The sequence below is a fragment of the Martes martes genome (assembly GCF_963455335.1).
Source record: "Martes martes genome assembly, chromosome: Y".
Classification (NCBI taxonomy): domain Eukaryota; kingdom Metazoa; phylum Chordata; class Mammalia; order Carnivora; family Mustelidae; genus Martes; species Martes martes.
The window spans coordinates 18,622,226-18,760,369 of NC_137907.1; the positions used below are offsets into that span (position 1 = coordinate 18,622,226).

Consider the following 138,144-nt stretch of genomic DNA (forward strand, 5'->3'; position numbering starts at 1 on the left):
AACAAAGCGAAAGGGGCCGCTCAGAGGAAAGCACCTTGGGAGCAAGTTTTACCACTGGCTTGGGCAGAGGAATTTGCAGAGTTTCTCTTTGGACTGAAAGCCTGGCCCAGTCGCATGCTGCCCAGTCGCAATCACGGACCTCACCGGGGCCGGCTTAGCAGCTCTGTAGGCACCCCGGTGGCCAGGGACCTCGGCTCTTTGCAGAGTAACTTCAGGGAAAGTACTTGGCGTGCAGTTCCCTTCTCTTCCGGAAAGCTGGGGCGGGGGATGGGGGGTGGGGGGCTGGGGAGGCGGATGGCCCCTGCACGCAGCACCTTGGCGGCGGGCTCCTGGCGCCGTGCACCACCGGGCAGGCCCAGGGCGAAAGCCACGTGGCAGTGACGGGGCGCAGGTGGGGCAGCAGCTGATGCCCCCCGGGCTCTCCCCCAGGTCCCCTAAGAAGGAGCGCGGGAGGCTTTCGCGCGGCGGGCACACTCGGCATTCAGCCGCCGGATTTCAATTCCTGGCGCCAGCCGAGGGGCCCCAGACGGACGGACGAGAAAGGGACGAGTGGGGCTGGGATACCACGGCACTTGCGGGAAAGGCCTGACAGGGGTCTCTGAAGAGAACGTTTGGGGTTGAGAGGCGCGGAGGCCACCGCGGTGGAGGGGCTCGGGTGGGCTCCCGGGCGGGCTCTGGTGCGGCCAAGACACAGGGCGGGTGGTGGCCACGCCCACTGCCCTGGCACGGGTTAGACCCGGGAGCACGCCGCGTCCTGCGCGGGGCTCGGGGGCTCCATCCGGCCCAGGCCGCATGCGTGCCTCCCCCCGCCCCACACCCCTGCGCCGCCCGTGTCTGCCCCGTCACCGCCCGCCCCGCGGGCCTGTGCGCATGCGTGCCCCAGGCCCGCGCACTCTGCTAGGCGCTGCCGCCCAGCGGCGTTCCTGGGCGCTGCAGCTGAAGCTGCCGGTGCCGCCTCCGTCGCCTTCAGTCCCCAGAGGCCGGCGCTCAGGGCCAGGGCCACATGGAGAGTGAGTCGAGGTCCGGGGAAGGCGGGGCTGCCCCAGAATCCTGGAGCACCTTGGTCGCAGACGAGGGCGGTGAGGAGGCGGGGGCCCTCAGGGAGACCGGCTCCTGCGGGCACGCGGGGGCGCTTCTGGCCCTCGAGGCTGCGGGGGTGGTGGCAGAGGCTGTGCGGGAAGCTGAGGCCCAGGGGGGCACAGAGGAGGCCGGCGCGGGGCCGGAGTTGGTGCTGGTGGTGGAGGATATCGCGGCGGTGGTGGAGGTGGTGGCGGTGGAAGTCGAGGAGGTGCTGGCGGCGGAAGACGAGGAGGTGCTGGCGGTGGAAGTCGAGGAGGTGCTGGCGGTGGAAGTCGAGGAGGTGCTGGCGGCGGAAGACGAGGAGGTGCTGGCGGCGGAAGACGAGGAGGCGGCGCAAGCACAGCAGGTCGAGAGGCCGAAGGAGCTGTGGCAGGCAGAGCCGGTGCCCCGGCCCGACCCAGCCGGGGCCGCACTTGCCGCGCTGGAGGTGGTTCAGGAAGCGCTCCGCTCTGTGGACGCCCAAGCCTCCAGGGCCTACTTGCGGCTGAAGCGCAGGATGAATCGGAAGCGCAGTGGTCACCTGGCTCGAAGAAGGGCCATCATCCAGGGCATCCCTGGCTTCTGGGCACACGCCGTATCCTTCAGCCTGCTGGCTGGGTTTGGGCACCTGTGGAGGAGAGTGGGAGCAGGGCAGCAGGGTGCAGAGCCTCAGCCAGGGGCAGGAGAGCTGCGGGGATGGGCCTCGCTCCCCCAGCCGTGGGCCCCAGGCCTCTAGCGCTGGGCACCTCGCGGCAGTAGGCCGCCCAGGCAGCAGTGGGCCCAAGGCGGGAGCAGTGGCCCCAGCCTTCTCCTGCACAGCAGAGGGGCAGGGGCCAGCAGAGGGTGGTCCCGGAGGAGGTGGGTGCGGGGAGGGAGTGGGCGTTGGGGGGAAAGGCAGGGGCTGGGACCTGTGCATTGCTGCCTGAGCAGAAGGTCCGGGCCAGTGCTTTGGGGCTGCAGCACCCCAACAGGCCTCTGCGGTCGCGGAACCCGGGTCAACACTCTGGACTCCTAGTGAAGCCCGGTCCCACTTGGCTCAGAGCAGATGCTGCAAGGAAAGGATTTGGGGGGTGCGTGGGGCAGATGGAGAGGCTGCGCGCCTCCTTCCCGGTCCTTCCCAACCTGTCTTTTTGGCGAGGTCACGGCAGACCTAGAGTTCTGTGCGCTTGCACTCATTGAGGGTCAGTCAGCGGGCTGGCCGACTTCAGCGGCCCCCGGGGCCCTGGACACAGTGCAGGGGTGCTACAAACTCTGTCTCCGCAGGTCCTACTGAGGCGGGCCGAGGCCCCTGGCCCAGGTGCTCACAGACACGTTTCCTGCCTCCCTGCCTCTCCGTCTCCACGTCCCCCACCCTGGCTCGCTCTCTCCCCGCCTGCCGTCCCTCTGCAAGTCTCTTCCTCGGGGTTTGGGTGTCTCTGTCTCTCTCTCTCTCCTCCTTCGCGCCCCGTCCTCCCACACTACCCCTTTCCTCCCTCTCTTGCTGACCCTGCCAGGCTCTTGCTTGGCACCCTGGCTGTGCAGCCATGCTGCAAGTGAGCGGAGCAGCCCCCTTGTGGGCACAGAAGGTCCCTCAAGAGCCCAGGGCTTCAGGGGAGCACACAAGCAAACACGGCCGTGAGCGGGGGACCGAGCCCATCCAGACATCCAGCGTGGTGACTGACCGCCTCCTGGCCCAGCCGGCCCCGGGCACAGGCCAGACGGACTTGGGAAGGCAAAGCAGGCAGGCTCTTGGCCTCGCCCTGTTGATCCTCCAGCCCAGCGCCACCCCAGGGCAGAGCATGGGTGACGAAAGGGCAAGCGCTGAGGAGGCTGGGAGTGTGGCGGTGCCTTCTGTTTGTGCACAGGCCCCATTCGGTCCCTGGCTCTCGGTCGGGAAGGGCCGGGGGTTCCCGGGTGGTTCCCGGTTCTCTTTCCGGAGCACTTGCCGTCGAGGCTCCTTGACCCAAGGCAGATCCTGAATCACCCGCAGATATCAGCTGTGACAGGTGACCAGGACGCAGACCTGCTCAGCTACATGACCAATTTAGAGGTTAGCCCTGGAGACGGAGGCCGGCGGTGGTGCCTTGGGAGTGGGGTTGCAGCTGGAGGGGCTGCGGCAGGGTTGCTCAGAGCCGCGCTCAGTCCCCTTCCCCCTCCCCGTCCTCTCGCTTTGCTGGGCCAGGTGGAGGAGCTGGTTCATCCCAAGTACCGCTGCAGGCTGATGTTTTCCTTTGGGAGCAACCCCTACTTCCAGAACGACGTGATCGTTAAGGAGTATCACCTTAGCATCGCCGGTAAGAGTGGGCCTGAGCTTCAGGGGAGCTGGCGGAGGGCCGCCGGGCACGTGGGCCCCGGGAACGGGAAGGGAGGTGTATGGGGTCCTGGGGGCGGGGGAGGGATTTGGCACCGGAGGGGGAGAGGTTGTAGGTTGGGAGCGAGAGCGGGCGTGGGGCCCTGGCCATGGACGGCCTCCCTTAAGTTTCCTCGTCCTGCAGGATATAGGGCGACTCGTTGCACCCCAGTCCAGTGGTTCTGGGATGAGGAACGTGGAGGTGCCAGCCGCAGGCGAGACAGCAGCAGCCTGAACTTCTTCAACTGGTTGTGTGACCCCAGCTGCCCGGGGCCCAACAGGATGGCCGAGGTGAGGCCCCTGCGGCCTTCGTCCGCCACGGTGATGCTGGGGCCCCGGCTGCTGGGGACCGGGGCCGGGGGCCCCACGCTCACCTGGCCTTTTTTCCCCTCCCAGATCATCATCGAAGAGCTGTGGCCCAATCCCTTGCAGTACTACCCTAGGCCGGAAGGCGGCCCATGGGAGTGAGCTGAGAGGAAGACCTGTCGGTAAGGAGCCCCGAGGGCTGGGTCCTGAACTGTGTGGGGAGGGTGCCCGGGGACAGTCAGTTTCATGGCGGGGAAACTGAGGCTCAGAGGAGCCTGGGCCCACGCAGCAGCTGGCAGGGTGGGAAGTGAGCCTGGGGCCACTCAGAGCACACCCACAGGGCGGAGGAGGTGTCTAGTCCGGCAGGTGCCTGCCCCCCATGCTGTGTGCCGGCAAATCCCTGCTCAATCGGGCGAAGCAAGGCTTCGCCACCGCCTTTTCCTGAACTGTCTCCCGTGGCTGTCGGCCCCTCTCTCGGTCCTCCTGCCAACGCCTTCAGTTGGGGATGGCCGGCCTATCTTGGGGAGTCGGGCTCCTTGTCCCGTCCCCGTCGTGGGCCACGACTCCCGGGCTGCCCTCCACGTTCCTGAGCACCGCCGGCCTCCCGCAGCCATACGGACATCCTGGGAAATGGCCCTAGGCCGTCCACAGGAGGGTCGTGGCGCCCTCGCTGGGGAGGAACAGGGATCCCACGGGGACGAGGCGGGCCCGCAACATCACGTTGGCGATCCCGGCAGCATGTGTTTTCACAAATAGCTAAGATTTTTGTGTGTGTTTTCCTTTTTGTCTCTGTGTGTGTGTGATGCGTGTGTGTATGTGTCGGGGCATGGCCGCTGTGTGGAAGTGGACATCAGAGAGCACCCGAGTTTGACCACCGAGACGAATTTGATGAGGCCTCCACCGTTGAGAGACATGGATGGGCTCGTCTCCGTGGTGCTCTGCCTGCACGGGACAGAAACAGGGACAAGGATCAGCAGGGGCGGCGCTAGAGAGTATCCTGCCCAATGCTGCAGGGACAGGGGGAAGGGCCATAAACAAGTTACAGAGCCCTTTGGGTCCATGTGTCGGCTTCTGTCGGGGGCACGGGAAATGGCAAGGAGGAAATCAGCCTGCTGGGATCCTCCAGCCCCCATCCTGTTGGATTCCATGGGTGGGCGTGATGGAGAGCTTGGGGGCCGGGCGCAGCAGGGCTGGGCCTGGGGAGAGAACCCCACCCTTCCTAGGCAGGATCTGGCCGAGGAGGGGAAAAAGGTGCAGCTCTCCCGGTGAAGTCTTGTTCTTTAGAGCAGGGGGCCCAGGAGGGTCCAAGGTGCTCCCGAGCGGGGCCCTGGTGCCCCCTTGGCTCCTCGCACCACCATATTCACATCGCTTGGAGAGCTTTTCCAAGTTCCCCTGCTCCTGGAAGTGTGCCCTGCGTTGCTGAGATGCGAGGCCATGCATGCTTCTGGTCAGGTCCAGCACAAACCCAAGGGTCCCGGCAGGACCAAGGGGGAGGCGGTCCCTCACCGTCCCTGTGGACACCAGACCCTCCTGCAGGTAACACCACCCACCGCAGGGGACAGTTCCACGGATATGTGAGGGTACGCCAGTGTGGTCCACAGGCTGTGTGACATCGTGAGTCTGCTGTGTGTGAGGGAGCAGCTGTGGGCGGGTCCGCATCCGTGTGTGTGTGTGTGTGTGTGTGTGCGCGCGCATTTTCAAGCACCTCTGGCCACCTGAGCATTCCTCTGAGCTGAGGACCATGTGTGTAGGATTCTGCACATGTGTGTGTGGACTTGCATGTCCTCTTTTGCTCCCCTGTGTGCAGGCCGTCATGGGTGCGTGGGCGCTTAGCTTGTGTGTCTCGTATGTGTGTGCGCGTGGGTGACCAGGGTGTATGCCTGCATCCCGGAGACAGGGTGTGTTTATGTTTTGCGTCTGTGTGTGTGCACACCCATGGGTGAGTGTGTTGCGAGGCCTCGAGTGACTGCATGCACACCGGCGCCGTGTGGGCGTGTTCACGTGTGCTGCAGGTGCATGCCGGCGTGTGCACACGTGTGTCTCTGAGTGTGGCTACGTGTGCTTGCCTCATGTGTGGGTGGAGGCTTCAGGTGCACACACGCGAGAGTGTGTGGCGAGTGTGAACGTGTGTGTGCTGGACGCCGAGTGTGTAGGTGTCTGTTTCTTGGTTGTGTGTTCCCGTGAGCAGGACTGTGGTTTTGCGTGGCCGAGTGTCATGCCTGCGAGCTGGTTCCGTGCATTTTTTTGCGTAGGTGTGTGCTTCTACGCACAGAGGCATGTGTGTATGCGTGCACGCAGAATTCTGTATGCCTGGGTGAGGTGAGTGGTGTGTATTCGGTGCGTATGCATTTCCAGGCACCGCTGGGTGTGTGACCCTGCAGGGCTACGCATACAAGGCTGTGTGCCGTAGTCCTTGCCTGGGAGTGTTTTGTGTGCATACCCTTGTGTGCCCACAGATTCCTGTGGTGTGTTTGGGGACTTGCAGGCCCAGGGGTTATTGTGGTTTTGGGTGTGTACCTGTGCGTGTAGGTGTCGCCACCCTTGCAAGCCTCGGTGCTGGAGACTCTGTGTGTGTGTGTTTTTCTGTGCGTGTGTGTGTGCGCGTGCGTGTAGGCATGTCTCTGTGTGAGGGGATAAGTGGGAATGCCTCTGTGCCATCGAGCAGGTGTATTCACTGTGTGTCTCCTCTTCTGTAATCAGTGTGTGTGTTTGTGTGTATGGGGACAATTGGAAATGCCCTTATGCCGTAGACCATGTGTTTTCATTGTGTGTCTCCTCTTCACTAAGCAACGTCTGCGTGTGTGTGTGTGTGTGTGTGTGTGTATGTGTGTTTCTCTGGGGCCTTCTTTGTACACAGTTGTGCTGGAGAGTTTGGTGTGTGTTGTGGGTACATGTTTCCATGTGAACTTGTGTTTCCAGTTGTAGGGCTGAGGGTGCATGTCTCTGTGACATGAGATAGGTTGTGCAGGGAGTGCATGTGGGTTTGCGTGGGCTTAAGCGCGTGTGCACGTACGTGCGTGTGAGTGTAGCGGTTGACTGTGCATTTCTATATCAGGGAGGATGTGTTGTTTTCTCACATGTGTCTGAATCCTCAGGGCGTGCGCATATGAGTGTGTGTTTTGGACCCTTGAGAATGCCTGCGTGTCAGATTCTGTGGATGTTTCTGGATTGCGGGGGATCACGGGCATACTTCCTTTTTGAGCAGGTCAACTGCGTACGCCTGTGCCGGAGACCTTGTATGGGTTGTCTGTGTGTACGTGTGCTTGCAAGCGCACGTGTGTGTTGGTGTACTGTGTGTGGTGTGCTCTGTGTGATTGCAGAAGCATGAACCTGTGTGTGTGTGTTTGTGTGCCTGTTTGAGTGGCTACGTGTGTGTTCCTGTATGACACAGACCATGTGTTTTACTTACATGCTTCTGTACCCTCAGGGCTATGTGTGAGTGTGTCGTGCTCAGATGTAACGTCGTGAGTAGCGTATGCCTGCGTGCTGGAGTTTGTGGATGTGTTGGGGTGTGTGTGTTAGTGTTCTTGGGCACACCCGTGTAATGGATTTTATGGTGGTGCCACATGCGTATGCCTCTGCCGGACACCTCGTGTGAATTGGGTCTGTTCTGGGTGTTTTTGCAAGCACCTATGTGTCTGCAGGCAAGGGATGGTGTGCATGCTTCAGATCAACATGAGCGAGTGTGTACACAGTGTGTACAGTGGGTTCGAGGAGAGTATGTGTGTATGTGTGTGTGTGTGTGTGTGCGTGCACACTTGATGGGCTACTTGTGTGTTCCAGGATGACGTAGACCATGGGTTTTGCTTACGTGCTTCTCTATCCTCAGGGGAGTGTGTGTGTGGTTGCGTGTGTTCTGTGTGTGTGTGTGAGTGTGCATGCTCAGATGTGTTGGCGTCAGTTGTGTATGCCTCTGTGCCAGGGGTTTTTGATGTGGTCATTTCCGTGTGTGAGTATGATGGTTCCGCGACACACGTGTGTATGTATTTTGGGGCCGGGACTGTATGTGTAGGCCTTTGCCGGAGACCTTCTGTGAGTCGTATGCATTGTGTGTGTGTGTCTGTGTTCGTGTTTACAAGCCCCTATGTGTCTGTATGCAAGGGCTGCTGTTACAAGCCTGAATTTCATACCGAGGAGTGTGAGTTTAGTGTGTTCAGTAGGTTTCCTTGAGCGTGTGTGTGTTTGTGTGTGTGCGTGTGTGTGAATGGAGCTTGTGGGTGTGTGTTTGCATTTTCATGTGTCTGTGTGTGTGTGTGTGTGTGTCTGTGCGCATGTGTCATCTCCACGCCCCTCCCTGTCCACTCGCCCTGCACTCACCCCGTCTTCGACGTTCCCCACCGCCTGCACCTCAGCTGGGCTTGGGATCTGGCAACGTGTGCCCACGAATGGATCCCGGCAGAGCCTCCCAGCGGCCCCTGTGGTGCTATGCCGACATCTCATGCTGTTTGTGGAGTCCTGACCTCATTGCCTTGGGGAACTGGGTTCCCTCCTGGCGGCCCCGGCAGCTAGGTGTAGGTCGAGGAGGGTTTGGCCTTCGGGCTCGGGAACCCTGCCGGCTTCACGGTTCGGGCCTGAACGTCAGCAAGTCTGCCCGCGGTTGGTCAGATCTCAAGTTGGGGATCTCAAGTCCGATACAGCCCCTCAGGGAGAATTCTAGGGTGGTGGAGAGCAACGGGCCAAAGGAAGACTGCTGGGGCCATCGTCACGTCTTCTGGTCTCCTTGTCGCCTAAGCTGGAGAGTAGCCTCACAGCTCCCCCAGGCCAGTCCGTGGGATTCATCGTGTCGACAAGATGGAGGGGAAGTCCCAGGCATGCTGACGGTTGCAGCGGGGCTGCCCGCGGGGATCCGGACGTGGAGGACCCCAGAACGTGCTGCGCTCGCCCCACCCACTTTCCCTAGAGCCCTCTGCGGCTCGCTCCTCGGGGCTTTTAGGAAGGGCCTGCCGAGCTCTACAGGGGAGAGGAAAGGCTGGACGGTGCCGCTAAAGCGCCTCCCAGGTGTCTCCCATAAACACAGGCGCTCCGCTTCCTTGACTGGGGGATGCCCCGCCTGCCCCGGAAAGAGGTGTTTAGGATTGGACCCCTGCCGCAGGTCGCATGGCTTAAGCTGTTGGGCGCATCATAAGGACATCGGGTTTCCTCCCAGGGCCTTAGGGTGCAAACCAGGGGATGTGGCTCGTGCACATCTGCCTGGAGTTCAGGGCAGGTTCAGGGCAAACACGTACGTGGCGCAAGAGGGCTGAGCGCCTCCTGAAGAAGACCGCCCGCTCCAGGGGCTTAATGGCCAGAGCTGCTGGGAGACGGACGCTTGCTACGGGACTGGAGGACCCAGGGCAACGGTCTTCCACGCATGTGGTCTCGCAGGCAAGGGATGGGGCGCCCAGAATGCGTGTGTGCTTTCCAGTGTACGTGTGTCGAGGCGACGGGGACAAGAAACAAGGGAGGTGCCCTTGAAACCCAGCCTCCCGTGAGGTCTCCGTTCCAGGCTGCTTACCTCTTGTCCTTTGGCCCCTCTCCTGTTCCTTCCCTAGCAGGGGCAATGCCAGATGTCTGTCATTGCATGAATGTCTGTCTCCCTGGATTGCGAGTGGACGTGGAGATCATCCACATGATGGCTGAACACATGGAAACCACAGTCCAAGGCCGTGGGGGTGCATATGAAATCCGGTCCACTGCAAACCCACCGCAGACCCGGCTGGGAACGGAATAGGTCTGTCCGTGCACGCGCTTCCACATGCACGTGTGTGTACATGGAAGGCCACGCCTGTGTACCCCTTTCCCACGGTGTTACAGCCAGCTGCCCACACGGGTACCTGTGGGCACGCAAAGAAACCTTGGTCTGAACACACGGGTGTGTAAGCACTCGGCTGTACTGAACACCGCTGGCACCTTAGAAGGCAGCCGGCATGAACTCTGCGCAGCTCGAACCCCCGCGATAACATTAGTCCAGCCGCCCATGGAGTGGAGCCATGGCGCAGAGCCACGCATCCACCGCCGGTTCAGGAGACGGAGCCGAAGAAGACCTGTGCGAGGGCACAGAAGATGCCGTGGCCTCAAGAGTCGGTACGGACCTGCCGGGGACACGTGGAGGGTGAAGAACCGCCGGAGCAACCACGACAGGCACCTCCGTGTACAGGACGCGGCACGTGTGGCCCTTTGACGACTGAGATGACTGACGTGTGGTGTAAGAAACCCGTCTGTTCCTGTAATGCTGGGGGAGACCGGCTTGCACTGGCTGCACACCAAAATTGCCCCAAGCCTACGTTGTTGGCCCAAAGCCACACGTTGGGTATCCTCTCTCCACGAGTGGGGGCCAGCCCTGGGGACGTGACGGGCCAGCCCTGGGGACGTGACGGCCCAGCCTCAAGTTCTGCTCACGGTCTGACCTGGTGGCCCGCAGGGGAAGGCTAGAGAAGATGTGTTCTCTTCTGCAGGCCAGACAAGCTGGGAACGCCTTCCCCACGGCATTTGTGGTTTCGCCCGAATGCAACGGAAGACACTCAGTCTCTGGAAGTGAAGGTACGTGCGTACGTGCTGTGTCACCTGGGAGCCAGCCCCAGCTTCTTGCCTCCGGCCTCCCAAAGGGTGCACACTGTAGTCACCTGGCCGCCAGACAGAATGCCCAACTGCCCATCCACAGGGTTCGCCCAGACATTGTCTCAGGGGAGGGGCATCCGGATTCACGTTGCCGGATGCCCTTGGCTGCACGAAAGGCACGCCTCCCTCTGTGCTCCATGCCAAACACACTGAGTGTCTGTGGGTAAGTGTGTGTGTGTGTGTGTGTGTGTGTCTGTGTGTGTTTGTGTCGGGGGCACCCAGCTTGGGACCCTTTCCCTGGTCACGTGACCAGTGGCTAGTCACAGAGGAGAAGAGGGCTCTTATTTCATGGGAAAGGAGGTGCTCGGACAGGCTTCTGCATCTTGCTTCCTGAAGCCTTCATCTTCCAGAGACCCTGTGGCCAGAGAGTGGGCAGAGAAACAGCGCCCTGAAGACAAACATCGAGTCGGGGGAAGAGGGAGAGCAGAGCATGGGGAAAGGACAGGCGGAGAGACGGATTGAGCACTCTCGGTCCCTCTTCTCCTGAGCAGCCAAGGACGTGGCCTGGGGGCAAACTGTGGCCGAACCCCCGCCCCCTAGCCCCGTGCCCCGAACAGGCAGACCGCTTCCGACCTCTGTCTCCTGGAATGGCCCTATTCCGCAATGCCTGGGCTGACGTTTCCACGCACGCTAGGCCAGGGTTCCCGGTGGTGCATACGCTGTCCTCAGTCTTGGACGATCGTGTTGGGGAAGGGCAAGGGACGGTTTCGCATTGACAGGCTACAAACACCGGGTGGAGAGCGGGCTGGAGGAGGCCACGGGATGGAGGGGAGGGGGTTGTGGGCCCTGGGGCCTGGGGCGCCTTAGGTAGAGCCCGAGGCCACCCTGGAGGAGGCGCACTGGCTGCCTCCCTGGCCGGCTCCCGCAGGGGGTGAGGGGCGGGGCCTGTGGCGGCCACGCCCACGGCCTTGCCGCTGGCAGCACCTGGGGTCCGGCCATTGTCCTGGGCGTGGATCAGGCCTCCTTCGCGCCGAGGCCCCACGCGTGCCACCTCCACCTCGGCCCCGTGGCCTCCTGGCCGGAAGCCCTTGTGCGCATGCGTCCCAGACTCCGGTGGCTTCTGCGAGGAGACGGCTGACGTCCCCCCTTCGCTGGGCCGCGGAGCTCCACTGCCGGGCCGCCTGCGGGAGCCGCGTGCTCACCCCTCCTGCTCCGTTCCTCCGCAGCTGCCCCAGCTGGGGGCCACATGGGACGCGGGACTGCCCCCCAATCCTGACCGACTCCGTCGAGGGAGGGGTCCATCGGGACGCGGCTGTCCGCGGACATATAGCCCCACCCCCAGAAGAGAGGCGAAGGTGCTGCTGGGCCTAGGCGTGGGGATGGCGGCAGAGCCAGCGCAGGACGAGGAGGGCCGTTGGGAGAGAGAGGGCGCCATCCTGGTGGTGGAGCTTGTGCTAGTGGGGGATGACGTAATGTTGGTGTGGCAGCTTGCGGTGGTCCAGGTGGCAGAGGACCCCGGGGAGACTGAGGAGGAGGACGAGGACGAGGACGACGAGGCTAGGGAGGTTGGCAGTGAGGCTGAAGTAGAGGGGGAGGCTGAGGAGGGCGAGGAGACTGAGGAGGAGGAGGAGGAAGAGGAGGAGGAGGAAGAGGAGGAGGAGGAAGAGGAGGAGGAAGAGGAGGAGGAGGAGGAGGAGGCTGTTGAGGATGAGGTTGCAGAGGTACCAGAGGTGCAGGAGGAGGAGGAGGAGGAGGAAGACAGGAGGGAAGAGGCCTGGGAGGAGAGCCAGAAGGAGCGAGAAGCGCAGGAGCTGCAGGAGAAGCAGGAAGGGGAAGAACGGCCAGAGGCACGGCCAGGTCCGCCCCCGTCCCCGCCCCAGGCCCTCGAGGCCCTGCAGTCAGAGCTGGAGCCCATGAACAAAGACGCCAGCAGGGCCTACTCTGGGCTCAAGCTCAGGTTCTGGCAGAGGCGACGGCGTCACCTGGACCACCGAAGCGCCCTCATCCGGGGCATCCCTGGCTTCTGGGCCAAGGCTGTATCCTTGATACCTTCACGGAGGGACCCCGATGTGGCCGGGCTAGCGCAGGAGACTCCTGTGGCAGGGGGCCTGCGTTGTGGTGGCCTGGCTCATGCCTCGGTGATCACGACAGTTTCGAATCCCTGCTTCCGGGTGGGGGTCCCTGGTGGGGCCGCAGGTTGCCCTCGATGTGCCTGGGAGGGGGCCGTGGGTGGGCAGGGAGGTCACCGAGGATTTCCAGCTTTCTGTGTTAGTGCCCAGCAGGGAATTACCTAACTAACTAATGCAGCAGGCCGTGCGGGGGCGCAGGGGCCCTTGACACAATCTGTGAGGTGGAGTGGGTCCCGGTGGTAGGAGGGGAGATGCAGGGCGCACTTGCTGTGCAGACCTGCTCTGTTGTTGTAGCTCTTTCTTCTCCAGCCCTCGGAGAGTCCTTGACCCGAAGCAGTTTGTGAACCACCCGCAGATGTCAGCCATGCTCAGTGAGCAAGATGAAGGCATACTTGGCTCCATGACGGATTTGAAGGTCTGGCCCGGGAGATGGAGGCCCGGCCTGGGGGATGGGAGAAGAGGGGGTAACAGAAGCGATTCCTCCCCAAGGCCAGGAGGGGAAGGGTCTGCTGGACAGAGATCTCAACCCTCTCCCCCACTTTGCCGCCCGGCAGGTGGAGGAACTCGAGTCTCCCCGTGATGGCCGCAAGATCCTGCTCTTCTTTCGCGAGAACTCCTACTTCCGCAACGACGTCGTTGAGAAGGAGTATGTCCTCAGGGCTGCTGGTAAGGGGCCTCCGCGTGCATGGGCGGTAGCAGGTGGAGGCGGCAGGGTTGAACCTGATGCATCATCCAGCGCCTTCGCACGGACCCTTCCTCTTGCAGGGTACGAGCCGTCTCATTCCACTCCCATCCAGTGGCACCACTGTTACGAACAGGAGGCCTGTAGCCGCAGACGCCACAAGAGCAGCCTTAACTTCTTCAGCTGGTTCTCTGACCACAGCTTTGCCGGGCCTAGCAGGATAGCTGAGGTGGGTCCCTGTGACAAACCGCGCACGTGAACCTGCCTGTGCTCCCCAGCGGACTGGGATGTGCATCTGAGCCCTGCCCCGTTTCCCCTGCCAGATCATCATGGACGACCTGTGGCCCGATCCCCTGCAGTACTACGTGAGGAAGAAGGCCCCAGCAGAGGGAACTGAGAGGAGGGCAGGTGAGACGCCCAGGGCGTGGGTGCTGAAAATGCTCCGTGCGGCTCCGTGGGAGCTGGGCTCCACAAATGCAGAAACGGAGGCTTAGAGGAACACTCAAGAGGCGGTGACCCCGTGTCCAAAGGGCATCACCGTGAGTCGGGGAGGGCGGTGTCAAACTGGTTCTGCCTGGGAAGCTTGAGGCAGGCGGGTCCGGCAATACCAGTGAGCAGAGCCGGAGAAGCAGTCGGCTCAGCAGCTGCCTTGCGGGAAGTGCCACTCCCTGGCCGTGAACTCCTGCCCTCAGGTCTCCTCGCCACCGCCTCAGCTTTGAGCCCACCTAAGCACCTCTTGCCAGCCTTGGCGCAGATGTCTGCGTTCCCTGGCGTAAAGGCTCATGCGTCACCCCGTCACTTTTGTGTGTTCATCGGTAGAGTCCTCCCAGTCATCTCCCTGGGCAATCTCCTGTGCCCACCGCAATCAGCCAGAGAACACTGGAGAGCGTGCACAGATACCGTTGCTATGTGGGTGGAGGAAATGTAGGGGGATCGCCATCAAGGGCCGGGGAGAGGGGCAGGGGAGAATGGCCTCCGTTCCCCGAAAGGGCCTTGAAACCCTCAAGCAAACCTGCGTGTGGCCCGTAGAGGATACTCACCGGCCGCCTCATGTGTGCCCGGGTGACTGTGTGCCCGTGTGTCTGTGTCTGTGTCTCCGTCTCTCCCAGGGAACTTGAGCATGTTGAGGTGAATACGCAGAAGCCTTGCCCTTGACCCGGAAAGAGTCCAGGACCTTCAGATGGAGCCGGATGATCAGCCTGGTCCCTCCCACAGGGAACACCTCCAGTCTGGTGCCTGGGAGAAACACAGGGCCGATTGAGGCCCCCTGTAAAAATACTGAAATGTGGAAAAACGACGTCAACCGTGTTTATGTGTGTTACTGTGTGTACGCTCACACACGGTCGTCTTCATGGAAAGGGGCAGGTGGGGAGCCTGAGCTCATGGGATTCCCGTCGATGCTTACTACTCTGCCCCGGCATCCTTATTCCGTGGAAGGGGTGGGGCCGTATGCTGGCCCAGAGGTCCAGGTCACACGAGCTCTGGGACTGCATCCCAGCGTGGCAGAGGTCCTTCCCCTAGGGATGGTGGAGGTGGGCAGGGAGAGGAGATGAGCGAAAGGCCAGCTAACAGGGCCCATGCCTTCCCTGGGGAAATGACAGAGGTCAAAGAAAGGGAAGGGCGAGCCAGGGCCAAACGTGTCCAGTGTCAACTTTTGGTGAATGGCGATGACCGTCTCCCAGAGATGCTCCCTGGTGGATGACCTCAGACACAGCACGGGTGGGACTGTAGTTTCATTACTCCGTTGAACCCCAGTGCCAGGGCTCTCCTTTCTTCTAAACAAGGGGCCCAGGCCCTTGCTGACACAGTCATCCTCTCAGCCCCAGATACAGCGGGAGCGAGTGGGGGCCAGGCCCTGTGGAGGGACTGTTGGAGAGGGGAAAGTGGGAGGAGGGAAGGTAGGAAAGATCACCCTGTCGTTCTGGCCCAGGTAGCTGGGCGGAAGTATAAATTGCAGGGAAAGGCGCGCGCGCGGGCCCGCACACACACACACGCACTCGCGCGCACACACACACACGAACACCATCGGGTTCCAACCGCCCTAAGCCACAGAATATTTAGCCACTCACATACACTGACACATACTCAGGAGCAGAGCCAACACCCCCAGCCAACACACAGTGATTCAGTCACCCTCATGTCCTGACACGCACACACTCACTCACCCTCCCAGGCACACAACCTTCACCCACTCACATGTCCAGAGACACGCTCACATACTGACAACCCCACGCAGCCCCATGATCCCCACTTCCCGGCTTCCCTAGGACGTTGGCTTGGGGTCCCCCAGATGGTCAGCAGAGGAGAGGGCAGAGTATTGCTGAATGCGAGACCCAGGACACCCGCCCGTGTGCTGTCTGTCCCGTGCTGACCCCGAGGCTGATCTGCCTCCTTCTCCGTGGTCTGAAGGCAGGTGCCCAATGCCCTCTATCCGGTTAGACCCCAAAAGGGAAATGCCACCAAAGGGCACCCCTAGTCCTCACCAACACCCCACGGAGCACGCTCCCCTGGTTAAGGGCCAAGTGCGCGCAGGCTGCTTTGACCGTGTAGGGCACCGTCCATCTTCTGAGGTCTTGGCCTCACTCCTCCCACTTTCAAATTCTTTGTGACTTTGGGACTCAGAGGCCAGTCTCTTGCACGGAGCATAGATGTGGCCAGCTTTTCAACACCTGCCCGTTCTGCTGTCGTCCACATCTTACTCCAGTGCTGTGAAGCCCCGTTACTGACCAGCCCCGTTACTGACACAGGGCAGTCCACAATCACAGTACTTGGTGTCTGTGTACTCCCTGGCTGTTTCCACCCTCTATTCCTCCGTGACTTCCCCATTTGCTGTCTCATGTTTTCGGGAAACGTGACAGCTGCCCTGGTTGACACCACTGGATTCAGCTCTGCTCAGCCGACTTGTTGCTTCCCCACGCGTGGGTGGCCCCTTCCTCACAGGCGATGTGTCCTTTGGGTCTACATGCCTCGCAAAGTATGAATTCAGCTGGGGGCAGACCAGTCCTTGCCTCCCCGCCTCCGCTCTTCCTCGCCACGCCCTGCCTGTCTCTCCCTCCCCATCCCTGCGCACGGCTCTCCCTCCTGCCCCTGTCCCTCTCTTCCCTTCTCTCCCTCCCTCCCATTCCCCCTCTCTCCCCCAGCTCTTCTTCTCCTTCTGGGCTTCTCTCCCTCTCCTCCCAGTCTCCCCCTCCTCCCCCTCCCCCTGTCACCACCCCAGCCTTCTCCCTCTCCAAGGCTGTGCTCCTGTTCCTGCGGTAACACCAGAGGAGCCTCCTCTAGTGGTTTGGGCAAGGTTGCAAGTGCTGGGTCAGTTTGGATTGTACCAGTAATTCCAAAGTCTGAGCTGTCTCACGGACTGTCTCAGACATTTGTTTCTTCGCCCCATAGACAGCCATGCATCTTACTCCCTGCAGGGGCGTTTGTGACACTTGTTGCGACCACAGCCCCTGCACTTAACGCCAAGGGAGTTCCTCCTGCGTCTTTCTGGTCAAAATCCCCCAGGACACACCGACCCACTCCTTCTAATGGAGGCCCTCCCACGATGCAACCGCAACGCTGGTGGCCTTGCCATCACCCACGAGGCCTTCCCTGACACCTCAGGCGGCAAGCATCCTATCCCGCCACAGCACCCGCCCCCGCCCCCCGGAGCAGACCTCTGTGAGGTGTGGTCTTGTCTCAAAGGACCGACGTGGGGAGTACCAGAGAAAGGGCACTTGGGCTGTGCATGCTCACTTGGCCATCCCCTCCCCGCACGGTACTCCACTCAGCCACCGACGCAGTCTAAGGGAGAACTTGGAGCGGAGCTGGAAGAAAGACACAAGAGCCCTTGCATGCAAGTCAGGTGGAGAAGGAGAACGCAACGAGGAAAAGAGACACAGAAACAAAGCGAAAGGGGCCGCTCAGAGGAAAGCACCTTGGGAGCAAGTTTTACCACTGGCTTGGGCAGAGGAATTTGCAGAGTTTCTCTTTGGACTGAAAGCCTGGCCCAGTCGCATGCTGCCCAGTCGCAATCACGGACCTCACCGGGGCCGGCTTAGCAGCTCTGTAGGCACCCCGGTGGCCAGGGACCTCGGCTCTTTGCAGAGTAACTTCAGGGAAAGTACTTGGCGTGCAGTTCCCTTCTCTTCCGGAAAGCTGGGGCGGGGGATGGGGGGTGGGGGGCTGGGGAGGCGGATGGCCCCTGCACGCAGCACCTTGGCGGCGGGCTCCTGGCGCCGTGCACCACCGGGCAGGCCCAGGGCGAAAGCCACGTGGCAGTGACGGGGCGCAGGTGGGGCAGCAGCTGATGCCCCCCGGGCTCTCCCCCAGGTCCCCTAAGAAGGAGCGCGGGAGGCTTTCGCGCGGCGGGCACACTCGGCATTCAGCCGCCGGATTTCAATTCCTGGCGCCAGCCGAGGGGCCCCAGACGGACGGACGAGAAAGGGACGAGTGGGGCTGGGATACCACGGCACTTGCGGGAAAGGCCTGACAGGGGTCTCTGAAGAGAACGTTTGGGGTTGAGAGGCGCGGAGGCCACCGCGGTGGAGGGGCTCGGGTGGGCTCCCGGGCGGGCTCTGGTGCGGCCAAGACACAGGGCGGGTGGTGGCCACGCCCACTGCCCTGGCACGGGTTAGACCCGGGAGCACGCCGCGTCCTGCGCGGGGCTCGGGGGCTCCATCCGGCCCAGGCCGCATGCGTGCCTCCCCCCGCCCCACACCCCTGCGCCGCCCGTGTCTGCCCCGTCACCGCCCGCCCCGCGGGCCTGTGCGCATGCGTGCCCCAGGCCCGCGCACTCTGCTAGGCGCTGCCGCCCAGCGGCGTTCCTGGGCGCTGCAGCTGAAGCTGCCGGTGCCGCCTCCGTCGCCTTCAGTCCCCAGAGGCCGGCGCTCAGGGCCAGGGCCACATGGAGAGTGAGTCGAGGTCCGGGGAAGGCGGGGCTGCCCCAGAATCCTGGAGCACCTTGGTCGCAGACGAGGGCGGTGAGGAGGCGGGGGCCCTCAGGGAGACCGGCTCCTGCGGGCACGCGGGGGCGCTTCTGGCCCTCGAGGCTGCGGGGGTGGTGGCAGAGGCTGTGCGGGAAGCTGAGGCCCAGGGGGGCACAGAGGAGGCCGGCGCGGGGCCGGAGTTGGTGCTGGTGGTGGAGGATATCGCGGCGGTGGTGGAGGTGGTGGCGGTGGAAGTCGAGGAGGTGCTGGCGGCGGAAGACGAGGAGGTGCTGGCGGTGGAAGTCGAGGAGGTGCTGGCGGTGGAAGTCGAGGAGGTGCTGGCGGCGGAAGACGAGGAGGTGCTGGCGGCGGAAGACGAGGAGGCGGCGCAAGCACAGCAGGTCGAGAGGCCGAAGGAGCTGTGGCAGGCAGAGCCGGTGCCCCGGCCCGACCCAGCCGGGGCCGCACTTGCCGCGCTGGAGGTGGTTCAGGAAGCGCTCCGCTCTGTGGACGCCCAAGCCTCCAGGGCCTACTTGCGGCTGAAGCGCAGGATGAATCGGAAGCGCAGTGGTCACCTGGCTCGAAGAAGGGCCATCATCCAGGGCATCCCTGGCTTCTGGGCACACGCCGTATCCTTCAGCCTGCTGGCTGGGTTTGGGCACCTGTGGAGGAGAGTGGGAGCAGGGCAGCAGGGTGCAGAGCCTCAGCCAGGGGCAGGAGAGCTGCGGGGATGGGCCTCGCTCCCCCAGCCGTGGGCCCCAGGCCTCTAGCGCTGGGCACCTCGCGGCAGTAGGCCGCCCAGGCAGCAGTGGGCCCAAGGCGGGAGCAGTGGCCCCAGCCTTCTCCTGCACAGCAGAGGGGCAGGGGCCAGCAGAGGGTGGTCCCGGAGGAGGTGGGTGCGGGGAGGGAGTGGGCGTTGGGGGGAAAGGCAGGGGCTGGGACCTGTGCATTGCTGCCTGAGCAGAAGGTCCGGGCCAGTGCTTTGGGGCTGCAGCACCCCAACAGGCCTCTGCGGTCGCGGAACCCGGGTCAACACTCTGGACTCCTAGTGAAGCCCGGTCCCACTTGGCTCAGAGCAGATGCTGCAAGGAAAGGATTTGGGGGGTGCGTGGGGCAGATGGAGAGGCTGCGCGCCTCCTTCCCGGTCCTTCCCAACCTGTCTTTTTGGCGAGGTCACGGCAGACCTAGAGTTCTGTGCGCTTGCACTCATTGAGGGTCAGTCAGCGGGCTGGCCGACTTCAGCGGCCCCCGGGGCCCTGGACACGGTGCAGGGGTGCTACAAACTCTGTCTCCGCAGGTCCTACTGAGGCGGGCCGAGGCCCCTGGCCCAGGTGCTCACAGACACGTTTCCTGCCTCCCTGCCTCTCCGTCTCCACGTCCCCCACCCTGGCTCGCTCTCTCCCCGCCTGCCGTCCCTCTGCAAGTCTCTTCCTCGGAGTTTGGGTGTCTCTGTCTCTCTCTCTCTCCTCCTTCGCGCCCCGTCCTCCCACACTACCCCTTTCCTCCCTCTCTTGCTGACCCTGCCAGGCTCTTGCTTGGCACCCTGGCTGTGCAGCCATGCTGCAAGTGAGCGGAGCAGCCCCCTTGTGGGCACAGAAGGTCCCTCAAGAGCCCAGGGCTTCAGGGGAGCACACAAGCAAACACGGCCGTGAGCGGGGGACCGAGCCCATCCAGACATCCAGCGTGGTGACTGACCGCCTCCTGGCCCAGCCGGCCCCGGGCACAGGCCAGACGGACTTGGGAAGGCAAAGCAGGCAGGCTCTTGGCCTCGCCCTGTTGATCCTCCAGCCCAGCGCCACCCCAGGGCAGAGCATGGGTGACGAAAGGGCAAGCGCTGAGGAGGCTGGGAGTGTGGCGGTGCCTTCTGTTTGTGCACAGGCCCCATTCGGTCCCTGGCTCTCGGTCGGGAAGGGCCGGGGGTTCCCGGGTGGTTCCCGGTTCTCTTTCCGGAGCACTTGCCGTCGAGGCTCCTTGACCCAAGGCAGATCCTGAATCACCCGCAGATATCAGCCGTGACAGGTGACCAGGACGCAGACCTGCTCAGCTACATGACCAATTTAGAGGTTAGCCCTGGAGACGGAGGCCGGCGGTGGTGCCTTGGGAGTGGGGTTGCAGCTGGAGGGGCTGCGGCAGGGTTGCTCAGAGCCGCGCTCAGTCCCCTTCCCCCTCCCCGTCCTCTCGCTTTGCTGGGCCAGGTGGAGGAGCTGGTTCATCCCAAGTACCGCTGCAGGCTGATGTTTTCCTTTGGGAGCAACCCCTACTTCCAGAACGACGTGATCGTTAAGGAGTATCACCTTAGCATCGCCGGTAAGAGTGGGCCTGAGCTTCAGGGGAGCTGGCGGAGGGCCGCCGGGCACGTGGGCCCCGGGAACGGGAAGGGAGGTGTATGGGGTCCTGGGGGCGGGGGAGGGATTTGGCACCGGAGGGGGAGAGGTTGTAGGTTGGGAGCGAGAGCGGGCGTGGGGCCCTGGCCATGGACGGCCTCCCTTAAGTTTCCTCGTCCTGCAGGATATAGGGCGACTCGTTGCACCCCAGTCCAGTGGTTCTGGGATGAGGAACGTGGAGGTGCCAGCCGCAGGCGAGACAGCAGCAGCCTGAACTTCTTCAACTGGTTGTGTGACCCCAGCTGCCCGGGGCCCAACAGGATGGCCGAGGTGAGGCCCCTGCGGCCTTCGTCCGCCACGGTGATGCTGGGGCCCCGGCTGCTGGGGACCGGGGCCGGGGGCCCCACGCTCACCTGGCCTTTTTTCCCCTCCCAGATCATCATCGAAGAGCTGTGGCCCAATCCCTTGCAGTACTACCCTAGGCCGGAAGGCGGCCCATGGGAGTGAGCTGAGAGGAAGACCTGTCGGTAAGGAGCCCCGAGGGCTGGGTCCTGAACTGTGTGGGGAGGGTGCCCGGGGACAGTCAGTTTCATGGCGGGGAAACTGAGGCTCAGAGGAGCCTGGGCCCACGCAGCAGCTGGCAGGGTGGGAAGTGAGCCTGGGGCCACTCAGAGCACACCCACAGGGCGGAGGAGGTGTCTAGTCCGGCAGGTGCCTGCCCCCCATGCTGTGTGCCGGCAAATCCCTGCTCAATCGGGCGAAGCAAGGCTTCGCCACCGCCTTTTCATGAACTGTCTCCCGTGGCTGTCGGCCCCTCTCTCGGTCCTCCTGCCAACGCCTTCAGTTGGGGATGGCCGGCCTATCTTGGGGAGTCGGGCTCCTTGTCCCGTCCCCGTCGTGGGCCACGACTCCCGGGCTGCCCTCCACGTTCCTGAGCACCGCCTGGCCTCCCGCAGCCATACGGACATCCTGGGAAATGGCCCTAGGCCGTCCACAGGAGGGTCGTGGCGCCCTCGCTGGGGAGGAACAGGGATCCCACGGGGACGAGGCGGGCCCGCAACATCACGTTGGCGATCCCGGCAGCATGTGTTTTCACAAATAGCTAAGATTTTTGTGTGTGTTTTCCTGTTTGTCTCTGTGTGTGTGTGATGCGTGTGTGTATGTGTCGGGGCATGGCCGCTGTGTGGAAGTGGACATCAGAGAGCACCCGAGTTTGACCACCGAGACGAATTTGATGAGGCCTCCACCGTTGAGAGACATGGATGGGCTCGTCTCCGTGGTGCTCTGCCTGCACGGGACAGAAACAGGGACAAGGATCAGCAGGGGCGGCGCTAGAGAGTATCCTGCCCAATGCTGCAGGGACAGGGGGAAGGGCCATAAACAAGTTACAGAGCCCTTTGGGTCCATGTGTCGGCTTCTGTCGGGGGCACGGGAAATGGCAAGGAGGAAATCAGCCTGCTGGGATCCTCCAGCCCCCATCCTGTTGGATTCCATGGGTGGGCGTGATGGAGAGCTTGGGGGCCGGGCGCAGCAGGGCTGGGCCTGGGGAGAGAACCCCACCCTTCCTAGGCAGGATCTGGCCGAGGAGGGGAAAAAGGTGCAGCTCTCCCGGTGAAGTCTTGTTCTTTAGAGCAGGGGGCCCAGGAGGGTCCAAGGTGCTCCCGAGCGGGGCCCTGGTGCCCCCTTGGCTCCTCGCACCACCATATTCACATCGCTTGGAGAGCTTTTCCAAGTTCCCCTGCTCCTGGAAGTGTGCCCTGCGTTGCTGAGATGCGAGGCCATGCATGCTTCTGGTCAGGTCCAGCACAAACCCAAGGGTCCCGGCAGGACCAAGGGGGAGGCGGTCCCTCACCGTCCCTGTGGACACCAGACCCTCCTGCAGGTAACACCACCCACCGCAGGGGACAGTTCCACGGATATGTGAGGGTACGCCAGTGTGGTCCACAGGCTGTGTGACATCGTGAGTCTGCTGTGTGTGAGGGAGCAGCTGTGGGCGGGTCCGCATCCGTGTGTGTGTGTGTGTGTGTGTGTGCGCGCGCATTTTCAAGCACCTCTGGCCACCTGAGCATTCCTCTGAGCTGAGGACCATGTGTGTAGGATTCTGCACGTGTGTGTGTGGACTTGCATGTCCTCTTTTGCTCCCCTGTGTGCAGGCCGTCATGGGTGCGTGGGCGCTTAGCTTGTGTGTCTCGTATGTGTGTGCGCGTGGGTGACCAGGGTGTATGCCTGCATCCCGGAGACAGGGTGTGTTTATGTTTTGCGTCTGTGTGTGTGCACACCCATGGGTGAGTGTGTTGCGAGGCCTCGAGTGACTGCATGCACACCGGCGCCGTGTGGGCGTGTTCACGTGTGCTGCAGGTGCATGCCGGCGTGTGCACACGTGTGTCTCTGAGTGTGGCTACGTGTGCTTGCCTCATGTGTGGGTGGAGGCTTCAGGTGCACACACGCGAGAGTGTGTGGCGAGTGTGAACGTGTGTGTGCTGGACGCCGAGTGTGTAGGTGTCTGTTTCTTGGTTGTGTGTTCCCGTGAGCAGGACTGTGGTTTTGCGTGGCCGAGTGTCATGCCTGCGAGCTGGTTCCGTGCATTTTTTTGCGTAGGTGTGTGCTTCTACGCACAGAGGCATGTGTGTATGCGTGCACGCAGAATTCTGTATGCCTGGGTGAGGTGAGTGGTGTGTATTCGGTGCGTATGCATTTCCAGGCACCGCTGGGTGTGTGACCCTGCAGGGCTACGCATACAAGGCTGTGTGCCGTAGTCCTTGCCTGGGAGTGTTTTGTGTGCATACCCTTGTGTGCCCACAGATTCCTGTGGTGTGTTTGGGGACTTGCAGGCCCAGGGGTTATTGTGGTTTTGGGTGTGTACCTGTGCGTGTAGGTGTCGCCACCCTTGCAAGCCTCGGTGCTGGAGACTCTGTGTGTGTGTGTTTTTCTGTGCGTGTGTGTGTGCGCGTGCGTGTAGGCATGTCTCTGTGTGAGGGGATAAGTGGGAATGCCTCTGTGCCATCGAGCAGGTGTATTCACTGTGTGTCTCCTCTTCTGTAATCAGTGTGTGTGTTTGTGTGTATGGGGACAATTGGAAATGCCCTTATGCCGTAGACCATGTGTTTTCATTGTGTGTCTCCTCTTCACTAAGCAACGTCTGCGTGTGTGTGTGTGTGTGTGTGTGTGTGTATGTGTGTTTCTCTGGGGCCTTCTTTGTACACAGTTGTGCTGGAGAGTTTGGTGTGTGTTGTGGGTACATGTTTCCATGTGAACTTGTGTTTCCAGTTGTAGGGCTGAGGGTGCATGTCTCTGTGACATGAGATAGGTTGTGCAGGGAGTGCATGTGGGTTTGCGTGGGCTTAAGCGCGTGTGCACGTACGTGCGTGTGAGTGTAGCGGTTGACTGTGCATTTCTATATCAGGGAGGATGTGTTGTTTTCTCACATGTGTCTGAATCCTCAGGGCGTGCGCATATGAGTGTGTGTTTTGGACCCTTGAGAATGCCTGCGTGTCAGATTCTGTGGATGTTTCTGGATTGCGGGGGATCACGGGCATACTTCCTTTTTGAGCAGGTCAACTGCGTACGCCTGTGCCGGAGACCTTGTATGGGTTGTCTGTGTGTACGTGTGCTTGCAAGCGCACGTGTGTGTTGGTGTACTGTGTGTGGTGTGCTCTGTGTGATTGCAGAAGCATGAACCTGTGTGTGTGTGTTTGTGTGCCTGTTTGAGTGGCTACGTGTGTGTTCCTGTATGACACAGACCATGTGTTTTACTTACATGCTTCTGTACCCTCAGGGCTATGTGTGAGTGTGTCGTGCTCAGATGTAACGTCGTGAGTAGCGTATGCCTGCGTGCTGGAGTTTGTGGATGTGTTGGGGTGTGTGTGTTAGTGTTCTTGGGCACACCCGTGTAATGGATTTTATGGTGGTGCCACATGCGTATGCCTCTGCCGGACACCTCGTGTGAATTGGGTCTGTTCTGGGTGTTTTTGCAAGCACCTATGTGTCTGCAGGCAAGGGATGGTGTGCATGCTTCAGATCAACATGAGCGAGTGTGTACACAGTGTGTACAGTGGGTTCGAGGAGAGTATGTGTGTATGTGTGTGTGTGTGTGTGTGCGCGCACACTTGATGGGCTACTTGTGTGTTCCAGGATGACGTAGACCATGGGTTTTGCTTACGTGCTTCTCTATCCTCAGGGGAGTGTGTGTGTGGTTGCGTGTGTTCTGTGTGTGTGTGTGAGTGTGCATGCTCAGATGTGTTGGCGTCAGTTGTGTATGCTACTGTGCCAGGGGTTTTTGATGTGGTCATTTCCGTGTGTGAGTATGATGGTTCCGCGACACACGTGTGTATGTATTTTGGGGCCGGGATTGTATGTGTAGGCCTTTGCCGGAGACCTTCTGTGAGTCGTATGCATTGTGTGTGTGTGTCTGTGTTCGTGTTTACAAGCCCCTATGTGTCTGTATGCAAGGGCTGCTGTTACAAGCCTGAATTTCATACCGAGGAGTGTGAGTTTAGTGTGTTCAGTAGGTTTCCTTGAGCGTGTGTGTGTTTGTGTGTGTGCGTGTGTGTGAATGGAGCTTGTGGGTGTGTGTTTGCATTTTCATGTGTCTGTGTGTGTGTGTGTGTGTGTCTGTGCGCATGTGTCATCTCCACGCCCCTCCCTGTCCACTCGCCCTGCACTCACCCCGTCTTCGACGTTCCCCACCGCCTGCACCTCAGCTGGGCTTGGGATCTGGCAACGTGTGCCCACGAATGGATCCCGGCAGAGCCTCCCAGCGGCCCCTGTGGTGCTATGCCGACATCTCATGCTGTTTGTGGAGTCCTGACCTCATTGCCTTGGGGAACTGGGTTCCCTCCTGGCGGCCCCGGCAGCTAGGTGTAGGTCGAGGAGGGTTTGGCCTTCGGGCTCGGGAACCCTGCCGGCTTCACGGTTCGGGCCTGAACGTCAGCAAGTCTGCCCGCGGTTGGTCAGATCTCAAGTTGGGGATCTCAAGTCCGATACAGCCCCTCAGGGAGAATTCTAGGGTGGTGGAGAGCAACGGGCCAAAGGAAGACTGCTGGGGCCATCGTCACGTCTTCTGGTCTCCTTGTCGCCTAAGCTGGAGAGTAGCCTCACAGCTCCCCCAGGCCAGTCCGTGGGATTCATCGTGTCGACAAGATGGAGGGGAAGTCCCAGGCATGCTGACGGTTGCAGCGGGGCTGCCCGCGGGGATCCGGACGTGGAGGACCCCAGAACGTGCTGCGCTCGCCCCACCCACTTTCCCTAGAGCCCTCTGCGGCTCGCTCCTCGGGGCTTTTAGGAAGGGCCTGCCGAGCTCTACAGGGGAGAGGAAAGGCTGGACGGTGCCGCTAAAGCGCCTCCCAGGTGTCTCCCATAAACACAGGCGCTCCGCTTCCTTGACTGGGGGATGCCCCGCCTGCCCCGGAAAGAGGTGTTTAGGATTGGACCCCTGCCGCAGGTCGCATGGCTTAAGCTGTTGGGCGCATCATAAGGACATCGGGTTTCCTCCCAGGGCCTTAGGGTGCAAACCAGGGGATGTGGCTCGTGCACATCTGCCTGGAGTTCAGGGCAGGTTCAGGGCAAACACGTACGTGGCGCAAGAGGGCTGAGCGCCTCCTGAAGAAGACCGCCCGCTCCAGGGGCTTAATGGCCAGAGCTGCTGGGAGACGGACGCTTGCTACGGGACTGGAGGACCCAGGGCAACGGTCTTCCACGGATGTGGTCTCGCAGGCAAGGGATGGGGCGCCCAGAATGCGTGTGTGCTTTCCAGTGTACGTGTGTCGAGGCGACGGGGACAAGAAACAAGGGAGGTGCCCTTGAAACCCAGCCTCCCGTGAGGTCTCCGTTCCAGGCTGCTTACCTCTTGTCCTTTGGCCCCTCTCCTGTTCCTTCCCTAGCAGGGGCAATGCCAGATGTCTGTCATTGCATGAATGTCTGTCTCCCTGGATTGCGAGTGGACGTGGAGATCATCCACATGATGGCTGAACACATGGAAACCACAGTCCAAGGCCGTGGGGGTGCATATGAAATCCGGTCCACTGCAAACCCACCGCAGACCCGGCTGGGAACGGAATAGGTCTGTCCGTGCACGCGCTTCCACATGCACGTGTGTGTACATGGAAGGCCACGCCTGTGTACCCCTTTCCCACGGTGTTACAGCCAGCTGCCCACACGGGTACCTGTGGGCACGCAAAGAAACCTTGGTCTGAACACACGGGTGTGTAAGCACTCGGCTGTACTGAACACCGCTGGCACCTTAGAAGGCAGCCGGCATGAACTCTGCGCAGCTCGAACCCCCGCGATAACATTAGTCCAGCCGCCCATGGAGTGGAGCCATGGCGCAGAGCCACGCATCCACCGCCGGTTCAGGAGACGGAGCCGAAGAAGACCTGTGCGAGGGCACAGAAGATGCCGTGGCCTCAAGAGTCGGTACGGACCTGCCGGGGACACGTGGAGGGTGAAGAACCGCCGGAGCAACCACGACAGGCACCTCCGTGTACAGGACGCGGCACGTGTGGCCCTTTGACGACTGAGATGACTGACGTGTGGTGTAAGAAACCCGTCTGTTCCTGTAATGCTGGGGGAGACCGGCTTGCACTGGCTGCACACCAAAATTGCCCCAAGCCTACCTTGTTGGCCCAAAGCCACACGTTGGGTATCCTCTCTCCACGAGTGGGGGCCAGCCCTGGGGACGTGACGGGCCAGCCCTGGGGACGTGACGGCCCAGCCTCAAGTTCTGCTCACGGTCTGACCTGGTGGCCCGCAGGGGAAGGCTAGAGAAGATGTGTTCTCCTCTGCAGGCCAGACAAGCTGGGAACGCCTTCCCCACGGCATTTGTGGTTTCGCCCGAATGCAACGGAAGACACTCAGTCTCTGGAAGTGAAGGTACGTGCGTACGTGCTGTGTCACCTGGGAGCCAGCCCCAGCTTCTTGCCTCCGGCCTCCCAAAGGGTGCACACTGTAGTCACCTGGCCGCCAGACAGAATGCCCAACTGCCCATCCACAGGGTTCGCCCAGACATTGTCTCAGGGGAGGGGCATCCGGATTCACGTTGCCGGATGCCCTTGGCTGCACGAAAGGCACGCCTCCCTCTGTGCTCCATGCCAAACACACTGAGTGTCTGTGGGTAAGTGTGTGTGTGTGTGTGTGTGTGTGTGTCTGTGTGTGTTTGTGTCGGGGGCACCCAGCTTGGGACCCTTTCCCTGGTCACGTGACCAGTGGCTAGTCACAGAGGAGAAGAGGGCTCTTATTTCATGGGAAAGGAGGTGCTCGGACAGGCTTCTGCATCTTGCTTCCTGAAGCCTTCATCTTCCAGAGACCCTGTGGCCAGAGAGTGGGCAGAGAAACAGCGCCCTGAAGACAAACATCGAGTCGGGGGAAGAGGGAGAGCAGAGCATGGGGAAAGGACAGGCGGAGAGACGGATTGAGCACTCTCGGTCCCTCTTCTCCTGAGCAGCCAAGGACGTGGCCTGGGGGCAAACTGTGGCCGAACCCCCGCCCCCTAGCCCCGTGCCCCGAACAGGCAGACCGCTTCCGACCTCTGTCTCCTGGAATGGCCCTATTCCGCAATGCCTGGGCTGACGTTTCCACGCACGCTAGGCCAGGGTTCCCGGTGGTGCATACGCTGTCCTCAGTCTTGGACGATCGTGTTGGGGAAGGGCAAGGGACGGTTTCGCATTGACAGGCTACAAACACCGGGTGGAGAGCGGGCTGGAGGAGGCCACGGGATGGAGGGGAGGGGGTTGTGGGCCCTGGGGCCTGGGGCGCCTTAGGTAGAGCCCGAGGCCACCCTGGAGGAGGCGCACTGGCTGCCTCCCTGGCCGGCTCCCGCAGGGGGTGAGGGGCGGGGCCTGTGGCGGCCACGCCCACGGCCTTGCCGCTGGCAGCACCTGGGGTCCGGCCATTGTCCTGGGCGTGGATCAGGCCTCCTTCGCGCCGAGGCCCCACGCGTGCCACCTCCACCTCGGCCCCGTGGCCTCCTGGCCGGAAGCCCTTGTGCGCATGCGTCCCAGACTCCGGTGGCTTCTGCGAGGAGACGGCTGACGTCCCCCCTTCGCTGGGCCGCGGAGCTCCACTGCCGGGCCGCCTGCGGGAGCCGCGTGCTCACCCCTCCTGCTCCGTTCCTCCGCAGCTGCCCCAGCTGGGGGCCACATGGGACGCGGGACTGCCCCCCAATCCTGACCGACTCCGTCGAGGGAGGGGTCCATCGGGACGCGGCTGTCCGCGGACATATAGCCCCACCCCCAGAAGAGAGGCGAAGGTGCTGCTGGGCCTAGGCGTGGGGATGGCGGCAGAGCCAGCGCAGGACGAGGAGGGCCGTTGGGAGAGAGAGGGCGCCATCCTGGTGGTGGAGCTTGTGCTAGTGGGAGATGACATAATGTTGGTGTGGCAGCTTGCGGTGGTCCAGGTGGCGGAGGACCCCGGGGAGACTGAGGAGGAGGACGAGGACGAGGACGACGAGGCTAGGGAGGTTGGCAGTGAGGCTGAGGAAGAGGGGGAGGCTGAGGAGGGCGAGGAGACTGAGGAGGAGGAGGAGGAAGAGGAGGAGGAGGAAGAGGAGGAGGAGGAAGAGGAGGAGGAAGAGGAGGAGGAGGAGGAGGAGGCTGTTGAGGATGAGGTTGCAGAGGTACCAGAGGTGCAGGAGGAGGAGGAGGAGGAGGAAGACAGGAGGGAAGAGGCCTGGGAGGAGAGCCAGAAGGAGCGAGAAGCGCAGGAGCTGCAGGAGAAGCAGGAAGGGGAAGAACGGCCAGAGGCACGGCCAGGTCCGCCCCCGTCCCCGCCCCAGGCCCTCGAGGCCCTGCAGTCAGAGCTGGAGCCCATGAACAAAGACGCCAGCAGGGCCTACTCTGGGCTCAAGCTCAGGTTCTGGCAGAGGCGACGGCGTCACCTGGACCACCGAAGCGCCCTCATCCGGGGCATCCCTGGCTTCTGGGCCAAGGCTGTATCCTTGATACCTTCACGGAGGGACCCCGATGTGGCCGGGCTAGCGCAGGAGACTCCTGTGGCAGGGGGCCTGCGTTGTGGTGGCCTGGCTCATGCCTCGGTGATCACGACAGTTTCGAATCCCTGCTTCCGGGTGGGGGTCCCTGGTGGGGCCGCAGGTTGCCCTCGATGTGCCTGGGAGGGGGCCGTGGGTGGGCAGGGAGGTCACCGAGGATTTCCAGCTTTCTGTGTTAGTGCCCAGCAGGGAATTACCTAACTAACTAATGCAGCAGGCCGTGCGGGGGCGCAGGGGCCCTTGACACAATCTGTGAGGTGGAGTGGGTCCCGGTGGTAGGAGGGGAGATGCAGGGCGCACTTGCTGTGCAGACCTGCTCTGTTGTTGTAGCTCTTTCTTCTCCAGCCCTCGGAGAGTCCTTGACCCGAAGCAGTTTGTGAACCACCCGCAGATGTCAGCCATGCTCAGTGAGCAAGATGAAGGCATACTTGGCTCCATGACGGATTTGAAGGTCTGGCCCGGGAGATGGAGGCCCGGCCTGGGGGATGGGAGAAGAGGGGGTAACAGAAGCGATTCCTCCCCAAGGCCAGGAGGGGAAGGGTCTGCTGGACAGAGATCTCAACCCTCTCCCCCACTTTGCCGCCCGGCAGGTGGAGGAACTCGAGTCTCCCCGTGATGGCCGCAAGATCCTGCTCTTCTTTCGCGAGAACTCCTACTTCCGCAACGACGTCGTTGAGAAGGAGTATGTCCTCAGGGCTGCTGGTAAGGGGCCTCCGCGTGCATGGGCGGTAGCAGGTGGAGGCGGCAGGGTTGAACCTGATGCATCATCCAGCGCCTTCGCACGGACCCTTCCTCTTGCAGGGTACGAGCCGTCTCATTCCACTCCCATCCAGTGGCACCACTGTTACGAACAGGAGGCCTGTAGCCGCAGACACCACAAGAGCAGCCTTAACTTCTTCAGCTGGTTCTCTGACCACAGCTTTGCCGGGCCTAGCAGGATAGCTGAGGTGGGTCCCTGTGACAAACCGCGCACGTGAACCTGCCTGTGCTCCCCAGCGGACTGGGATGTGCATCTGAGCCCTGCCCCGTTTCCCCTGCCAGATCATCATGGACGACCTGTGGCCCGATCCCCTGCAGTACTACGTGAGGAAGAAGGCCCCAGCAGAGGGAACTGAGAGGAGGGCAGGTGAGACGCCCAGGGCGTGGGTGCTGAAAATGCTCCGTGCGGCTCCGTGGGAGCTGGGCTCCACAAATGCAGAAACGGAGGCTTAGAGGAACACTCAAGAGGCGGTGACCCCGTGTCCAAAGGGCATCACCGTGAGTCGGGGAGGGCGGTGTCAAACTGGTTCTGCCTGGGAAGCTTGAGGCAGGCGGGTCCGGCAATACCAGTGAGCAGAGCCGGAGAAGCAGTCGGCTCAGCAGCTGCCTTGCGGGAAGTGCCACTCCCTGGCCGTGAACTCCTGCCCTCAGGTCTCCTCGCCACCGCCTCAGCTTTGAGCCCACCTAAGCACCTCTTGCCAGCCTTGGCGCAGATGTCTGCGTTCCCTGGCGTAAAGGCTCATGCGTCACCCCGTCACTTTTGTGTGTTCATCGGTAGAGTCCTCCCAGTCATCTCCCTGGGCAATCTCCTGTGCCCACCGCAATCAGCCAGAGAACACTGGAGAGCGTGCACAGATACCGTTGCTATGTGGGTGGAGGAAATGTAGGGGGATCGCCATCAAGGGCCGGGGAGAGGGGCAGGGGAGAATGGCCTCCGTTCCCCGAAAGGGCCTTGAAACCCTCAAGCAAACCTGCGTGTGGCCCGTAGAGGATACTCACCGGCCGCCTCATGTGTGCCCAGGTGACTGTGTGCCCGTGTGTCTGTGTCTGTGTCTCCGTCTCTCCCAGGGAACTTGAGCATGTTGAGGTGAATACGCAGAAGCCTTGCCCTTGACCCGGAAAGAGTCCAGGACCTTCAGATGGAGCCGGATGATCAGCCTGGTCCCTCCCACAGGGAACACCTCCAGTCTGGTGCCTGGGAGAAACACAGGGCCGATTGAGGCCCCCTGTAAAAATACTGAAATGTGGAAAAACGACGTCAACCGTGTTTATGTGTGTTACTGTGTGTACGCTCACACACGGTCGTCTTCATGGAAAGGGGCAGGTGGGGAGCCTGAGCTCATGGGATTCCCGTCGATGCTTACTACTCTGCCCCGGCATCCTTATTCCGTGGAAGGGGTGGGGCCGTATGCTGGCCCAGAGGTCCAGGTCACACGAGCTCTGGGACTGCATCCCAGCGTGGCAGAGGTCCTTCCCCTAGGGATGGTGGAGGTGGGCAGGGAGAGGAGATGAGCGAAAGGCCAGCTAACAGGGCCCATGCCTTCCCTGGGGAAATAACAGAGGTCAAAGAAAGGGAAGGGCGAGCCAGGGCCAAACGTGTCCAGTGTCAACTTTTGGTGGATGGCGATGACCGTCTCCCAGAGATGCTCCCTGGTGGATGACCTCAGACACAGCACGGGTGGGACTGTAGTTTCATTACTCCGTTGAACCCCAGTGCCAGGGCTCTCCTTTCTTCTAAACAAGGGGCCCAGGCCCTTGCTGACACAGTCATCCTCTCAGCCCCAGATACAGCGGGAGCGAGTGGGGGCCAGGCCCTGTGGAGGGACTGTTGGAGAGGGGAAAGTGGGAGGAGGGAAGGTAGGAAAGATCACCCTGTCGTTCTGGCCCAGGTAGCTGGGCGGAAGCATAAATTGCAGGGAAAGGCGCGCGCGCGCCCGTGCGGGCCCGCACACACACGCACGCGCGCGCGCACACACACACACGAACACCATCGGGTTCCAACCGCCCTAAGCCACAGAATATTTAGCCACTCACATACACTGACACATACTCAGGAGCAGAGCCAACACCCCCAGCCAACACACAGTGATTCAGTCACCCTCATGTCCTGACACGCACACACTCACTCACCCTCCCAGGCACACAACCTTCACCCACTCACATGTCCAGAGACACGCTCACATACTGACAACCCCACGCAGCCCCATGATCCCCACTTCCCGGCTTCCCTAGGACGTTGGCTTGGGGTCCCCCAGATGGTCAGCAGAGGAGAGGGCAGAGTATTGCTGAATGCGAGACCCAGGACACCCGCCCGTGTGCTGTCTGTCCCGTGCTGACCCCGAGGCTGATCTGCCTCCTTCTCCGTGGTCTGAAGGCAGGTGCCCAATGCCCTCTATCCGCTTAGACCCCAAAAGGGAAATGCCACCAAAGGGCACCCCTAGTCCTCACCAACACCCCACGGAGCACGCTCCCCTGGTTAAGGGCCAAGTGCGCGCAGGCTGCTTTGACCGTGTAGGGCACCGTCCATCTTCTGAGGTCTTGGCCTCACTCCTCCCACTTTCAAATTCTTTGTGACTTTGGGACTCAGAGGCCAGTCTCTTGCACGGAGCATAGATGTGGCCAGCTTTTCAACACCTGCCCGTTCTGCTGTCGTCCACATCTTACTCCAGTGCTGTGAAGCCCCGTTACTGACCAGCCCCGTTACTGACACAGGGCAGTCCACAATCACAGTACTTGGTGTCTGTGTACTCCCTGGCTGTTTCCACCCTCTATTCCTCCGTGACTTCCCCATTTGCTGTCTCATGTTTTCGGGAAACGTGACAGCTGCCCTGGTTGACACCACTGGATTCAGCTCTGCTCAGCCGAACTGTTGCTTCCCCACGCGTGGGTGGCCCCTTCCTCACAGGCGATGTGTCCTTTGGGTCTACATGCCTCGCAAAGTATGAATTCAGCTGGGGGCAGACCAGTCCTTGCCTCCCCGCCTCCGCTCTTCCTCGCCACGCCCTGCCTGTCTCTCCCTCCCCATCCCTGCGCACGGCTCTCCCTCCTGCCCCTGTCCCTCTCTTCCCTTCTCTCCCTCCCTCCCATTCCCCCTCTCTCCCCCAGCTCTTCTTCTCCTTCTGGGCTTCTCTCCCTCTCCTCCCAGTCTCCCCCTCCTCCCCCTCCCCCTGTCACCACCCCAGCCTTCTCCCTCTCCAAGGCTGTGCTCCTGTTCCTGCGGTAACACCAGAGGAGCCTCCTCTAGTGGTTTGGGCAAGGTTGCAAGTGCTGGGTCAGTTTGGATTGTACCAGTAATTCCAAAGTCTGAGCTGTCTCACGGACTGTCTCAGACATTTGTTTCTTCGCCCCATAGACAGCCATGCATCTTACTCCCTGCAGGGGCGTTTGTGACACTTGTTGCGACCACAGCCCCTGCACTTAACGCCAAGGGAGTTCCTCCTGCGTCTTTCTGGTCAAAATCCCCCAGGACACACCGACCCACTCCTTCTAATGGAGGCCCTCCCACGATGCAACCGCAACGCTGGTGGCCTTGCCATCACCCACGAGGCCTTCCCTGACACCTCAGGCGGCAAGCATCCTATCCCGCCACAGCACCCGCCCCCGCCCCCCGGAGCAGACCTCTGTGAGGTGTGGTCTTGTCTCAAAGGACCGACGTGGGGAGTACCAGAGAAAGGGCACTTGGGCTGTGCATGCTCACTTGGCCATCCCCTCCCCGCACGGTACTCCACTCAGCCACCGACGCAGTCTAAGGGAGAACTTGGAGCGGAGCTGGAAGAAAGACACAAGAGCCCTTGCATGCAAGTCAGGTGGAGAAGGAGAACGCAACGAGGAAAAGAGACACAGAAACAAAGCGAAAGGGGCCGCTCAGAGGAAAGCACCTTGGGAGCAAGTTTTACCACTGGCTTGGGCAGAGGAATTTGCAGAGTTTCTCTTTGGACTGAAAGCCTGGCCCAGTCGCATGCTGCCCAGTCGCAGTCACGGACCTCACTGGGGCCGGCTTAGCAGCTCTGTAGGCACCCCGGTGGCCAGGGACCTCGGCTCTTTGCAGAGTAACTTCAGGGAAAGTACTTGGCGTGCAGTTCCCTTCTCTTCCGGAAAGCTGGGGCGGGGGATGGGGGGTGGGGGGCTGGGGAGGCGGATGGCCCCTGCACGCAGCACCTTGGCGGCGGGCTCCTGGCGCCGTGCACCACCGGGCAGGCCCAGGGCGAAAGCCACGTGGCAGTGACGGGGCGCAGGTGGGGCAGCAGCTGATGCCCCCCGGGCTCTCCCCCAGGTCCCCTAAGAAGGAGCGCGGGAGGCTTTCGCGCGGCGGGCACACTCGGCATTCAGCCGCCGGATTTCAATTCCTGGCGCCAGCCGAGGGGCCCCAGACGGACGGACGAGAAAGGGACGAGTGGGGCTGGGATACCACGGCACTTGCGGGAAAGGCCTGACAGGGGTCTCTGAAGAGAACGTTTGGGGTTGAGAGGCGCGGAGGCCACCGCGGTGGAGGGGCTCGGGTGGGCTCCCGGGCGGGCTCTGGTGCGGCCAAGACACAGGGCGGGTGGTGGCCACGCCCACTGCCCTGGCACGGGTTAGACCCGGGAGCACGCCGCGTCCTGCGCGGGGCTCGGGGGCTCCATCCGGCCCAGGCCGCATGCGTGCCTCCCCCCGCCCCACACCCCTGCGCCGCCCGTGTCTGCCCCGTCACCGCCCGCCCCGCGGGCCTGTGCGCATGCGTGCCCCAGGCCCGCGCACTCTGCTAGGCGCTGCCGCCCAGCGGCGTTCCTGGGCGCTGCAGCTGAAGCTGCCGGTGCCGCCTCCGTCGCCTTCAGTCCCCAGAGGCCGGCGCTCAGGGCCAGGGCCACATGGAGAGTGAGTCGAGGTCCGGGGAAGGCGGGGCTGCCCCAGAATCCTGGAGCACCTTGGTCGCAGACGAGGGCGGTGAGGAGGCGGGGGCCCTCAGGGAGACCGGCTCCTGCGGGCACGCGGGGGCGCTTCTGGCCCTCGAGGCTCTGGGGGTGGTGGCAGAGGCTGTGCGGGAAGCTGAGGCCCAGGGGGGCACAGAGGAGGCCGGCGCGGGGCCGGAGTTGGTGCTGGTGGTGGAGGATATCGCGGCGGTGGTGGAGGTGGTGGCGGTGGAAGTCGAGGAGGTGCTGGCGGCGGAAGACGAGGAGGTGCTGGCGGTGGAAGTCGAGGAGGTGCTGGCGGTGGAAGTCGAGGAGGTGCTGGCGGCGGAAGACGAGGAGGTGCTGGCGGCGGAAGACGAGGAGGCGGCGCAAGCACAGCAGGTCGAGAGGCCGAAGGAGCTGTGGCAGGCAGAGCCGGTGCCCCGGCCCGACCCAGCCGGGGCCGCACTTGCCGCGCTGGAGGTGGTTCAGGAAGCGCTCCGCTCTGTGGACGCCCAAGCCTCCAGGGCCTACTTGCGGCTGAAGCGCAGGATGAATCGGAAGCGCAGTGGTCACCTGGCTCGAAGAAGGGCCATCATCCAGGGCATCCCTGGCTTCTGGGCACACGCCGTATCCTTCAGCCTGCTGGCTGGGTTTGGGCACCTGTGGAGGAGAGTGGGAGCAGGGCAGCAGGGTGCAGAGCCTCAGCCAGGGGCAGGAGAGCTGCGGGGATGGGCCTCGCTCCCCCAGCCGTGGGCCCCAGGCCTCTAGCGCTGGGCACCTCGCGGCAGTAGGCCGCCCAGGCAGCAGTGGGCCCAAGGCGGGAGCAGTGGCCCCAGCCTTCTCCTGCACAGCAGAGGGGCAGGGGCCAGCAGAGGGTGGTCCCGGAGGAGGTGGGTGCGGGGAGGGAGTGGGCGTTGGGGGGAAAGGCAGGGGCTGGGACCTGTGCATTGCTGCCTGAGCAGAAGGTCCGGGCCAGTGCTTTGGGGCTGCAGCACCCCAACAGGCCTCTGCGGTCGCGGAACCCGGGTCAACACTCTGGACTCCTAGTGAAGCCCGGTCCCACTTGGCTCAGAGCAGATGCTGCAAGGAAAGGATTTGGGGGGTGCGTGGGGCAGATGGAGAGGCTGCGCGCCTCCTTCCCGGTCCTTCCCAACCTGTCTTTTTGGCGAGGTCACGGCAGACCTAGAGTTCTGTGCGCTTGCACTCATTGAGGGTCAGTCAGCGGGCTGGCCGACTTCAGCGGCCCCCGGGGCCCTGGACACGGTGCAGGGGTGCTACAAACTCTGTCTCCGCAGGTCCTACTGAGGCGGGCCGAGGCCCCTGGCCCAGGTGCTCACAGAAACGTTTCCTGCCTCCCTGCCTCTCCGTCTCCACGTCCCCCACCCTGGCTCGCTCTCTCCCCCCCTGCCGTCCCTCTGCAAGTCTCTTCCTCGGAGTTTGGGTGTCTCTGTCTCTCTCTCTCTCCTCCTTCGCGCCCCGTCCTCCCACACTACCCCTTTCCTCCCTCTCTTGCTGACTCTGCCAGGCTCTTGCTTGGCACCCTGGCTGTGCAGCCATGCTGCAAGTGAGCGGAGCAGCCCCCTTGTGGGCACAGAAGGTCCCTCAAGAGCCCAGGGCTTCAGGGGAGCACACAAGCAAACACGGCCGTGAGCGGGGGACCGAGCCCATCCAGACATCCAGCGTGGTGACTGACCGCCTCCTGGCCCAGCCGGCCCCGGGCACAGGCCAGACGGACTTGGGAAGGCAAAGCAGGCAGGCTCTTGGCCTCGCCCTGTTGATCCTCCAGCCCAGCGCCACCCCAGGGCAGAGCATGGGTGACGAAAGGGCAAGCGCTGAGGAGGCTGGGAGTGTGGCGGTGCCTTCTGTTTGTGCACAGGCCCCATTCGGTCCCTGGCTCTCGGTCGGGAAGGGCCGGGGGTTCCCGGGTGGTTCCCGGTTCTCTTTCCGGAGCACTTGCCGTCGAGGCTCCTTGACCCAAGGCAGATCCTGAATCACCCGCAGATATCAGCCGTGACAGGTGACCAGGACGCAGACCTGCTCAGCTACATGACCAATTTAGAGGTTAGCCCTGGAGACGGAGGCCGGCGGTGGTGCCTTGGGAGTGGGGTTGCAGCTGGAGGGGCTGCGGCAGGGTTGCTCAGAGCCGCGCTCAGTCCCCTTCCCCCTCCCCGTCCTCTCGCTTTGCTGGGCCAGGTGGAGGAGCTGGTTCATCCCAAGTACCGCTGCAGGCTGATGTTTTCCTTTGGGAGCAACCCCTACTTCCAGAACGACGTGATCGTTAAGGAGTATCACCTTAGCATCGCCGGTAAGAGTGGGCCTGAGCTTCAGGGGAGCTGGCGGAGGGCCGCCGGGCACGTGGGCCCCGGGAACGGGAAGGGAGGTGTATGGGGTCCTGGGGGCGGGGGAGGGATTTGGCACCGGAGGGGGAGAGGTTGTAGGTTGGGAGCGAGAGCGGGCGTGGGGCCCTGGCCATGGACGGCCTCCCTTAAGTTTCCTCGTCCTGCAGGATATAGGGCGACTCGTTGCACCCAAGTCCAGTGGTTCTGGGATGAGGAACGTGGAGGTGCCAGCCGCAGGCGAGACAGCAGCAGCCTGAACTTCTTCAACTGGTTGTGTGACCCCAGCTGCCCGGGGCCCAACAGGATGGCCGAGGTGAGGCCCCTGCAGCCTTCGTCCGCCACGGTGATGCTGGGGCCCCGGCTGCTGGGGACCGGGGCCGGGGGCCCCACGCTCACCTGGCCTTTTTTCCCCTCCCAGATCATCATCGAAGAGCTGTGGCCCAATCCCTTGCAGTACTACCCTAGGCCGGAAGGCGGCCCATGGGAGTGAGCTGAGAGGAAGACCTGTCGGTAAGGAGCCCCGAGGGCTGGGTCCTGAACTGTGTGGGGAGGGTGCCCGGGGACAGTCAGTTTCATGGCGGGGAAACTGAGGCTCAGAGGAGCCTGGGCCCACGCAGCAGCTGGCAGGGTGGGAAGTGAGCCTGGGGCCACTCAGAGCACACCCACAGGGCGGAGGAGGTGTCTAGTCCGGCAGGTGCCTGCCCCCCATGCTGTGTGCCGGCAAATCCCTGCTCAATCGGGCGAAGCAAGGCTTCGCCACCGCCTTTTCCTGAACTGTCTCCCGTGGCTGTCGGCCCCTCTCTCGGTCCTCCTGCCAACGCCTTCAGTTGGGGATGGCCGGCCTATCTTGGGGAGTCGGGCTCCTTGTCCCGTCCCCGTCGTGGGCCACGACTCCCGGGCTGCCCTCCACGTTCCTGAGCACCGCCTGGCCTCCCGCAGCCATACGGACATCCTGGGAAATGGCCCTAGGCCGTCCACAGGAGGGTCGTGGCGCCCTCGCTGGGGAGGAACAGGGATCCCACGGGGACGAGGCGGGCCCGCAACATCACGTTGGCGATCCCGGCAGCATGTGTTTTCACAAATAGCTAAGATTTTTGTGTGTGTTTTCCTGTTTGTCTCTGTGTGTGTGTGATGCGTGTGTGTATGTGTCGGGGCATGGCCGCTGTGTGGAAGTGGACATCAGAGAGCACCCGAGTTTGACCACCGAGACGAATTTGATGAGGCCTCCACCGTTGAGAGACATGGATGGGCTCGTCTCCGTGGTGCTCTGCCTGCACGGGACAGAAACAGGGACAAGGATCAGCAGGGGCGGCGCTAGAGAGTATCCTGCCCAATGCTGCAGGGACAGGGGGAAGGGCCATAAACAAGTTACAGAGCCCTTTGGGTCCATGTGTCGGCTTCTGTCGGGGGCACGGGAAATGGCAAGGAGGAAATCAGCCTGCTGGGATCCTCCAGCCCCCATCCTGTTGGATTCCATGGGTGGGCGTGATGGAGAGCTTGGGGGCCGGGCGCAGCAGGGCTGGGCCTGGGGAGAGAACCCCACCCTTCCTAGGCAGGATCTGGCCGAGGAGGGGAAAAAGGTGCAGCTCTCCCGGTGAAGTCTTGTTCTTTAGAGCAGGGGGCCCAGGAGGGTCCAAGGTGCTCCCGAGCGGGGCCCTGGTGCCCCCTTGGCTCCTCGCACCACCATATTCACATCGCTTGGAGAGCTTTTCCAAGTTCCCCTGCTCCTGGAAGTGTGCCCTGCGTTGCTGAGATGCGAGGCCATGCATGCTTCTGGTCAGGTCCAGCACAAACCCAAGGGTCCCGGCAGGACCAAGGGGGAGGCGGTCCCTCACCGTCCCTGTGGACACCAGACCCTCCTGCAGGTAACACCACCCACCGCAGGGGACAGTTCCACGGATATGTGAGGGTACGCCAGTGTGGTCCACAGGCTGTGTGACATCGTGAGTCTGCTGTGTGTGAGGGAGCAGCTGTGGGCGGGTCCGCATCCGTGTGTGTGTGTGTGTGTGTGTGTGTGCGCGCGCATTTTCAAGCACCTCTGGCCACCTGAGCATTCCTCTGAGCTGAGGACCATGTGTGTAGGATTCTGCACGTGTGTGTGTGGACTTGCATGTCCTCTTTTGCTCCCCTGTGTGCAGGCCGTCATGGGTGCATGGGCGCTTAGCTTGTGTGTCTCGTATGTGTGTGCGCGTGGGTGACCAGGGTGTATGCCTGCATCCCGGAGACAGGGTGTGTTTATGTTTTGCGTCTGTGTGTGTGCACACCCATGGGTGAGTGTGTTGCGAGGCCTCGAGTGACTGCATGCACACCGGCGCCGTGTGGGCGTGTTCACGTGTGCTGCAGGTGCATGCCGGCGTGTGCACACGTGTGTCTCTGAGTGTGGCTACGTGTGCTTGCCTCATGTGTGGGTGGAGGCTTCAGGTGCACACACGCGAGAGTGTGTGGCGAGTGTGAACGTGTGTGTGCTGGACGCCGAGTGTGTAGGTGTCTGTTTCTTGGTTGTGTGTTCCCGTGAGCAGGACTGTGGTTTTGCGTGGCCGAGTGTCATGCCTGCGAGCTGGTTCCGTGCATTTTTTTGCGTAGGTGTGTGCTTCTACGCACAGAGGCATGTGTGTATGCGTGCACGCAGAATTCTGTATGCCTGGGTGAGGTGAGTGGTGTGTATTCGGTGCGTATGCATTTCCAGGCACCGCTGGGTGTGTGACCCTGCAGGGCTACGCATACAAGGCTGTGTGCCGTAGTCCTTGCCTGGGAGTGTTTTGTGTGCATACCCTTGTGTGCCCACAGATTCCTGTGGTGTGTTTGGGGACTTGCAGGCCCAGGGGTTATTGTGGTTTTGGGTGTGTACCTGTGCGTGTAGGTGTCGCCACCCTTGCAAGCCTCGGTGCTGGAGACTCTGTGTGTGTGTGTTTTTCTGTGCGTGTGTGTGTGCGCGTGCGTGTAGGCATGTCTCTGTGTGAGGGGATAAGTGGGAATGCCTCTGTGCCATCGAGCAGGTGTATTCACTGTGTGTCTCCTCTTCTGTAATCAGTGTGTGTGTTTGTGTGTATGGGGACAATTGGAAATGCCCTTATGCCGTAGACCATGTGTTTTCATTGTGTGTCTCCTCTTCACTAAGCAACGTCTGCGTGTGTGTGTGTGTGTGTGTGTGTGTGTGTATGTGTGTTTCTCTGGGGCCTTCTTTGTACACAGTTGTGCTGGAGAGTTTGGTGTGTGTTGTGGGTACATGTTTCCATGTGAACTTGTGTTTCCAGTTGTAGGGCTGAGGGTGCATGTCTCTGTGACATGAGATAGGTTGTGCAGGGAGTGCATGTGGGTTTGCGTGGGCTTAAGCGCGTGTGCACGTACGTGCGTGTGAGTGTAGCGGTTGACTGTGCATTTCTATATCAGGGAGGATGTGTTGTTTTCTCACATGTGTCTGAATCCTCAGGGCGTGCGCATATGAGTGTGTGTTTTGGACCCTTGAGAATGCCTGCGTGTCAGATTCTGTGGATGTTTCTGGATTGCGGGGGATCACGGGCATACTTCCTTTTTGAGCAGGTCAACTGCGTACGCCTGTGCCGGAGACCTTGTATGGGTTGTCTGTGTGTACGTGTGCTTGCAAGCGCACGTGTGTGTTGGTGTACTGTGTGTGGTGTGCTCTGTGTGATTGCAGAAGCATGAACCTGTGTGTGTGTGTTTGTGTGCCTGTTTGAGTGGCTACGTGTGTGTTCCTGTATGACACAGACCATGTGTTTTACTTACATGCTTCTGTACCCTCAGGGCTATGTGTGAGTGTGTCGTGCTCAGATGTAACGTCGTGAGTAGCGTATGCCTGCGTGCTGGAGTTTGTGGATGTGTTGGGGTGTGTGTGTTAGTGTTCTTGGGCACACCCGTGTAATGGATTTTATGGTGGTGCCACATGCGTATGCCTCTGCCGGACACCTCGTGTGAATTGGGTCTGTTCTGGGTGTTTTTGCAAGCACCTATGTGTCTGCAGGCAAGGGATGGTGTGCATGCTTCAGATCAACATGAGCGAGTGTGTACACAGTGTGTACAGTGGGTTCGAGGAGAGTATGTGTGTATGTGTGTGTGTGTGTGTGTGCGCGCACACTTGATGGGCTACTTGTGTGTTCCAGGATGACGTAGACCATGGGTTTTGCTTACGTGCTTCTCTATCCTCAGGGGAGTGTGTGTGTGGTTGCGTGTGTTCTGTGTGTGTGTGTGAGTGTGCATGCTCAGATGTGTTGGCGTCAGTTGTGTATGCCTCTGTGCCAGGGGTTTTTGATGTGGTCATTTCCGTGTGTGAGTATGATGGTTCCGCGACACACGTGTGTATGTATTTTGGGGCCGGGATTGTATGTGTAGGCCTTTGCCGGAGACCTTCTGTGAGTCGTATGCATTGTGTGTGTGTGTCTGTGTTCGTGTTTACAAGCCCCTATGTGTCTGTATGCAAGGGCTGCTGTTACAAGCCTGAATTTCATACCGAGGAGTGTGAGTTTAGTGTGTTCAGTAGGTTTCCTTGAGCGTGTGTGTGTTTGTGTGTGTGCGTGTGTGTGAATGGAGCTTGTGGGTGTGTGTTTGCATTTTCATGTGTCTGTGTGTGTGTGTGTGTGTGTCTGTGCGCATGTGTCATCTCCACGCCCCTCCCTGTCCACTCGCCCTGCACTCACCCCGTCTTCGACGTTCCCCACCGCCTGCACCTCAGCTGGGCTTGGGATCTGGCAACGTGTGCCCACGAATGGATCCCGGCAGAGCCTCCCAGCGGCCCCTGTGGTGCTATGCCGACATCTCATGCTGTTTGTGGAGTCCTGACCTCATTGCCTTGGGGAACTGGGTTCCCTCCTGGCGGCCCCGGCAGCTAGGTGTAGGTCGAGGAGGGTTTGGCCTTCGGGCTCGGGAACCCTGCCGGCTTCACGGTTCGGGCCTGAACGTCAGCAAGTCTGCCCGCGGTTGGTCAGATCTCAAGTTGGGGATCTCAAGTCCGATACAGCCCCTCAGGGAGAATTCTAGGGTGGTGGAGAGCAACGGGCCAAAGGAAGACTGCTGGGGCCATCGTCACGTCTTCTGGTCTCCTTGTCGCCTAAGCTGGAGAGTAGCCTCACAGCTCCCCCAGGCCAGTCCGTGGGATTCATCGTGTCGACAAGATGGAGGGGAAGTCCCAGGCATGCTGACGGTTGCAGCGGGGCTGCCCGCGGGGATCCGGACGTGGAGGACCCCAGAACGTGCTGCGCTCGCCCCACCCACTTTCCCTAGAGCCCTCTGCGGCTCGCTCCTCGGGGCTTTTAGGAAGGGCCTGCCGAGCTCTACAGGGGAGAGGAAAGGCTGGACGGTGCCGCTAAAGCGCCTCCCAGGTGTCTCCCATAAACACAGGCGCTCCGCTTCCTTGACTGGGGGATGCCCCGCCTGCCCCGGAAAGAGGTGTTTAGGATTGGACCCCTGCCGCAGGTCGCATGGCTTAAGCTGTTGGGCGCATCATAAGGACATCGGGTTTCCTCCCAGGGCCTTAGGGTGCAAACCAGGGGATGTGGCTCGTGCACATCTGCCTGGAGTTCAGGGCAGGTTCAGGGCAAACACGTACGTGGCGCAAGAGGGCTGAGCGCCTCCTGAAGAAGACCGCCCGCTCCAGGGGCTTAATGGCCAGAGCTGCTGGGAGACGGACGCTTGCTACGGGACTGGAGGACCCAGGGCAACGGTCTTCCACGCATGTGGTCTCGCAGGCAAGGGATGGGGCGCCCAGAATGCGTGTGTGCTTTCCAGTGTACGTGTGTCGAGGCGACGGGGACAAGAAACAAGGGAGGTGCCCTTGAAACCCAGCCTCCCGTGAGGTCTCCGTTCCAGGCTGCTTACCTCTTGTCCTTTGGCCCCTCTCCTGTTCCTTCCCTAGCAGGGGCAATGCCAGATGTCTGTCATTGCATGAATGTCTGTCTCCCTGGATTGCGAGTGGACGTGGAGATCATCCACATGATGGCTGAACACATGGAAACCACAGTCCAAGGCCGTGGGGGTGCATATGAAATCCGGTCCACTGCAAACCCACCGCAGACCCGGCTGGGAACGGAATAGGTCTGTCCGTGCACGCGCTTCCACATGCACGTGTGTGTACATGGAAGGCCACGCCTGTGTACCCCTTTCCCACGGTGTTACAGCCAGCTGCCCACACGGGTACCTGTGGGCACGCAAAGAAACCTTGGTCTGAACACACGGGTGTGTAAGCACTCGGCTGTACTGAACACCGCTGGCACCTTAGAAGGCAGCCGGCATGAACTCTGCGCAGCTCGAACCCCCGCGATAACATTAGTCCAGCCGCCCATGGAGTGGAGCCATGGCGCAGAGCCACGCATCCACCGCCGGTTCAGGAGACGGAGCCGAAGAAGACCTGTGCGAGGGCACAGAAGATGCCGTGGCCTCAAGAGTCGGTACGGACCTGCCGGGGACACGTGGAGGGTGAAGAACCGCCGGAGCAACCACGACAGGCACCTCCGTGTACAGGACGCGGCACGTGTGGCCCTTTGACGACTGAGATGACTGACGTGTGGTGTAAGAAACCCGTCTGTTCCTGTAATGCTGGGGGAGACCGGCTTGCACTGGCTGCACACCAAAATTGCCCCAAGCCTACCTTGTTGGCCCAAAGCCACACGTTGGGTATCCTCTCTCCACGAGTGGGGGCCAGCCCTGGGGACGTGACGGGCCAGCCCTGGGGACGTGACGGCCCAGCCTCAAGTTCTGCTCACGGTCTGACCTGGTGGCCCGCAGGGGAAGGCTAGAGAAGATGTGTTCTCCTCTGCAGGCCAGACAAGCTGGGAACGCCTTCCCCACGGCATTTGTGGTTTCGCCCGAATGCAACGGAAGACACTCAGTCTCTGGAAGTGAAGGTACGTGCGTACGTGCTGTGTCACCTGGGAGCCAGCCCCAGCTTCTTGCCTCCGGCCTCCCAAAGGGTGCACACTGTAGTCACCTGGCCGCCAGACAGAATGCCCAACTGCCCATCCACAGGGTTCGCCCAGACATTGTCTCAGGGGAGGGGCATCCGGATTCACGTTGCCGGATGCCCTTGGCTGCACGAAAGGCACGCCTCCCTCTGTGCTCCATGCCAAACACACTGAGTGTCTGTGGGTAAGTGTGTGTGTGTGTGTGTGTGTGTGTGTCTGTGTGTGTTTGTGTCGGGGGCACCCAGCTTGGGACCCTTTCCCTGGTCACGTGACCAGTGGCTAGTCACAGAGGAGAAGAGGGCTCTTATTTCATGGGAAAGGAGGTGCTCGGACAGGCTTCTGCATCTTGCTTCCTGAAGCCTTCATCTTCCAGAGACCCTGTGGCCAGAGAGTGGGCAGAGAAACAGCGCCCTGAAGACAAACATCGAGTCGGGGGAAGAGGGAGAGCAGAGCATGGGGAAAGGACAGGCGGAGAGACGGATTGAGCACTCTCGGTCCCTCTTCTCCTGAGCAGCCAAGGACGTGGCCTGGGGGCAAACTGTGGCCGAACCCCCGCCCCCTAGCCCCGTGCCCCGAACAGGCAGACCGCTTCCGACCTCTGTCTCCTGGAATGGCCCTATTCCGCAATGCCTGGGCTGACGTTTCCACGCACGCTAGGCCAGGGTTCCCGGTGGTGCATACGCTGTCCTCAGTCTTGGACGATCGTGTTGGGGAAGGGCAAGGGACGGTTTCGCATTGACAGGCTACAAACACCGGGTGGAGAGCGGGCTGGAGGAGGCCACGGGATGGAGGGGAGGGGGTTGTGGGCCCTGGGGCCTGGGGCGCCTTAGGTAGAGCCCGAGGCCACCCTGGAGGAGGCGCACTGGCTGCCTCCCTGGCCGGCTCCCGCAGGGGGTGAGGGGCGGGGCCTGTGGCGGCCACGCCCACGGCCTTGCCGCTGGCAGCACCTGGGGTCCGGCCATTGTCCTGGGCGTGGATCAGGCCTCCTTCGCGCCGAGGCCCCACGCGTGCCACCTCCACCTCGGCCCCGTGGCCTCCTGGCCGGAAGCCCTTGTGCGCATGCGTCCCAGACTCCGGTGGCTTCTGCGAGGAGACGGCTGACGTCCCCCCTTCGCTGGGCCGCGGAGCTCCACTGCCGGGCCGCCTGCGGGAGCCGCGTGCTCACCCCTCCTGCTCCGTTCCTCCGCAGCTGCCCCAGCTGGGGGCCACATGGGACGCGGGACTGCCCCCCAATCCTGACCGACTCCGTCGAGGGAGGGGTCCATCGGGACGCGGCTGTCCGCGGACATATAGCCCCACCCCCAGAAGAGAGGCGAAGGTGCTGCTGGGCCTAGGCGTGGGGATGGCGGCAGAGCCAGCGCAGGACGAGGAGGGCCGTTGGGAGAGAGAGGGCGCCATCCTGGTGGTGGAGCTTGTGCTAGTGGGAGATGACATAATGTTGGTGTGGCAGCTTGCGGTGGTCCAGGTGGCGGAGGACCCCGGGGAGACTGAGGAGGAGGACGAGGACGAGGACGACGAGGCTAGGGAGGTTGGCAGTGAGGCTGAGGAAGAGGGGGAGGCTGAGGAGGGCGAGGAGACTGAGGAGGAGGAGGAGGAAGAGGAGGAGGAGGAAGAGGAGGAGGAGGAAGAGGAGGAGGAAGAGGAGGAGGAGGAGGAGGAGGCTGTTGAGGATGAGGTTGCAGAGGTACCAGAGGTGCAGGAGGAGGAGGAGGAGGAGGAAGACAGGAGGGAAGAGGCCTGGGAGGAGAGCCAGAAGGAGCGAGAAGCGCAGGAGCTGCAGGAGAAGCAGGAAGGGGAAGAACGGCCAGAGGCACGGCCAGGTCCGCCCCCGTCCCCGCCCCAGGCCCTCGAGGCCCTGCAGTCAGAGCTGGAGCCCATGAACAAAGACGCCAGCAGGGCCTACTCTGGGCTCAAGCTCAGGTTCTGGCAGAGGCGACGGCGTCACCTGGACCACCGAAGCGCCCTCATCTGGGGCATCCCTGGCTTCTGGGCCAAGGCTGTATCCTTGATACCTTCACGGAGGGACCCCGATGTGGCCGGGCTAGCGCAGGAGACTCCTGTGGCAGGGGGCCTGCGTTGTGGTGGCCTGGCTCATGCCTCGGTGATCACGACAGTTTCGAATCCCTGCTTCCGGGTGGGGGTCCCTGGTGGGGCCGCAGGTTGCCCTCGATGTGCCTGGGAGGGGGCCGTGGGTGGGCAGGGAGGTCACCGAGGATTTCCAGCTTTCTGTGTTAGTGCCCAGCAGGGAATTACCTAACTAACTAATGCAGCAGGCCGTGCGGGGGCGCAGGGGCCCTTGACACAATCTGTGAGGTGGAGTGGGTCCCGGTGGTAGGAGGGGAGATGCAGGGCGCACTTGCTGTGCAGACCTGCTCTGTTGTTGTAGCTCTTTCTTCTCCAGCCCTCGGAGAGTCCTTGACCCGAAGCAGTTTGTGAACCACCCGCAGATGTCAGCCATGCTCAGTGAGCAAGATGAAGGCATACTTGGCTCCATGACGGATTTGAAGGTCTGGCCCGGGAGATGGAGGCCCGGCCTGGGGGATGGGAGAAGAGGGGGTAACAGAAGCGATTCCTCCCCAAGGCCAGGAGGGGAAGGGTCTGCTGGACAGAGATCTCAACCCTCTCCCCCACTTTGCCGCCCGGCAGGTGGAGGAACTCGAGTCTCCCCGTGATGGCCGCAAGATCCTGCTCTTCTTTCGCGAGAACTCCTACTTCCGCAACGACGTCGTTGAGAAGGAGTATGTCCTCAGGGCTGCTGGTAAGGGGCCTCCGCGTGCATGGGCGGTAGCAGGTGGAGGCGGCAGGGTTGAACCTGATGCATCATCCAGCGCCTTCGCACGGACCCTTCCTCTTGCAGGGTACGAGCCGTCTCATTCCACTCCCATCCAGTGGCACCACTGTTACGAACAGGAGGCCTGTAGCCGCAGACACCACAAGAGCAGCCTTAACTTCTTCAGCTGGTTCTCTGACCACAGCTTTGCCGGGCCTAGCAGGATAGCTGAGGTGGGTCCCTGTGACAAACCGCGCACGTGAACCTGCCTGTGCTCCCCAGCGGACTGGGATGTGCATCTGAGCCCTGCCCCGTTTCCCCTGCCAGATCATCATGGACGACCTGTGGCCCGATCCCCTGCAGTACTACGTGAGGAAGAAGGCCCCAGCAGAGGGAACTGAGAGGAGGGCAGGTGAGACGCCCAGGGCGTGGGTGCTGAAAATGCTCCGTGCGGCTCCGTGGGAGCTGGGCTCCACAAATGCAGAAACGGAGGCTTAGAGGAACACTCAAGAGGCGGTGACCCCGTGTCCAAAGGGCATCACCGTGAGTCGGGGAGGGCGGTGTCAAACTGGTTCTGCCTGGGAAGCTTGAGGCAGGCGGGTCCGGCAATACCAGTGAGCAGAGCCGGAGAAGCAGTCGGCTCAGCAGCTGCCTTGCGGGAAGTGCCACTCCCTGGCCGTGAACTCCTGCCCTCAGGTCTCCTCGCCACCGCCTCAGCTTTGAGCCCACCTAAGCACCTCTTGCCAGCCTTGGCGCAGATGTCTGCGTTCCCTGGCGTAAAGGCTCATGCGTCACCCCGTCACTTTTGTGTGTTCATCGGTAGAGTCCTCCCAGTCATCTCCCTGGGCAATCTCCTGTGCCCACCGCAATCAGCCAGAGAACACTGGAGAGCGTGCACAGATACCGTTGCTATGTGGGTGGAGGAAATGTAGGGGGATCGCCATCAAGGGCCGGGGAGAGGGGCAGGGGAGAATGGCCTCCGTTCCCCGAAAGGGCCTTGAAACCCTCAAGCAAACCTGCGTGTGGCCCGTAGAGGATACTCACCGGCCGCCTCATGTGTGCCCAGGTGACTGTGTGCCCGTGTGTCTGTGTCTGTGTCTCCGTCTCTCCCAGGGAACTTGAGCATGTTGAGGTGAATACGAAGAAGCCTTGCCCTTGACCCGGAAAGAGTCCAGGACCTTCAGATGGAGCCGGATGATCAGCCTGGTCCCTCCCACAGGGAACACCTCCAGTCTGGTGCCTGGGAGAAACACAGGGCCGATTGAGGCCCCCTGTAAAAATACTGAAATGTGGAAAAACGACGTCAACCGTGTTTATGTGTGTTACTGTGTGTACGCTCACACACGGTCGTCTTCATGGAAAGGGGCAGGTGGGGAGCCTGAGCTCATGGGATTCCCGTCGATGCTTACTACTCTGCCCCGGCATCCTTATTCCGTGGAAGGGGTGGGGCCGTATGCTGGCCCAGAGGTCCAGGTCACACGAGCTCTGGGACTGCATCCCAGCGTGGCAGAGGTCCTTCCCCTAGGGATGGTGGAGGTGGGCAGGGAGAGGAGATGAGCGAAAGGCCAGCTAACAGGGCCCATGCCTTCCCTGGGGAAATAACAGAGGTCAAAGAAAGGGAAGGGCGAGCCAGGGCCAAACGTGTCCAGTGTCAACTTTTGGTGGATGGCGATGACCGTCTCCCAGAGATGCTCCCTGGTGGATGACCTCACACACAGCACGGGTGGGACTGTAGTTTCATTACTCCGTTGAACCCCAGTGCCAGGGCTCTCCTTTCTTCTAAACAAGGGGCCCAGGCCCTTGCTGACACAGTCATCCTCTCAGCCCCAGATACAGCGGGAGCGAGTGGGGGCCAGGCCCTGTGGAGGGACTGTTGGAGAGGGGAAAGTGGGAGGAGGGAAGGTAGGAAAGATCACCCTGTCGTTCTGGCCCAGGTAGCTGGGCGGAAGCATAAATTGCAGGGAAAGGCGCGCGCGCGCCCGTGCGGGCCCGCACACACACGCACGCGCGCGCGCACACACACACACGAACACCATCGGGTTCCAACCGCCCTAAGCCACAGAATATTTAGCCACTCACATACACTGACACATACTCAGGAGCAGAGCCAACACCCCCAGCCAACACACAGTGATTCAGTCACCCTCATGTCCTGACACGCACACACTCACTCACCCTCCCAGGCACACAACCTTCACCCACTCACATGTCCAGAGACACGCTCACATACTGACAACCCCACGCAGCCCCATGATCCCCACTTCCCGGCTTCCCTAGGACGTTGGCTTGGGGTCCCCCAGATGGTCAGCAGAGGAGAGGGCAGAGTATTGCTGAATGCGAGACCCAGGACACCCGCCCGTGTGCTGTCTGTCCCGTGCTGACCCCGAGGCTGATCTGCCTCCTTCTCCGTGGTCTGAAGGCAGGTGCCCAATGCCCTCTATCCGCTTAGACCCCAAAAGGGAAATGCCACCAAAGGGCACCCCTAGTCCTCACCAACACCCCACGGAGCACGCTCCCCTGGTTAAGGGCCAAGTGCGCGCAGGCTGCTTTGACCGTGTAGGGCACCGTCCATCTTCTGAGGTCTTGGCCTCACTCCTCCCACTTTCAAATTCTTTGTGACTTTGGGACTCAGAGGCCAGTCTCTTGCACGGAGCATAGATGTGGCCAGCTTTTCAACACCTGCCCGTTCTGCTGTCGTCCACATCTTACTCCAGTGCTGTGAAGCCCCGTTACTGACCAGCCCCGTTACTGACACAGGGCAGTCCACAATCACAGTACTTGGTGTCTGTGTACTCCCTGGCTGTTTCCACCCTCTATTCCTCCGTGACTTCCCCATTTGCTGTCTCATGTTTTCGGGAAACGTGACAGCTGCCCTGGTTGACACCACTGGATTCAGCTCTGCTCAGCCGAACTGTTGCTTCCCCACGCGTGGGTGGCCCCTTCCTCACAGGCGATGTGTCCTTTGGGTCTACATGCCTCGCAAAGTATGAATTCAGCTGGGGGCAGACCAGTCCTTGCCTCCCCGCCTCCGCTCTTCCTCGCCACGCCCTGCCTGTCTCTCCCTCCCCATCCCTGCGCACGGCTCTCCCTCCTGCCCCTGTCCCTCTCTTCCCTTCTCTCCCTCCCTCCCATTCCCCCTCTCTCCCCCAGCTCTTCTTCTCCTTCTGGGCTTCTCTCCCTCTCCTCCCAGTCTCCCCCTCCTCCCCCTCCCCCTGTCACCACCCCAGCCTTCTCCCTCTCCAAGGCTGTGCTCCTGTTCCTGCGGTAACACCAGAGGAGCCTCCTCTAGTGGTTTGGGCAAGGTTGCAAGTGCTGGGTCAGTTTGGATTGTACCAGTAATTCCAAAGTCTGAGCTGTCTCACGGACTGTCTCAGACATTTGTTTCTTCGCCCCATAGACAGCCATGCATCTTACTCCCTGCAGGGGCGTTTGTGACACTTGTTGCGACCACAGCCCCTGCACTTAACGCCAAGGGAGTTCCTCCTGCGTCTTTCTGGTCAAAATCCCCCAGGACACACCGACCCACTCCTTCTAATGGAGGCCCTCCCACGATGCAACCGCAACGCTGGTGGCCTTGCCATCACCCACGAGGCCTTCCCTGACACCTCAGGCGGCAAGCATCCTATCCCGCCACAGCACCCGCCCCCGCCCCCCGGAGCAGACCTCTGTGAGGTGTGGTCTTGTCTCAAAGGACCGACGTGGGGAGTACCAGAGAAAGGGCACTTGGGCTGTGCATGCTCACTTGGCCATCCCCTCCCCGCACGGTACTCCACTCAGCCACCGACGCAGTCTAAGGGAGAACTTGGAGCGGAGCTGGAAGAAAGACACAAGAGCCCTTGCATGCAAGTCAGGTGGAGAAGGAGAACGCAACGAGGAAAAGAGACACAGAAACAAAGCGAAAGGGGCCGCTCAGAGGAAAGCACCTTGGGAGCAAGTTTTACCACTGGCTTGGGCAGAGGAATTTGCAGAGTTTCTCTTTGGACTGAAAGCCTGGCCCAGTCGCATGCTGCCCAGTCGCAGTCACGGACCTCACTGGGGCCGGCTTAGCAGCTCTGTAGGCACCCCGGTGGCCAGGGACCTCGGCTCTTTGCAGAGTAACTTCAGGGAAAGTACTTGGCGTGCAGTTCCCTTCTCTTCCGGAAAGCTGGGGCGGGGGATGGGGGGTGGGGGGCTGGGGAGGCGGATGGCCCCTGCACGCAGCACCTTGGCGGCGGGCTCCTGGCGCCGTGCACCACCGGGCAGGCCCAGGGCGAAAGCCACGTGGCAGTGACGGGACGCAGGTGGGGCAGCAGCTGATGCCCCCCGGGCTCTCCCCCAGGTCCCCTAAGAAGGAGCGCGGGAGGCTTTCGCGCGGCGGGCACACTCGGCATTCAGCCGCCGGATTTCAATTCCTGGCGCCAGCCGAGGGGCCCCAGACGGACGGACGAGAAAGGGACGAGTGGGGCTGGGATACCACGGCACTTGCGGGAAAGGCCTGACAGGGGTCTCTGAAGAGAACGTTTGGGGTTGAGAGGCGCGGAGGCCACCGCGGTGGAGGGGCTCGGGTGGGCTCCCGGGCGGGCTCTGGTGCGGCCAAGACACAGGGCGGGTGGTGGCCACGCCCACTGCCCTGGCACGGGTTAGACCCGGGAGCACGCCGCGTCCTGCGCGGGGCTCGGGGGCTCCATCCGGCCCAGGCCGCATGCGTGCCTCCCCCCGCCCCACACCCCTGCGCCGCCCGTGTCTGCCCCGTCACCGCCCGCCCCGCGGGCCTGTGCGCATGCGTGCCCCAGGCCCGCGCACTCTGCTAGGCGCTGCCGCCCAGCGGCGTTCCTGGGCGCTGCAGCTGAAGCTGCCGGTGCCGCCTCCGTCGCCTTCAGTCCCCAGAGGCCGGCGCTCAGGGCCAGGGCCACATGGAGAGTGAGTCGAGGTCCGGGGAAGGCGGGGCTGCCCCAGAATCCTGGAGCACCTTGGTCGCAGACGAGGGCGGTGAGGAGGCGGGGGCCCTCAGGGAGACCGGCTCCTGCGGGCACGCGGGGGCGCTTCTGGCCCTCGAGGCTGCGGGGGTGGTGGCAGAGGCTGTGCGGGAAGCTGAGGCCCAGGGGGGCACAGAGGAGGCCGGCGCGGGGCCGGAGTTGGTGCTGGTGGTGGAGGATATCGCGGCGGTGGTGGAGGTGGTGGCGGTGGAAGTCGAGGAGGTGCTGGCGGCGGAAGACGAGGAGGTGCTGGCGGTGGAAGTCGAGGAGGTGCTGGCGGTGGAAGTCGAGGAGGTGCTGGCGGCGGAAGACGAGGAGGTGCTGGCGGCGGAAGACGAGGAGGCGGCGCAAGCACAGCAGGTCGAGAGGCCGAAGGAGCTGTGGCAGGCAGAGCCGGTGCCCCGGCCCGACCCAGCCGGGGCCGCACTTGCCGCGCTGGAGGTGGTTCAGGAAGCGCTCCGCTCTGTGGACGCCCAAGCCTCCAGGGCCTACTTGCGGCTGAAGCGCAGGATGAATCGGAAGCGCAGTGGTCACCTGGCTCGAAGAAGGGCCATCATCCAGGGCATCCCTGGCTTCTGGGCACACGCCGTATCCTTCAGCCTGCTGGCTGGGTTTGGGCACCTGTGGAGGAGAGTGGGAGCAGGGCAGCAGGGTGCAGAGCCTCAGCCAGGGGCAGGAGAGCTGCGGGGATGGGCCTCGCTCCCCCAGCCGTGGGCCCCAGGCCTCTAGCGCTGGGCACCTCGCGGCAGTAGGCCGCCCAGGCAGCAGTGGGCCCAAGGCGGGAGCAGTGGCCCCAGCCTTCTCCTGCACAGCAGAGGGGCAGGGGCCAGCAGAGGGTGGTCCCGGAGGAGGTGGGTGCGGGGAGGGAGTGGGCGTTGGGGGGAAAGGCAGGGGCTGGGACCTGTGCATTGCTGCCTGAGCAGAAGGTCCGGGCCAGTGCTTTGGGGCTGCAGCACCCCAACAGGCCTCTGCGGTCGCGGAACCCGGGTCAACACTCTGGACTCCTAGTGAAGCCCGGTCCCACTTGGCTCAGAGCAGATGCTGCAAGGAAAGGATTTGGGGGGTGCGTGGGGCAGATGGAGAGGCTGCGCGCCTCCTTCCCGGTCCTTCCCAACCTGTCTTTTTGGCGAGGTCACGGCAGACCTAGAGTTCTGTGCGCTTGCACTCATTGAGGGTCAGTCAGCGGGCTGGCCGACTTCAGCGGCCCCCGGGGCCCTGGACACGGTGCAGGGGTGCTACAAACTCTGTCTCCGCAGGTCCTACTGAGGCGGGCCGAGGCCCCTGGCCCAGGTGCTCACAGAAACGTTTCCTGCCTCCCTGCCTCTCCGTCTCCACGTCCCCCACCCTGGCTCGCTCTCTCCCCCCCTGCCGTCCCTCTGCAAGTCTCTTCCTCGGAGTTTGGGTGTCTCTGTCTCTCTCTCTCTCCTCCTTCGCGCCCCGTCCTCCCACACTACCCCTTTCCTCCCTCTCTTGCTGACTCTGCCAGGCTCTTGCTTGGCACCCTGGCTGTGCAGCCATGCTGCAAGTGAGCGGAGCAGCCCCCTTGTGGGCACAGAAGGTCCCTCAAGAGCCCAGGGCTTCAGGGGAGCACACAAGCAAACACGGCCGTGAGCGGGGGACCGAGCCCATCCAGACATCCAGCGTGGTGACTGACCGCCTCCTGGCCCAGCCGGCCCCGGGCACAGGCCAGACGGACTTGGGAAGGCAAAGCAGGCAGGCTCTTGGCCTCGCCCTGTTGATCCTCCAGCCCAGCGCCACCCCAGGGCAGAGCATGGGTGACGAAAGGGCAAGCGCTGAGGAGGCTGGGAGTGTGGCGGTGCCTTCTGTTTGTGCACAGGCCCCATTCGGTCCCTGGCTCTCGGTCGGGAAGGGCCGGGGGTTCCCGGGTGGTTCCCGGTTCTCTTTCCGGAGCACTTGCCGTCGAGGCTCCTTGACCCAAGGCAGATCCTGAATCACCCGCAGATATCAGCCGTGACAGGTGACCAGGACGCAGACCTGCTCAGCTACATGACCAATTTAGAGGTTAGCCCTGGAGACGGAGGCCGGCGGTGGTGCCTTGGGAGTGGGGTTGCAGCTGGAGGGGCTGCGGCAGGGTTGCTCAGAGCCGCGCTCAGTCCCCTTCCCCCTCCCCGTCCTCTCGCTTTGCTGGGCCAGGTGGAGGAGCTGGTTCATCCCAAGTACCGCTGCAGGCTGATGTTTTCCTTTGGGAGCAACCCCTACTTCCAGAACGACGTGATCGTTAAGGAGTATCACCTTAGCATCGCCGGTAAGAGTGGGCCTGAGCTTCAGGGGAGCTGGCGGAGGGCCGCCGGGCACGTGGGCCCCGGGAACGGGAAGGGAGGTGTATGGGGTCCTGGGGGCGGGGGAGGGATTTGGCACCGGAGGGGGAGAGGTTGTAGGTTGGGAGCGAGAGCGGGCGTGGGGCCCTGGCCATGGACGGCCTCCCTTAAGTTTCCTCGTCCTGCAGGATATAGGGCGACTCGTTGCACCCAAGTCCAGTGGTTCTGGGATGAGGAACGTGGAGGTGCCAGCCGCAGGCGAGACAGCAGCAGCCTGAACTTCTTCAACTGGTTGTGTGACCCCAGCTGCCCGGGGCCCAACAGGATGGCCGAGGTGAGGCCCCTGCAGCCTTCGTCCGCCACGGTGATGCTGGGGCCCCGGCTGCTGGGGACCGGGGCCGGGGGCCCCACGCTCACCTGGCCTTTTTTCCCCTCCCAGATCATCATCGAAGAGCTGTGGCCCAATCCCTTGCAGTACTACCCTAGGCCGGAAGGCGGCCCATGGGAGTGAGCTGAGAGGAAGACCTGTCGGTAAGGAGCCCCGAGGGCTGGGTCCTGAACTGTGTGGGGAGGGTGCCCGGGGACAGTCAGTTTCATGGCGGGGAAACTGAGGCTCAGAGGAGCCTGGGCCCACGCAGCAGCTGGCAGGGTGGGAAGTGAGCCTGGGGCCACTCAGAGCACACCCACAGGGCGGAGGAGGTGTCTAGTCCGGCAGGTGCCTGCCCCCCATGCTGTGTGCCGGCAAATCCCTGCTCAATCGGGCGAAGCAAGGCTTCGCCACCGCCTTTTCCTGAACTGTCTCCCGTGGCTGTCGGCCCCTCTCTCGGTCCTCCTGCCAACGCCTTCAGTTGGGGATGGCCGGCCTATCTTGGGGAGTCGGGCTCCTTGTCCCGTCCCCGTCGTGGGCCACGACTCCCGGGCTGCCCTCCACGTTCCTGAGCACCGCCTGGCCTCCCGCAGCCATACGGACATCCTGGGAAATGGCCCTAGGCCGTCCACAGGAGGGTCGTGGCGCCCTCGCTGGGGAGGAACAGGGATCCCACGGGGACGAGGCGGGCCCGCAACATCACGTTGGCGATCCCGGCAGCATGTGTTTTCACAAATAGCTAAGATTTTTGTGTGTGTTTTCCTGTTTGTCTCTGTGTGTGTGTGATGCGTGTGTGTATGTGTCGGGGCATGGCCGCTGTGTGGAAGTGGACATCAGAGAGCACCCGAGTTTGACCACCGAGACGAATTTGATGAGGCCTCCACCGTTGAGAGACATGGATGGGCTCGTCTCCGTGGTGCTCTGCCTGCACGGGACAGAAACAGGGACAAGGATCAGCAGGGGCGGCGCTAGAGAGTATCCTGCCCAATGCTGCAGGGACAGGGGGAAGGGCCATAAACAAGTTACAGAGCCCTTTGGGTCCATGTGTCGGCTTCTGTCGGGGGCACGGGAAATGGCAAGGAGGAAATCAGCCTGCTGGGATCCTCCAGCCCCCATCCTGTTGGATTCCATGGGTGGGCGTGATGGAGAGCTTGGGGGCCGGGCGCAGCAGGGCTGGGCCTGGGGAGAGAACCCCACCCTTCCTAGGCAGGATCTGGCCGAGGAGGGGAAAAAGGTGCAGCTCTCCCGGTGAAGTCTTGTTCTTTAGAGCAGGGGGCCCAGGAGGGTCCAAGGTGCTCCCGAGCGGGGCCCTGGTGCCCCCTTGGCTCCTCGCACCACCATATTCACATCGCTTGGAGAGCTTTTCCAAGTTCCCCTGCTCCTGGAAGTGTGCCCTGCGTTGCTGAGATGCGAGGCCATGCATGCTTCTGGTCAGGTCCAGCACAAACCCAAGGGTCCCGGCAGGACCAAGGGGGAGGCGGTCCCTCACCGTCCCTGTGGACACCAGACCCTCCTGCAGGTAACACCACCCACCGCAGGGGACAGTTCCACGGATATGTGAGGGTACGCCAGTGTGGTCCACAGGCTGTGTGACATCGTGAGTCTGCTGTGTGTGAGGGAGCAGCTGTGGGCGGGTCCGCATCCGTGTGTGTGTGTGTGTGTGTGTGTGCGCGCGCATTTTCAAGCACCTCTGGCCACCTGAGCATTCCTCTGAGCTGAGGACCATGTGTGTAGGATTCTGCACGTGTGTGTGTGGACTTGCATGTCCTCTTTTGCTCCCCTGTGTGCAGGCCGTCATGGGTGCGTGGGCGCTTAGCTTGTGTGTCTCGTATGTGTGTGCGCGTGGGTGACCAGGGTGTATGCCTGCATCCCGGAGACAGGGTGTGTTTATGTTTTGCGTCTGTGTGTGTGCACACCCATGGGTGAGTGTGTTGCGAGGCCTCGAGTGACTGCATGCACACCGGCGCCGTGTGGGCGTGTTCACGTGTGCTGCAGGTGCATGCCGGCGTGTGCACACGTGTGTCTCTGAGTGTGGCTACGTGTGCTTGCCTCATGTGTGGGTGGAGGCTTCAGGTGCACACACGCGAGAGTGTGTGGCGAGTGTGAACGTGTGTGTGCTGGACGCCGAGTGTGTAGGTGTCTGTTTCTTGGTTGTGTGTTCCCGTGAGCAGGACTGTGGTTTTGCGTGGCCGAGTGTCATGCCTGCGAGCTGGTTCCGTGCATTTTTTTGCGTAGGTGTGTGCTTCTACGCACAGAGGCATGTGTGTATGCGTGCACGCAGAATTCTGTATGCCTGGGTGAGGTGAGTGGTGTGTATTCGGTGCGTATGCATTTCCAGGCACCGCTGGGTGTGTGACCCTGCAGGGCTACGCATACAAGGCTGTGTGCCGTAGTCCTTGCCTGGGAGTGTTTTGTGTGCATACCCTTGTGTGCCCACAGATTCCTGTGGTGTGTTTGGGGACTTGCAGGCCCAGGGGTTATTGTGGTTTTGGGTGTGTACCTGTGCGTGTAGGTGTCGCCACCCTTGCAAGCCTCGGTGCTGGAGACTCTGTGTGTGTGTGTTTTTCTGTGCGTGTGTGTGTGCGCGTGCGTGTAGGCATGTCTCTGTGTGAGGGGATAAGTGGGAATGCCTCTGTGCCATCGAGCAGGTGTATTCACTGTGTGTCTCCTCTTCTGTAATCAGTGTGTGTGTTTGTGTGTATGGGGACAATTGGAAATGCCCTTATGCCGTAGACCATGTGTTTTCATTGTGTGTCTCCTCTTCACTAAGCAACGTCTGCGTGTGTGTGTGTGTGTGTGTGTGTGTGTATGTGTGTTTCTCTGGGGCCTTCTTTGTACACAGTTGTGCTGGAGAGTTTGGTGTGTGTTGTGGGTACATGTTTCCATGTGAACTTGTGTTTCCAGTTGTAGGGCTGAGGGTGCATGTCTCTGTGACATGAGATAGGTTGTGCAGGGAGTGCATGTGGGTTTGCGTGGGCTTAAGCGCGTGTGCACGTACGTGCGTGTGAGTGTAGCGGTTGACTGTGCATTTCTATATCAGGGAGGATGTGTTGTTTTCTCACATGTGTCTGAATCCTCAGGGCGTGCGCATATGAGTGTGTGTTTTGGACCCTTGAGAATGCCTGCGTGTCAGATTCTGTGGATGTTTCTGGATTGCGGGGGATCACGGGCATACTTCCTTTTTGAGCAGGTCAACTGCGTACGCCTGTGCCGGAGACCTTGTATGGGTTGTCTGTGTGTACGTGTGCTTGCAAGCGCACGTGTGTGTTGGTGTACTGTGTGTGGTGTGCTCTGTGTGATTGCAGAAGCATGAACCTGTGTGTGTGTGTTTGTGTGCCTGTTTGAGTGGCTACGTGTGTGTTCCTGTATGACACAGACCATGTGTTTTACTTACATGCTTCTGTACCCTCAGGGCTATGTGTGAGTGTGTCGTGCTCAGATGTAACGTCGTGAGTAGCGTATGCCTGCGTGCTGGAGTTTGTGGATGTGTTGGGGTGTGTGTGTTAGTGTTCTTGGGCACACCCGTGTAATGGATTTTATGGTGGTGCCACATGCGTATGCCTCTGCCGGACACCTCGTGTGAATTGGGTCTGTTCTGGGTGTTTTTGCAAGCACCTATGTGTCTGCAGGCAAGGGATGGTGTGCATGCTTCAGATCAACATGAGCGAGTGTGTACACAGTGTGTACAGTGGGTTCGAGGAGAGTATGTGTGTATGTGTGTGTGTGTGTGTGTGCGCGCACACTTGATGGGCTACTTGTGTGTTCCAGGATGACGTAGACCATGGGTTTTGCTTACGTGCTTCTCTATCCTCAGGGGAGTGTGTGTGTGGTTGCGTGTGTTCTGTGTGTGTGTGTGAGTGTGCATGCTCAGATGTGTTGGCGTCAGTTGTGTATGCCTCTGTGCCAGGGGTTTTTGATGTGGTCATTTCCGTGTGTGAGTATGATGGTTCCGCGACACACGTGTGTATGTATTTTGGGGCCGGGATTGTATGTGTAGGCCTTTGCCGGAGACCTTCTGTGAGTCGTATGCATTGTGTGTGTGTGTCTGTGTTCGTGTTTACAAGCCCCTATGTGTCTGTATGCAAGGGCTGCTGTTACAAGCCTGAATTTCATACCGAGGAGTGTGAGTTTAGTGTGTTCAGTAGGTTTCCTTGAGCGTGTGTGTGTTTGTGTGTGTGCGTGTGTGTGAATGGAGCTTGTGGGTGTGTGTTTGCATTTTCATGTGTCTGTGTGTGTGTGTGTGTGTGTCTGTGCGCATGTGTCATCTCCACGCCCCTCCCTGTCCACTCGCCCTGCACTCACCCCGTCTTCGACGTTCCCCACCGCCTGCACCTCAGCTGGGCTTGGGATCTGGCAACGTGTGCCCACGAATGGATCCCGGCAGAGCCTCCCAGCGGCCCCTGTGGTGCTATGCCGACATCTCATGCTGTTTGTGGAGTCCTGACCTCATTGCCTTGGGGAACTGGGTTCCCTCCTGGCGGCCCCGGCAGCTAGGTGTAGGTCGAGGAGGGTTTGGCCTTCGGGCTCGGGAACCCTGCCGGCTTCACGGTTCGGGCCTGAACGTCAGCAAGTCTGCCCGCGGTTGGTCAGATCTCAAGTTGGGGATCTCAAGTCCGATACAGCCCCTCAGGGAGAATTCTAGGGTGGTGGAGAGCAACGGGCCAAAGGAAGACTGCTGGGGCCATCGTCACGTCTTCTGGTCTCCTTGTCGCCTAAGCTGGAGAGTAGCCTCACAGCTCCCCCAGGCCAGTCCGTGGGATTCATCGTGTCGACAAGATGGAGGGGAAGTCCCAGGCATGCTGACGGTTGCAGCGGGGCTGCCCGCGGGGATCCGGACGTGGAGGACCCCAGAACGTGCTGCGCTCGCCCCACCCACTTTCCCTAGAGCCCTCTGCGGCTCGCTCCTCGGGGCTTTTAGGAAGGGCCTGCCGAGCTCTACAGGGGAGAGGAAAGGCTGGACGGTGCCGCTAAAGCGCCTCCCAGGTGTCTCCCATAAACACAGGCGCTCCGCTTCCTTGACTGGGGGATGCCCCGCCTGCCCCGGAAAGAGGTGTTTAGGATTGGACCCCTGCCGCAGGTCGCATGGCTTAAGCTGTTGGGCGCATCATAAGGACATCGGGTTTCCTCCCAGGGCCTTAGGGTGCAAACCAGGGGATGTGGCTCGTGCACATCTGCCTGGAGTTCAGGGCAGGTTCAGGGCAAACACGTACGTGGCGCAAGAGGGCTGAGCGCCTCCTGAAGAAGACCGCCCGCTCCAGGGGCTTAATGGCCAGAGCTGCTGGGAGACGGACGCTTGCTACGGGACTGGAGGACCCAGGGCAACGGTCTTCCACGGATGTGGTCTCGCAGGCAAGGGATGGGGCGCCCAGAATGCGTGTGTGCTTTCCAGTGTACGTGTGTCGAGGCGACGGGGACAAGAAACAAGGGAGGTGCCCTTGAAACCCAGCCTCCCGTGAGGTCTCCGTTCCAGGCTGCTTACCTCTTGTCCTTTGGCCCCTCTCCTGTTCCTTCCCTAGCAGGGGCAATGCCAGATGTCTGTCATTGCATGAATGTCTGTCTCCCTGGATTGCGAGTGGACGTGGAGATCATCCACATGATGGCTGAACACATGGAAACCACAGTCCAAGGCCGTGGGGGTGCATATGAAATCCGGTCCACTGCAAACCCACCGCAGACCCGGCTGGGAACGGAATAGGTCTGTCCGTGCACGCGCTTCCACATGCACGTGTGTGTACATGGAAGGCCACGCCTGTGTACCCCTTTCCCACGGTGTTACAGCCAGCTGCCCACACGGGTACCTGTGGGCACGCAAAGAAACCTTGGTCTGAACACACGGGTGTGTAAGCACTCGGCTGTACTGAACACCGCTGGCACCTTAGAAGGCAGCCGGCATGAACTCTGCGCAGCTCGAACCCCCGCGATAACATTAGTCCAGCCGCCCATGGAGTGGAGCCATGGCGCAGAGCCACGCATCCACCGCCGGTTCAGGAGACGGAGCCGAAGAAGACCTGTGCGAGGGCACAGAAGATGCCGTGGCCTCAAGAGTCGGTACGGACCTGCCGGGGACACGTGGAGGGTGAAGAACCGCCGGAGCAACCACGACAGGCACCTCCGTGTACAGGACGCGGCACGTGTGGCCCTTTGACGACTGAGATGACTGACGTGTGGTGTAAGAAACCCGTCTGTTCCTGTAATGCTGGGGGAGACCGGCTTGCACTGGCTGCACACCAAAATTGCCCCAAGCCTACCTTGTTGGCCCAAAGCCACACGTTGGGTATCCTCTCTCCACGAGTGGGGGCCAGCCCTGGGGACGTGACGGGCCAGCCCTGGGGACGTGACGGCCCAGCCTCAAGTTCTGCTCACGGTCTGACCTGGTGGCCCGCAGGGGAAGGCTAGAGAAGATGTGTTCTCCTCTGCAGGCCAGACAAGCTGGGAACGCCTTCCCCACGGCATTTGTGGTTTCGCCCGAATGCAACGGAAGACACTCAGTCTCTGGAAGTGAAGGTACGTGCGTACGTGCTGTGTCACCTGGGAGCCAGCCCCAGCTTCTTGCCTCCGGCCTCCCAAAGGGTGCACACTGTAGTCACCTGGCCGCCAGACAGAATGCCCAACTGCCTATCCACAGGGTTCGCCCAGACATTGTCTCAGGGGAGGGGCATCCGGATTCACGTTGCCGGATGCCCTTGGCTGCACGAAAGGCACGCCTCCCTCTGTGCTCCATGCCAAACACACTGAGTGTCTGTGGGTAAGTGTGTGTGTGTGTGTGTGTGTGTGTGTCTGTGTGTGTTTGTGTCGGGGGCACCCAGCTTGGGACCCTTTCCCTGGTCACGTGACCAGTGGCTAGTCACAGAGGAGAAGAGGGCTCTTATTTCATGGGAAAGGAGGTGCTCGGACAGGCTTCTGCATCTTGCTTCCTGAAGCCTTCATCTTCCAGAGACCCTGTGGCCAGAGAGTGGGCAGAGAAACAGCGCCCTGAAGACAAACATCGAGTCGGGGGAAGAGGGAGAGCAGAGCATGGGGAAAGGACAGGCGGAGAGACGGATTGAGCACTCTCGGTCCCTCTTCTCCTGAGCAGCCAAGGACGTGGCCTGGGGGCAAACTGTGGCCGAACCCCCGCCCCCTAGCCCCGTGCCCCGAACAGGCAGACCGCTTCCGACCTCTGTCTCCTGGAATGGCCCTATTCCGCAATGCCTGGGCTGACGTTTCCACGCACGCTAGGCCAGGGTTCCCGGTGGTGCATACGCTGTCCTCAGTCTTGGACGATCGTGTTGGGGAAGGGCAAGGGACGGTTTCGCATTGACAGGCTACAAACACCGGGTGGAGAGCGGGCTGGAGGAGGCCACGGGATGGAGGGGAGGGGGTTGTGGGCCCTGGGGCCTGGGGCGCCTTAGGTAGAGCCCGAGGCCACCCTGGAGGAGGCGCACTGGCTGCCTCCCTGGCCGGCTCCCGCAGGGGGTGAGGGGCGGGGCCTGTGGCGGCCACGCCCACGGCCTTGCCGCTGGCAGCACCTGGGGTCCGGCCATTGTCCTGGGCGTGGATCAGGCCTCCTTCGCGCCGAGGCCCCACGCGTGCCACCTCCACCTCGGCCCCGTGGCCTCCTGGCCGGAAGCCCTTGTGCGCATGCGTCCCAGACTCCGGTGGCTTCTGCGAGGAGACGGCTGACGTCCCCCCTTCGCTGGGCCGCGGAGCTCCACTGCCGGGCCGCCTGCGGGAGCCGCGTGCTCACCCCTCCTGCTCCGTTCCTCCGCAGCTGCCCCAGCTGGGGGCCACATGGGACGCGGGACTGCCCCCCAATCCTGACCGACTCCGTCGAGGGAGGGGTCCATCGGGACGCGGCTGTCCGCGGACATATAGCCCCACCCCCAGAAGAGAGGCGAAGGTGCTGCTGGGCCTAGGCGTGGGGATGGCGGCAGAGCCAGCGCAGGACGAGGAGGGCCGTTGGGAGAGAGAGGGCGCCATCCTGGTGGTGGAGCTTGTGCTAGTGGGAGATGACATAATGTTGGTGTGGCAGCTTGCGGTGGTCCAGGTGGCGGAGGACCCCGGGGAGACTGAGGAGGAGGACGAGGACGAGGACGACGAGGCTAGGGAGGTTGGCAGTGAGGCTGAGGAAGAGGGGGAGGCTGAGGAGGGCGAGGAGACTGAGGAGGAGGAGGAGGAAGAGGAGGAGGAGGAAGAGGAGGAGGAGGAAGAGGAGGAGGAAGAGGAGGAGGAGGAGGAGGAGGCTGTTGAGGATGAGGTTGCAGAGGTACCAGAGGTGCAGGAGGAGGAGGAGGAGGAGGAAGACAGGAGGGAAGAGGCCTGGGAGGAGAGCCAGAAGGAGCGAGAAGCGCAGGAGCTGCAGGAGAAGCAGGAAGGGGAAGAACGGCCAGAGGCACGGCCAGGTCCGCCCCCGTCCCCGCCCCAGGCCCTCGAGGCCCTGCAGTCAGAGCTGGAGCCCATGAACAAAGACGCCAGCAGGGCCTACTCTGGGCTCAAGCTCAGGTTCTGGCAGAGGCGACGGCGTCACCTGGACCACCGAAGCGCCCTCATCCGGGGCATCCCTGGCTTCTGGGCCAAGGCTGTATCCTTGATACCTTCACGGAGGGACCCCGATGTGGCCGGGCTAGCGCAGGAGACTCCTGTGGCAGGGGGCCTGCGTTGTGGTGGCCTGGCTCATGCCTCGGTGATCACGACAGTTTCGAATCCCTGCTTCCGGGTGGGGGTCCCTGGTGGGGCCGCAGGTTGCCCTCGATGTGCCTGGGAGGGGGCCGTGGGTGGGCAGGGAGGTCACCGAGGATTTCCAGCTTTCTGTGTTAGTGCCCAGCAGGGAATTACCTAACTAACTAATGCAGCAGGCCGTGCGGGGGCGCAGGGGCCCTTGACACAATCTGTGAGGTGGAGTGGGTCCCGGTGGTAGGAGGGGAGATGCAGGGCGCACTTGCTGTGCAGACCTGCTCTGTTGTTGTAGCTCTTTCTTCTCCAGCCCTCGGAGAGTCCTTGACCCGAAGCAGTTTGTGAACCACCCGCAGATGTCAGCCATGCTCAGTGAGCAAGATGAAGGCATACTTGGCTCCATGACGGATTTGAAGGTCTGGCCCGGGAGATGGAGGCCCGGCCTGGGGGATGGGAGAAGAGGGGGTAACAGAAGCGATTCCTCCCCAAGGCCAGGAGGGGAAGGGTCTGCTGGACAGAGATCTCAACCCTCTCCCCCACTTTGCCGCCCGGCAGGTGGAGGAACTCGAGTCTCCCCGTGATGGCCGCAAGATCCTGCTCTTCTTTCGCGAGAACTCCTACTTCCGCAACGACGTCGTTGAGAAGGAGTATGTCCTCAGGGCTGCTGGTAAGGGGCCTCCGCGTGCATGGGCGGTAGCAGGTGGAGGCGGCAGGGTTGAACCTGATGCATCATCCAGCGCCTTCGCACGGACCCTTCCTCTTGCAGGGTACGAGCCGTCTCATTCCACTCCCATCCAGTGGCACCACTGTTACGAACAGGAGGCCTGTAGCCGCAGACACCACAAGAGCAGCCTTAACTTCTTCAGCTGGTTCTCTGACCACAGCTTTGCCGGGCCTAGCAGGATAGCTGAGGTGGGTCCCTGTGACAAACCGCGCACGTGAACCTGCCTGTGCTCCCCAGCGGACTGGGATGTGCATCTGAGCCCTGCCCCGTTTCCCCTGCCAGATCATCATGGACGACCTGTGGCCCGATCCCCTGCAGTACTACGTGAGGAAGAAGGCCCCAGCAGAGGGAACTGAGAGGAGGGCAGGTGAGACGCCCAGGGCGTGGGTGCTGAAAATGCTCCGTGCGGCTCCGTGGGAGCTGGGCTCCACAAATGCAGAAACGGAGGCTTAGAGGAACACTCAAGAGGCGGTGACCCCGTGTCCAAAGGGCATCACCGTGAGTCGGGGAGGGCGGTGTCAAACTGGTTCTGCCTGGGAAGCTTGAGGCAGGCGGGTCCGGCAATACCAGTGAGCAGAGCCGGAGAAGCAGTCGGCTCAGCAGCTGCCTTGCGGGAAGTGCCACTCCCTGGCCGTGAACTCCTGCCCTCAGGTCTCCTCGCCACCGCCTCAGCTTTGAGCCCACCTAAGCACCTCTTGCCAGCCTTGGCGCAGATGTCTGCGTTCCCTGGCGTAAAGGCTCATGCGTCACCCCGTCACTTTTGTGTGTTCATCGGTAGAGTCCTCCCAGTCATCTCCCTGGGCAATCTCCTGTGCCCACCGCAATCAGCCAGAGAACACTGGAGAGCGTGCACAGATACCGTTGCTATGTGGGTGGAGGAAATGTAGGGGGATCGCCATCAAGGGCCGGGGAGAGGGGCAGGGGAGAATGGCCTCCGTTCCCCGAAAGGGCCTTGAAACCCTCAAGCAAACCTGCGTGTGGCCCGTAGAGGATACTCACCGGCCGCCTCATGTGTGCCCAGGTGACTGTGTGCCCGTGTGTCTGTGTCTGTGTCTCCGTCTCTCCCAGGGAACTTGAGCATGTTGAGGTGAATACGCAGAAGCCTTGCCCTTGACCCGGAAAGAGTCCAGGACCTTCAGATGGAGCCGGATGATCAGCCTGGTCCCTCCCACAGGGAACACCTCCAGTCTGGTGCCTGGGAGAAACACAGGGCCGATTGAGGCCCCCTGTAAAAATACTGAAATGTGGAAAAACGACGTCAACCGTGTTTATGTGTGTTACTGTGTGTACGCTCACACACGGTCGTCTTCATGGAAAGGGGCAGGTGGGGAGCCTGAGCTCATGGGATTCCCGTCGATGCTTACTACTCTGCCCCGGCATCCTTATTCCGTGGAAGGGGTGGGGCCGTATGCTGGCCCAGAGGTCCAGGTCACACGAGCTCTGGGACTGCATCCCAGCGTGGCAGAGGTCCTTCCCCTAGGGATGGTGGAGGTGGGCAGGGAGAGGAGATGAGCGAAAGGCCAGCTAACAGGGCCCATGCCTTCCCTGGGGAAATAACAGAGGTCAAAGAAAGGGAAGGGCGAGCCAGGGCCAAACGTGTCCAGTGTCAACTTTTGGTGGATGGCGATGACCGTCTCCCAGAGATGCTCCCTGGTGGATGACCTCAGACACAGCACGGGTGGGACTGTAGTTTCATTACTCCGTTGAACCCCAGTGCCAGGGCTCTCCTTTCTTCTAAACAAGGGGCCCAGGCCCTTGCTGACACAGTCATCCTCTCAGCCCCAGATACAGCGGGAGCGAGTGGGGGCCAGGCCCTGTGGAGGGACTGTTGGAGAGGGGAAAGTGGGAGGAGGGAAGGTAGGAAAGATCACCCTGTCGTTCTGGCCCAGGTAGCTGGGCGGAAGCATAAATTGCAGGGAAAGGCGCGCGCGCGCCCGTGCGGGCCCGCACACACACGCACGCGCGCGCGCACACACACACACGAACACCATCGGGTTCCAACCGCCCTAAGCCACAGAATATTTAGCCACTCACATACACTGACACATACTCAGGAGCAGAGCCAACACCCCCAGCCAACACACAGTGATTCAGTCACCCTCATGTCCTGACACGCACACACTCACTCACCCTCCCAGGCACACAACCTTCACCCACTCACATGTCCAGAGACACGCTCACATACTGACAACCCCACGCAGCCCCATGATCCCCACTTCCCGGCTTCCCTAGGACGTTGGCTTGGGGTCCCCCAGATGGTCAGCAGAGGAGAGGGCAGAGTATTGCTGAATGCGAGACCCAGGACACCCGCCCGTGTGCTGTCTGTCCCGTGCTGACCCCGAGGCTGATCTGCCTCCTTCTCCGTGGTCTGAAGGCAGGTGCCCAATGCCCTCTATCCGCTTAGACCCCAAAAGGGAAATGCCACCAAAGGGCACCCCTAGTCCTCACCAACACCCCACGGAGCACGCTCCCCTGGTTAAGGGCCAAGTGCGCGCAGGCTGCTTTGACCGTGTAGGGCACCGTCCATCTTCTGAGGTCTTGGCCTCACTCCTCCCACTTTCAAATTCTTTGTGACTTTGGGACTCAGAGGCCAGTCTCTTGCACGGAGCATAGATGTGGCCAGCTTTTCAACACCTGCCCGTTCTGCTGTCGTCCACATCTTACTCCAGTGCTGTGAAGCCCCGTTACTGACCAGCCCCGTTACTGACACAGGGCAGTCCACAATCACAGTACTTGGTGTCTGTGTACTCCCTGGCTGTTTCCACCCTCTATTCCTCCGTGACTTCCCCATTTGCTGTCTCATGTTTTCGGGAAACGTGACAGCTGCCCTGGTTGACACCACTGGATTCAGCTCTGCTCAGCCGAACTGTTGCTTCCCCACGCGTGGGTGGCCCCTTCCTCACAGGCGATGTGTCCTTTGGGTCTACATGCCTCGCAAAGTATGAATTCAGCTGGGGGCAGACCAGTCCTTGCCTCCCCGCCTCCGCTCTTCCTCGCCACGCCCTGCCTGTCTCTCCCTCCCCATCCCTGCGCACGGCTCTCCCTCCTGCCCCTGTCCCTCTCTTCCCTTCTCTCCCTCCCTCCCATTCCCCCTCTCTCCCCCAGCTCTTCTTCTCCTTCTGGGCTTCTCTCCCTCTCCTCCCAGTCTCCCCCTCCTCCCCCTCCCCCTGTCACCACCCCAGCCTTCTCCCTCTCCAAGGCTGTGCTCCTGTTCCTGCGGTAACACCAGAGGAGCCTCCTCTAGTGGTTTGGGCAAGGTTGCAAGTGCTGGGTCAGTTTGGATTGTACCAGTAATTCCAAAGTCTGAGCTGTCTCACGGACTGTCTCAGACATTTGTTTCTTCGCCCCATAGACAGCCATGCATCTTACTCCCTGCAGGGGCGTTTGTGACACTTGTTGCGACCACAGCCCCTGCACTTAACGCCAAGGGAGTTCCTCCTGCGTCTTTCTGGTCAAAATCCCCCAGGACACACCGACCCACTCCTTCTAATGGAGGCCCTCCCACGATGCAACCGCAACGCTGGTGGCCTTGCCATCACCCACGAGGCCTTCCCTGACACCTCAGGCGGCAAGCATCCTATCCCGCCACAGCACCCGCCCCCGCCCCCCGGAGCAGACCTCTGTGAGGTGTGGTCTTGTCTCAAAGGACCGACGTGGGGAGTACCAGAGAAAGGGCACTTGGGCTGTGCATGCTCACTTGGCCATCCCCTCCCCGCACGGTACTCCACTCAGCCACCGACGCAGTCTAAGGGAGAACTTGGAGCGGAGCTGGAAGAAAGACACAAGAGCCCTTGCATGCAAGTCAGGTGGAGAAGGAGAACGCAACGAGGAAAAGAGACACAGAAACAAAGCGAAAGGGGCCGCTCAGAGGAAAGCACCTTGGGAGCAAGTTTTACCACTGGCTTGGGCAGAGGAATTTGCAGAGTTTCTCTTTGGACTGAAAGCCTGGCCCAGTCGCATGCTGCCCAGTCGCAGTCACGGACCTCACTGGGGCCGGCTTAGCAGCTCTGTAGGCACCCCGGTGGCCAGGGACCTCGGCTCTTTGCAGAGTAACTTCAGGGAAAGTACTTGGCGTGCAGTTCCCTTCTCTTCCGGAAAGCTGGGGCGGGGGATGGGGGGTGGGGGGCTGGGGAGGCGGATGGCCCCTGCACGCAGCACCTTGGCGGCGGGCTCCTGGCGCCGTGCACCACCGGGCAGGCCCAGGGCGAAAGCCACGTGGCAGTGACGGGGCGCAGGTGGGGCAGCAGCTGATGCCCCCCGGGCTCTCCCCCAGGTCCCCTAAGAAGGAGCGCGGGAGGCTTTCGCGCGGCGGGCACACTCGGCATTCAGCCGCCGGATTTCAATTCCTGGCGCCAGCCGAGGGGCCCCAGACGGACGGACGAGAAAGGGACGAGTGGGGCTGGGATACCACGGCACTTGCGGGAAAGGCCTGACAGGGGTCTCTGAAGAGAACGTTTGGGGTTGAGAGGCGCGGAGGCCACCGCGGTGGAGGGGCTCGGGTGGGCTCCCGGGCGGGCTCTGGTGCGGCCAAGACACAGGGCGGGTGGTGGCCACGCCCACTGCCCTGGCACGGGTTAGACCCGGGAGCACGCCGCGTCCTGCGCGGGGCTCGGGGGCTCCATCCGGCCCAGGCCGCATGCGTGCCTCCCCCCGCCCCACACCCCTGCGCCGCCCGTGTCTGCCCCGTCACCGCCCGCCCCGCGGGCCTGTGCGCATGCGTGCCCCAGGCCCGCGCACTCTGCTAGGCGCTGCCGCCCAGCGGCGTTCCTGGGCGCTGCAGCTGAAGCTGCCGGTGCCGCCTCCGTCGCCTTCAGTCCCCAGAGGCCGGCGCTCAGGGCCAGGGCCACATGGAGAGTGAGTCGAGGTCCGGGGAAGGCGGGGCTGCCCCAGAATCCTGGAGCACCTTGGTCGCAGACGAGGGCGGTGAGGAGGCGGGGGCCCTCAGGGAGACCGGCTCCTGCGGGCACGCGGGGGCGCTTCTGGCCCTCGAGGCTCTGGGGGTGGTGGCAGAGGCTGTGCGGGAAGCTGAGGCCCAGGGGGGCACAGAGGAGGCCGGCGCGGGGCCGGAGTTGGTGCTGGTGGTGGAGGATATCGCGGCGGTGGTGGAGGTGGTGGCGGTGGAAGTCGAGGAGGTGCTGGCGGCGGAAGACGAGGAGGTGCTGGCGGTGGAAGTCGAGGAGGTGCTGGCGGTGGAAGTCGAGGAGGTGCTGGCGGCGGAAGACGAGGAGGTGCTGGCGGCGGAAGACGAGGAGGCGGCGCAAGCACAGCAGGTCGAGAGGCCGAAGGAGCTGTGGCAGGCAGAGCCGGTGCCCCGGCCCGACCCAGCCGGGGCCGCACTTGCCGCGCTGGAGGTGGTTCAGGAAGCGCTCCGCTCTGTGGACGCCCAAGCCTCCAGGGCCTACTTGCGGCTGAAGCGCAGGATGAATCGGAAGCGCAGTGGTCACCTGGCTCGAAGAAGGGCCATCATCCAGGGCATCCCTGGCTTCTGGGCACACGCCGTATCCTTCAGCCTGCTGGCTGGGTTTGGGCACCTGTGGAGGAGAGTGGGAGCAGGGCAGCAGGGTGCAGAGCCTCAGCCAGGGGCAGGAGAGCTGCGGGGATGGGCCTCGCTCCCCCAGCCGTGGGCCCCAGGCCTCTAGCGCTGGGCACCTCGCGGCAGTAGGCCGCCCAGGCAGCAGTGGGCCCAAGGCGGGAGCAGTGGCCCCAGCCTTCTCCTGCACAGCAGAGGGGCAGGGGCCAGCAGAGGGTGGTCCCGGAGGAGGTGGGTGCGGGGAGGGAGTGGGCGTTGGGGGGAAAGGCAGGGGCTGGGACCTGTGCATTGCTGCCTGAGCAGAAGGTCCGGGCCAGTGCTTTGGGGCTGCAGCACCCCAACAGGCCTCTGCGGTCGCGGAACCCGGGTCAACACTCTGGACTCCTAGTGAAGCCCGGTCCCACTTGGCTCAGAGCAGATGCTGCAAGGAAAGGATTTGGGGGGTGCGTGGGGCAGATGGAGAGGCTGCGCGCCTCCTTCCCGGTCCTTCCCAACCTGTCTTTTTGGCGAGGTCACGGCAGACCTAGAGTTCTGTGCGCTTGCACTCATTGAGGGTCAGTCAGCGGGCTGGCCGACTTCAGCGGCCCCCGGGGCCCTGGACACGGTGCAGGGGTGCTACAAACTCTGTCTCCGCAGGTCCTACTGAGGCGGGCCGAGGCCCCTGGCCCAGGTGCTCACAGAAACGTTTCCTGCCTCCCTGCCTCTCCGTCTCCACGTCCCCCACCCTGGCTCGCTCTCTCCCCCCCTGCCGTCCCTCTGCAAGTCTCTTCCTCGGAGTTTGGGTGTCTCTGTCTCTCTCTCTCTCCTCCTTCGCGCCCCGTCCTCCCACACTACCCCTTTCCTCCCTCTCTTGCTGACTCTGCCAGGCTCTTGCTTGGCACCCTGGCTGTGCAGCCATGCTGCAAGTGAGCGGAGCAGCCCCCTTGTGGGCACAGAAGGTCCCTCAAGAGCCCAGGGCTTCAGGGGAGCACACAAGCAAACACGGCCGTGAGCGGGGGACCGAGCCCATCCAGACATCCAGCGTGGTGACTGACCGCCTCCTGGCCCAGCCGGCCCCGGGCACAGGCCAGACGGACTTGGGAAGGCAAAGCAGGCAGGCTCTTGGCCTCGCCCTGTTGATCCTCCAGCCCAGCGCCACCCCAGGGCAGAGCATGGGTGACGAAAGGGCAAGCGCTGAGGAGGCTGGGAGTGTGGCGGTGCCTTCTGTTTGTGCACAGGCCCCATTCGGTCCCTGGCTCTCGGTCGGGAAGGGCCGGGGGTTCCCGGGTGGTTCCCGGTTCTCTTTCCGGAGCACTTGCCGTCGAGGCTCCTTGACCCAAGGCAGATCCTGAATCACCCGCAGATATCAGCCGTGACAGGTGACCAGGACGCAGACCTGCTCAGCTACATGACCAATTTAGAGGTTAGCCCTGGAGACGGAGGCCGGCGGTGGTGCCTTGGGAGTGGGGTTGCAGCTGGAGGGGCTGCGGCAGGGTTGCTCAGAGCCGCGCTCAGTCCCCTTCCCCCTCCCCGTCCTCTCGCTTTGCTGGGCCAGGTGGAGGAGCTGGTTCATCCCAAGTACCGCTGCAGGCTGATGTTTTCCTTTGGGAGCAACCCCTACTTCCAGAACGACGTGATCGTTAAGGAGTATCACCTTAGCATCGCCGGTAAGAGTGGGCCTGAGCTTCAGGGGAGCTGGCGGAGGGCCGCCGGGCACGTGGGCCCCGGGAACGGGAAGGGAGGTGTATGGGGTCCTGGGGGCGGGGGAGGGATTTGGCACCGGAGGGGGAGAGGTTGTAGGTTGGGAGCGAGAGCGGGCGTGGGGCCCTGGCCATGGACGGCCTCCCTTAAGTTTCCTCGTCCTGCAGGATATAGGGCGACTCGTTGCACCCAAGTCCAGTGGTTCTGGGATGAGGAACGTGGAGGTGCCAGCCGCAGGCGAGACAGCAGCAGCCTGAACTTCTTCAACTGGTTGTGTGACCCCAGCTGCCCGGGGCCCAACAGGATGGCCGAGGTGAGGCCCCTGCAGCCTTCGTCCGCCACGGTGATGCTGGGGCCCCGGCTGCTGGGGACCGGGGCCGGGGGCCCCACGCTCACCTGGCCTTTTTTCCCCTCCCAGATCATCATCGAAGAGCTGTGGCCCAATCCCTTGCAGTACTACCCTAGGCCGGAAGGCGGCCCATGGGAGTGAGCTGAGAGGAAGACCTGTCGGTAAGGAGCCCCGAGGGCTGGGTCCTGAACTGTGTGGGGAGGGTGCCCGGGGACAGTCAGTTTCATGGCGGGGAAACTGAGGCTCAGAGGAGCCTGGGCCCACGCAGCAGCTGGCAGGGTGGGAAGTGAGCCTGGGGCCACTCAGAGCACACCCACAGGGCGGAGGAGGTGTCTAGTCCGGCAGGTGCCTGCCCCCCATGCTGTGTGCCGGCAAATCCCTGCTCAATCGGGCGAAGCAAGGCTTCGCCACCGCCTTTTCCTGAACTGTCTCCCGTGGCTGTCGGCCCCTCTCTCGGTCCTCCTGCCAACGCCTTCAGTTGGGGATGGCCGGCCTATCTTGGGGAGTCGGGCTCCTTGTCCCGTCCCCGTCGTGGGCCACGACTCCCGGGCTGCCCTCCACGTTCCTGAGCACCGCCTGGCCTCCCGCAGCCATACGGACATCCTGGGAAATGGCCCTAGGCCGTCCACAGGAGGGTCGTGGCGCCCTCGCTGGGGAGGAACAGGGATCCCACGGGGACGAGGCGGGCCCGCAACATCACGTTGGCGATCCCGGCAGCATGTGTTTTCACAAATAGCTAAGATTTTTGTGTGTGTTTTCCTGTTTGTCTCTGTGTGTGTGTGATGCGTGTGTGTATGTGTCGGGGCATGGCCGCTGTGTGGAAGTGGACATCAGAGAGCACCCGAGTTTGACCACCGAGACGAATTTGATGAGGCCTCCACCGTTGAGAGACATGGATGGGCTCGTCTCCGTGGTGCTCTGCCTGCACGGGACAGAAACAGGGACAAGGATCAGCAGGGGCGGCGCTAGAGAGTATCCTGCCCAATGCTGCAGGGACAGGGGGAAGGGCCATAAACAAGTTACAGAGCCCTTTGGGTCCATGTGTCGGCTTCTGTCGGGGGCACGGGAAATGGCAAGGAGGAAATCAGCCTGCTGGGATCCTCCAGCCCCCATCCTGTTGGATTCCATGGGTGGGCGTGATGGAGAGCTTGGGGGCCGGGCGCAGCAGGGCTGGGCCTGGGGAGAGAACCCCACCCTTCCTAGGCAGGATCTGGCCGAGGAGGGGAAAAAGGTGCAGCTCTCCCGGTGAAGTCTTGTTCTTTAGAGCAGGGGGCCCAGGAGGGTCCAAGGTGCTCCCGAGCGGGGCCCTGGTGCCCCCTTGGCTCCTCGCACCACCATATTCACATCGCTTGGAGAGCTTTTCCAAGTTCCCCTGCTCCTGGAAGTGTGCCCTGCGTTGCTGAGATGCGAGGCCATGCATGCTTCTGGTCAGGTCCAGCACAAACCCAAGGGTCCCGGCAGGACCAAGGGGGAGGCGGTCCCTCACCGTCCCTGTGGACACCAGACCCTCCTGCAGGTAACACCACCCACCGCAGGGGACAGTTCCACGGATATGTGAGGGTACGCCAGTGTGGTCCACAGGCTGTGTGACATCGTGAGTCTGCTGTGTGTGAGGGAGCAGCTGTGGGCGGGTCCGCATCCGTGTGTGTGTGTGTGTGTGTGTGTGTGCGCGCGCATTTTCAAGCACCTCTGGCCACCTGAGCATTCCTCTGAGCTGAGGACCATGTGTGTAGGATTCGGCACGTGTGTGTGTGGACTTGCATGTCCTCTTTTGCTCCCCTGTGTGCAGGCCGTCATGGGTGCATGGGCGCTTAGCTTGTGTGTCTCGTATGTGTGTGCGCGTGGGTGACCAGGGTGTATGCCTGCATCCCGGAGACAGGGTGTGTTTATGTTTTGCGTCTGTGTGTGTGCACACCCATGGGTGAGTGTGTTGCGAGGCCTCGAGTGACTGCATGCACACCGGCGCCGTGTGGGCGTGTTCACGTGTGCTGCAGGTGCATGCCGGCGTGTGCACACGTGTGTCTCTGAGTGTGGCTACGTGTGCTTGCCTCATGTGTGGGTGGAGGCTTCAGGTGCACACACGCGAGAGTGTGTGGCGAGTGTGAACGTGTGTGTGCTGGACGCCGAGTGTGTAGGTGTCTGTTTCTTGGTTGTGTGTTCCCGTGAGCAGGACTGTGGTTTTGCGTGGCCGAGTGTCATGCCTGCGAGCTGGTTCCGTGCATTTTTTTGCGTAGGTGTGTGCTTCTACGCACAGAGGCATGTGTGTATGCGTGCACGCAGAATTCTGTATGCCTGGGTGAGGTGAGTGGTGTGTATTCGGTGCGTATGCATTTCCAGGCACCGCTGGGTGTGTGACCCTGCAGGGCTACGCATACAAGGCTGTGTGCCGTAGTCCTTGCCTGGGAGTGTTTTGTGTGCATACCCTTGTGTGCCCACAGATTCCTGTGGTGTGTTTGGGGACTTGCAGGCCCAGGGGTTATTGTGGTTTTGGGTGTGTACCTGTGCGTGTAGGTGTCGCCACCCTTGCAAGCCTCGGTGCTGGAGACTCTGTGTGTGTGTGTTTTTCTGTGCGTGTGTGTGTGCGCGTGCGTGTAGGCATGTCTCTGTGTGAGGGGATAAGTGGGAATGCCTCTGTGCCATCGAGCAGGTGTATTCACTGTGTGTCTCCTCTTCTGTAATCAGTGTGTGTGTTTGTGTGTATGGGGACAATTGGAAATGCCCTTATGCCGTAGACCATGTGTTTTCATTGTGTGTCTCCTCTTCACTAAGCAACGTCTGCGTGTGTGTGTGTGTGTGTGTGTGTGTGTGTATGTGTGTTTCTCTGGGGCCTTCTTTGTACACAGTTGTGCTGGAGAGTTTGGTGTGTGTTGTGGGTACATGTTTCCATGTGAACTTGTGTTTCCAGTTGTAGGGCTGAGGGTGCATGTCTCTGTGACATGAGATAGGTTGTGCAGGGAGTGCATGTGGGTTTGCGTGGGCTTAAGCGCGTGTGCACGTACGTGCGTGTGAGTGTAGCGGTTGACTGTGCATTTCTATATCAGGGAGGATGTGTTGTTTTCTCACATGTGTCTGAATCCTCAGGGCGTGCGCATATGAGTGTGTGTTTTGGACCCTTGAGAATGCCTGCGTGTCAGATTCTGTGGATGTTTCTGGATTGCGGGGGATCACGGGCATACTTCCTTTTTGAGCAGGTCAACTGCGTACGCCTGTGCCGGAGACCTTGTATGGGTTGTCTGTGTGTACGTGTGCTTGCAAGCGCACGTGTGTGTTGGTGTACTGTGTGTGGTGTGCTCTGTGTGATTGCAGAAGCATGAACCTGTGTGTGTGTGTTTGTGTGCCTGTTTGAGTGGCTACGTGTGTGTTCCTGTATGACACAGACCATGTGTTTTACTTACATGCTTCTGTACCCTCAGGGCTATGTGTGAGTGTGTCGTGCTCAGATGTAACGTCGTGAGTAGCGTATGCCTGCGTGCTGGAGTTTGTGGATGTGTTGGGGTGTGTGTGTTAGTGTTCTTGGGCACACCCGTGTAATGGATTTTATGGTGGTGCCACATGCGTATGCCTCTGCCGGACACCTCGTGTGAATTGGGTCTGTTCTGGGTGTTTTTGCAAGCACCTATGTGTCTGCAGGCAAGGGATGGTGTGCATGCTTCAGATCAACATGAGCGAGTGTGTACACAGTGTGTACAGTGGGTTCGAGGAGAGTATGTGTGTATGTGTGTGTGTGTGTGTGTGCGCGCACACTTGATGGGCTACTTGTGTGTTCCAGGATGACGTAGACCATGGGTTTTGCTTACGTGCTTCTCTATCCTCAGGGGAGTGTGTGTGTGGTTGCGTGTGTTCTGTGTGTGTGTGTGAGTGTGCATGCTCAGATGTGTTGGCGTCAGTTGTGTATGCCTCTGTGCCAGGGGTTTTTGATGTGGTCATTTCCGTGTGTGAGTATGATGGTTCCGCGACACACGTGTGTATGTATTTTGGGGCCGGGATTGTATGTGTAGGCCTTTGCCGGAGACCTTCTGTGAGTCGTATGCATTGTGTGTGTGTGTCTGTGTTCGTGTTTACAAGCCCCTATGTGTCTGTATGCAAGGGCTGCTGTTACAAGCCTGAATTTCATACCGAGGAGTGTGAGTTTAGTGTGTTCAGTAGGTTTCCTTGAGCGTGTGTGTGTTTGTGTGTGTGCGTGTGTGTGAATGGAGCTTGTGGGTGTGTGTTTGCATTTTCATGTGTCTGTGTGTGTGTGTGTGTGTGTCTGTGCGCATGTGTCATCTCCACGCCCCTCCCTGTCCACTCGCCCTGCACTCACCCCGTCTTCGACGTTCCCCACCGCCTGCACCTCAGCTGGGCTTGGGATCTGGCAACGTGTGCCCACGAATGGATCCCGGCAGAGCCTCCCAGCGGCCCCTGTGGTGCTATGCCGACATCTCATGCTGTTTGTGGAGTCCTGACCTCATTGCCTTGGGGAACTGGGTTCCCTCCTGGCGGCCCCGGCAGCTAGGTGTAGGTCGAGGAGGGTTTGGCCTTCGGGCTCGGGAACCCTGCCGGCTTCACGGTTCGGGCCTGAACGTCAGCAAGTCTGCCCGCGGTTGGTCAGATCTCAAGTTGGGGATCTCAAGTCCGATACAGCCCCTCAGGGAGAATTCTAGGGTGGTGGAGAGCAACGGGCCAAAGGAAGACTGCTGGGGCCATCGTCACGTCTTCTGGTCTCCTTGTCGCCTAAGCTGGAGAGTAGCCTCACAGCTCCCCCAGGCCAGTCCGTGGGATTCATCGTGTCGACAAGATGGAGGGGAAGTCCCAGGCATGCTGACGGTTGCAGCGGGGCTGCCCGCGGGGATCCGGACGTGGAGGACCCCAGAACGTGCTGCGCTCGCCCCACCCACTTTCCCTAGAGCCCTCTGCGGCTCGCTCCTCGGGGCTTTTAGGAAGGGCCTGCCGAGCTCTACAGGGGAGAGGAAAGGCTGGACGGTGCCGCTAAAGCGCCTCCCAGGTGTCTCCCATAAACACAGGCGCTCCGCTTCCTTGACTGGGGGATGCCCCGCCTGCCCCGGAAAGAGGTGTTTAGGATTGGACCCCTGCCGCAGGTCGCATGGCTTAAGCTGTTGGGCGCATCATAAGGACATCGGGTTTCCTCCCAGGGCCTTAGGGTGCAAACCAGGGGATGTGGCTCGTGCACATCTGCCTGGAGTTCAGGGCAGGTTCAGGGCAAACACGTACGTGGCGCAAGAGGGCTGAGCGCCTCCTGAAGAAGACCGCCCGCTCCAGGGGCTTAATGGCCAGAGCTGCTGGGAGACGGACGCTTGCTACGGGACTGGAGGACCCAGGGCAACGGTCTTCCACGGATGTGGTCTCGCAGGCAAGGGATGGGGCGCCCAGAATGCGTGTGTGCTTTCCAGTGTACGTGTGTCGAGGCGACGGGGACAAGAAACAAGGGAGGTGCCCTTGAAACCCAGCCTCCCGTGAGGTCTCCGTTCCAGGCTGCTTACCTCTTGTCCTTTGGCCCCTCTCCTGTTCCTTCCCTAGCAGGGGCAATGCCAGATGTCTGTCATTGCATGAATGTCTGTCTCCCTGGATTGCGAGTGGACGTGGAGATCATCCACATGATGGCTGAACACATGGAAACCACAGTCCAAGGCCGTGGGGGTGCATATGAAATCCGGTCCACTGCAAACCCACCGCAGACCCGGCTGGGAACGGAATAGGTCTGTCCGTGCACGCGCTTCCACATGCACGTGTGTGTACATGGAAGGCCACGCCTGTGTACCCCTTTCCCACGGTGTTACAGCCAGCTGCCCACACGGGTACCTGTGGGCACGCAAAGAAACCTTGGTCTGAACACACGGGTGTGTAAGCACTCGGCTGTACTGAACACCGCTGGCACCTTAGAAGGCAGCCGGCATGAACTCTGCGCAGCTCGAACCCCCGCGATAACATTAGTCCAGCCGCCCATGGAGTGGAGCCATGGCGCAGAGCCACGCATCCACCGCCGGTTCAGGAGACGGAGCCGAAGAAGACCTGTGCGAGGGCACAGAAGATGCCGTGGCCTCAAGAGTCGGTACGGACCTGCCGGGGACACGTGGAGGGTGAAGAACCGCCGGAGCAACCACGACAGGCACCTCCGTGTACAGGACGCGGCACGTGTGGCCCTTTGACGACTGAGATGACTGAGGTGTGGTGTAAGAAACCCGTCTGTTCCTGTAATGCTGGGGGAGACCGGCTTGCACTGGCTGCACACCAAAATTGCCCCAAGCCTACGTTGTTGGCCCAAAGCCACACGTTGGGTATCCTCTCTCCACGAGTGGGGGCCAGCCCTGGGGACGTGACGGGCCAGCCCTGGGGACGTGACGGCCCAGCCTCAAGTTCTGCTCACGGTCTGACCTGGTGGCCCGCAGGGGAAGGCTAGAGAAGATGTGTTCTCCTCTGCAGGCCAGACAAGCTGGGAACGCCTTCCCCACGGCATTTGTGGTTTCGCCCGAATGCAACGGAAGACACTCAGTCTCTGGAAGTGAAGGTACGTGCGTACGTGCTGTGTCACCTGGGAGCCAGCCCCAGCTTCTTGCCTCCGGCCTCCCAAAGGGTGCACACTGTAGTCACCTGGCCGCCAGACAGAATGCCCAACTGCCCATCCACAGGGTTCGCCCAGACATTGTCTCAGGGGAGGGGCATCCGGATTCACGTTGCCGGATGCCCTTGGCTGCACGAAAGGCACGCCTCCCTCTGTGCTCCATGCCAAACACACTGAGTGTCTGTGGGTAAGTGTGTGTGTGTGTGTGTGTGTGTGTGTCTGTGTGTGTTTGTGTCGGGGGCACCCAGCTTGGGACCCTTTCCCTGGTCACGTGACCAGTGGCTAGTCACAGAGGAGAAGAGGGCTCTTATTTCATGGGAAAGGAGGTGCTCGGACAGGCTTCTGCATCTTGCTTCCTGAAGCCTTCATCTTCCAGAGACCCTGTGGCCAGAGAGTGGGCAGAGAAACAGCGCCCTGAAGACAAACATCGAGTCGGGGGAAGAGGGAGAGCAGAGCATGGGGAAAGGACAGGCGGAGAGACGGATTGAGCACTCTCGGTCCCTCTTCTCCTGAGCAGCCAAGGACGTGGCCTGGGGGCAAACTGTGGCCGAACCCCCGCCCCCTAGCCCCGTGCCCCGAACAGGCAGACCGCTTCCGACCTCTGTCTCCTGGAATGGCCCTATTCCGCAATGCCTGGGCTGACGTTTCCACGCACGCTAGGCCAGGGTTCCCGGTGGTGCATACGCTGTCCTCAGTCTTGGACGATCGTGTTGGGGAAGGGCAAGGGACGGTTTCGCATTGACAGGCTACAAACACCGGGTGGAGAGCGGGCTGGAGGAGGCCACGGGATGGAGGGGAGGGGGTTGTGGGCCCTGGGGCCTGGGGCGCCTTAGGTAGAGCCCGAGGCCACCCTGGAGGAGGCGCACTGGCTGCCTCCCTGGCCGGCTCCCGCAGGGGGTGAGGGGCGGGGCCTGTGGCGGCCACGCCCACGGCCTTGCCGCTGGCAGCACCTGGGGTCCGGCCATTGTCCTGGGCGTGGATCAGGCCTCCTTCGCGCCGAGGCCCCACGCGTGCCACCTCCACCTCGGCCCCGTGGCCTCCTGGCCGGAAGCCCTTGTGCGCATGCGTCCCAGACTCCGGTGGCTTCTGCGAGGAGACGGCTGACGTCCCCCCTTCGCTGGGCCGCGGAGCTCCACTGCCGGGCCGCCTGCGGGAGCCGCGTGCTCACCCCTCCTGCTCCGTTCCTCCGCAGCTGCCCCAGCTGGGGGCCACATGGGACGCGGGACTGCCCCCCAATCCTGACCGACTCCGTCGAGGGAGGGGTCCATCGGGACGCGGCTGTCCGCGGACATATAGCCCCACCCCCAGAAGAGAGGCGAAGGTGCTGCTGGGCCTAGGCGTGGGGATGGCGGCAGAGCCAGCGCAGGACGAGGAGGGCCGTTGGGAGAGAGAGGGCGCCATCCTGGTGGTGGAGCTTGTGCTAGTGGGAGATGACATAATGTTGGTGTGGCAGCTTGCGGTGGTCCAGGTGGCGGAGGACCCCGGGGAGACTGAGGAGGAGGACGAGGACGAGGACGACGAGGCTAGGGAGGTTGGCAGTGAGGCTGAGGAAGAGGGGGAGGCTGAGGAGGGCGAGGAGACTGAGGAGGAGGAGGAGGAAGAGGAGGAGGAGGAAGAGGAGGAGGAGGAAGAGGAGGAGGAAGAGGAGGAGGAGGAGGAGGAGGCTGTTGAGGATGAGGTTGCAGAGGTACCAGAGGTGCAGGAGGAGGAGGAGGAGGAGGAAGACAGGAGGGAAGAGGCCTGGGAGGAGAGCCAGAAGGAGCGAGAAGCGCAGGAGCTGCAGGAGAAGCAGGAAGGGGAAGAACGGCCAGAGGCACGGCCAGGTCCGCCCCCGTCCCCGCCCCAGGCCCTCGAGGCCCTGCAGTCAGAGCTGGAGCCCATGAACAAAGACGCCAGCAGGGCCTACTCTGGGCTCAAGCTCAGGTTCTGGCAGAGGCGACGGCGTCACCTGGACCACCGAAGCGCCCTCATCCGGGGCATCCCTGGCTTCTGGGCCAAGGCTGTATCCTTGATACCTTCACGGAGGGACCCCGATGTGGCCGGGCTAGCGCAGGAGACTCCTGTGGCAGGGGGCCTGCGTTGTGGTGGCCTGGCTCATGCCTCGGTGATCACGACAGTTTCGAATCCCTGCTTCCGGGTGGGGGTCCCTGGTGGGGCCGCAGGTTGCCCTCGATGTGCCTGGGAGGGGGCCGTGGGTGGGCAGGGAGGTCACCGAGGATTTCCAGCTTTCTGTGTTAGTGCCCAGCAGGGAATTACCTAACTAACTAATGCAGCAGGCCGTGCGGGGGCGCAGGGGCCCTTGACACAATCTGTGAGGTGGAGTGGGTCCCGGTGGTAGGAGGGGAGATGCAGGGCGCACTTGCTGTGCAGACCTGCTCTGTTGTTGTAGCTCTTTCTTCTCCAGCCCTCGGAGAGTCCTTGACCCGAAGCAGTTTGTGAACCACCCGCAGATGTCAGCCATGCTCAGTGAGCAAGATGAAGGCATACTTGGCTCCATGACGGATTTGAAGGTCTGGCCCGGGAGATGGAGGCCCGGCCTGGGGGATGGGAGAAGAGGGGGTAACAGAAGCGATTCCTCCCCAAGGCCAGGAGGGGAAGGGTCTGCTGGACAGAGATCTCAACCCTCTCCCCCACTTTGCCGCCCGGCAGGTGGAGGAACTCGAGTCTCCCCGTGATGGCCGCAAGATCCTGCTCTTCTTTCGCGAGAACTCCTACTTCCGCAACGACGTCGTTGAGAAGGAGTATGTCCTCAGGGCTGCTGGTAAGGGGCCTCCGCGTGCATGGGCGGTAGCAGGTGGAGGCGGCAGGGTTGAACCTGATGCATCATCCAGCGCCTTCGCACGGACCCTTCCTCTTGCAGGGTACGAGCCGTCTCATTCCACTCCCATCCAGTGGCACCACTGTTACGAACAGGAGGCCTGTAGCCGCAGACACCACAAGAGCAGCCTTAACTTCTTCAGCTGGTTCTCTGACCACAGCTTTGCCGGGCCTAGCAGGATAGCTGAGGTGGGTCCCTGTGACAAACCGCGCACGTGAACCTGCCTGTGCTCCCCAGCGGACTGGGATGTGCATCTGAGCCCTGCCCCGTTTCCCCTGCCAGATCATCATGGACGACCTGTGGCCCGATCCCCTGCAGTACTACGTGAGGAAGAAGGCCCCAGCAGAGGGAACTGAGAGGAGGGCAGGTGAGACGCCCAGGGCGTGGGTGCTGAAAATGCTCCGTGCGGCTCCGTGGGAGCTGGGCTCCACAAATGCAGAAACGGAGGCTTAGAGGAACACTCAAGAGGCGGTGACCCCGTGTCCAAAGGGCATCACCGTGAGTCGGGGAGGGCGGTGTCAAACTGGTTCTGCCTGGGAAGCTTGAGGCAGGCGGGTCCGGCAATACCAGTGAGCAGAGCCGGAGAAGCAGTCGGCTCAGCAGCTGCCTTGCGGGAAGTGCCACTCCCTGGCCGTGAACTCCTGCCCTCAGGTCTCCTCGCCACCGCCTCAGCTTTGAGCCCACCTAAGCACCTCTTGCCAGCCTTGGCGCAGATGTCTGCGTTCCCTGGCGTAAAGGCTCATGCGTCACCCCGTCACTTTTGTGTGTTCATCGGTAGAGTCCTCCCAGTCATCTCCCTGGGCAATCTCCTGTGCCCACCGCAATCAGCCAGAGAACACTGGAGAGCGTGCACAGATACCGTTGCTATGTGGGTGGAGGAAATGTAGGGGGATCGCCATCAAGGGCCGGGGAGAGGGGCAGGGGAGAATGGCCTCCGTTCCCCGAAAGGGCCTTGAAACCCTCAAGCAAACCTGCGTGTGGCCCGTAGAGGATACTCACCGGCCGCCTCATGTGTGCCCAGGTGACTGTGTGCCCGTGTGTCTGTGTCTGTGTCTCCGTCTCTCCCAGGGAACTTGAGCATGTTGAGGTGAATACGAAGAAGCCTTGCCCTTGACCCGGAAAGAGTCCAGGACCTTCAGATGGAGCCGGATGATCAGCCTGGTCCCTCCCACAGGGAACACCTCCAGTCTGGTGCCTGGGAGAAACACAGGGCCGATTGAGGCCCCCTGTAAAAATACTGAAATGTGGAAAAACGACGTCAACCGTGTTTATGTGTGTTACTGTGTGTACGCTCACACACGGTCGTCTTCATGGAAAGGGGCAGGTGGGGAGCCTGAGCTCATGGGATTCCCGTCGATGCTTACTACTCTGCCCCGGCATCCTTATTCCGTGGAAGGGGTGGGGCCGTATGCTGGCCCAGAGGTCCAGGTCACACGAGCTCTGGGACTGCATCCCAGCGTGGCAGAGGTCCTTCCCCTAGGGATGGTGGAGGTGGGCAGGGAGAGGAGATGAGCGAAAGGCCAGCTAACAGGGCCCATGCCTTCCCTGGGGAAATAACAGAGGTCAAAGAAAGGGAAGGGCGAGCCAGGGCCAAACGTGTCCAGTGTCAACTTTTGGTGGATGGCGATGACCGTCTCCCAGAGATGCTCCCTGGTGGATGACCTCAGACACAGCACGGGTGGGACTGTAGTTTCATTACTCCGTTGAACCCCAGTGCCAGGGCTCTCCTTTCTTCTAAACAAGGGGCCCAGGCCCTTGCTGACACAGTCATCCTCTCAGCCCCAGATACAGCGGGAGCGAGTGGGGGCCAGGCCCTGTGGAGGGACTGTTGGAGAGGGGAAAGTGGGAGGAGGGAAGGTAGGAAAGATCACCCTGTCGTTCTGGCCCAGGTAGCTGGGCGGAAGCATAAATTGCAGGGAAAGGCGCGCGCGCGCCCGTGCGGGCCCGCACACACACGCACGCGCGCGCGCACACACACACACGAACACCATCGGGTTCCAACCGCCCTAAGCCACAGAATATTTAGCCACTCACATACACTGACACATACTCAGGAGCAGAGCCAACACCCCCAGCCAACACACAGTGATTCAGTCACCCTCATGTCCTGACACGCACACACTCACTCACCCTCCCAGGCACACAACCTTCACCCACTCACATGTCCAGAGACACGCTCACATACTGACAACCCCACGCAGCCCCATGATCCCCACTTCCCGGCTTCCCTAGGACGTTGGCTTGGGGTCCCCCAGATGGTCAGCAGAGGAGAGGGCAGAGTATTGCTGAATGCGAGACCCAGGACACCCGCCCGTGTGCTGTCTGTCCCGTGCTGACCCCGAGGCTGATCTGCCTCCTTCTCCGTGGTCTGAAGGCAGGTGCCCAATGCCCTCTATCCGCTTAGACCCCAAAAGGGAAATGCCACCAAAGGGCACCCCTAGTCCTCACCAACACCCCACGGAGCACGCTCCCCTGGTTAAGGGCCAAGTGCGCGCAGGCTGCTTTGACCGTGTAGGGCACCGTCCATCTTCTGAGGTCTTGGCCTCACTCCTCCCACTTTCAAATTCTTTGTGACTTTGGGACTCAGAGGCCAGTCTCTTGCACGGAGCATAGATGTGGCCAGCTTTTCAACACCTGCCCGTTCTGCTGTCGTCCACATCTTACTCCAGTGCTGTGAAGCCCCGTTACTGACCAGCCCCGTTACTGACACAGGGCAGTCCACAATCACAGTACTTGGTGTCTGTGTACTCCCTGGCTGTTTCCACCCTCTATTCCTCCGTGACTTCCCCATTTGCTGTCTCATGTTTTCGGGAAACGTGACAGCTGCCCTGGTTGACACCACTGGATTCAGCTCTGCTCAGCCGAACTGTTGCTTCCCCACGCGTGGGTGGCCCCTTCCTCACAGGCGATGTGTCCTTTGGGTCTACATGCCTCGCAAAGTATGAATTCAGCTGGGGGCAGACCAGTCCTTGCCTCCCCGCCTCCGCTCTTCCTCGCCACGCCCTGCCTGTCTCTCCCTCCCCATCCCTGCGCACGGCTCTCCCTCCTGCCCCTGTCCCTCTCTTCCCTTCTCTCCCTCCCTCCCATTCCCCCTCTCTCCCCCAGCTCTTCTTCTCCTTCTGGGCTTCTCTCCCTCTCCTCCCAGTCTCCCCCTCCTCCCCCTCCCCCTGTCACCACCCCAGCCTTCTCCCTCTCCAAGGCTGTGCTCCTGTTCCTGCGGTAACACCAGAGGAGCCTCCTCTAGTGGTTTGGGCAAGGTTGCAAGTGCTGGGTCAGTTTGGATTGTACCAGTAATTCCAAAGTCTGAGCTGTCTCACGGACTGTCTCAGACATTTGTTTCTTCGCCCCATAGACAGCCATGCATCTTACTCCCTGCAGGGGCGTTTGTGACACTTGTTGCGACCACAGCCCCTGCACTTAACGCCAAGGGAGTTCCTCCTGCGTCTTTCTGGTCAAAATCCCCCAGGACACACCGACCCACTCCTTCTAATGGAGGCCCTCCCACGATGCAACCGCAACGCTGGTGGCCTTGCCATCACCCACGAGGCCTTCCCTGACACCTCAGGCGGCAAGCATCCTATCCCGCCACAGCACCCGCCCCCGCCCCCCGGAGCAGACCTCTGTGAGGTGTGGTCTTGTCTCAAAGGACCGACGTGGGGAGTACCAGAGAAAGGGCACTTGGGCTGTGCATGCTCACTTGGCCATCCCCTCCCCGCACGGTACTCCACTCAGCCACCGACGCAGTCTAAGGGAGAACTTGGAGCGGAGCTGGAAGAAAGACACAAGAGCCCTTGCATGCAAGTCAGGTGGAGAAGGAGAACGCAACGAGGAAAAGAGACACAGAAACAAAGCGAAAGGGGCCGCTCAGAGGAAAGCACCTTGGGAGCAAGTTTTACCACTGGCTTGGGCAGAGGAATTTGCAGAGTTTCTCTTTGGACTGAAAGCCTGGCCCAGTCGCATGCTGCCCAGTCGCAGTCACGGACCTCACTGGGGCCGGCTTAGCAGCTCTGTAGGCACCCCGGTGGCCAGGGACCTCGGCTCTTTGCAGAGTAACTTCAGGGAAAGTACTTGGCGTGCAGTTCCCTTCTCTTCCGGAAAGCTGGGGCGGGGGATGGGGGGTGGGGGGCTGGGGAGGCGGATGGCCCCTGCACGCAGCACCTTGGCGGCGGGCTCCTGGCGCCGTGCACCACCGGGCAGGCCCAGGGCGAAAGCCACGTGGCAGTGACGGGGCGCAGGTGGGGCAGCAGCTGATGCCCCCCGGGCTCTCCCCCAGGTCCCCTAAGAAGGAGCGCGGGAGGCTTTCGCGCGGCGGGCACACTCGGCATTCAGCCGCCGGATTTCAATTCCTGGCGCCAGCCGAGGGGCCCCAGACGGACGGACGAGAAAGGGACGAGTGGGGCTGGGATACCACGGCACTTGCGGGAAAGGCCTGACAGGGGTCTCTGAAGAGAACGTTTGGGGTTGAGAGGCGCGGAGGCCACCGCGGTGGAGGGGCTCGGGTGGGCTCCCGGGCGGGCTCTGGTGCGGCCAAGACACAGGGCGGGTGGTGGCCACGCCCACTGCCCTGGCACGGGTTAGACCCGGGAGCACGCCGCGTCCTGCGCGGGGCTCGGGGGCTCCATCCGGCCCAGGCCGCATGCGTGCCTCCCCCCGCCCCACACCCCTGCGCCGCCCGTGTCTGCCCCGTCACCGCCCGCCCCGCGGGCCTGTGCGCATGCGTGCCCCAGGCCCGCGCACTCTGCTAGGCGCTGCCGCCCAGCGGCGTTCCTGGGCGCTGCAGCTGAAGCTGCCGGTGCCGCCTCCGTCGCCTTCAGTCCCCAGAGGCCGGCGCTCAGGGCCAGGGCCACATGGAGAGTGAGTCGAGGTCCGGGGAAGGCGGGGCTGCCCCAGAATCCTGGAGCACCTTGGTCGCAGACGAGGGCGGTGAGGAGGCGGGGGCCCTCAGGGAGACCGGCTCCTGCGGGCACGCGGGGGCGCTTCTGGCCCTCGAGGCTGCGGGGGTGGTGGCAGAGGCTGTGCGGGAAGCTGAGGCCCAGGGGGGCACAGAGGAGGCCGGCGCGGGGCCGGAGTTGGTGCTGGTGGTGGAGGATATCGCGGCGGTGGTGGAGGTGGTGGCGGTGGAAGTCGAGGAGGTGCTGGCGGCGGAAGACGAGGAGGTGCTGGCGGTGGAAGTCGAGGAGGTGCTGGCGGTGGAAGTCGAGGAGGTGCTGGCGGCGGAAGACGAGGAGGTGCTGGCGGCGGAAGACGAGGAGGCGGCGCAAGCACAGCAGGTCGAGAGGCCGAAGGAGCTGTGGCAGGCAGAGCCGGTGCCCCGGCCCGACCCAGCCGGGGCCGCACTTGCCGCGCTGGAGGTGGTTCAGGAAGCGCTCCGCTCTGTGGACGCCCAAGCCTCCAGGGCCTACTTGCGGCTGAAGCGCAGGATGAATCGGAAGCGCAGTGGTCACCTGGCTCGAAGAAGGGCCATCATCCAGGGCATCCCTGGCTTCTGGGCACACGCCGTATCCTTCAGCCTGCTGGCTGGGTTTGGGCACCTGTGGAGGAGAGTGGGAGCAGGGCAGCAGGGTGCAGAGCCTCAGCCAGGGGCAGGAGAGCTGCGGGGATGGGCCTCGCTCCCCCAGCCGTGGGCCCCAGGCCTCTAGCGCTGGGCACCTCGCGGCAGTAGGCCGCCCAGGCAGCAGTGGGCCCAAGGCGGGAGCAGTGGCCCCAGCCTTCTCCTGCACAGCAGAGGGGCAGGGGCCAGCAGAGGGTGGTCCCGGAGGAGGTGGGTGCGGGGAGGGAGTGGGCGTTGGGGGGAAAGGCAGGGGCTGGGACCTGTGCATTGCTGCCTGAGCAGAAGGTCCGGGCCAGTGCTTTGGGGCTGCAGCACCCCAACAGGCCTCTGCGGTCGCGGAACCCGGGTCAACACTCTGGACTCCTAGTGAAGCCCGGTCCCACTTGGCTCAGAGCAGATGCTGCAAGGAAAGGATTTGGGGGGTGCGTGGGGCAGATGGAGAGGCTGCGCGCCTCCTTCCCGGTCCTTCCCAACCTGTCTTTTTGGCGAGGTCACGGCAGACCTAGAGTTCTGTGCGCTTGCACTCATTGAGGGTCAGTCAGCGGGCTGGCCGACTTCAGCGGCCCCCGGGGCCCTGGACACGGTGCAGGGGTGCTACAAACTCTGTCTCCGCAGGTCCTACTGAGGCGGGCCGAGGCCCCTGGCCCAGGTGCTCACAGAAACGTTTCCTGCCTCCCTGCCTCTCCGTCTCCACGTCCCCCACCCTGGCTCGCTCTCTCCCCCCCTGCCGTCCCTCTGCAAGTCTCTTCCTCGGAGTTTGGGTGTCTCTGTCTCTCTCTCTCTCCTCCTTCGCGCCCCGTCCTCCCACACTACCCCTTTCCTCCCTCTCTTGCTGACTCTGCCAGGCTCTTGCTTGGCACCCTGGCTGTGCAGCCATGCTGCAAGTGAGCGGAGCAGCCCCCTTGTGGGCACAGAAGGTCCCTCAAGAGCCCAGGGCTTCAGGGGAGCACACAAGCAAACACGGCCGTGAGCGGGGGACCGAGCCCATCCAGACATCCAGCGTGGTGACTGACCGCCTCCTGGCCCAGCCGGCCCCGGGCACAGGCCAGACGGACTTGGGAAGGCAAAGCAGGCAGGCTCTTGGCCTCGCCCTGTTGATCCTCCAGCCCAGCGCCACCCCAGGGCAGAGCATGGGTGACGAAAGGGCAAGCGCTGAGGAGGCTGGGAGTGTGGCGGTGCCTTCTGTTTGTGCACAGGCCCCATTCGGTCCCTGGCTCTCGGTCGGGAAGGGCCGGGGGTTCCCGGGTGGTTCCCGGTTCTCTTTCCGGAGCACTTGCCGTCGAGGCTCCTTGACCCAAGGCAGATCCTGAATCACCCGCAGATATCAGCCGTGACAGGTGACCAGGACGCAGACCTGCTCAGCTACATGACCAATTTAGAGGTTAGCCCTGGAGACGGAGGCCGGCGGTGGTGCCTTGGGAGTGGGGTTGCAGCTGGAGGGGCTGCGGCAGGGTTGCTCAGAGCCGCGCTCAGTCCCCTTCCCCCTCCCCGTCCTCTCGCTTTGCTGGGCCAGGTGGAGGAGCTGGTTCATCCCAAGTACCGCTGCAGGCTGATGTTTTCCTTTGGGAGCAACCCCTACTTCCAGAACGACGTGATCGTTAAGGAGTATCACCTTAGCATCGCCGGTAAGAGTGGGCCTGAGCTTCAGGGGAGCTGGCGGAGGGCCGCCGGGCACGTGGGCCCCGGGAACGGGAAGGGAGGTGTATGGGGTCCTGGGGGCGGGGGAGGGATTTGGCACCGGAGGGGGAGAGGTTGTAGGTTGGGAGCGAGAGCGGGCGTGGGGCCCTGGCCATGGACGGCCTCCCTTAAGTTTCCTCGTCCTGCAGGATATAGGGCGACTCGTTGCACCCAAGTCCAGTGGTTCTGGGATGAGGAACGTGGAGGTGCCAGCCGCAGGCGAGACAGCAGCAGCCTGAACTTCTTCAACTGGTTGTGTGACCCCAGCTGCCCGGGGCCCAACAGGATGGCCGAGGTGAGGCCCCTGCGGCCTTCGTCCGCCACGGTGATGCTGGGGCCCCGGCTGCTGGGGACCGGGGCCGGGGGCCCCACGCTCACCTGGCCTTTTTTCCCCTCCCAGATCATCATCGAAGAGCTGTGGCCCAATCCCTTGCAGTACTACCCTAGGCCGGAAGGCGGCCCATGGGAGTGAGCTGAGAGGAAGACCTGTCGGTAAGGAGCCCCGAGGGCTGGGTCCTGAACTGTGTGGGGAGGGTGCCCGGGGACAGTCAGTTTCATGGCGGGGAAACTGAGGCTCAGAGGAGCCTGGGCCCACGCAGCAGCTGGCAGGGTGGGAAGTGAGCCTGGGGCCACTCAGAGCACACCCACAGGGCGGAGGAGGTGTCTAGTCCGGCAGGTGCCTGCCCCCCATGCTGTGTGCCGGCAAATCCCTGCTCAATCGGGCGAAGCAAGGCTTCGCCACCGCCTTTTCCTGAACTGTCTCCCGTGGCTGTCGGCCCCTCTCTCGGTCCTCCTGCCAACGCCTTCAGTTGGGGATGGCCGGCCTATCTTGGGGAGTCGGGCTCCTTGTCCCGTCCCCGTCGTGGGCCACGACTCCCGGGCTGCCCTCCACGTTCCTGAGCACCGCCTGGCCTCCCGCAGCCATACGGACATCCTGGGAAATGGCCCTAGGCCGTCCACAGGAGGGTCGTGGCGCCCTCGCTGGGGAGGAACAGGGATCCCACGGGGACGAGGCGGGCCCGCAACATCACGTTGGCGATCCCGGCAGCATGTGTTTTCACAAATAGCTAAGATTTTTGTGTGTGTTTTCCTGTTTGTCTCTGTGTGTGTGTGATGCGTGTGTGTATGTGTCGGGGCATGGCCGCTGTGTGGAAGTGGACATCAGAGAGCACCCGAGTTTGACCACCGAGACGAATTTGATGAGGCCTCCACCGTTGAGAGACATGGATGGGCTCGTCTCCGTGGTGCTCTGCCTGCACGGGACAGAAACAGGGACAAGGATCAGCAGGGGCGGCGCTAGAGAGTATCCTGCCCAATGCTGCAGGGACAGGGGGAAGGGCCATAAACAAGTTACAGAGCCCTTTGGGTCCATGTGTCGGCTTCTGTCGGGGGCACGGGAAATGGCAAGGAGGAAATCAGCCTGCTGGGATCCTCCAGCCCCCATCCTGTTGGATTCCATGGGTGGGCGTGATGGAGAGCTTGGGGGCCGGGCGCAGCAGGGCTGGGCCTGGGGAGAGAACCCCACCCTTCCTAGGCAGGATCTGGCCGAGGAGGGGAAAAAGGTGCAGCTCTCCCGGTGAAGTCTTGTTCTTTAGAGCAGGGGGCCCAGGAGGGTCCAAGGTGCTCCCGAGCGGGGCCCTGGTGCCCCCTTGGCTCCTCGCACCACCATATTCACATCGCTTGGAGAGCTTTTCCAAGTTCCCCTGCTCCTGGAAGTGTGCCCTGCGTTGCTGAGATGCGAGGCCATGCATGCTTCTGGTCAGGTCCAGCACAAACCCAAGGGTCCCGGCAGGACCAAGGGGGAGGCGGTCCCTCACCGTCCCTGTGGACACCAGACCCTCCTGCAGGTAACACCACCCACCGCAGGGGACAGTTCCACGGATATGTGAGGGTACGCCAGTGTGGTCCACAGGCTGTGTGACATCGTGAGTCTGCTGTGTGTGAGGGAGCAGCTGTGGGCGGGTCCGCATCCGTGTGTGTGTGTGTGTGTGTGTGTGCGCGCGCATTTTCAAGCACCTCTGGCCACCTGAGCATTCCTCTGAGCTGAGGACCATGTGTGTAGGATTCTGCACGTGTGTGTGTGGACTTACATGTCCTCTTTTGCTCCCCTGTGTGCAGGCCGTCATGGGTGCGTGGGCGCTTAGCTTGTGTGTCTCGTATGTGTGTGCGCGTGGGTGACCAGGGTGTATGCCTGCATCCCGGAGACAGGGTGTGTTTATGTTTTGCGTCTGTGTGTGTGCACACCCATGGGTGAGTGTGTTGCGAGGCCTCGAGTGACTGCATGCACACCGGCGCCGTGTGGGCGTGTTCACGTGTGCTGCAGGTGCATGCCGGCGTGTGCACACGTGTGTCTCTGAGTGTGGCTACGTGTGCTTGCCTCATGTGTGGGTGGAGGCTTCAGGTGCACACACGCGAGAGTGTGTGGCGAGTGTGAACGTGTGTGTGCTGGACGCCGAGTGTGTAGGTGTCTGTTTCTTGGTTGTGTGTTCCCGTGAGCAGGACTGTGGTTTTGCGTGGCCGAGTGTCATGCCTGCGAGCTGGTTCCGTGCATTTTTTTGCGTAGGTGTGTGCTTCTACGCACAGAGGCATGTGTGTATGCGTGCACGCAGAATTCTGTATGCCTGGGTGAGGTGAGTGGTGTGTATTCGGTGCGTATGCATTTCCAGGCACCGCTGGGTGTGTGACCCTGCAGGGCTACGCATACAAGGCTGTGTGCCGTAGTCCTTGCCTGGGAGTGTTTTGTGTGCATACCCTTGTGTGCCCACAGATTCCTGTGGTGTGTTTGGGGACTTGCAGGCCCAGGGGTTATTGTGGTTTTGGGTGTGTACCTGTGCGTGTAGGTGTCGCCACCCTTGCAAGCCTCGGTGCTGGAGACTCTGTGTGTGTGTGTTTTTCTGTGCGTGTGTGTGTGCGCGTGCGTGTAGGCATGTCTCTGTGTGAGGGGATAAGTGGGAATGCCTCTGTGCCATCGAGCAGGTGTATTCACTGTGTGTCTCCTCTTCTGTAATCAGTGTGTGTGTTTGTGTGTATGGGGACAATTGGAAATGCCCTTATGCCGTAGACCATGTGTTTTCATTGTGTGTCTCCTCTTCACTAAGCAACGTCTGCGTGTGTGTGTGTGTGTGTGTGTGTGTGTATGTGTGTTTCTCTGGGGCCTTCTTTGTACACAGTTGTGCTGGAGAGTTTGGTGTGTGTTGTGGGTACATGTTTCCATGTGAACTTGTGTTTCCAGTTGTAGGGCTGAGGGTGCATGTCTCTGTGACATGAGATAGGTTGTGCAGGGAGTGCATGTGGGTTTGCGTGGGCTTAAGCGCGTGTGCACGTACGTGCGTGTGAGTGTAGCGGTTGACTGTGCATTTCTATATCAGGGAGGATGTGTTGTTTTCTCACATGTGTCTGAATCCTCAGGGCGTGCGCATATGAGTGTGTGTTTTGGACCCTTGAGAATGCCTGCGTGTCAGATTCTGTGGATGTTTCTGGATTGCGGGGGATCACGGGCATACTTCCTTTTTGAGCAGGTCAACTGCGTACGCCTGTGCCGGAGACCTTGTATGGGTTGTCTGTGTGTACGTGTGCTTGCAAGCGCACGTGTGTGTTGGTGTACTGTGTGTGGTGTGCTCTGTGTGATTGCAGAAGCATGAACCTGTGTGTGTGTGTTTGTGTGCCTGTTTGAGTGGCTACGTGTGTGTTCCTGTATGACACAGACCATGTGTTTTACTTACATGCTTCTGTACCCTCAGGGCTATGTGTGAGTGTGTCGTGCTCAGATGTAACGTCGTGAGTAGCGTATGCCTGCGTGCTGGAGTTTGTGGATGTGTTGGGGTGTGTGTGTTAGTGTTCTTGGGCACACCCGTGTAATGGATTTTATGGTGGTGCCACATGCGTATGCCTCTGCCGGACACCTCGTGTGAATTGGGTCTGTTCTGGGTGTTTTTGCAAGCACCTATGTGTCTGCAGGCAAGGGATGGTGTGCATGCTTCAGATCAACATGAGCGAGTGTGTACACAGTGTGTACAGTGGGTTCGAGGAGAGTATGTGTGTATGTGTGTGTGTGTGTGTGTGCGCGCACACTTGATGGGCTACTTGTGTGTTCCAGGATGACGTAGACCATGGGTTTTGCTTACGTGCTTCTCTATCCTCAGGGGAGTGTGTGTGTGGTTGCGTGTGTTCTGTGTGTGTGTGTGAGTGTGCATGCTCAGATGTGTTGGCGTCAGTTGTGTATGCCTCTGTGCCAGGGGTTTTTGATGTGGTCATTTCCGTGTGTGAGTATGATGGTTCCGCGACACACGTGTGTATGTATTTTGGGGCCGGGATTGTATGTGTAGGCCTTTGCCGGAGACCTTCTGTGAGTCGTATGCATTGTGTGTGTGTGTCTGTGTTCGTGTTTACAAGCCCCTATGTGTCTGTATGCAAGGGCTGCTGTTACAAGCCTGAATTTCATACCGAGGAGTGTGAGTTTAGTGTGTTCAGTAGGTTTCCTTGAGCGTGTGTGTGTTTGTGTGTGTGCGTGTGTGTGAATGGAGCTTGTGGGTGTGTGTTTGCATTTTCATGTGTCTGTGTGTGTGTGTGTGTGTGTCTGTGCGCATGTGTCATCTCCACGCCCCTCCCTGTCCACTCGCCCTGCACTCACCCCGTCTTCGACGTTCCCCACCGCCTGCACCTCAGCTGGGCTTGGGATCTGGCAACGTGTGCCCACGAATGGATCCCGGCAGAGCCTCCCAGCGGCCCCTGTGGTGCTATGCCGACATCTCATGCTGTTTGTGGAGTCCTGACCTCATTGCCTTGGGGAACTGGGTTCCCTCCTGGCGGCCCCGGCAGCTAGGTGTAGGTCGAGGAGGGTTTGGCCTTCGGGCTCGGGAACCCTGCCGGCTTCACGGTTCGGGCCTGAACGTCAGCAAGTCTGCCCGCGGTTGGTCAGATCTCAAGTTGGGGATCTCAAGTCCGATACAGCCCCTCAGGGAGAATTCTAGGGTGGTGGAGAGCAACGGGCCAAAGGAAGACTGCTGGGGCCATCGTCACGTCTTCTGGTCTCCTTGTCGCCTAAGCTGGAGAGTAGCCTCACAGCTCCCCCAGGCCAGTCCGTGGGATTCATCGTGTCGACAAGATGGAGGGGAAGTCCCAGGCATGCTGACGGTTGCAGCGGGGCTGCCCGCGGGGATCCGGACGTGGAGGACCCCAGAACGTGCTGCGCTCGCCCCACCCACTTTCCCTAGAGCCCTCTGCGGCTCGCTCCTCGGGGCTTTTAGGAAGGGCCTGCCGAGCTCTACAGGGGAGAGGAAAGGCTGGACGGTGCCGCTAAAGCGCCTCCCAGGTGTCTCCCATAAACACAGGCGCTCCGCTTCCTTGACTGGGGGATGCCCCGCCTGCCCCGGAAAGAGGTGTTTAGGATTGGACCCCTGCCGCAGGTCGCATGGCTTAAGCTGTTGGGCGCATCATAAGGACATCGGGTTTCCTCCCAGGGCCTTAGGGTGCAAACCAGGGGATGTGGCTCGTGCACATCTGCCTGGAGTTCAGGGCAGCTTCAGGGCAAACACGTACGTGGCGCAAGAGGGCTGAGCGCCTCCTGAAGAAGACCGCCCGCTCCAGGGGCTTAATGGCCAGAGCTGCTGGGAGACGGACGCTTGCTACGGGACTGGAGGACCCAGGGCAACGGTCTTCCACGGATGTGGTCTCGCAGGCAAGGGATGGGGCGCCCAGAATGCGTGTGTGCTTTCCAGTGTACGTGTGTCGAGGCGACGGGGACAAGAAACAAGGCAGGTGCCCTTGAAACCCAGCCTCCCGTGAGGTCTCCGTTCCAGGCTGCTTACCTCTTGTCCTTTGGCCCCTCTCCTGTTCCTTCCCTAGCAGGGGCAATGCCAGATGTCTGTCATTGCATGAATGTCTGTCTCCCTGGATTGCGAGTGGACGTGGAGATCATCCACATGATGGCCGAACACGTGGAAACCACAGTCCAAGGCCGTGGGGGTGCATATGAAATCCGGTCCACTAAACCCACCGCAGACCCGGCCGGGAACGGAATAGGTCTGTCCGTGCACGCGCTTCCACATGCACGTGTGTGTACATCGAAGGCCACGCCTGTGTACCCCTTTCCCACGGTGTTACAGCCAGCTGCCCACACGGGTACCTGTGGGCACGCAAAGAAACCTTGGTCTGAACACACGGGTGTGTAAGCACTCGGCTGTACTGAACACCGCTGGCACCTTAGAAGGCAGCTGGCATGAACTCTGCGCAGCTCGAACCCCCGCGATAACATTAGTCCAGCCGCCCATGGAGTGGAGCCATGGCGCAGAGCCACGCATCCACCGCCGGTTCAGGAGACGGAGCCGAAGAAGACCTGTGCGAGGGCACAGAAGACGCCGTGGCCTCAAGAATCGGTACGGACCTGCCGGGGACACGTGGAGGGTGAAGAACCGCCGGAGCAACCACGACAGGCACCTCCGTGTACAGGACGCGGCACGTGTGGCCCTTTGACGACTGAGATGATTGAGGTGTGGTGTAAGAAACCCGTCTGTTCCTGTAATGCTGGGGGAGACCGGCTTGCACTGGCTGCACACCAAAATTGCCCCAAGCCTACCTTGTTGGCCCAAAGCCACACGTTGGGTATCCTCTCTCCACGAGTGGGGGCCAGCCCTGGGGACGTGACGGGCCAGCCCTGGGGACGTGACGGCCCAGCCTCAAGTTCTGCTCACGGTCTGACCTGGTGGCCCGCAGGGGAAGGCTAGAGAAGATGTGTTCTCCTCTGCAGGCCAGACAAGCTGGGAACGCCTTCCCCACGGCATTTGTGGTTTCGCCCGAATGCAACGGAAGACACTCAGTCTCTGGAAGTGAAGGTACGTGCGTACGTGCTGTGTCACCTGGGAGCCAGCCCCAGCTTCTTGCCTCCGGCCTCCCAAAGGGTGCACACTGTAGTCACCTGGCCGCCAGACAGAATGCCCAACTGCCAATCCACAGGGTTCGCCCAGACATTGTCTCAGGGGAGGGGCATCCGGATTCACGTTGCCGGATGCCCTTGGCTGCACGAAAGGCACGCCTCCCTCTGTGCTCCATGCCAAACACACTGAGTGTCTGTGGGTAAGTGTGTGTGTGTGTGTGTGTGTGTCTGTGTGTGTTTGTGTCGGGGGCACCCAGCTTGGGACCCTTTCCCTGGTCACGTGACCAGTGGCTAGTCACAGAGGAGAAGAGGGCTTTTATTTCATGGGAAAGGAGGTGCTCGGACAGGCTTCTGCATCTTGCTTCCTGAAGCCTTCATCTTCCAGAGACCCTGTGGCCAGAGAGTGGGCAGAGAAACAGCGCCCTGAAGACAAACACCGAGTCGGGGGAAGAGGGAGAGCAGAGCATGGGGAAAGGACAGGCGGAGAGACGGATTGAGCACTCTCGGTCCCTCTTCTCCTGAGCAGCCAAGGACGTGGCCTGGGGGCAAACTGTGGCCGAACCCCCGCCCCCTAGCCCCGTGCCCCGAACAGGCAGACCGCTTCCGACCTCTGTCTCCTGGAATGGCCCTATTCCGCAATGCCTGGGCTGACGTTTCCACGCACGCTAGGCCAGGGTTCCCGGTGGTGCATACGCTGTCCTCAGTCTTGGACGATCGTGTTGGGGAAGGGCAAGGGACGGTTTCGCATTGACAGGCTACAAACACCGGGTGGAGAGCGGGCTGGAGGAGGCCACGGGATGGAGGGGAGGGGGTTGTGGGCCCTGGGGCCTGGGGCGCCTTAGGTAGAGCCCGAGGCCACCCTGGAGGAGGCGCACTGGCTGCCTCCCTGGCCGGCTCCCGCAGGGGGTGAGGGGCGGGGCCTGTGGCGGCCACGCCCACGGCCTTGCCGCTGGCAGCACCTGGGGTCCGGCCATTGTCCTGGGCGTGGATCAGGCCTCCTTCGCGCCGAGGCCCCACGCGTGCCACCTCCACCTCGGCCCCGTGGCCTCCTGGCCGGAAGCCCTTGTGTCCCAGACTCCGGTGGCTTCTGCGAGGAGACGGCTGACGTCCCCCCTTCGCTGGGCCGCGGAGCTCCACTGCCGGGCCGCCTGCGGGAGCCGCGTGCTCACCCCTCCTGCTCCGTTCCTCCGCAGCTGCCCCAGCTGGGGGCCACATGGGACGCGGGACTGCCCCCCAATCCTGACCGACTCCGTCGAGGGAGGGGTCCATCGGGACGCGGCTGTCCGCGGACATATAGCCCCACCCCCAGAAGAGAGGCGAAGGTGCTGCTGGGCCTAGGCGTGGGGATGGCGGCAGAGCCAGCGCAGGACGAGGAGGGCCGTTGGGAGAGAGAGGGCGCCATCCTGGTGGTGGAGCTTGTGCTAGTGGGGGATGATGTAATGTTGGTGTGGCAGCTTGCGGTGGTCCAGGTGGCGGAGGACCCCGGGGAGACTGAGGAGGAGGACGAGGACGAGGACGACGAGGCTAGGGAGGTTGGCAGTGAGGCTGAGGAAGAGGGGGAGGCTGAGGAGGGCGAGGAGACTGAGGAGGAGGAGGAGGAAGAGGAGGAGGAGGAGGAGGAAGAGGAGGAGGAGGAGGAGGAAGAGGAGGAGGAGGAGGAGGAGGCTGTTGAGGATGAGGTTGCAGAGGTACCAGAGGTGCAGGAGGAGGAGGATGAGGAGGAGGAAGACAGGAGGGAAGAGGCCTGGGAGGAGAGCCAGAAGGAGCGAGAAGCGCAGGAGCTGCAGGAGAAGCAGGAAGGGGAAGAACGGCCAGAGGCACGGCCAGGTCCGCCCCCGTCCCCGCTCCAGGCCCTCGAGGCCCTGCAGTCAGAGCTGGAGCCCATGAACAAAGACGCCAGCAGGGCCTACTCTGGGCTCAAGCTCAGGTTCTGGCAGAGGCGACGGCGTCACCTGGACCACCGAAGCGCCCTCATCCGGGGCATCCCTGGCTTCTGGGCCAAGGCTGTATCCTTGATACCTTCACGGAGGGACCCCGATGTGGCCGGGCTAGCGCAGGAGACTCCTGTGGCAGGGGGCCTGCGTTGTGGTGGCCTGGCTCATGCCTCGGTGATCACGACAGTTTCGAATCCCTGCTTCCGGGTGGGGGTCCCTGGTGGGGCCGCAGGTTGCCCTCGATGTGCCGGGGAGGGGGCCGTGGGTGGGCAGGGAGGTCACCGAGGATTTCCAGCTTTCTGTGTTAGTGCCCAGCAGGGAATTACCTAACTAACTAATGCAGCAGGCCGTGCGGGGGCGCAGGGGCCCTTGACACAATCTGTGAGGTGGAGTGGGTCCCGGTGGTAGGAGGGGAGATGCAGGGCGCACTTGCTGTGCAGACCTGCTCTGTTGTTGTAGCTCTTTCTTCTCCAGCCCTCGGAGAGTCCTTGACCCGAAGCAGTTTGTGAACCACCCGCAGATGTCAGCCATGCTCAGTGAGCAAGATGAAGGCATACTTGGCTCCATGACGGATTTGAAGGTCTGGCCCGGGAGATGGAGGCCCGGCCTGGGGGATGGGAGAAGAGGGGGTAACAGAAGCGATTCCTCCCCAAGGCCAGGAGGGGAAGGGTCTGCTGGACAGAGATCTCAACCCTCTCCCCCACTTTGCCGCCCGGCAGGTGGAGGAACTCGAGTCTCCCCGTGATGGCCGCAAGATCCTGCTCTTCTTTCGCGAGAACTCCTACTTCCGCAACGACGTCGTTGAGAAGGAGTATGTCCTCAGGGCTGCTGGTAAGGGGCCTCTGCGTGCATGGGCGGCAGCAGGTGGAGGCGGCAGGGTTGAACCTGATGCATCATCCAGCGCCTTCGCACGGACCCTTCCTCCTGCAGGGTACGAGCCGTCTCATTCCACTCCCATCCAGTGGCACCACTGTTACGAACAGGAGGCCTGTAGCCGCAGACGCCACAAGAGCAGCCTTAACTTCTTCAGCTGGTTCTCTGACCACAGCTTTGCCGGGCCTAGCAGGATAGCTGAGGTGGGTCCCTGTGACAAACCGCGCACGTGAACCTGCCTGTGCTCCCCAGCGGACTGGGATGTGCATCTGAGCCCTGCCCCGTTTCCCCTGCCAGATCATCATGGACGACCTGTGGCCCGATCCCCTGCAGTACTACGTGAGGAAGAAGGCCCCAGCAGAGGGAACTGAGAGGAGGGCAGGTGAGACGCCCAGGGCGTGGGTGCTGAAAATGCTCCGTGCGGCTCCGTGGGAGCTGGGCTCCACAAATGCAGAAACGGAGGCTTAGAGGAACACTCAAGAGGCGGTGACCCCGTGTCCAAAGGGCATCACCGTGAGTCGGGGAGGGCGGTGTCAAACTGGTTCTGCCTGGGAAGCTTGAGGCAGGCGGGTCAGGCAACACCAGTGAGCAGAGCCGGAGAAGCAGTCGGCTCAGCAGCTGCCTTGCGGGAAGTGCCACTCCCTGGCCGTGAACTCCTGCCCTCAGGTCTCCTCGCCACCGCCTCAGCTTTGAGCCCACCTAAGCACCTCTTGCCAGCCTTGGCGCAGATGTCTGCGTTCCCTGGCGTAAAGGCTCATGCGTCACCCCGTCACTTTTGTGTGTTCATCGGTAGAGTCCTCCCAGTCATCTCCCTGGGCAATCTCCTGTGCCCACCGCAATCAGCCAGAGAACACTGGAGAGCGTGCACAGATACCGTTGCTATGTGGGTGGAGGAAATGTAGGGGGATCGCCATCAAGGGCCGGGGAGAGGGGCAGGGGAGAATGGCCTCCGTTCCCCGAAAGGGCCTTGAAACCCTCAAGCAAACCTGCGTGTGGCCCGTAGAGGATACTCACCGGCCGCCTCATGTGTGCCCGGGTGACTGTGTGCCCGTGCGTCTGTGTCTGTGTCTCCGTCTCTCCCAGGGAACTTGAGCATGTTGAGGTGAATACGCAGAAGCCTTGGCCTTGACCCGGAAAGAGTCCAGGACCTTCAGATGGAGCCGGATGATCAGCCTGGTCCCTCCCACAGGGAACACCTCCAGTCTGGTGCCTGGGAGAAACACAGGGCCGATTGAGGCCCCCTGTAAAAATACTGAAATGTGGAAAAACGACGTCAACCGTGTTTATGTGTGTTACTGTGTGTACGCTCACACACGGTCGTCTTCATGGAAAGGGGCAGGTGGGGAGCCTGAGCTCATGGGATTCCCGTCGATGCTTACTACTCTGCCCCGGCATCCTTATTCCGTGGAAGGGGTGGGGCCGTATGCTGGCCCAGAGGTCCAGGTCACACGAGCTCTGGGACTGCATCCCAGCGTGGCAGAGGTCCTTCCCCTAGGGATGGTGGAGGTGGGCAGGGAGAGGAGATGAGCGAAAGGCCAGCTAACAGGGCCCATGCCTTCCCTGGGGAAATAACAGAGGTCAAAGAAAGGGAAGGGCGAGCCAGGGCCAAACGTGTCCAGTGTCAACTTTTGGTGGATGGCGATGACCGTCTCCCAGAGATGCTCCCTGGTGGATGACCTCAGACACAGCACGGGTGGGACTGTAGTTTCATTACTCCGTTGAACCCCAGTGCCAGGGCTCTCCTTTCTTCTAAACAAGGGGCCCAGGCCCTTGCTGACACAGTCATCCTCTCAGCCCCAGATACAGCGGGAGCGAGTGGGGGCCAGGCCCTGTGGAGGGACTGTTGGAGAGGGGAAAGTGGGAGGAGGGAAGGTAGGAAAGATCACCCTGTCGTTCTGGCCCAGGTAGCTGGGCGGAAGCATAAATTGCAGGGAAAGGCGCGCGCGCGCGCGTGCGGGCCCGCACACACACACACGCACGCGCGCGCGCACACAGACACACGAACACCATCGGGTTCCAACCGCCCTAAGCCACAGAATATTTAGCCACTCACATACACTGACACATACTCAGGAGCAGAGCCAACACCCCCCAGCCAACACACAGTGATTCAGTCACCCTCATGTCCTGACACGCACACACTCACTCACCCTCCCAGGCACACAACCTTCACCCACTCACATGTCCAGAGACACGCTCACATACTGACAACCCCACGCAGCCCCATGATCCCCACTTCCCGGCTTCCCTAGGACGTTGGCTTGGGGTCCCCCAGATGGTCAGCAGAGGAGAGGGCAGAGTATTGCTGAATGCGAGACCCAGGACACCCGCCCGTGTGCTGTCTGTCCCGTGCTGACCCCGAGGCTGATCTGCCTCCTTCTCCGTGGTCTGAAGGCAGGTGCCCAATGCCCTCTATCCGGTTAGACCCCAAAAGGGAAATGCCACCAAAGGGCACCCCTAGTCCTCACCAACACCCCACGGAGCACGCTCCCTTGGTTAAGGGCCAAGTGCGCGCAGGCTGCTTTGACCGTGTAGGGCACCGTCCATCTTCTGAGGTCTTGGCCTCACTCCTCCCACTTTCAAATTCTTTGTGACTTTGGGACTCAGAGGCCAGTCTCTTGCACGGAGCATAGATGTGGCCAGCTTTTCAACACCTGCCCGTTCTGCTGTCGTCCACATCTTACTCCAGTGCTGTGAAGCCCCGTTACTGACCAGCCCCGTTACTGACACAGGGCAGTCCACAATCACAGTACTTGGTGTCTGTGTACTCCCTGGCTGTTTCCACCCTCTATTCCTCCGTGACTTCCCCATTTGCTGTCTCATGTTTTCGGGAAACATGACAGCTGCCCTGGTTGACACCACTGGATTCAGCTCTGCTCAGCCGAACTGTTGCTTCCCCACGCGTGGGTGGCCCCTTCCTCACAGGCGATGTGTCCTTTGGGTCTACATGCCTCGCAAAGTATGAATTCAGCTGGGGGCAGACCAGTCCTTGCCTCCCCGCCTCCGCTCTTCCTCGCCACGCCCTGCCTGTCTCTCCCTCCCCATCCCTGCGCACGGCTCTCCCTCCTGCCCCTGTCCCTCTCTTCCCTTCTCTCCCTCCCTCCCATTCCCCCTCTCTCCCCCAGCTCTTCTTCTCCTTCTGGGCTTCTCTCCCTCTCCTCCCAGTCTCCCCCTCCTCCCCCTCCCCCTGTCACCACCCCAGCCTTCTCCCTCTCCAAGGCTGTGCTCCTGTTCCTGCGGTAACACCAGAGGAGCCTCCTCTAGTGGTTTGGGCAAGGTTGCAAGTGCTGGGTCAGTTTGGATTGTACCAGTAATTCCAAAGTCTGAGCTGTCTCACGGACTGTCTCAGACATTTGTTTCTTCGCCCCATAGACAGCCATGCATCTTACTCCCTGCAGGGGCGTTTGTGACACTTGTTGCGACCACAGCCCCTGCACTTAACGCCAAGGGAGTTCCTCCTGCGTCTTTCTGGTCAAAATCCCCCAGGACACACCGACCCACTCCTTCTAATGGAGGCCCTCCCACGATGCAACCGCAACGCTGGTGGCCTTGCCATCACCCACGAGGCCTTCCCTGACACCTCAGGCGGCAAGCATCCTATCCCGCCACAGCACCCGCCCCCGCCCCCCGGAGCAGACCTCTGTGAGGTGTGGTCTTGTCTCAAAGGACCGACGTGGGGAGTACCAGAGAAAGGGCACTTGGGCTGTGCATGCTCACTTGGCCATCCCCTCCCCACACGGTACTCCACTCAGCCACCGACGCAGTCTAAGGGAGAACTTGGAGCGGAGCTGGAAGAAAGACACAAGAGCCCTTGCATGCAAGTCAGGTGGAGAAGGAGAACGCAACGAGGAAAAGAGACACAGAAACAAAGCGAAAGGGGCCGCTCAGAGGAAAGCACCTTGGGAGCAAGTTTTACCACTGGCTTGGGCAGAGGAATTTGCAGAGTTTCTCTTTGGACTGAAAGCCTGGCCCAGTCGCATGCTGCCCAGTCGCAATCACGGACCTCACCGGGGCCGGCTTAGCAGCTCTGTAGGCACCCCGGTGGCCAGGGACCTCGGCTCTTTGCAGAGTAACTTCAGGGAAAGTACTTGGCGTGCAGTTCCCTTCTCTTCCGGAAAGCTGGGGCGGGGGATGGGGGGTGGGGGGCTGGGGAGGCGGATGGCCCCTGCACGCAGCACCTTGGCGGCGGGCTCCTGGCGCCGTGCACCACCGGGCAGGCCCAGGGCGAAAGCCACGTGGCAGTGACGGGGCACAGGTGGGGCAGCAGCTGATGCCCCCCGGGCTCTCCCCCAGGTCCCCTAAGAAGGAGCGCGGGAGGCTTTCGCGCGGCGGGCACACTCGGCATTCAGCCGCCGGATTTCAATTCCTGGCGCCAGCCGAGGGGCCCCAGACGGACGGACGAGAAAGGGACGAGTGGGGCTGGGATACCACGGCACTTGCGGGAAAGGCCTGACAGGGGTCTCTGAAGAGAACGTTTGGGGTTGAGAGGCGCGGAGGCCACCGCGGTGGAGGGGCTCGGGCGGGCTCCCGGGCGGGCTCTGGTGCGGCCAAGACACAGGGCGGGTGGTGGCCACGCCCACTGCCCTGGCACGGGTTAGACCCGGGAGCACGCCGCGTCCTGCGCGGGGCTCGGGGGCTCCATCCGGCCCAGGCCGCATGCGTGCCTCCCCCCGCCCCACACCCCTGCGCCGCCCGTGTCTGCCCCGTCACCGCCGACCCGGGGGCCTGTGCGCATGCGTGCCCCAGGTCCGCGCACTCTGCTAGGCGCTGCCGCCCAGCGGCGTTCCTGGGCGCTGCAGCTGAAGCTGCTGGTGCCGCCTCCGTCGCCTTCAGTCCCCAGCGGCCGGCGCTCAGGGCCAGGGCCACATGGAGAGTGAGTCGAGGTCCGGGGAAGGCGGGGCTGCCCCAGAATCCTGGAGCACCTTGGTCGCAGACGAGGGCGGTGAGGAGGCGGGGGCCCTCAGGGAGACCGGCTCCTGCGGGCACGCGGGGGCGCTTCTGGCCCTCGAGGCTGCGGGGGTGGTGGCAGAGGCTGTGCGGGAAGCTGAGGCCCAGGGGGGCACAGAGGAGGCCGGCGCGGGGCCGGAGTTGGTGCTGGTGGTGGAGGATATCGCGGCGGTGGTGGAGGTGGTGGCGGTGGAAGTCGAGGAGGTGCTGGCGGCGGAAGACGAGGAGGTGCTGGCGGTGGAAGTCGAGGAGGTGCTGGCGGCGGAAGTCGAGGAGGTGCTGGCGGCGGAAGACGAGGAGGTGCTGGCGGCGGAAGACGAGGAGGTGCTGGCGGTGGAAGTCGAGGAGGTGCTGGCGGCGGAAGACGAGGAGGTGCTGGCGGCGGAAGACGAGGAGGTGCTGGCGGCGGAAGACGAGGAGGCGGCGCAAGCACAGCAGGTCGAGAGGCCGAAGGAGCTGTGGCAGGCAGAGCCTGTGCCCCGTCCCGACCCAGCCGGGGCCGCACTTGCCGCGCTGGAGGTGGTTCAGGAAGCGCTCCGCTCTGTGGACGCCCAAGCCTCCAGGGCCTACTTGCGGCTGAAGCGCAGGAGGAATCGGAAGCGCAGTGGTCACCTGGCTCGAAGAAGGGCCATCATCCAGGGCATCCCTGGCTTCTGGGCACACGCCGTATCCTTCAGCCTGCTGGCTGGGTTTGGGCACCTGTGGAGGAGAGTGGGAGCAGGGCAGCAGGGTGCAGAGCCTCAGCCAGGGGCAGGAGAGCTGCGGGGATGGGCCTCGCTCCCCCAGCCGTGGGCCCCAGGCCTCTAGCGCTGGGCACCTCGCGGCAGTAGGCCGCCCAGGCAGCAGTGGGCCCAAGGCGGGAGCAGTGGCCCCAGCCTTCTCCTGCACAGCAGAGGGGCAGGGGCCAGCAGAGGGTGGTCCCGGAGGAGGTGGGTGCGGGGAGGGAGTGGGCGTTGGGGGAAAGGCAGGGGCTGGGACCTGTGCATTGCTGCCTGAGCAGAAGGTCCGGGCCAGTGCTTTGGGGCTGCAGCACCCCAACAGGCCTCTGCGGTCGTGGAACCCGGGTCAACACTCTGGACTCCTAGTGAAGCCCGGTCCCACTTGGCTCAGAGCAGATGCTGCAAGGAAAGGATTTGGGGGGTGCGTGGGGCAGATGGAGAGGCTGCGCGCCTCCTTCCCGGTCCTTCCCAACCTGTCTTTTTGGCGAGGTCACGGCAGACCTAGAGTTCTGTGCGCTTGCACTCATTGAGGGTCAGTCAGCGGGCTGGCCGACTTCAGCGGCCCCCAGGGCCCTGGACACGGTGCAGGGGTGCTACAAACTCTGTCTCCGCAGGTCCTACTGAGGCGGGCCGAGGCCCCTGGCCCAGGTGCTCACAGAAACGTTTCCTGCCTCCCTGCCTCTCCGTCTCCACGTCCCCCACCCTGGCTCGCTCTCTCCCCCCCTGCCGTCCCTCTGCAAGTCTCTTCCTCGGAGTTTGGGTGTCTCTGTCTCTCTCTCTCTCCTCCTTCGCGCCCCGTCCTCCCACACTACCCCTTTCCTCCCTCTCTTGCTGACTCTGCCAGGCTCTTGCTTGGCACCCTGGCTGTGCAGCCATGCTGCAAGTGAGCGGAGCAGCCCCCTTGTGGGCACAGAAGGTCCCTCAAGAGCCCAGGGCTTCAGGGGAGCACACAAGCAAACACGGCCGTGAGCGGGGGACCGAGCCCATCCAGACATCCAGCGTGGTGACTGACCGCCTCCTGGCCCAGCCGGCCCCGGGCACAGGCCAGACGGACTTGGGAAGGCAAAGCAGGCAGGCTCTTGGCCTCGCCCTGTTGATCCTCCAGCCCAGCGCCACCCCAGGGCAGAGCATGGGTGACGAAAGGGCAAGCGCTGAGGAGGCTGGGAGTGTGGCGGTGCCTTCTGTTTGTGCACAGGCCCCATTCGGTCCCTGGCTCTCGGTCGGGAAGGGCCGGGGGTTCCCGGGTGGTTCCCGGTTCTCTTTCCGGAGCACTTGCCGTCGAGGCTCCTTGACCCAAGGCAGATCCTGAATCACCCGCAGATATCAGCCGTGACAGGTGACCAGGACGCAGACCTGCTCAGCTACATGACCAATTTAGAGGTTAGCCCTGGAGACGGAGGCCGGCGGTGGTGCCTTGGGAGTGGGGTTGCAGCTGGAGGGGCTGCGGCAGGGTTGCTCAGAGCCGCGCTCAGTCCCCTTCCCCCTCCCCGTCCTCTCGCTTTGCTGGGCCAGGTGGAGGAGCTGGTTCATCCCAAGTACCGCTGCGGGCTGATGTTTTCCTTTGGGAGCAACCCCTACTTCCAGAACGACGTGATCGTTAAGGAGTATCACCTTAGCATCGCCGGTAAGAGTGGGCCTGAGCTTCAGGGGAGCTGGCGGAGGGCCGCCGGGCACGTGGGCCCCGGGAACGGGAAGGGAGGTGTATGGGGTCCTGGGGGCGGGGGAGGGATTTGGCACCGGAGGGGGAGAGGTTGTAGGTTGGGAGCGAGAGCGGGCGTGGGGCCCTGGCCATGGACGGCCTCCCTTAAGTTTCCTCGTCCTGCAGGATATAGGGCGACTCGTTGCACCCCAGTCCAGTGGTTCTGGGATGAGGAACGTGGAGGTGCCAGCCGCAGGCGAGACAGCAGCAGCCTGAACTTCTTCAACTGGTTGTGTGACCCCAGCTGCCCGGGGCCCAACAGGATGGCCGAGGTGAGGCCCCTGCGGCCTTCGTCCGCAACGGTGATGCTGGGGCCCCGGCTGCTGGGGACCGGGGCCGGGGGCCCCACGCTCACCTGGCCTTTTTTCCCCTCCCAGATCATCATCGAAGAGCTGTGGCCCAATCCCTTGCAGTACTACCCTAGGCCGGAAGGCGGCCCATGGGAGTGAGCTGAGAGGAAGACCTGTCGGTAAGGAGCCCCGAGGGCTGGGTCCTGAACTGTGTGGGGAGGGTGCCCGGGGACAGTCAGTTTCATGGCGGGGAAACTGAGGCTCAGAGGAGCCTGGGCCCACGCAGCAGCTGGCAGGGTGGGAAGTGAGCCTGGGGCCACTCAGAGCACACCCACAGGGCGGAGGAGGTGTCTAGTCCGGCAGGTGCCTGCCCCCCATGCTGTGTGCCGGCAAATCCCTGCTCAATCGGGCGAAGCAAGGCTTCGCCACCGCCTTTTCCTGAACTGTCTCCCGTGGCTGTCGGCCCCTCTCTCGGTCCTCCTGCCAACGCCTTCAGTTGGGGATGGCCGGCCTATCTTGGGGAGTCGGGCTCCTTGTCCCGTCCCCGTCGTGGGCCACGACTCCCGGGCTGCCCTCCACGTTCCTGAGCACCGCCTGGCCTCCCGCAGCCATACGGACATCCTGGGAAATGGCCCTAGGCCGTCCACAGGAGGGTCGTGGCGCCCTCGCTGGGGAGGAACAGGGATCCCACGGGGACGAGGCGGGCTCGCAACATCACGTGGCGATCCCGGCAGCATGTGTTTTCACAAATAGCTAAGATTTTTGTGTGTGTTTTCCTGTTTGTCTCTGTGTGTGTGTGATGCGTGTGTGTATGTGTCGGGGCATGGCCGCTGTGTGGAAGTGGACATCAGAGAGCACCCGAGTTTGACCACCGAGACGAATTTGATGAGGCCTCCACCGTTGAGAGACATGGATGGGCTCGTCTCCGTGGTGCTCTGCCTGCACGGGACAGAAACAGGGACAAGGATCAGCAGGGGCGGCGCTAGAGAGTATCCTGCCCAATGCTGCAGGGACAGGGGGAAGGGCCATAAACAAGTTACAGAGCCCTTTGGGTCCATGTGTCGGCTTCTGTCGGGGGCACGGGAAATGGCAAGGAGGAAATCAGCCTGGTGGGATCCTCCAGCCCCCATCCTGTTGGATTCCATGGGTGGGCGTGATGGAGAGCTTGGGGGCCGGGCGCAGCAGGGCTGGGCCTGGGGAGAGAACCCCACCCTTCCTAGGCAGGATCTGGCCGAGGAGGGGAAAAAGGTGCAGCTCTCCCGGTGAAGTCTTGTTCTTTAGAGCAGGGGGCCCAGGAGGGTCCAAGGTGCTCCCGAGCGGGGCCCTGGTGCCCCCTTGGCTCCTCGCACCACCATATTCACATCGCTTGGAGAGCTTTTCCAAGTTCCCCTGCTCCTGGAAGTGTGCCCTGCGTTGCTGAGATGCGAGGCCATGCATGCTTCTGGTCAGGTCCAGCACAAACCCAAGGGTCCCGGCAGGACCAAGGGGGAGGCGGTCCCTCACCGTCCCTGTGGACCCCAGACCCTCCTGCAGGTAACACCACCCACCGCAGGGGACAGTTCCACGGATATGTGAGGGTACGCCAGTGTGGTCCACAGGCTGTGTGACATCGTGAGTGTGCTGTGTGTGAGGGAGCAGCTGTGGGCGGGTCCGCATCCGTGTGTGTGTGTGTGTGTGTGTGTGCGCGCATTTTCAAGCACCTCTGGCCACCTGAGCATTCCTCTGAGCTGAGGACCATGTGTGTAGGATTCTGCACGTGTGTGTGTGGACTTGCATGTCCTCTTTTGCTCCCCTGTGTGCAGGCCGTCATGGGTGCGTGGGCGCTTAGCTTGTGTGTCTCGTATGTGTGTGCGCGTGGGTGACCAGGGTGTATGCCTGCATCCCGGAGACAGGGTGTGTTTATGTTTTGCGTCTGTGTGTGTGCACACCCATGGGTGAGTGTGTTGCGAGGCCTCGAGTGACTGCATGCACACCGGCGCCGTGTGGGCGTGTTCACGTGTGCTGCAGGTGCATGCCGGCGTGTGCACACGTGTGTCTCTGAGTGTGGCCACGTGTGCTTGCCTCATGTGTGGGTGGAGGCTTCAGGTGCACGCACGCGAGAGTGTGTGGCGAGTGTGAACGTGTGTGTGCTGGACGCCGAGTGTGTAGGTGTCTGTTTCTTGGTTGTGTGTTCCCGTGAGCAGGACTGTGGTTTTGCGTGGCCGAGTGTCATGCCTGCGAGCTGGTTCCGTGCATTTTTTTGCGTAGGTGTGTGCTTCTACGCACAGAGGCATGTGTGTATGCGTGCACGCAGAATTCTGTATGCCTGGGTGAGGTGAGTGGTGTGTATTCGGTGCGTATGCATTTCCAGGCACCGCTGGGTGTGTGACCCTGCAGGGCTACGCATACAAGGCTGTGTGCCGTAGTCCTTGCCTGGGAGTGTTTTGTGTGCATACCCTTGTGTGCCCACAGATTCCTGTGGTGTGTTTGGGGACTTGCAGGCCCAGGGGTTATTGTGGTTTTGGGTGTGTACCTGTGCGTGTAGGTGTCGCCACCCTTGCAAGCCTCGGTGCTGGAGACTCTGTGTGTGTGTGTTTTTCTGTGCGTGTGTGTGTGCGCGCGCGTGTAGGCATGTCTCTGTGTGAGGGGATAAGTGGGAATGCCTCTGTGCCATCGAGCAGGTGTATTCACTGTGTGTCTCCTCTTCTGTAATCAGTGTGTGTGTTTGTGTGTATGGGGACAATTGGAAATGCCCTTATGCCGTAGACCATGTGTTTTCATTGTGTGTCTCCTCTTCACTAAGCAACGTCTGCGTGTGTGTGTGTGTGTGTGTGTGTGTGTATGTGTGTTTCTCTGGGGCCTTCTTTGTACACAGTTGTGCTGGAGAGTTTGGTGTGTGTTGTGGGTACATGTTTCCATGTGAACTTGTGTTTCCAGTTGTAGGGCTGAGGGTGCATGTCTCTGTGACATGAGATAGGTTGTGCAGGGAGTGCATGTGGGTTTGCGTGGGCTTAAGCGCGTGTGCACGTACGTGCGTGTGAGTGTAGCGGTTGACTGTGCATTTCTATATCAGGGAGGATGTGTGGTTTTCTCACATGTGTCTGAATCCTCAGGGCGTGCGCGTATGAGTGTGTGTTTTGGACCCTTGAGAATGCCTGCGTGTCAGATTCTGTGGATGTTTCTGGATTGCGGGGGATCACGGGCATACTTCCTTTTTGAGCAGGTCAACTGCGTACGCCTGTGCCGGAGACCTTGTATGGGTTGTCTGTGTGTACGTGTGCTTGCAAGTGCACGTGTGTGTTGGTGTACTGTGTGTGGTGTGCTCTGTGTGATTGCAGAAGCATGAACCTGTGTGTGTGTGTTTGTGTGCCTGTTTGAGTGGCTACGTGTGTGTTCCTGTATGACACAGACCATGTGTTTTACTTACATGCTTCTGTACCCTCAGGGCTATGTGTGAGTGTGTCGTGCTCAGATGTAACGTCGTGAGTAGCGTATGCCTGCGTGCTGGAGTTTGTGGATGTGTTGGGGTGTGTGTGTTAGTGTTCTTGGGCACACCCGTGTAATGGTTTTTATGGTGGTGCCACATGCGTATGCCTGTGCCGGACACCTCGTGTGAATTGGGTCTGTTCTGGGTGTTTTTGCAAGCACCTATGTGTCTGCAGGCAAGGGATGGTGTGCATGCTTCAGATCAACATGAGCGAGTGTGTACACAGTGTGTACAGTGGGTTCGAGGAGAGTATGTGTGTATGTGTGTGTGTGTGTGTGTGCACACTTGATGGGCTACTTGTGTGTTCCAGGATGACGTAGACCATGGGTTTTGCTTACGTGCTTCTCTATCCTCAGGGGAGTGTGTGTGTGGTTGCGTGTGTTCTGTGTGTGTGTGTGAGTGTGCATGCTCCGATGTGTTGGCGTCAGTTGTGTATGCCTCTGTGCCAGGGGTTTTTGATGTGGTCATTTCCGTGTGTGAGTATGATGGTTCCGCGACACACGTGTGTATGTATTTTGGGGCCGGGACTGTATGTGTAGGCCTTTGCCGGAGACCTTCTGTGAGTCGTATGCATTGTGTGTGTGTGTCTGTGTTCGTGTTTACAAGCCCCTATGTGTCTGTATGCAAGGGCTGCTGTTACAAGCCTGAATTTCATACCGAGGAGTGTGAGTTTAGTGTGTTCAGTAGGTTTCCTTGAGCGTGTGTGTGTTTGTGTGTGTGCGTGTGTGTGAATGGAGCTTGTGGGTGTGTGTTTGCATTTTCATGTGTCTGTGTGTGTGTGTGTGTGTGTGTGTCTGTGCGCATGTGTCATCTCCACGCCTTTGTATCAGAGATAATGTGTGGGTGCGTGTAGCATGTGCATGTGTTTGCACGAACACACGTGTCTTGTATGTCACTCTGTGTTTAGATGAAAATGTGAGTCTGGTTACGTGTGGCCTCATGCACGCCTGGGTGCCGTGAGTCTGTGTGTGTGGGGGGGTATGCATGTGCCTCTCGATGACTTGGTTTCAGGGATCATGTGTGGGTGTGCAGGGTATGTGCGTGTGTTTGCACGAGCACAGACGCATCACGTGTTTCTCTGTGTTTAGAAGAACACGTGAGTGTGATTTTGTGTGGCCTCATGCACGTCTGGGTGTCGAGAGTCTGTGTGTGTGTGTGAGTGTGTGTGTCTGTGATGTGTGCCCAAGCCTTTGGACAGGGTCACGTGTGTATGAGTGTGTTGGGAGTCCCTGGTCGGGAAAGGAGAGGGCCCATGGCACTTCCCGCTCTGCTGATTATGGAGAAAGGGGCCAGTGGCGGAGTGCAGCCACGTCCCTCCTGACACACAGACCTTGTGTGCATTCCATGGTTACTCAGGGTTCTCTGTCCCCTCTCGCCGCAAAACGCACACGGGCCAAGGCAAGGCAGGCACGTGTCAAGCACACCACCCATCGAGGCAGCTTGCACGGATGGTGCCGGTGTGGGAAAACCCTAGGGGTCTCAGTGTGTGTTACAGAGGGGCTCAAACCTTGTACCCGCCTCTGTGTTGATTAGCCAAAGGCAGCAAAGAATAAGAAAGAATCCGTGAGCAGCACGTTCCTCCAGAGGAAAGAGCCCTGCGGGGAGCTCTCCTCCCAGTAGAAAGGCCATCCTGGACTCTGTTCTTCTCCTGTTTGGGCCGGTCTTGTCCACCTCCTGTGTACCAGGCGGGGAGGACGAAAAGGAGAGGAGCTGAACCCACAGGCACGTGTTCCCTGCCTCAGCGAGGGGCACCCAGCTTGTTGCTCCCTGAGCCAACAGGGGTTTCCCAGCACCACTTCTCACCAGTCCGGGGCTCGCCCCTCCCCGTCCGCTCGCCCTGCACTCACCCCGTCTTCGACGTTCCCCACCGCCTGCACCTCAGCTGGGCTTGGGATCTGGCAACGTGTGCCCACGAATGGATCCCGGCAGAGCCTCCCAGCGGCCCCTGTGGTGCTATGCCGACATCTCATGCTGTTTGTGGAGTCCTGACCTCATTGCCTTGGGGAACTGGGTTCCCTCCTGGCGGCCCCGGCAGCTAGGTGTAGGTCGAGGAGGGTTTGGCCTTCGGGCTCGGGAACCCTGCCGGCTTCACGGTTCGGGCCTGAACGTCAGCAAGTCTGCCCGCGGTTGGTCAGATCTCAAGTTGGGGATCTCAAGTCCGATACAGCCCCTCAGGGAGAATTCTAGGGTGGTGGAGAGCAACGGGCCAAAGGAAGACTGCTGGGGCCATCGTCACGTCTTCTGGTCTCCTTGTCGCCTAAGCTGGAGAGTAGCCTCACAGCTCCCCCAGGCCAGTCCGTGGGATTCATCGTGTCGACAAGATGGAGGGGAAGTCCCAGGCATGCTGACGGTTGCAGCGGGGCTGCCCGCGGGGATCCGGACGTGGAGGACCCCAGAACGTGCTGCGCTCGCCCCACCCACTTTCCCTAGAGCCCTCTGCGGCTCGCTCCTCGGGGCTTTTAGGAAGGGCCTGCCGAGCTCTACAGGGGAGAGGAAAGGCTGGACGGTGCCGCTAAAGCGCCTCCCAGGTGTCTCCCATAAACACAGGCGCTCCGCTTCCTTGACTGGGGGATGCCCCGCCTGCCCCGGAAAGAGGTGTTTAGGATTGGACCCCTGCCGCAGGTCGCATGGCTTAAGCTGTTGGGCGCATCATAAGGACATCGGGTTTCCTCCCAGGGCCTTAGGGTGCAAACCAGGGGATGTGGCTCGTGCACATCTGCCTGGAGTTCAGGGCAGCTTCAGGGCAAACACGTACGTGGCGCAAGAGGGCTGAGCGCCTCCTGAAGAAGACCGCCCGCTCCAGGGGCTTAATGGCCAGAGCTGCTGGGAGACGGACGCTTGCTACGGGACTGGAGGACCCAGGGCAACGGTCTTCCACGGATGTGGTCTCGCAGGCAAGGGATGGGGCGCCCAGAATGCGTGTGTGCTTTCCAGTGTACGTGTGTCGAGGCGACGGGGACAAGAAACAAGGGAGGTGCCCTTGAAACCCAGCCTCCCGTGAGGTCTCCGTTCCAGGCTGCTTACCTCTTGTCCTTTGGCCCCTCTCCTGTTCCTTCCCTAGCAGGGGCAATGCCAGATGTCTGTCATTGCATGAATGTCTGTCTCCCTGGATTGCGAGTGGACGTGGAGATCATCCACATGATGGCCGAACACGTGGAAACCACAGTCCAAGGCCGTGGGGGTGCATATGAAATCCGGTCCACTAAACCCACCGCAGACCCGGCCGGGAACGGAATAGGTCTGTCCGTGCACGCGCTTCCACATGCACGTGTGTGTACATCGAAGGCCACGCCTGTGTACCCCTTTCCCACGGTGTTACAGCCAGCTGCCCACACGGGTACCTGTGGGCACGCAAAGAAACCTTGGTCTGAACACACGGGTGTGTAAGCACTCGGCTGTACTGAACACCGCTGGCACCTTAGAAGGCAGCTGGCATGAACTCTGCGCAGCTCGAACCCCCGCGATAACATTAGTCCAGCCGCCCATGGAGTGGAGCCATGGCGCAGAGCCACGCATCCACCGCCGGTTCAGGAGACGGAGCCGAAGAAGACCTGTGCGAGGGCACAGAAGACGCCGTGGCCTCAAGAATCGGTACGGACCTGCCGGGGACACGTGGAGGGTGAAGAACCGCCGGAGCAACCACGACAGGCACCTCCGTGTACAGGACGCGGCACGTGTGGCCCTTTGACGACTGAGATGATTGAGGTGTGGTGTAAGAAACCCGTCTGTTCCTGTAATGCTGGGGGAGACCGGCTTGCACTGGCTGCACACCAAAATTGCCCCAAGCCTACCTTGTTGGCCCAAAGCCACACGTTGGGTATCCTCTCTCCACGAGTGGGGGCCAGCCCTGGGGACGTGACGGGCCAGCCCTGGGGACGTGACGGCCCAGCCTCAAGTTCTGCTCACGGTCTGACCTGGTGGCCCGCAGGGGAAGGCTAGAGAAGATGTGTTCTCCTCTGCAGGCCAGACAAGCTGGGAACGCCTTCCCCACGGCATTTGTGGTTTCGCCCGAATGCAACGGAAGACACTCAGTCTCTGGAAGTGAAGGTACGTGCGTACGTGCTGTGTCACCTGGGAGCCAGCCCCAGCTTCTTGCCTCCGGCCTCCCAAAGGGTGCACACTGTAGTCACCTGGCCGCCAGACAGAATGCCCAACTGCCAATCCACAGGGTTCGCCCAGACATTGTCTCAGGGGAGGGGCATCCGGATTCACGTTGCCGGATGCCCTTGGCTGCACGAAAGGCACGCCTCCCTCTGTGCTCCATGCCAAACACACTGAGTGTCTGTGGGTAAGTGTGTGTGTGTGTGTGTGTGTGTCTGTGTGTGTTTGTGTCGGGGGCACCCAGCTTGGGACCCTTTCCCTGGTCACGTGACCAGTGGCTAGTCACAGAGGAGAAGAGGGCTTTTATTTCATGGGAAAGGAGGTGCTCGGACAGGCTTCTGCATCTTGCTTCCTGAAGCCTTCATCTTCCAGAGACCCTGTGGCCAGAGAGTGGGCAGAGAAACAGCGCCCTGAAGACAAACACCGAGTCGGGGGAAGAGGGAGAGCAGAGCATGGGGAAAGGACAGGCGGAGAGACGGATTGAGCACTCTCGGTCCCTCTTCTCCTGAGCAGCCAAGGACGTGGCCTGGGGGCAAACTGTGGCCGAACCCCCGCCCCCTAGCCCCGTGCCCCGAACAGGCAGACCGCTTCCGACCTCTGTCTCCTGGAATGGCCCTATTCCGCAATGCCTGGGCTGACGTTTCCACGCACGCTAGGCCAGGGTTCCGGGTGGTGCATACGCTGTCCTCAGTCTTGGACGATCGTGTTGGGGAAGGGCAAGGGACGGTTTCGCATTGACAGGCTACAAACACCGGGTGGAGAGCGGGCTGGAGGAGGCCACGGGATGGAGGGGAGGGGGTTGTGGGCCCTGGGGCCTGGGGCGCCTTAGGTAGAGCCCGAGGCCACCCTGGAGGAGGCGCACTGGCTGCCTCCCTGGCCGGCTCCCGCAGGGGGTGAGGGGCGGGGCCTGTGGCGGCCACGCCCACGGCCTTGCCGCTGGCAGCACCTGGGGTCCGGCCATTGTCCTGGGCGTGGATCAGGCCTCCTTCGCGCCGAGGCCCCACGCGTGCCACCTCCACCTCGGCCCCGTGGCCTCCTGGCCGGAAGCCCTTGTGTCCCAGACTCCGGTGGCTTCTGCGAGGAGACGGCTGACGTCCCCCCTTCGCTGGGCCGCGGAGCTCCACTGCCGGGCCGCCTGCGGGAGCCGCGTGCTCACCCCTCCTGCTCCGTTCCTCCGCAGCTGCCCCAGCTGGGGGCCACATGGGACGCGGGACTGCCCCCCAATCCTGACCGACTCCGTCGAGGGAGGGGTCCATCGGGACGCGGCTGTCCGCGGACATATAGCCCCACCCCCAGAAGAGAGGCGAAGGTGCTGCTGGGCCTAGGCGTGGGGATGGCGGCAGAGCCAGCGCAGGACGAGGAGGGCCGTTGGGAGAGAGAGGGCGCCATCCTGGTGGTGGAGCTTGTGCTAGTGGGGGATGATGTAATGTTGGTGTGGCAGCTTGCGGTGGTCCAGGTGGCGGAGGACCCCGGGGAGACTGAGGAGGAGGACGAGGACGAGGACGACGAGGCTAGGGAGGTTGGCAGTGAGGCTGAGGAAGAGGGGGAGGCTGAGGAGGGCGAGGAGACTGAGGAGGAGGAGGAGGAAGAGGAGGAGGAGGAGGAGGAAGAGGAGGAGGAGGAGGAGGAAGAGGAGGAGGAGGAGGAGGAGGCTGTTGAGGATGAGGTTGCAGAGGTACCAGAGGTGCAGGAGGAGGAGGATGAGGAGGAGGAAGACAGGAGGGAAGAGGCCTGGGAGGAGAGCCAGAAGGAGCGAGAAGCGCAGGAGCTGCAGGAGAAGCAGGAAGGGGAAGAACGGCCAGAGGCACGGCCAGGTCCGCCCCCGTCCCCGCTCCAGGCCCTCGAGGCCCTGCAGTCAGAGCTGGAGCCCATGAACAAAGACGCCAGCAGGGCCTACTCTGGGCTCAAGCTCAGGTTCTGGCAGAGGCGACGGCGTCACCTGGACCACCGAAGCGCCCTCATCCGGGGCATCCCTGGCTTCTGGGCCAAGGCTGTATCCTTGATACCTTCACGGAGGGACCCCGATGTGGCCGGGCTAGCGCAGGAGACTCCTGTGGCAGGGGGCCTGCGTTGTGGTGGCCTGGCTCATGCCTCGGTGATCACGACAGTTTCGAATCCCTGCTTCCGGGTGGGGGTCCCTGGTGGGGCCGCAGGTTGCCCTCGATGTGCCGGGGAGGGGGCCGTGGGTGGGCAGGGAGGTCACCGAGGATTTCCAGCTTTCTGTGTTAGTGCCCAGCAGGGAATTACCTAACTAACTAATGCAGCAGGCCGTGCGGGGGCGCAGGGGCCCTTGACACAATCTGTGAGGTGGAGTGGGTCCCGGTGGTAGGAGGGGAGATGCAGGGCGCACTTGCTGTGCAGACCTGCTCTGTTGTTGTAGCTCTTTCTTCTCCAGCCCTCGGAGAGTCCTTGACCCGAAGCAGTTTGTGAACCACCCGCAGATGTCAGCCATGCTCAGTGAGCAAGATGAAGGCATACTTGGCTCCATGACGGATTTGAAGGTCTGGCCCGGGAGATGGAGGCCCGGCCTGGGGGATGGGAGAAGAGGGGGTAACAGAAGCGATTCCTCCCCAAGGCCAGGAGGGGAAGGGTCTGCTGGACAGAGATCTCAACCCTCTCCCCCACTTTGCCGCCCGGCAGGTGGAGGAACTCGAGTCTCCCCGTGATGGCCGCAAGATCCTGCTCTTCTTTCGCGAGAACTCCTACTTCCGCAACGACGTCGTTGAGAAGGAGTATGTCCTCAGGGCTGCTGGTAAGGGGCCTCTGCGTGCATGGGCGGCAGCAGGTGGAGGCGGCAGGGTTGAACCTGATGCATCATCCAGCGCCTTCGCACGGACCCTTCTTCCTGCAGGGTACGAGCCGTCTCATTCCACTCCCATCCAGTGGCACCACTGTTACGAACAGGAGGCCTGTAGCCGCAGACGCCACAAGAGCAGCCTTAACTTCTTCAGCTGGTTCTCTGACCACAGCTTTGCCGGGCCTAGCAGGATAGCTGAGGTGGGTCCCTGTGACAAACCGCGCACGTGAACCTGCCTGTGCTCCCCAGCGGACTGGGATGTGCATCTGAGCCCTGCCCCGTTTCCCCTGCCAGATCATCATGGACGACCTGTGGCCCGATCCCCTGCAGTACTACGTGAGGAAGAAGGCCCCAGCAGAGGGAACTGAGAGGAGGGCAGGTGAGACGCCCAGGGCGTGGGTGCTGAAAATGCTCCGTGCGGCTCCGTGGGAGCTGGGCTCCACAAATGCAGAAACGGAGGCTTAGAGGAACACTCAAGAGGCGGTGACCCCGTGTCCAAAGGGCATCACCGTGAGTCGGGGAGGGCGGTGTCAAACTGGTTCTGCCTGGGAAGCTTGAGGCAGGCGGGTCAGGCAACACCAGTGAGCAGAGCCGGAGAAGCAGTCGGCTCAGCAGCTGCCTTGCGGGAAGTGCCACTCCCTGGCCGTGAACTCCTGCCCTCAGGTCTCCTCGCCACCGCCTCAGCTTTGAGCCCACCTAAGCACCTCTTGCCAGCCTTGGCGCAGATGTCTGCGTTCCCTGGCGTAAAGGCTCATGCGTCACCCCGTCACTTTTGTGTGTTCATCGGTAGAGTCCTCCCAGTCATCTCCCTGGGCAATCTCCTGTGCCCACCGCAATCAGCCAGAGAACACTGGAGAGCGTGCACAGATACCGTTGCTATGTGGGTGGAGGAAATGTAGGGGGATCGCCATCAAGGGCCGGGGAGAGGGGCAGGGGAGAATGGCCTCCGTTCCCCGAAAGGGCCTTGAAACCCTCAAGCAAACCTGCGTGTGGCCCGTAGAGGATACTCACCGGCCGCCTCATGTGTGCCCGGGTGACTGTGTGCCCGTGCGTCTGTGTCTGTGTCTCCGTCTCTCCCAGGGAACTTGAGCATGTTGAGGTGAATACGCAGAAGCCTTGCCCTTGACCCGGAAAGAGTCCAGGACCTTCAGATGGAGCCGGATGATCAGCCTGGTCCCTCCCACAGGGAACACCTCCAGTCTGGTGCCTGGGAGAAACACAGGGCCGATTGAGGCCCCCTGTAAAAATACTGAAATGTGGAAAAACGACGTCAACCGTGTTTATGTGTGTTACTGTGTGTACGCTCACACACGGTCGTCTTCATGGAAAGGGGCAGGTGGGGAGCCTGAGCTCATGGGATTCCCGTCGATGCTTACTACTCTGCCCCGGCATCCTTATTCCGTGGAAGGGGTGGGGCCGTATGCTGGCCCAGAGGTCCAGGTCACACGAGCTCTGGGACTGCATCCCAGCGTGGCAGAGGTCCTTCCCCTAGGGATGGTGGAGGTGGGCAGGGAGAGGAGATGAGCGAAAGGCCAGCTAACAGGGCCCATGCCTTCCCTGGGGAAATAACAGAGGTCAAAGAAAGGGAAGGGCGAGCCAGGGCCAAACGTGTCCAGTGTCAACTTTTGGTGGATGGCGATGACCGTCTCCCAGAGATGCTCCCTGGTGGATGACCTCAGACACAGCACGGGTGGGACTGTAGTTTCATTACTCCGTTGAACCCCAGTGCCAGGGCTCTCCTTTCTTCTAAACAAGGGGCCCAGGCCCTTGCTGACACAGTCATCCTCTCAGCCCCAGATACAGCGGGAGCGAGTGGGGGCCAGGCCCTGTGGAGGGACTGTTGGAGAGGGGAAAGTGGGAGGAGGGAAGGTAGGAAAGATCACCCTGTCGTTCTGGCCCAGGTAGCTGGGCGGAAGCATAAATTGCAGGGAAAGGCGCGCGCGCGCGCGTGCGGGCCCGCACACACACACACGCACGCGCGCGCGCACACAGACACACGAACACCATCGGGTTCCAACCGCCCTAAGCCACAGAATATTTAGCCACTCACATACACTGACACATACTCAGGAGCAGAGCCAACACCCCCCAGCCAACACACAGTGATTCAGTCACCCTCATGTCCTGACACGCACACACTCACTCACCCTCCCAGGCACACAACCTTCACCCACTCACATGTCCAGAGACACGCTCACATACTGACAACCCCACGCAGCCCCATGATCCCCACTTCCCGGCTTCCCTAGGACGTTGGCTTGGGGTCCCCCAGATGGTCAGCAGAGGAGAGGGCAGAGTATTGCTGAATGCGAGACCCAGGACACCCGCCCGTGTGCTGTCTGTCCCGTGCTGACCCCGAGGCTGATCTGCCTCCTTCTCCGTGGTCTGAAGGCAGGTGCCCAATGCCCTCTATCCGGTTAGACCCCAAAAGGGAAATGCCACCAAAGGGCACCCCTAGTCCTCACCAACACCCCACGGAGCACGCTCCCTTGGTTAAGGGCCAAGTGCGCGCAGGCTGCTTTGACCGTGTAGGGCACCGTCCATCTTCTGAGGTCTTGGCCTCACTCCTCCCACTTTCAAATTCTTTGTGACTTTGGGACTCAGAGGCCAGTCTCTTGCACGGAGCATAGATGTGGCCAGCTTTTCAACACCTGCCCGTTCTGCTGTCGTCCACATCTTACTCCAGTGCTGTGAAGCCCCGTTACTGACCAGCCCCGTTACTGACACAGGGCAGTCCACAATCACAGTACTTGGTGTCTGTGTACTCCCTGGCTGTTTCCACCCTCTATTCCTCCGTGACTTCCCCATTTGCTGTCTCATGTTTTCGGGAAACATGACAGCTGCCCTGGTTGACACCACTGGATTCAGCTCTGCTCAGCCGAACTGTTGCTTCCCCACGCGTGGGTGGCCCCTTCCTCACAGGCGATGTGTCCTTTGGGTCTACATGCCTCGCAAAGTATGAATTCAGCTGGGGGCAGACCAGTCCTTGCCTCCCCGCCTCCGCTCTTCCTCGCCACGCCCTGCCTGTCTCTCCCTCCCCATCCCTGCGCACGGCTCTCCCTCCTGCCCCTGTCCCTCTCTTCCCTTCTCTCCCTCCCTCCCATTCCCCCTCTCTCCCCCAGCTCTTCTTCTCCTTCTGGGCTTCTCTCCCTCTCCTCCCAGTCTCCCCCTCCTCCCCCTCCCCCTGTCACCACCCCAGCCTTCTCCCTCTCCAAGGCTGTGCTCCTGTTCCTGCGGTAACACCAGAGGAGCCTCCTCTAGTGGTTTGGGCAAGGTTGCAAGTGCTGGGTCAGTTTGGATTGTACCAGTAATTCCAAAGTCTGAGCTGTCTCACGGACTGTCTCAGACATTTGTTTCTTCGCCCCATAGACAGCCATGCATCTTACTCCCTGCAGGGGCGTTTGTGACACTTGTTGCGACCACAGCCCCTGCACTTAACGCCAAGGGAGTTCCTCCTGCGTCTTTCTGGTCAAAATCCCCCAGGACACACCGACCCACTCCTTCTAATGGAGGCCCTCCCACGATGCAACCGCAACGCTGGTGGCCTTGCCATCACCCACGAGGCCTTCCCTGACACCTCAGGCGGCAAGCATCCTATCCCGCCACAGCACCCGCCCCCGCCCCCCGGAGCAGACCTCTGTGAGGTGTGGTCTTGTCTCAAAGGACCGACGTGGGGAGTACCAGAGAAAGGGCACTTGGGCTGTGCATGCTCACTTGGCCATCCCCTCCCCACACGGTACTCCACTCAGCCACCGACGCAGTCTAAGGGAGAACTTGGAGCGGAGCTGGAAGAAAGACACAAGAGCCCTTGCATGCAAGTCAGGTGGAGAAGGAGAACGCAACGAGGAAAAGAGACACAGAAACAAAGCGAAAGGGGCCGCTCAGAGGAAAGCACCTTGGGAGCAAGTTTTACCACTGGCTTGGGCAGAGGAATTTGCAGAGTTTCTCTTTGGACTGAAAGCCTGGCCCAGTCGCATGCTGCCCAGTCGCAATCACGGACCTCACCGGGGCCGGCTTAGCAGCTCTGTAGGCACCCCGGTGGCCAGGGACCTCGGCTCTTTGCAGAGTAACTTCAGGGAAAGTACTTGGCGTGCAGTTCCCTTCTCTTCCGGAAAGCTGGGGCGGGGGATGGGGGGTGGGGGGCTGGGGAGGCGGATGGCCCCTGCACGCAGCACCTTGGCGGCGGGCTCCTGGCGCCGTGCACCACCGGGCAGGCCCAGGGCGAAAGCCACGTGGCAGTGACGGGGCGCAGGTGGGGCAGCAGCTGATGCCCCCCGGGCTCTCCCCCAGGTCCCCTAAGAAGGAGCGCGGGAGGCTTTCGCGCGGCGGGCACACACGGCATTCAGCCGCCGGATTTCAATTCCTGGCGCCAGCCGAGGGGCCCCAGACGGACGGACGAGAAAGGGACGAGTGGGGCTGGGATACCACGGCACTTGCGGGAAAGGCCTGACAGGGGTCTCTGAAGAGAACGTTTGGGGTTGAGAGGCGCGGAGGCCACCGCGGTGGAGGGGCTCGGGCGGGCTCCCGGGCGGGCTCTGGTGCGGCCAAGACACAGGGCGGGTGGTGGCCACGCCCACTGCCCTGGCACGGGTTAGACCCGGGAGCACGCCGCGTCCTGCGCGGGGCTCGGGGGCTCCATCCGGCCCAGGCCGCATGCGTGCCTCCCCCCGCCCCACACCCCTGCGCCGCCCGTGTCTGCCCCGTCACCGCCGACCCGGGGGCCTGTGCGCATGCGTGCCCCAGGTCCGCGCACTCTGCTAGGCGCTGCCGCCCAGCGGCGTTCCTGGGCGCTGCAGCTGAAGCTGCTGGTGCCGCCTCCGTCGCCTTCAGTCCCCAGCGGCCGGCGCTCAGGGCCAGGGCCACATGGAGAGTGAGTCGAGGTCCGGGGAAGGCGGGGCTGCCCCAGAATCCTGGAGCACCTTGGTCGCAGACGAGGGCGGTGAGGAGGCGGGGGCCCTCAGGGAGACCGGCTCCTGCGGGCACGCGGGGGCGCTTCTGGCCCTCGAGGCTGCGGGGGTGGTGGCAGAGGCTGTGCGGGAAGCTGAGGCCCAGGGGGGCACAGAGGAGGCCGGCGCGGGGCCGGAGTTGGTGCTGGTGGTGGAGGATATCGCGGCGGTGGTGGAGGTGGTGGCGGTGGAAGTCGAGGAGGTGCTGGCGGCGGAAGACGAGGAGGTGCTGGCGGTGGAAGTCGAGGAGGTGCTGGCGGCGGAAGTCGAGGAGGTGCTGGCGGCGGAAGACGAGGAGGTGCTGGCGGCGGAAGACGAGGAGGTGCTGGCGGTGGAAGTCGAGGAGGTGCTGGCGGCGGAAGACGAGGAGGTGCTGGCGGCGGAAGACGAGGAGGTGCTGGCGGCGGAAGACGAGGAGGCGGCGCAAGCACAGCAGGTCGAGAGGCCGAAGGAGCTGTGGCAGGCAGAGCCTGTGCCCCGTCCCGACCCAGCCGGGGCCGCACTTGCCGCGCTGGAGGTGGTTCAGGAAGCGCTCCGCTCTGTGGACGCCCAAGCCTCCAGGGCCTACTTGCGGCTGAAGCGCAGGAGGAATCGGAAGCGCAGTGGTCACCTGGCTCGAAGAAGGGCCATCATCCAGGGCATCCCTGGCTTCTGGGCACACGCCGTATCCTTCAGCCTGCTGGCTGGGTTTGGGCACCTGTGGAGGAGAGTGGGAGCAGGGCAGCAGGGTGCAGAGCCTCAGCCAGGGGCAGGAGAGCTGCGGGGATGGGCCTCGCTCCCCCAGCCGTGGGCCCCAGGCCTCTAGCGCTGGGCACCTCGCGGCAGTAGGCCGCCCAGGCAGCAGTGGGCCCAAGGCGGGAGCAGTGGCCCCAGCCTTCTCCTGCACAGCAGAGGGGCAGGGGCCAGCAGAGGGTGGTCCCGGAGGAGGTGGGTGCGGGGAGGGAGTGGGCGTTGGGGGAAAGGCAGGGGCTGGGACCTGTGCATTGCTGCCTGAGCAGAAGGTCCGGGCCAGTGCTTTGGGGCTGCAGCACCCCAACAGGCCTCTGCGGTCGTGGAACCCGGGTCAACACTCTGGACTCCTAGTGAAGCCCGGTCCCACTTGGCTCAGAGCAGATGCTGCAAGGAAAGGATTTGGGGGGTGCGTGGGGCAGATGGAGAGGCTGCGCGCCTCCTTCCCGGTCCTTCCCAACCTGTCTTTTTGGCGAGGTCACGGCAGACCTAGAGTTCTGTGCGCTTGCACTCATTGAGGGTCAGTCAGCGGGCTGGCCGACTTCAGCGGCCCCCAGGGCCCTGGACACGGTGCAGGGGTGCTACAAACTCTGTCTCCGCAGGTCCTACTGAGGCGGGCCGAGGCCCCTGGCCCAGGTGCTCACAGAAACGTTTCCTGCCTCCCTGCCTCTCCGTCTCCACGTCCCCCACCCTGGCTCGCTCTCTCCCCCCCTGCCGTCCCTCTGCAAGTCTCTTCCTCGGAGTTTGGGTGTCTCTGTCTCTCTCTCTCTCCTCCTTCGCGCCCCGTCCTCCCACACTACCCCTTTCCTCCCTCTCTTGCTGACTCTGCCAGGCTCTTGCTTGGCACCCTGGCTGTGCAGCCATGCTGCAAGTGAGCGGAGCAGCCCCCTTGTGGGCACAGAAGGTCCCTCAAGAGCCCAGGGCTTCAGGGGAGCACACAAGCAAACACGGCCGTGAGCGGGGGACCGAGCCCATCCAGACATCCAGCGTGGTGACTGACCGCCTCCTGGCCCAGCCGGCCCCGGGCACAGGCCAGACGGACTTGGGAAGGCAAAGCAGGCAGGCTCTTGGCCTCGCCCTGTTGATCCTCCAGCCCAGCGCCACCCCAGGGCAGAGCATGGGTGACGAAAGGGCAAGCGCTGAGGAGGCTGGGAGTGTGGCGGTGCCTTCTGTTTGTGCACAGGCCCCATTCGGTCCCTGGCTCTCGGTCGGGAAGGGCCGGGGGTTCCCGGGTGGTTCCCGGTTCTCTTTCCGGAGCACTTGCCGTCGAGGCTCCTTGACCCAAGGCAGATCCTGAATCACCCGCAGATATCAGCCGTGACAGGTGACCAGGACGCAGACCTGCTCAGCTACATGACCAATTTAGAGGTTAGCCCTGGAGACGGAGGCCGGCGGTGGTGCCTTGGGAGTGGGGTTGCAGCTGGAGGGGCTGCGGCAGGGTTGCTCAGAGCCGCGCTCAGTCCCCTTCCCCCTCCCCGTCCTCTCGCTTTGCTGGGCCAGGTGGAGGAGCTGGTTCATCCCAAGTACCGCTGCGGGCTGATGTTTTCCTTTGGGAGCAACCCCTACTTCCAGAACGACGTGATCGTTAAGGAGTATCACCTTAGCATCGCCGGTAAGAGTGGGCCTGAGCTTCAGGGGAGCTGGCGGAGGGCCGCCGGGCACGTGGGCCCCGGGAACGGGAAGGGAGGTGTATGGGGTCCTGGGGGCGGGGGAGGGATTTGGCACCGGAGGGGGAGAGGTTGTAGGTTGGGAGCGAGAGCGGGCGTGGGGCCCTGGCCATGGACGGCCTCCCTTAAGTTTCCTCATCCTGCAGGATATAGGGCGACTCGTTGCACCCCAGTCCAGTGGTTCTGGGATGAGGAACGTGGAGGTGCCAGCCGCAGGCGAGACAGCAGCAGCCTGAACTTCTTCAACTGGTTGTGTGACCCCAGCTGCCCGGGGCCCAACAGGATGGCCGAGGTGAGGCCCCTGCGGCCTTCGTCCGCAACGGTGATGCTGGGGCCCCGGCTGCTGGGGACCGGGGCCGGGGGCCCCACGCTCACCTGGCCTTTTTTCCCCTCCCAGATCATCATCGAAGAGCTGTGGCCCAATCCCTTGCAGTACTACCCTAGGCCGGAAGGCGGCCCATGGGAGTGAGCTGAGAGGAAGACCTGTCGGTAAGGAGCCCCGAGGGCTGGGTCCTGAACTGTGTGGGGAGGGTGCCCGGGGACAGTCAGTTTCATGGCGGGGAAACTGAGGCTCAGAGGAGCCTGGGCCCACGCAGCAGCTGGCAGGGTGGGAAGTGAGCCTGGGGCCACTCAGAGCACACCCACAGGGCGGAGGAGGTGTCTAGTCCGGCAGGTGCCTGCCCCCCATGCTGTGTGCCGGCAAATCCCTGCTCAATCGGGCGAAGCAAGGCTTCGCCACCGCCTTTTCCTGAACTGTCTCCCGTGGCTGTCGGCCCCTCTCTCGGTCCTCCTGCCAACGCCTTCAGTTGGGGATGGCCGGCCTATCTTGGGGAGTCGGGCTCCTTGTCCCGTCCCCGTCGTGGGCCACGACTCCCGGGCTGCCCTCCACGTTCCTGAGCACCGCCTGGCCTCCCGCAGCCATACGGACATCCTGGGAAATGGCCCTAGGCCGTCCACAGGAGGGTCGTGGCGCCCTCGCTGGGGAGGAACAGGGATCCCACGGGGACGAGGCGGGCTCGCAACATCACGTTGGCGATCCCGGCAGCATGTGTTTTCACAAATAGCTAAGATTTTTGTGTGTGTTTTCCTGTTTGTCTCTGTGTGTGTGTGATGCGTGTGTGTATGTGTCGGGGCATGGCCGCTGTGTGGAAGTGGACATCAGAGAGCACCCGAGTTTGACCACCGAGACGAATTTGATGAGGCCTCCACCGTTGAGAGACATGGATGGGCTCGTCTCCGTGGTGCTCTGCCTGCACGGGACAGAAACAGGGACAAGGATCAGCAGGGGCGGCGCTAGAGAGTATCCTGCCCAATGCTGCAGGGACAGGGGGAAGGGCCATAAACAAGTTACAGAGCCCTTTGGGTCCATGTGTCGGCTTCTGTCGGGGGCACGGGAAATGGCAAGGAGGAAATCAGCCTGGTGGGATCCTCCAGCCCCCATCCTGTTGGATTCCATGGGTGGGCGTGATGGAGAGCTTGGGGGCCGGGCGCAGCAGGGCTGGGCCTGGGGAGAGAACCCCACCCTTCCTAGGCAGGATCTGGCCGAGGAGGGGAAAAAGGTGCAGCTCTCCCGGTGAAGTCTTGTTCTTTAGAGCAGGGGGCCCAGGAGGGTCCAAGGTGCTCCCGAGCGGGGCCCTGGTGCCCCCTTGGCTCCTCGCACCACCATATTCACATCGCTTGGAGAGCTTTTCCAAGTTCCCCTGCTCCTGGAAGTGTGCCCTGCGTTGCTGAGATGCGAGGCCATGCATGCTTCTGGTCAGGTCCAGCACAAACCCAAGGGTCCCGGCAGGACCAAGGGGGAGGCGGTCCCTCACCGTCCCTGTGGACCCCAGACCCTCCTGCAGGTAACACCACCCACCGCAGGGGACAGTTCCACGGATATGTGAGGGTACGCCAGTGTGGTCCACAGGCTGTGTGACATCGTGAGTCTGCTGTGTGTGAGGGAGCAGCTGTGGGCGGGTCCGCATCCGTGTGTGTGTGTGTGTGTGTGTGCGCGCATTTTCAAGCACCTCTGGCCACCTGAGCATTCCTCTGAGCTGAGGACCATGTGTGTAGGATTCTGCACGTGTGTGTGTGGACTTGCATGTCCTCTTTTGCTCCCCTGTGTGCAGGCCGTCATGGGTGCGTGGGCGCTTAGCTTGTGTGTCTCGTATGTGTGTGCGCGTGGGTGACCAGGGTGTATGCCTGCATCCCGGAGACAGGGTGTGTTTATGTTTTGCGTCTGTGTGTGTGCACACCCATGGGTGAGTGTGTTGCGAGGCCTCGAGTGACTGCATGCACACCGGCGCCGTGTGGGCGTGTTCACGTGTGCTGCAGGTGCATGCCGGCGTGTGCACACGTGTGTCTCTGAGTGTGGCCACGTGTGCTTGCCTCATGTGTGGGTGGAGGCTTCAGGTGCACGCACGCGAGAGTGTGTGGCGAGTGTGAACGTGTGTGTGCTGGACGCCGAGTGTGTAGGTGTCTGTTTCTTGGTTGTGTGTTCCCGTGAGCAGGACTGTGGTTTTGCGTGGCCGAGTGTCATGCCTGCGAGCTGGTTCCGTGCATTTTTTTGCGTAGGTGTGTGCTTCTACGCACAGAGGCATGTGTGTATGCGTGCACGCAGAATTCTGTATGCCTGGGTGAGGTGAGTGGTGTGTATTCGGTGCGTATGCATTTCCAGGCACCGCTGGGTGTGTGACCCTGCAGGGCTACGCATACAAGGCTGTGTGCCGTAGTCCTTGCCTGGGAGTGTTTTGTGTGCATACCCTTGTGTGCCCACAGATTCCTGTGGTGTGTTTGGGGACTTGCAGGCCCAGGGGTTATTGTGGTTTTGGGTGTGTACCTGTGCGTGTAGGTGTCGCCACCCTTGCAAGCCTCGGTGCTGGAGACTCTGTGTGTGTGTGTTTTTCTGTGCGTGTGTGTGTGCGCGCGCGTGTAGGCATGTCTCTGTGTGAGGGGATAAGTGGGAATGCCTCTGTGCCATCGAGCAGGTGTATTCACTGTGTGTCTCCTCTTCTGTAATCAGTGTGTGTGTTTGTGTGTATGGGGACAATTGGAAATGCCCTTATGCCGTAGACCATGTGTTTTCATTGTGTGTCTCCTCTTCACTAAGCAACGTCTGCGTGTGTGTGTGTGTGTGTGTGTGTGTGTATGTGTGTTTCTCTGGGGCCTTCTTTGTACACAGTTGTGCTGGAGAGTTTGGTGTGTGTTGTGGGTACATGTTTCCATGTGAACTTGTGTTTCCAGTTGTAGGGCTGAGGGTGCATGTCTCTGTGACATGAGATAGGTTGTGCAGGGAGTGCATGTGGGTTTGCGTGGGCTTAAGCGCGTGTGCACGTACGTGCGTGTGAGTGTAGCGGTTGACTGTGCATTTCTATATCAGGGAGGATGTGTGGTTTTCTCACATGTGTCTGAATCCTCAGGGCGTGCGCGTATGAGTGTGTGTTTTGGACCCTTGAGAATGCCTGCGTGTCAGATTCTGTGGATGTTTCTGGATTGCGGGGGATCACGGGCATACTTCCTTTTTGAGCAGGTCAACTGCGTACGCCTGTGCCGGAGACCTTGTATGGGTTGTCTGTGTGTACGTGTGCTTGCAAGCGCACGTGTGTGTTGGTGTACTGTGTGTGGTGTGCTCTGTGTGATTGCAGAAGCATGAACCTGTGTGTGTGTGTTTGTGTGCCTGTTTGAGTGGCTACGTGTGTGTTCCTGTATGACACAGACCATGTGTTTTACTTACATGCTTCTGTACCCTCAGGGCTATGTGTGAGTGTGTCGTGCTCAGATGTAACGTCGTGAGTAGCGTATGCCTGCGTGCTGGAGTTTGTGGATGTGTTGGGGTGTGTGTGTTAGTGTTCTTGGGCACACCCGTGTAATGGTTTTTATGGTGGTGCCACATGCGTATGCCTGTGCCGGACACCTCGTGTGAATTGGGTCTGTTCTGGGTGTTTTTGCAAGCACCTATGTGTCTGCAGGCAAGGGATGGTGTGCATGCTTCAGATCAACATGAGCGAGTGTGTACACAGTGTGTACAGTGGGTTCGAGGAGAGTATGTGTGTATGTGTGTGTGTGTGTGTGTGTGTGCACACTTGATGGGCTACTTGTGTGTTCCAGGATGACGTAGACCATGGGTTTTGCTTACGTGCTTCTCTATCCTCAGGGGAGTGTGTGTGTGGTTGCGTGTGTTCTGTGTGTGTGTGTGAGTGTGCATGCTCCGATGTGTTGGCGTCAGTTGTGTATGCCTCTGTGCCAGGGGTTTTTGATGTGGTCATTTCCGTGTGTGAGTATGATGGTTCCGCGACACACGTGTGTATGTATTTTGGGGCCGGGACTGTATGTGTAGGCCTTTGCCGGAGACCTTCTGTGAGTCGTATGCATTGTGTGTGTGTGTCTGTGTTCGTGTTTACAAGCCCCTATGTGTCTGTATGCAAGGGCTGCTGTTACAAGCCTGAATTTAATACCGATGAGTGTGAGTTTAGTGTGTTCAGTAGGTTTCCTTGAGCGTGTGTGTGTTTGTGTGTGTGCGTGTGTGTGAATGGAGCTTGTGGGTGTGTGTTTGCATTTTCATGTGTCTGTGTGTGTGTGTGTGTGTGTGTGTCTGTGCGCATGTGTCATCTCCACGCCTTTGTATCAGAGATAATGTGTGGGTGCGTGTAGCATGTGCATGTGTTTGCACGAACACACGTGTCTTGTATGTCACTCTGTGTTTAGATGAAAATGTGAGTCTGGTTACGTGTGGCCTCATGCACGCCTGGGTGCCGTGAGTCTGTGTGTGGGGGGGGTATGCATGTGCCATCTCGATGACTTGGTTTCAGGGATCATGTGTGGGTGTGCAGGGTATGTGCGTGTGTTTGCACGAGCACAGACGCATCACGTGTTTCTCTGTGTTTCGAAGAACACGTGAGTGTGATTTTGTGTGGCCTCATGCACGTCTGGGTGTCGAGAGTCTGTGTGTGTGTGTGAGTGTGTGTGTCTGTGATGTGTGCCCAAGCCTTTGGACAGGGTCACGTGTGTATGAGTGTGTTGGGAGTCCCTGGTCGGGAAAGGAGAGGGCCCATGGCACTTCCCGCTCTGCTGATTATGGAGAAAGGGGCCAGTGGCGGAGTGCAGCCACGTCCCTCCTGACACACAGACCTTGTGTGCATTCCATGGTTACTCAGGGTTCTCTGTCCCCTCTCGCCGCAAAACGCACACGGGCCAAGGCAAGGCAGGCACGTGTCAAGCACACCACCCATCGAGGCAGCTTGCACGGATGGTGCCGGTGTGGGAAAACCCTAGGGGTCTCAGTGTGTGTTACAGAGGGGCTCAAACCTTGTACCCGCCTCTGTGTTGATTAGCCAAAGGCAGCAAAGAATAAGAAAGAATCCGTGAGCAGCACGTTCCTCCAGAGGAAAGAGCCCTGCGGGGAGCTCTCCTCCCAGTAGAAAGGCCATCCTGGACTCTGTTCTTCTCCTGTTTGGGCCGGTCTTGTCCACCTCCTGTGTACCAGGCGGGGAGGACGAAAAGGAGAGGAGCTGAACCCACAGGCACGTGTTCCCTGCCTCAGCGAGGGGCACCCAGCTTGTTGCTCCCTGAGCCAACAGGGGTTTCCCAGCACCACTTCTCACCAGTCCGGGGCTCGCCCCTCCCCGTCCGCTCGCCCTGCACTCACCCCGTCTTCGACGTTCCCCACCGCCTGCACCTCAGCTGGGCTTGGGATCTGGCAACGTGTGCCCACGAATGGATCCCGGCAGAGCCTCCCAGCGGCCCCTGTGGTGCTATGCCGACATCTCATGCTGTTTGTGGAGTCCTGACCTCATTGCCTTGGGGAACTGGGTTCCCTCCTGGCGGCCCCGGCAGCTAGGTGTAGGTCGAGGAGGGTTTGGCCTTCGGGCTCGGGAACCCTGCCGGCTTCACGGTTCGGGCCTGAACGTCAGCAAGTCTGCCCGCGGTTGGTCAGATCTCAAGTTGGGGATCTCAAGTCCGATACAGCCCCTCAGGGAGAATTCTAGGGTGGTGGAGAGCAACGGGCCAAAGGAAGACTGCTGGGGCCATCGTCACGTCTTCTGGTCTCCTTGTCGCCTAAGCTGGAGAGTAGCCTCACAGCTCCCCCAGGCCAGTCCGTGGGATTCATCGTGTCGACAAGATGGAGGGGAAGTCCCAGGCATGCTGACGGTTGCAGCGGGGCTGCCCGCGGGGATCCGGACGTGGAGGACCCCAGAACGTGCTGCGCTCGCCCCACCCACTTTCCCTAGAGCCCTCTGCGGCTCGCTCCTCGGGGCTTTTAGGAAGGGCCTGCCGAGCTCTACAGGGGAGAGGAAAGGCTGGACGGTGCCGCTAAAGCGCCTCCCAGGTGTCTCCCATAAACACAGGCGCTCCGCTTCCTTGACTGGGGGATGCCCCGCCTGCCCCGGAAAGAGGTGTTTAGGATTGGACCCCTGCCGCAGGTCGCATGGCTTAAGCTGTTGGGCGCATCATAAGGACATCGGGTTTCCTCCCAGGGCCTTAGGGTGCAAACCAGGGGATGTGGCTCGTGCACATCTGCCTGGAGTTCAGGGCAGCTTCAGGGCAAACACGTACGTGGCGCAAGAGGGCTGAGCGCCTCCTGAAGAAGACCGCCCGCTCCAGGGGCTTAATGGCCAGAGCTGCTGGGAGACGGACGCTTGCTACGGGACTGGAGGACCCAGGGCAACGGTCTTCCACGGATGTGGTCTCGCAGGCAAGGGATGGGGCGCCCAGAATGCGTGTGTGCTTTCCAGTGTACGTGTGTCGAGGCGACGGGGACAAGAAACAAGGCAGGTGCCCTTGAAACCCAGCCTCCCGTGAGGTCTCCGTTCCAGGCTGCTTACCTCTTGTCCTTTGGCCCCTCTCCTGTTCCTTCCCTAGCAGGGGCAATGCCAGATGTCTGTCATTGCATGAATGTCTGTCTCCCTGGATTGCGAGTGGACGTGGAGATCATCCACATGATGGCCGAACACGTGGAAACCACAGTCCAAGGCCGTGGGGGTGCATATGAAATCCGGTCCACTGCAAACCCACCGCAGACCCGGCCGGGAACGGAATAGGTCTGTCCGTGCACGCGCTTCCACATGCACGTGTGTGTACATCGAAGGCCACGCCTGTGTACCCCTTTCCCACGGTGTTAAAGCCAGCTGCCCACACGGGTACCTGTGGGCACGCAAAGAAACCTTGGTCTGAACACACGGGTGTGTAAGCACTCGGCTGTACTGAACACCGCTGGCACCTTAGAAGGCAGCCGGCATGAACTCTGCGCAGCTCGAACCCCCGCGATAACATTAGTCCAGCCGCCCATGGAGTGGAGCCATGGCGCAGAGCCACGCATCCACCGCCGGTTCAGGAGACGGAGCCGAAGAAGACCTGTGCGAGGGCACAGAAGATGCCGTGGCCTCAAGAGTCGGTACGGACCTGCCGGGGACACGTGGAGGGTGAAGAACCGCCGGAGCAACCACGACAGGCACCTCCGTGTACAGGACGCGGCACGTGTGGCCCTTTGACGACTGAGATGACTGAGGTGTGGTGTAAGAAACCCGTCTGTTCCTGTAATGCTGGGGGAGACCGGCTTGCACTGGCTGCACACCAAAATTGCCCCAAGCCTACCTTGTTGGCCCAAAGCCACACGTTGGGTATCCTCTCTCCACGAGTGGGGGCCAGCCCTGGGGACGTGACGGGCCGGCCCTGGGGACGTGACGGCCCAGCCTCAAGTTCTGCTCACGGTCTGACCTGGTGGCCCGCAGGGGAAGGCTAGAGAAGATGTGTTCTCCTCTGCAGGCCAGACAAGCTGGGAACGCCTTCCCCACGGCATTTGTGGTTTCGCCCGAATGCAACGGAAGACACTCAGTCTCTGGAAGTGAAGGTACGTGCGTACGTGCTGTGTCACCTGGGAGCCAGCCCCAGCTTCTTGCCTCCGGCCTCCCAAAGGGTGCACACTGTAGTCACCTGGCCGCCAGACAGAATGCCCAACTGCCCATCCACAGGGTTCGCCCAGACATTGTCTCAGGGGAGGGGCATCCGGATTCACGTTGCCGGATGCCCTTGGCTGCACGAAAGGCACGCCTCCCTCTGTGCTCCATGCCAAACACACTGAGTGTCTGTGGGTAAGTGTGTGTGTGTGTGTGTGTGTGTGTGTCTGTGTGTGTTTGTGTCGGGGGCACCCAGCTTGGGACCCTTTCCCTGGTCACGTGACCAGTGGCTAGTCACAGAGGAGAAGAGGGCTCTTATTTCATGGGAAAGGAGGTGCTCGGACAGGCTTCTGCATCTTGCTTCCTGAAGCCTTCATCTTCCAGAGACCCTGTGGCCAGAGAGTGGGCAGAGAAACAGCGCCCTGAAGACAAACACCGAGTCGGGGGAAGAGGGAGAGCAGAGCATGGGGAAAGGACAGGCGGAGAGACGGATTGAGCACTCTCGGTCCCTCTTCTCCTGAGCAGCCAAGGACGTGGCCTGGGGGCAAACTGTGGCCGAACCCCCGCCCCCTAGCCCCGTGCCCCGAACAGGCAGACCGCTTCCGACCTCTGTCTCCTGGAATGGCCCTATTCCGCAATGCCTGGGCTGACGTTTCCACGCACGCTAGGCCAGGGTTCCCGGTGGTGCATACGCTGTCCTCAGTCTTGGACGATCGTGTTGGGGAAGGGCAAGGGACGGTTTCGCATTGACAGGCTACAAACACCGGGTGGAGAGCGGGCTGGAGGAGGCCACGGGATGGAGGGGAGGGGGTTGTGGGCCCTGGGGCCTGGGGCGCCTTAGGTAGAGCCCGAGGCCACCCTGGAGGAGGCGCACTGGCTGCCTCCCTGGCCGGCTCCCGCAGGGGGTGAGGGGCGGGGCCTGTGGCGGCCACGCCCACGGCCTTGCCGCTGGCAGCACCTGGGGTCCGGCCATTGTCCTGGGCGTGGATCAGGCCTCCTTCGTGCCGAGGCCCCACGCGTGCCACCTCCACCTCGGCCCCGTGGCCTCCTGGCCGGAAGCCCTTGTGCGCATGCGTCCCAGACTCCGGTGGCTTCTGCGAGGAGACGGCTGACGTCCCCCCTTCGCTGGGCCGCGGAGCTCCACTGCCGGGCCGCCTGCGGGAGCCGCGTGCTCACCCCTCCTGCTCCGTTCCTCCGCAGCTGCCCCAGCTGGGGGCCACATGGGACGCGGGACTGCCCCCCAATCCTGACCGACTCCGTCGAGGGAGGGGTCCATCGGGACGCGGCTGTCCGCGGACATAGAGCCCCACCCCCAGAAGAGAGGCGAAGGTGCTGCTGGGCCTAGGCGTGGGGATGGCGGCAGAGCCAGCGCAGGACGAGGAGGGCCGTTGGGAGAGAGAGGGCGCCATCCTGGTGGTGGAGCTTGTGCTAGTGGGGGATGACGTAATGTTGGTGTGGCAGCTTGCGGTGGTCCAGGTGGCGGAGGACCCCGGGGAGACTGAGGAGGAGGACGAGGACGAGGACGACGAGGCTAGGGAGGTTGGCAGTGAGGCTGAGGAAGAGGGGGAGGCTGAGGAGGGCGAGGAGACTGAGGAGGAGGAGGAGGAAGAGGAGGAGGAGGAAGAGGAGGAGGAGGAAGAGGAGGAGGCTGTTGAGGATGAGGTTGCAGAGGTACCAGAGGTGCAGGAGGAGGAGGAGGAGGAGGAAGACAGGAGGGAAGAGGCCTGGGAGGAGAGCCAGAAGGAGCGAGAAGCGCAGGAGCTGCAGGAGAAGCAGGAAGGGGAAGAACGGCCAGAGGCACGGCCAGGTCCGCCCCCGTCCCCGCTCCAGGCCCTCGAGGCCCTGCAGTCAGAGCTGGAGCCCATGAACAAAGACGCCAGCAGGGCCTACTCTGGGCTCAAGCTCAGGTTCTGGCAGAGGCGACGGCGTCACCTGGACCACCGAAGCGCCCTCATCCGGGGCATCCCTGGCTTCTGGGCCAAGGCTGTATCCTTGATACCTTCACGGAGGGACCCCGATGTGGCCGGGCTAGCGCAGGAGACTCCTGTGGCAGGGGGCCTGCGTTGTGGTGGCCTGGCTCATGCCTCGGTGATCACGACAGTTTCGAATCCCTGCTTCCGGGTGGGGGTCCCTGGTGGGGCCGCAGGTTGCCCTCGATGTGCCGGGGAGGGGGCCGTGGGTGGGCAGGGAGGTCACCGAGGATTTCCAGCTTTCTGTGTTAGTGCCCAGCAGGGAATTACCTAACTAACTAATGCAGCAGGCCGTGCGGGGGCGCAGGGGCCCTTGACACAATCTGTGAGGTGGAGTGGGTCCCGGTGGTAGGAGGGGAGATGCAGGGCGCACTTGCTGTGCAGACCTGCTCTGTTGTTGTAGCTCTTTCTTCTCCAGCCCTCGGAGAGTCCTTGACCCGAAGCAGTTTGTGAACCACCCGCAGATGTCAGCCATGCTCAGTGAGCAAGATGAAGGCATACTTGGCTCCATGACGGATTTGAAGGTCTGGCCCGGGAGATGGAGGCCCGGCCTGGGGGATGGGAGAAGAGGGGGTAACAGAAGCGATTCCTCCCCAAGGCCAGGAGGGGAAGGGTCTGCTGGACAGAGATCTCAACCCTCTCCCCCACTTTGCCGCCCGGCAGGTGGAGGAACTCGAGTCTCCCCGTGATGGCCGCAAGATCCTGCTCTTCTTTCGCGAGAACTCCTACTTCCGCAACGACGTCGTTGAGAAGGAGTATGTCCTCAGGGCTGCTGGTAAGGGGCCTCTGCGTGCATGGGCGGCAGCAGGTGGAGGCGGCAGGGTTGAACCTGATGCATCATCCAGCGCCTTCGCACGGACCCTTCTTCCTGCAGGGTACGAGCCGTCTCATTCCACTCCCATCCAGTGGCACCACTGTTACGAACAGGAGGCCTGTAGCCGCAGACGCCACAAGAGCAGCCTTAACTTCTTCAGCTGGTTCTCTGACCACAGCTTTGCCGGGCCTAGCAGGATAGCTGAGGTGGGTCCCTGTGACAAACCGCGCACGTGAACCTGCCTGTGCTCCCCAGCGGACTGGGATGTGCATCTGAGCCCTGCCCCGTTTCCCCTGCCAGATCATCATGGACGACCTGTGGCCCGATCCCCTGCAGTACTACGTGAGGAAGAAGGCCCCAGCAGAGGGAACTGAGAGGAGGGCAGGTGAGACGCCCAGGGCGTGGGTGCTGAAAATGCTCCGTGCGGCTCCGTGGGAGCTGGGCTCCGCAAATGCAGAAACGGAGGCTTAGAGGAACACTCAAGAGGCGGTGACCCCGTGTCCAAAGGGCATCACCGTGAGTCGGGGAGGGCGGTGTCAAACTGGTTCTGCCTGGGAAGCTTGAGGCAGGCGGGTCAGGCAACACCAGTGAGCAGAGCCGGAGAAGCAGTCGGCTCAGCAGCTGCCTTGCGGGAAGTGCCACTCCCTGGCCGTGAACTCCTGCCCTCAGGTCTCCTCGCCACCGCCTCAGCTTTGAGCCCACCTAAGCACCTCTTGCCAGCCTTGGCGCAGATGTCTGCGTTCCCTGGCGTAAAGGCTCATGCGTCACCCCGTCACTTTTGTGTGTTCATCGGTAGAGTCCTCCCAGTCATCTCCCTGGGCAATCTCCTGTGCCCACCGCAATCAGCCAGAGAACACTGGAGAGCGTGCACAGATACCGTTGCTATGTGGGTGGAGGAAATGTAGGGGGATCGCCATCAAGGGCCGGGGAGAGGGGCAGGGGAGAATGGCCTCCGTTCCCCGAAAGGGCCTTGAAACCCTCAAGCAAACCTGCGTGTGGCCCGTAGAGGATACTCACCGGCCGCCTCATGTGTGCCCGGGTGAGTGTGTGCCCGTGTGTCTGTGTCTGTGTCTCCGTCTCTCCCAGGGAACTTGAGCATGTTGAGGTGAATACGCAGAAGCCTTGCCCTTGACCCGGAAAGAGTCCAGGACCTTCAGATGGAGCCGGATGATCAGCCTGGTCCCTCCCACAGGGAACACCTCCAGTCTGGTGCCTGGGAGAAACACAGGGCCGATTGAGGCCCCCTGTAAAAATACTGAAATGTGGAAAAACGACGTCAACCGTGTTTATGTGTGTTACTGTGTGTACGCTCACACACGGTCGTCTTCATGGAAAGGGGCAGGTGGGGAGCCTGAGCTCATGGGATTCCCGTCGATGCTTACTACTCTGCCCCGGCATCCTTATTCCGTGGAAGGGGTGGGGCCGTATGCTGGCCCAGAGGTCCAGGTCACACGAGCTCTGGGACTGCATCCCAGCGTGGCAGAGGTCCTTCCCCTAGGGATGGTGGAGGTGGGCAGGGAGAGGAGATGAGCGAAAGGCCAGCTAACAGGGCCCATGCCTTCCCTGGGGAAATAACAGAGGTCAAAGAAAGGGAAGGGCGAGCCAGGGCCAAACGTGTCCAGTGTCAACTTTTGGTGGATGGCGATGACCGTCTCCCAGAGATGCTCCCTGGTGGATGACCTCAGACACAGCACGGGTGGGACTGTAGTTTCATTACTCCGTTGAACCCCAGTGCCAGGGCTCTCCTTTCTTCTAAACAAGGGGCCCAGGCCCTTGCTGACACAGTCATCCTCTCAGCCCCAGATACAGCGGGAGCGAGTGGGGGCCAGGCCCTGTGGAGGGACTGTCGGAGAGGGGAAAGTGGGAGGAGGGAAGGTAGGAAAGATCACCCTGTCGTTCTGGCCCAGGTAGCTGGGCGGAAGCATAAATTGCAGGGAAAGGCGCGCGCGCGCGCGCGTGCGGGCCCGCACACACACACGCACGCGCGCGCGCACACACACACGAACACCATCGGGTTCCAACCGCCCTAAGCCACAGAATATTTAGCCACTCACATACACTGACACATACTCAGGAGCAGAGCCAACACCCCCAGCCAACACACAGTGATTCAGTCACCCTCATGTCCTGACACGCACACACTCACTCACCCTCCCAGGCACACAACCTTCACCCACTCACATGTCCAGAGACACGCTCACATACTGACAACCCCACGCAGCCCCATGATCCCCACTTCCCGGCTTCCCTAGGACGTTGGCTTGGGGTCCCCCAGATGGTCAGCAGAGGAGAGGGCAGAGTATTGCTGAATGCGAGACCCAGGACACCCGCCCGTGTGCTGTCTGTCCCGTGCTGACCCCGAGGCTGATCTGCCTCCTTCTCCGTGGTCTGAAGGCAGGTGCCCAATGCCCTCTATCCGGTTAGACCCCAAAAGGGAAATGCCACCAAAGGGCACCCCTAGTCCTCACCAACACCCCACGGAGCACGCTCCCCTGGTTAAGGGCCAAGTGCGCGCAGGCTGCTTTGACCGTGTAGGGCACCGTCCATCTTCTGAGGTCTTGGCCTCACTCCTCCCACTTTCAAATTCTTTGTGACTTTGGGACTCAGAGGCCAGTCTCTTGCACGGAGCATAGATGTGGCCAGCTTTTCAACACCTGCCCGTTCTGCTGTCGTCCACATCTTACTCCAGTGCTGTGAAGCCCCGTTACTGACCAGCCCCGTTACTGACACAGGGCAGTCCACAATCACAGTACTTGGTGTCTGTGTACTCCCTGGCTGTTTCCACCCTCTATTCCTCCGTGACTTCCCCATTTGCTGTCTCATGTTTTCGGGAAACATGACAGCTGCCCTGGTTGACACCACTGGATTCAGCTCTGCTCAGCCGAACTGTTGCTTCCCCACGCGTGGGTGGCCCCTTCCTCACAGGCGATGTGTCCTTTGGGTCTACATGCCTCGCAAAGTATGAATTCAGCTGGGGGCAGACCAGTCCTTGCCTCCCCGCCTCCGCTCTTCCTCGCCACGCCCTGCCTGTCTCTCCCTCCCCATCCCTGCGCACGGCTCTCCCTCCTGCCCCTGTCCCTCTCTTCCCTTCTCTCCCTCCCTCCCATTCCCCCTCTCTCCCCCAGCTCTTCTTCTCCTTCTGGGCTTCTCTCCCTCTCCTCCCAGTCTCCCCCTCCTCCCCCTCCCCCTGTCACCACCCCAGCCTTCTCCCTCTCCAAGGCTGTGCTCCTGTTCCTGCGGTAACACCAGAGGAGCCTCCTCTAGTGGTTTGGGCAAGGTTGCAAGTGCTGGGTCAGTTTGGATTGTACCAGTAATTCCAAAGTCTGAGCTGTCTCACGGACTGTCTCAGACATTTGTTTCTTCGCCCCATAGACAGCCATGCATCTTACTCCCTGCAGGGGCGTTTGTGACACTTGTTGCCACCACAGCCCCTGCACTTAACGCCAAGGGAGTTCCTCCTGCGTCTTTCTGGTCAAAATCCCCCAGGACACACCGACCCACTCCTTCTAATGGAGGCCCTCCCACGATGCAACCGCAACGCTGGTGGCCTTGCCATCACCCACGAGGCCTTCCCTGACACCTCAGGCGGCAAGCATCCTATCCCGCCACAGCACCCGCCCCCGCCCCCCGGAGCAGACCTCTGTGAGGTGTGGTCTTGTCTCAAAGGACCGACGTGGGGAGTACCAGAGAAAGGGCACTTGGGCTGTGCATGCTCACTTGGCCATCCCCTCCCCGCACGGTACTCCACTCAGCCACCGACGCAGTCTAAGGGAGAACTTGGAGCGGAGCTGGAAGAAAGACACAAGAGCCCTTGCATGCAAGTCAGGTGGAGAAGGAGAACGCAACGAGGAAAAGAGACACAGAAACAAAGCGAAAGGGGCCGCTCAGAGGAAAGCACCTTGGGAGCAAGTTTTACCACTGGCTTGGGCAGAGGAATTTGCAGAGTTTCTCTTTGGACTGAAAGCCTGGCCCAGTCGCATGCTGCCCAGTCGCAATCACGGACCTCACCGGGGCCGGCTTAGCAGCTCTGTAGGCACCCCGGTGGCCAGGGACCTCGGCTCTTTGCAGAGTAACTTCAGGGAAAGTACATGGCGTGCAGTTCCCTTCTCTTCCGGAAAGCTGGGGCGGGGGATGGGGGGTGGGGGGCTGGGGAGGCGGATGGCCCCTGCACGCAGCACCTTGGCGGCGGGCTCAAGGCGCCGTGCACCACCGGGCAGGCCCAGGGCGAAAGCCACGTGGCAGTGACGGGGCGCAGGTGGGGCAGCAGCTGATGCCCCCCGGGCTCTCCCCCAGGTCCCCTAAGAAGGAGCGCGGGAGGCTTTCGCGCGGCGGGCACACTCGGCATTCAGCCGCCGGATTTCAATTCCTGGCGCCAGCCGAGGGGCCCCAGACGGACGGACGAGAAA

At 61.6% G+C, this 138,144-nt stretch overlaps 3 protein-coding genes across 3 annotated transcripts; all 3 read left to right on the forward strand.

Moving 5' to 3' along the window:
• Positions 1–13,045: 13,045 nt before the first annotated feature.
• On the forward strand, positions 13,046–14,331 carry LOC308337795 (testis-specific Y-encoded protein 2-like; the record flags this gene model as incomplete). The annotated part of the gene is made up of 4 exons (XM_080795993.1): positions 13,046–13,052; positions 13,126–13,271; positions 13,366–13,450; positions 14,152–14,331. 4 exons carry the CDS (start codon positions 13,046–13,048, stop codon positions 14,172–14,174), a joined length of 261 nt encoding a protein of 86 aa, XP_080652119.1. The 3' UTR covers positions 14,175–14,331.
• Positions 14,332–37,523: 23,192 nt separating this feature from the next.
• LOC308337796 (testis-specific Y-encoded protein 10-like) lies at positions 37,524–117,016 on the forward strand (the record flags this gene model as incomplete). Its single annotated transcript, XM_080795994.1, has 7 exons — positions 37,524–37,532; positions 114,632–114,934; positions 115,365–115,442; positions 115,582–115,693; positions 115,793–115,938; positions 116,033–116,117; positions 116,819–117,016. 7 exons carry the CDS (start codon positions 37,524–37,526, stop codon positions 116,839–116,841), a joined length of 756 nt encoding a protein of 251 aa, XP_080652120.1. The 3' UTR covers positions 116,842–117,016.
• Positions 117,017–127,518: 10,502 nt separating this feature from the next.
• Positions 127,519–135,022, forward strand: LOC308337797 (testis-specific Y-encoded protein 10-like; the record flags this gene model as incomplete). Its single annotated transcript, XM_080795995.1, has 7 exons — positions 127,519–127,524; positions 132,566–132,940; positions 133,371–133,448; positions 133,588–133,699; positions 133,799–133,944; positions 134,039–134,123; positions 134,825–135,022. The coding sequence occupies 7 exons, from the start codon at positions 127,519–127,521 to the stop codon at positions 134,845–134,847; spliced, it is 825 nt and encodes a 274-aa protein (XP_080652121.1). The 3' UTR covers positions 134,848–135,022.
• Positions 135,023–138,144: the final 3,122 nt, after the last annotated feature.